The sequence below is a fragment of the Chelmon rostratus genome, chromosome 6 (assembly GCF_017976325.1).
Source record: "Chelmon rostratus isolate fCheRos1 chromosome 6, fCheRos1.pri, whole genome shotgun sequence".
In the NCBI taxonomy this organism is placed as follows: Eukaryota; Metazoa; Chordata; class Actinopteri; order Chaetodontiformes; family Chaetodontidae; genus Chelmon; species Chelmon rostratus.
This window is the reverse complement of record NC_055663.1, coordinates 5,294,552-5,438,730: the sequence shown is the minus strand read 5'-3', so window position 1 is coordinate 5,438,730 and position 144,179 is coordinate 5,294,552. Positions and strand designations below refer to the sequence as shown.

Below are 144,179 nucleotides of genomic sequence, written 5' to 3'. Positions count from 1 at the left end.
AGCATTTATTAACCGACACACTGCAACCTATACTGCACAGTTACTGTCAGAATGACAGCTTACTGCAAACCTTTTCCTCTGCTGCTCGCATTCATCGTCACTTTTCTGCCTCTCTCTCTCTCTCTCTCACTCTCGCACACACATTAAGCACTGAGCTACTCTTACAATAACAACAACAGGAGGACACTGAACGTTTCGTCTGCTTTCTTCTCGTTATGTGGTTGTTTATTATTACAAGGGCCTTTGTTTGAGAGAAGGCCGCAGGCAGCAAGAACAAAGAGTGCTGAAAAAAACAGCGGCGCTGTGCAATCCTACATCAGAGCACAGACGGCGAGACGGTGGTGGTTGCGCCGATTCTCTCTGACCGATCAATGGACTGCAGTGTTTCTAGCTCCACCCTTATGTACCAGATCAGTGTGCTAGATACCCCATCAGGTAAGGAAAAAACGGGCTGGAATGGGAATGGAGCGGCTCTATTGGTACCATCCACAACTTTTCACAAAAGACCATTCCAATGTGTAACAACCTGAGCTGAACTGCTTGCTGGAAACGTGGCTTCAGTTTCCAGGAGCAAGCGGAGATCCAGGAGAGCTGATCATAATTGTGGGCAGCAGCCACAGTATGGACGCTGAAGGCCAAAAACACAATACAAAGGGGAATAGACGAGCGTGCAGGAGAGGGCGGACGCGTAGGTGTGACTCACTGAGGTAGACTGTGACTTGTTGTCAAGAACAGGAATGTACAACAACAAAATCACTAGTCTTCCACGATGTGTTGCACCGCTCTGACAGAAAGTGGTGGCTCCTGGTTATCTGACAGCAGCAGCCCTGTAAGTCAGACGAGGTGTGACGCCATATGAAGGATTTCCCCGATTAAAAAAAGCTTCATCTGCATGTGAAAAAGGTCCATTATCAGCAAGTGTCAGGTGAAATACTCAACATGTAACATCCTCGTTAAACATCAAGGATCATCATCTAGAGAGGAAGTTATTCATCCTTACAGTGCTTTAAGGCTAATCACACAAAACACATTATACAAGCAATGTCACGACACACTCAGCACTGCATAATGACCAGCCTGAACGTGCTCCTAAATGTCATTCATGTGATGAATCACATTTACCTTATTCATTCATCGTGCATGATGTAAACATGGAGGGACATTAAGGCACGTAGGATTTGCGTGTGTGGATGCAAACAGGAGTGCGAGCAAACGACACACAGTGGGAGAGACAAAGCCCGATGAATGCATTTAAGAGAGTGTCCACGCTGGCTGGGAGCTGGTAATACTGGACCGGATAACTAGGCTACGGCGCACATGCAAACACACACACGTCTCATCATTGCTGCTTCAGTGTGGATCCCATTCTGCTACAGTATAAGCTGGGCTAGAGTGTGGAGAGAGAGCTCAAACACACACACAGACAGCTGAGCAGTAGTGACAGAGCAGCTGCTTTAATAACAGAAGAGTAAAAGGACATAAGTTTAATCTCCTGGTATTGGTTCACTAAAGCTCTGCCAATAAAGTGGGATCTCAGCAGGATAAGGAAGAGGAGAGGAGAGGAAAGAAAAAAAGGTAAGGAAAGACGAGGAAAGGACAGCACAGGAAAAAAGGAGTTAGAAGGAAAGAAAAAAGAGAGGGAAGGGAAAAGAAACAGGAAAGAAGAGGGGCAAAGAAAAAGGTGATAAGAGCTGGAGCAACAGATAAGGACAGGAAAAAATGGAGGGAAGAGAAAAAAGGGGACAGAAGAGAAGAGAAAAGGAAAGCAAAGGAAGAGGGGAAGGAAAGACAAGGAAATGAAAAAGGGAAAGGAAATAAGGGGAAGGAAACAGAGGAAAAAACTGAGAAATGAAAGGACAGAAGAGGAGAGGAAAGAAAAGAAAAAAAAACAATGGATAGGGAAGCAAGGAAAAGAAAAAGGGGGAAAGAAAGGAAGCAAGGCGAGGGAAAGGAAAATGGGGGAGGGAGAGGAAAGGAAATTAAAGAAAAATAGATGAGAAGAGTGGAGAGGAAAAAAAACAACAGGGAAAGTGAAAAAAAGGAAAAGTGCCAATGAGTGAGAATAAAGCAGCGAGATAACTGTTTTCATGTTCCACAATTGTCTGTCAAACATCACAACACTATTTGTGGGTGCAGGTTGTGTTGTGAATGACAAATATCCTGTAAATGAATGATAATGGCTTGTTTAGCTGTAGCCCGCCTACGGCGTCTCTGCTCCATCCTATTTCCTGTTAATATCGCTGGCTTCAGCCCCGCTGACCTCTCTGCCGTTCTTCTATTTCTATTAATCTTTAATGGCGGGTAAACGTCCCCGCGCCACACACTGGTCGACATGGCTTTCCCACCTCATTACTGTCCTGGAAGGGAGAGGGAACAACAAAAATCACTCATTTGTCTGAAATATGTCGAGGATGTGGACTTTCTCTGATGTTTGCAATGTCTCTCTGTCCTCTGCTCTGTCTGCTCCGGGGCTGTTTCAAGCCTCGATGAATTCCAGTTCTTTAATTATGGCCAAGGTGGTCAAGATGTGTGACTTCTTGTCTAATGGCAGCCATCTTCCCCGGCCTGATGGTTTTACTGCGACAGACGAGTCGCAGAGCTGAGGCGCGGCAGAGAGTGCTTTTTTCCGCTCTTTTTCTTTTTTCTGCTTTTTATTTCTACCTTGTCTGTCAGGTCAATGCTGTGTAGCCAATGGTAGACCCACACACACACACACACGCACACACACACACACACAGCACAGGTGCCCTGCTTGCTGATCTCAACAAAGGTCTGTGACACTGTGACATTTGGAAGTAGATGAAATGACCGGCAGGGTCGGGGAGTGCTGCGCTCCATGTTTTACTGCTTGATATAAGAGCTCTTAAGACCTGAAAAGAACACGTGCACATGCGCACACACACACACACACACACACACACACACACACACACACCCCTTTGGGACCTCAATACCTGCTTCAATATCTTTGTATTCATATGCCTGCTTTCTGTGTGCTCTGCTCTGTGGAGCCTTTCAGGTCCTTGTTGGGGTTGAGCCACTAGAGGAGCCAATCAAATCTCAGTCTAAAGCCCATAAAAGAGTTGGACCAAGGCTCTGTTGAGCTGTTAAATGTACAATTTGAGATTTGTATATTACTAGTATTGGAGGAAAACTTCATGTCTCAGAGAAGCACCCTTTCTTTCTCTAGGAATGAAAAGACAAATTCTTATTTTACCCATGACATGGATGACTGATGTCTGAAATCACAGAACACGACAAATGGATTTCACTGGTTTGCACATCAAAATGTACTGTAGATTTACGGTCTAGTATGAAAAAAGCTGGTGTATCACCAGCTTAAAAGCATGTGATTACTGTAAAATTACTGCTTTGCCACAGGAACAACACTGTTATACCAACAACAAATAAAATGCTAAACCAAAAGCACCAATGATTTCATCAAACCAACAAGTCTCGTCTGTGCCACAGCCTGATGTATCTTATTCCTCTGTGCCATAGTGCTGCACGTCTATCAAAAACACATCAATGATCCTCGGTGTTGCACTGCGTGGCATGTTCCTTCATTATGACCAACACGGACATACTGAGTCAGTCCCACATGCACTATCCTGCTGGAAACATTCACAACAGCACCAAACGTGTATTAATCCACGGCTGAAAATAGCCCCCCAAAAGACAGTATTTACCCCTGTCTGCATCACGTTCAGCGCCCAGCTGAAATTACTGAGCACTTCTTAAAACTGAAATTACATAGTTGTGACCAGTTTTTAAAGATGTACGAAATGGGCTTGTGGGTGAGCAGGGAAGAAGGGACGTCAGATAATACTGAGGTCTTTTCATGGTACTTGTTGGAAATAATAAAAACTGCCTCAGGTGCTTGAGATTTGACTCCATGAACTTTTGATTGCTGATTGTTGCAGCCCGTGGCTCGAGTATGAAGATGTTGTTTCATATTGTGAACTTGATGCCTGGTGAAGCTTCGTGCCTTCACGCCAAAGTCCAGATTTTAAAACAAATATCAGTTAGCTCAGATGACATTTTAACTTATGTTTATAGACAGCTGTGTGTCTGACTGTCATAACTGATATAACCTGTACAGCTGTATGAGTCCCATAATGCAATGTAATGTACACTAACTATATAAAGGTGAGACTAAATAACATAGAAATATGCAGAGAATAAATAAATAGAAACCTGAAGCTGCCCACCCTTTAGCCAACAGACAACTGATAAAACTCTGCCCCTTTTCTGATCCTCCCTTGCTCCAAATAATTTTTGAACAGTCCCAAACTTAACTGATCTTCTAGTTGCTGCAGCTCGAGCCATAGCAAATCTTTATCGTCTGGTGGTGAACTTGTACAGCCTTCACGCTGCACCACGTCGTGTCTGTAGTTTCTCTCTTTACAATGCCCTCATCAGACTCCGCTGTCAGAGCAAACAATACTCAGAATGACAGCTGCCTTCGCCGGGCCGCACCGCCACCAAGTTTAAGTTACAGGAGCCATTGACTCTCCGTAGGGCGCTGGCCGCCCGGGTTAGCACGCACAATGCCGGGGCAACAATGTGGCTGCATTGTCCAGGTCACAGCGCTGAGCAGGAGAGTGACAGCGTACAGTGAGCTATGAGTTCATTAGACGAGCACCGCTCTCTTTCTTCTCCCTCTCCCTCTCTCTCTCTCTCTCTGTTCCCTAAGTACTCCTCTCTCTCCCTCCCTCGCTCTGCCCGGCCAGGCGTGCCCTTCTCACTACTCATTAACGTCCAGCATGAGCCACTGAGTTACAGGTATTAGCCGGGGAACATTGAAGATCGCCGCACAAGGACATGCTGCCTGGTTAAACCCATGAACCCACACTCACCCACACACACAGAATGACACATTAGGAATTAGCTCCACGTCCAGCCTGCTTCTAATTTTCACATTAAAAAAGCATATTAAGAAATAATGGGCTCTCCATAGTTCACATAACTTAGTGGCTCTAGTTATGTCTGTCTTTCTGGATGGCGTAGGTCACTGCAACGTACTCAGACCTGTGCAGAAGAAAAGCTCAGCAGGTGAGAGTTGGGGACTATTATTTTCCCGGTCCTGGTCCAACAATTACAGTAGGGGAGCCTGCTGAATAGTTCTATGTCATTAGAGCAGGCTAAATTATGCTCTTCACTTTGGGATGAAGGTCCTTTCACTCAGCGCCAAAGAGAGAAATGACTGGGGGAAGACAGAAGTGTGCACCATGAAGCTGACAGACTGTTCAGGGACAGCAGCCTTTCATTTCTCTCCTGGTAATGTTCTATATTAGACTAATGTTCAATTAGGTTGTCAAGGCCAGTTAGTGAAATGTAATTCTTTTACAGAGGCAGGGGAAAAATCCCTTTATCATATTCCATCATATCCAATGAGAATAATTTCCCTTTACATGCATGGTACGCTAATTAAATCATAACTATTTGTTCATGACGATGATTGCAAATAGGTTGAGATTTCATGCCAATGCGAGCCTCTGAAGGAGTTCATTTTAATTAATGCAGCCACTTCTTATGGACAAGGCTCTCAGCGTGGTGATGATGGAGGGGCTTCGCACTGGGTTTTTAAATGAAGTCATATTGTCTGCGGCTGACATGACCGGGGATGGACAAAATAACAGGTACACCTCAAAATAGAAGGCGATCTAACTCAGCACCGCGGACAGATGGTATTCTCACAGTCCCGAGAAAAAACGGAGCATTACAAGCCTCGCAGAGCACCGCAGGGATGTTCTGTTGGATCACGCTATGTTCTGCAGGCGTTGATGTCATTGTGCGTACGTCCTGTGTATTATATATCAAATCTGATTCATCTGCAACCCAGCCGGCGTCCCGGCTCACTCTCCTCAACACACTCTCCATCACGCTCCGTCTTCTGAATCAATGTTTTCTTTGTGAAATGATGAACATCTCATTTCATTCTTCAATAGAAAATTTGGATTTTTTTTTTCATTTTGCTGTGAGATAAAACGCTTTTCTTTTTTGTACGTAATGTAAGGAAGTGATTGCAACAATTTCTCAAATCATAATTTCTATATGTCTGTTCATTTTCGTATTATGGCATCAACGGCATTCTAAAAAAAGCTGATGATTATTCTAACTGAGCAATTGAAAGGACAAAAAGTGGCAGTGGCCGATCATTTGCTCTGTGTGAAGCTCGGGGTGGACTGGCAGAGCCGGGATGCTCGTCGTTACCTGAAATTTAACTGGCTGCTGGCTCCGGCAATAAACGCCAAATGCCACGAGGGCAAACGTGGCAGAAACACTCCGCTGCTGCTGACCGGCTGCAAGAACACAAGGGGCTGTCACGGTGTGCTGCAGCAGTGAAACGACACAGTCTTCACTGAACAGACTGAACATCAGAACACCTGTCTCTTAAATTCATTTGCAGTCTTTGTTGCACAAACCGAAGCTTCTCCAGGCTTGAATGCTTTCTCTTATTCCTGAGCTCCTCTTTATCTGAAGCTTCTCTTTTGTGATTGTTGCAGATTTAATTACAGAAATCAATATGGAAAATAGAATTCACACAGGTAATCTGTGGATTGATGAGGAGAGGCTGTATTATTCTGCAACCATGAGGATTCTCAGCATGCATCCTCTGCTCTTCTCTCCTCTCCCCAGTTTTCTTTCCATTAGTATTCTTTGCTTTTTCTCCCTTTTCCTTTCCTTTCTGCCTCTTCTTTTCTTCTCTTTCCTCCTCCTGCCCTTCTTCGCCCTCCTCCCCACCCTGTAGCCCTCCCCCGCCTCCTCCCCCTCCGCTCTCACCTCATGCACAGTTCCTGTCCTCCCAACTTTCGCTCCACCTGCTCGTATCGATTGTGTGTTAGTGAATTTGGAGCCGCTGGGAGCTCGGGGGAAGGATAATGGCCACTGAGCGGAAGTGAGCAGAGTCGGACGTGGTTACTTCCTACACAGCATGGTGGTCATTTCATCACCTGGGTCATTTGTCTAACGCCCCCACCCCACCCCCACCGCCGCATCTACCCCATGGCCTTCTCCGTTCCTCTTCATCCTTTTTTCTCTCCCTTGCTTTTTGCTCTTTCTCTCATTTTCTCTGACCCTTCTGGATCACTCTAAATACCACGCAGGCCTGCAGACAGGAAGATGACAGACCATCAAGGGTCGCTGTAGGCTGATCATTAGCAGTGCCCTATGGTTGACTTCAATTAGCCTGCAGAGACACCGCGCTGCAGCCGGACACGGTGAGAACATGCAGTCAGGTGGGCTTCACAGCTCTCAGATTTACTGTTCTGGCACATTGGCGATACACAGCGCGGCTGTATTAGACAGGAAGATTTCAGCTTTATTTAGCTGACTTATCTCTGGTGGGGTTTTGTACTAAATCAGAGCTAAAATGCAGTTTTCTCAAACGACTTTACCGAATGATACAAATATGAGAATGATTGGAATTAAAATATAATAGCTGCATTAATATAAGCACTAACAGTTGCTTAATTCAGTTTTTCACAACCACTCAGTCAGTCATCGTCATTTGGATATTGTGAAGCTGCAAATAATCCTGATTGCCCCACCAGACCCTTTCCACATATTTTGACTGCTATTATTGTAAAGACTAAGTCAGTGAAATGTCACTGAGCATGGTGATGGTTGATAAGGAGGAGGAGGAGGAGGGAAAATCTGTGGAGTGGGTAAAATGGCATGATGGAGAAATGGAGACAAAAAATCAGGGGCGAGACAGAAAAATTAAAAAATAAAAAAAACAAGGAGAGCGAGTGCAAGCAGGGAGAGCCAATCTGCTGTAACACTGAACAGACAACTCTGGAATTAACGGTGAGAGCAGATGATGATTGTTGGTAATATGTGTATGTGGTGGGGGTGGAGGGGGGGCAGCGCAATTATGTATAACTCCCCCCTCTCTCGCTACATTCCCCTCTCTCTCTCTACCCCCTACGGCGGCCCTGATGGGACACAACCTTTCATTTGCTCATTGCAGTAATTGGTGTATGTGAGGGGGAGGTACATGTGTTCTGCTCCCCCTCTGCGTCTGTCAGAGAATTAGAAAATGGAATTCTCTGAAGAGCCGTGTGCGTCTGCCTTCCTCGTCCAAGATGACACATTTTCATTATTCGCTCTGTGACAGAACAGATTTCTCTGTCCTCTGGCCACCAGCATACATTATGATTTGCAATTCTGAAGATAATTTATATTGTGATTCATTTCGCAAAAGTACATTTAAACAAATTAATGTTAAATTAATGGCCTCAGCAATTAAGTTGCTACAGGTCCTTCTCAGCTGGGATGAAAATAATAAATGATAACATCTCTTTACAACTGAAAACCGTGTTCAAATTGGTTCACAAATTAATTAGGCCCATTAAATGAACTAAAAAGGAAATACATTTCTCCCTCAAGTATCATCAGTTCATGCCAATTTGCCTTGATACATGAAATCCCTTTTTAAACCAAGTAGCAGAGTGGCAATATTCATAATCATCATTTCTACAGTCAGCTGGATTTTAAGAATAGATAGAAATTGCTGGTGCAACTCCAGAATTATTATTATTTTTTCCTTAACTAATGTGCAACACAAAACCTAAAATACATCACACTAAAGAGAGGACACCCCACTGGGTTCAAACAACAATTAAGTTAGGAATCTACTAAGCAGTCTATCTATAAGCTATATAACACCAATTTCCAAGGTGCTTCAGTTTACATGAACTGTGTGGGGCTCAGTCGGGTCCACACAGAACAGATTGGCTGCTGGTTCAGGTCAGGTTCAGTTACGACTCTCCTGGACTCTGTTGGGTTTGAACAAGAATATATGAAGCCGCTCTCCATCACACCAATGTGAATGCTTATTTTATTAATAAATTACTTGGCTATTAGGCCTGTACTGCCTACAGATGAGCATTTTCTATAGAAACACTGAAGCTGAAAACAATATTTAACATCTTAATTTGATGCCTTTTTAGACTGAAGATGTTGGAGCATCAAAACAGTTTCGATTCAATAACAGGAAAGAAGAGAAAGTGGGTAAACTGGCTTTCGCCAAAGCTCTTGTCAGCTAGCTCATTTCCCATTTATTTCCAACACGCTACATTTGATACTGTCAGAAATTGAATGCATTCATACTGCAAAAACAATCTGGAAACATGCATTTTGTTTAGTCTCTTAAGACAAAACAAAACGATGGTGCCACATTCAGTGGAAATGAGGTCTTCATTTTGGGAAACGGTGGCACTAACAGTGCCGCTGGTATGCTATCATCATGTGGATTGTTTTGTGGTAATTATGAGGGTTCACAGTTAATGTGAACAGCCTGTACTCATGTTTAAAAATGCTACAAATCCATGTCAGCATAGAAATTTCCTCTGTGTCTCTGAAGAGATCAAACATGCAAACAAAAGAGAAGTAGAGAATAGCTGTCTAAAGTGATCTGAGACTTAAAATGTATCAGGGAAAAAAAAACAGCGGACTTATAAATAAATATTTAACCCTTTGGCAGCCTATTCAAGAGTGAATGAAAGACTGTGATCTCCAGTCATGGTTGGAGAATCGCTGAGGGGGAGAACAGAGAAAACAGCCAGACCACTGACCTCTCACAGAGGGAGCATCCTGTACACAGCGGCCTGAGACGAGGGCTCGCCACAGGGGGAGAAGCAGCCAGAGACGTGGGGGCGGCAGGTAGGGGGAGGAGGCGGCGGGGGCTGTTGCTAGAAGAGCAGCGGGGAAGGTGAGGTGGAGAGGCGAGGGGAGCTCTCAGGAGGCAAGGTTATTGGGTTAGGGGAAGGAGCGCGAGCGGTAAGAGCAGAGGAGAAGCGGGGAGGGTGGAGGGGAGGAGGAGGAGGAGGAGGAGGAGGGGTGTCTTATTGAGGGAGGAGAGGTGAGGGAAGTGGTGTAAGAGAGGTGCGAGGTAGAGGAGAGAAATGGGGGAGCGATAGCGAGAGAAGGGAAAGGTGCTATGTAGGGATTAAAGCTGAAATAGGCGACATATGGAAAAGGTGCATGGGAGAGGGGGCGAAGGTGGAGAGCGTGGAGGAGGAAAGCGGTGCAATGAAAGAGGAACGACAGAGAAATATTTCATTAAAAGATTACATTTTCTTCCTCACTTCACTTAAGAGCCCCACCTGGCACCAAAGCACAACCTGATCAAATCCTAATCAGATAGAACAAAATCAGATCAACTGCAGGCAAAAGCACCCGGGGCACACCTGAAGTTCAGCCCCCGCCTGCATGGAGTAATCGCGTACACCGAAATAAACTCATGAACAGGTGGAAGGCAGCTCGGACTGCAACCCACTTGTCAATTTGGATTTATGAAGATACTTGTGGGCTGTATGGCTGACTGAACAAGACCACTTCCTGTCAATATTAATCATCTGGTAAATATTACCAGTGGAGGGAGAGAAACCCACGTTGGAAAATGCACATACGTACGGAGGATGTATTTAAATGTCAGATGTAGCTCTGTTCTGAATCACATGAGATGTATGTAAATGCCAGGTGGAGAGGGGGTCTAAGAGGTAAGGTCAATTTTTGGGGGGAGCTTATGTTTGTCCTTTCAGGTTTATTAGATAGGATATAGTGGCGGCGAGGTGGGGGAGGTGTAGCCAAAGCCGCCAGTCCGACTGAATGCGGCGACACTGTGGGTACGTGCTTTATCGACAACAGGGCTCCTCCTGAGACCCGGCTGAAGTGGATGCTGGAGGGGGGGTGAGTAGGCGAGCAAGTATTGCATGTGGAGGGGGGGTGAAGAGAAGGAGGAGCTGTGGGGGAGAGTGGGGTGTGAGGTGAGAGGGTGAGGGCGGCAGAGCCATCAACACAGTTGCAGGGGGAGAGCGAGGCGAGCAAAGGGAGAGAAATGGAGGGAGGGAGGGTCTGAGCGCAGGGTCAGCGAGTCAAAGAGCCCTCCCTGTTTTTACGATACAATCCTTTCTTTTTCTCTGGTGGGGCCTCGAGCGCTTTTCTCTGGCCCTCAAATGTTCCCCGTCCTTTTATTTCCTTTCCTGTCCTTCTTCTCTTATTGACTGCATCCGTTCCCTAACCCTGAACCCACCCGTTAAAGCTGCACCAGGACATTTTGCACAGCTGCTGCAGGAGTTTATCATTTGAGGAGTATGAAGTTGGGGGCAGATGTGGTAAAGAACGCCTTTTAATCTGTGGTTTGAGGTGAGAAGGGCTCAGCTGGAAAAAGGCAACACTTCTTTGTACCAATCAGGATTCAGCAATATCTGAATCAGCGATGGTAGTTATGGGTTGCCTGCTTCTGTTTCCAGACCACTGTTGATCGAGTCCACCGACTCCACTGGGTGCTATTCAGCCTTTGTGAACAGTTCTGTAATGTTTTCTGTGGCCACAGAGGGAGAGCTCTGAAGTCTGGAAAAATAACCCTGATGATGTCATCAGGGTTGTGTTGAGTCAAGCATTTGTCAGAAAACCTGTGCTATAACCTGGCTGAAAAGAGTTAAAAAGAAGAAGGTATTTACGGAATGGAAGGTCTACTGAAAGATACCATTGAGTTGGATGTTGGGAATCTGGAAATTCTGAAGCTTCACTCGTGTAACGACTAAAAAACTGGCTCGTGCAAATCCTACATTTTTGTGGAACTGTAATATTAAACTGCTGGAGTGACCTTTTAATGTTATAGAGAAGCCTTAAGATTTGAAAAAGCATTTTCAGGGGCTTTCAACTTAAACTCTTATTCTGATCTGAACTCTACACTCAGCTCCTAAAGTAGCAACTTGATGTAGTGATGACCCACAAAATGACCTATTTTTCTTTCTTTTTTTTGAAAAAACATCCTCTTTCAGGAGAAATAAATGACTGCATTTCTCACAAGGACAGCAAGTACAAGATGACACACACTTACACATATTAACACATTAACACACACACACACACACACACACACACACACACACACACACACACACACACCAGTTCAGACTGGGACATCAAGACAATGTTTTTGCACTCCTGCTGGTTTTCACTGGTGGTGACAAGCACCTGTGCGTTGTGTGCAACAAAGGTTCCTAGCAACAGTCGTCGAGGAGAGACATCATCAGGATGCACACCTGTTTGATCTGCCGGGACCCTCTGTGATAAGTGGCCCCGGTAACCATGACAACCAGTATATGGGATGGATCCATGTGGTGCTATTGAATGGCCTTGGATTATAAACACACATACATGCAGAGACACACAAGGACACACACACAAACTTAGGAAACACATATCTTGCTTGAAGCAGAAGAAGTAAGCTACACACACCTAAAGGCATGCACACACACACACACACACACAGTCAAGAAACCAGCACACATGCACTGAGAAACAGCACACAAAGACCACATAATCACACAAACCCTCTGTAGTTGTACACATAACGAGGCAGTACATCACCTGAGAGCATGCCCGGTTTCACTCCTGCATGCAGGCTTGTAACAGGCTTCACACGTGGAGAAATGTGCAAAAACGGTCTGACGTTCAGAAAAGAAAAACAGGAATAAAACCGTGTGGGCCCACTCCAAACGTTCCAATCAGAGAAACAACACAATGCAGCGTGTAGAGGAAAACGAGTCGGCAGATGGCCGACATGCTGACAGTTACTCACAGTGTGCAGGTGGACGAGGAAACGCTCTGCCTCTCGCTACAGAACTCCGCTTCGACCTTGGAGTGAAAAACGTGAATCGTTAACTGTAGTAGTCATTCACACAAAAATAGACGTACAAATCTGCACACAGAGATTCAGAAATGTCAGCACTGCTACATTTTGTACAGACTGAAAGGCCTGATGGACATGTGAGCATTTAAATGCAATCAAACCCGAACACTCTGTGTTCCTGCCTGATACATAGGAATGTGAACAGTTACCAGTTAGGTGCTGTTCTGCTCTGCAGTTCTGTGTATGTACTCATGAACAGTGTGACTCGTGTCTGATGAACAAACAATCTGTGTTGTTTGCATTAAAATCAATTTACACACATGGAAATAACACATGTATGCAACCGTCTGCACAGATTTACCTGGACTGCTCTGTACAAACAGCGCATTAAAGAAGCACATGAAGCAATTAATAGACTAGCAGCATTTACAATGTAAGACGCATACATGTTTCTTAATCAACAGATCTTTAATTATGTTTTCCCTCACATTGTTATTCAGAAAAAACTTGCTGGACTACTATTTCAAATCAAATGCCATTTTAAGACAGATGGATGTGTGCGATATCACTGGTCTGCTTATCAGTCTTCTCCATATAAATAATAGAGTTGAGGAAATAAACACTGAAGAATTTAACAGAACAAATCAATTAAAAGCAAGCTCTTTAGATTAGGAGTCATGCCTTTGGGGGACTGTATTCGAACATGCCTGCACTTACAATAAAAGCAGCCAGTTGTTTGTGCCATAGCAACATAGTAACACACAGAGCACTCATGTGTATGATGCAGATCTTGACTCTGGCCTTCCAGCTTTCGAGCGTGACTCTTTATTTGCATTAATCTGTATTTTCCTTTATGCTGACAGTCCTTTGTCAGTACTATTGAAACGAATCCTTTCTTACCATTCTGCAGAGGGGCGAGCCTGACAGCTCAGATGTTCTAGTCTGTCAGACAACAGACAGACAGACAGCCTCGTCTATTCTGCCAGCCAATCATGACTCACAACCTGCGTGTCATGAGGACCGAGCAGCTCGAGCTGAACGGCGGCGCTTTAAACAACAGGCAATTTTTCTCAGCACGTGAAAAAAAGAAAAAAAAAAAAACAATGAGTGCGACTTCAGCCATCATCTTCAATCAGTCAGTCAACACTAATGTTCACTTTGCCCCGTGTGTCTTGCGGAAAGGGAGAATAACAGCGAAGGTGCCACAGCTGGGGATCAAATGTCAGAGCAAATGAGGAGATTCACCCGTGCTGATCCGCACAGACCTATCAGACGAAACCATCAACCAGCCGCGGGTTGAGCTCATCACACGCTCGCTCAGAATAGACGAGGGTTATCAGTTTATTGCTCGTTAGTCCATTTTGACACTCCGCTCTGCTTCTTTCACTGCTGTTTTTCTCCACCTAGCCACAATTAGGATGTTCGACCACCTGTCAGCCAGGATTTGTCTAATTTATTTGCCTCTCAGATGAGTTCAGTGAATATTTTTGGAGTCAAGAAAAGATTTCTGCTGAATACAAAAATCCCCCTGAAAAAAATCAAACAGCCAGTTTTCGCATGTTCAGTTTCAGAGAGAACATGTACTTATCCATCATTTCATTTTAGGCCCTGTCGCACGTTCAATTTCAGAGTGTGGGCCAAAAAAAAATGTATTTTTCAAGTTATTATCAACAAAACTAGATTTCTCACTGACGCAATAATACGACAAGAAAATGATTCAGCCTGTAGTCACTTTATTAAAGTCAAAAACACCTCATCTGCTTGTCCGAGAGCTCTTTTTCCTGCATAGAAGAAGCGATGAGATTTAAGTTTCTGCTTATTTTATTTGAACAGAACCAAAAAAAAAAAACAACAACAAATTTCCTAAAATCACATTTGCATGTCACTTTTCATCTAACTCGCCATCTAGCCTGCAAATGTATGTTAACAGCGCACTTTTCCTTGGTTAACGTTTATTTAGTTGCTCATTCAACAATCAAGACGCGTTCATTCAAGATAAGAAGGGAAAGAATGAGACGTAAGGAAAGAGGACACACTAGCAGGAACGCTAACGTAGGCTGTTGTTCAAAGTCTGGTTGCTGGTCTGGCTCTGGTGGAGCTGCTTTCTAGCTGTTGGCCGGTAACTAGCCTGTGTCCATAGTCGATCCCTATTTCCTATACAGCGCTTTGCCACAGCGTTTTTATGTGAGTGTCTGAAATGTATTCACTGTATAGCGTCCTCAAATTCCCACATTGGAATGAAGTAAAAAGAGTCTGTGCCACATTTTATAGACTGCGCCTGGAAGCCTTGATCAAAAAAGATTAGGATTTATAAATATTTATCTCAGTTTACTGCTCACTATTGAGTAAAGTGCTGAGTGTCTAATAATATACGGAGTAGCGAGTGATTTTTTTTCATCTCTGAGATTTTTTTATCTGAGTAGCAAGATCAGAAAAAAAACACACATCAACAGGAAATGCAAATCAAAAAGACATCTCGGTGTTCTGTTCAAAACTCAGACTGACGGGAGCAACCACAGCTCAGAGAGGATCTCCAGAAAACAACATCCTATCTTATCAATATTTGCAATTTGACTTCTTTAATAAAAATGAATGAGAAATAAAAGCTGGCCTTGCTTTTACTGCGTCAGTTAATCACTGGAAGGCAGCTCCACAAACCCTGAAGCCTGTTGCTCCAGGACTCCCGCTCCCTTCCCTCCCCCCTAATATTTGTTCTCTTTTCTCTCCCATCCTCAAGTGACCCCCTCACCACCACCACCTCCCTCACCTCTCCATCCCTGCCCCCTCTCCTCTTTTCTGCCTTCCTCCAGCGAATGAAAAGGCCACATCAAACAATGGATTTAGCCTGCTCCCCAAGTAGATGAGGGGAAGGGAAACAACAGAGGAAGATGGAGAAATGAAGCTGGGATACGAGAGGGTGAGGCTTGGGGGTGGGGGTGCGAGTGGGGGAAGAAGGTGGAAGAGTGGAGGAGGGGAGCGTGAGGACCAGGTGTGGAGAGACAGGGTGGCGGAGGATGGAAAGAATGGTATTGAACACTACATGTCGAATTTGGCATTAATCTTTGGATATTTTACCCAAAACTACATTGATAAAATGTGGCATTTTACACAGCGAGTGACACACAGATCCTCTATTTAAGCTTCAACTTCCCACATTTCCTGACATCCCTATTCACTTTTCTTCAATTTACCCTGCCTCCCCTGCATTTCCAATTTTACCAACTTGATATATTCATATATTTTCTTGTATTCTCACTTTCATCACATTCATCCATTTTTAATTACTCTTTTTATTTCTCACTATGCTTGTTTTGTTGTGTACCCTAATTTATTATTTTATCTATACAAAATTAAGACAATTAATGTCACAGGGGGAAAAAAATCCACTCGGATTTGAGGAACATATCTAAAAAAAGAGAGATGGAAGCGAAATAGAAAATGAAAAACAAGAATACACCTAAAAGTTATAAGCTAAACTTAAAACCACAGACAACTTGAGCGATAGTGATACATTTAAATGTGTTTCGTACCATTTTTGCTCCATTCCTATTCATTCTCAAATGTTCTTCTCCGTGTCCTACTTTTTGTTGCTGAAACCACCAGATTTCCCCACAGACAATCACTGAAATGTGATCAAACCATGTGCACAGTGTGTCACTCTCATCACAGGTAGCCCGGCAGTACAGTGCAGTGGAAGCTGGCGTTTTTTTTCCAGGCCGTATGCAGAAGAGCGACACAAGGCCACACCAGAGGAACAGAGACACCTCGTTTTCACGGCTTTATGAAGAGGCTTTTTGAAGTTGGACTGAAAGAGATCTGAAGCTGTAATAACTTTGCCGGGAGGGCGGAGAATCAATCCGGATCCTGCCTCAACTGGGGTGGAAACTGATGCGATGTCAGCCACTTTTTGCTGAGGGGATGCGGAGAAGCAACAGGAGGAGAGGAGGCAGACAGGAAGTGCAGGAGGGAGGACGGGCAGTGAGGGGGAGGTCAGAGAGGAACAGACGGCGCAGGAGGAGGAGGAGGAGGAGGAGGAGGAACAGAAAGTGCAGGGTGGAGAGCGGGGGAGCGACGGCAGCGAGTCTCCCACCAGCGCTGTCACAACCACACGCTTGGCTGCTGCTGCCGCTGATTGTGATTGCTGTTCAAACAAGGCCGACAGCTGCCACAAACATCTCCCGCTTAATATGACACACACTTATGCTCACCTATGGCACACACACACACACACACACACACACACACACACACACTGATATTGCTCAGATGTCACTCTTTGCTGCCCCACTTTATGGCACCCTGTTATCTTTCTTTCTTGTTCTTGCTCGCTGGACTGCGGCCGCTGTGATTGCCCTCTGCTCTCTGGAAAGCATGACAGCTCAATCACTCATCAAATCAAGATGTTCCCTCATCATGATGGAATACCTGAGTCCGCCATCACACTCTGTCATTCTCTGCCCTCCCCTTTTTCCCTTTTTCCCCTCAACTGGGGAATTAAATAACCATAACTCTCAGTTTTATTGAAACCAAACCTTCAAATCTCAAAAATGCTCATTCGAAGCTTATGGCTTCAATGTCAGGCCACCCTCGCCTCCCTGATAGAGCTGCAGCAATTAGTTAATAGACAGGAAGTTAATCTGCAACTGTTTTGATCAGCGATTATTCTTTCAAGTCACAGAGGGTTCCAGCTTGTCAGATATGAGAATTTGCTGCTTTTCTCTGTTTCATATCATAGCGAGCCGAACATCTGTGGGTTTGGGAACAGAGGTCGGACCAAACAAGACATTTTGAAGGCCTTGAGGAAATTGTTCTCGCTGTGTCTCCGGTGCTTTATAAACCAAAGAACTTGTCAGCACGTTAATGGGGAATGAAAATAATTGTCAGTATAATTCACATTTTATTCAAAGTGAGCTCCGCTTTCACACAAAGGCTTCGCTTCACAGCCGAGGCCCATTCAATCTGTATGCTGTGCATCTACACACACACACACACACACACACACACACACACACATACACGCGTGCGACACAAAGCCAGTAATAAGCAGCAGTTTATCTAAAACGCAGCGATCACTCTACTGTACCGAGGGGGCCTGTGTGTGTGTGTGTTTTTTTTTTTGTTTGTTTATTAGAAACCCTGTTGTCTGCAACAGAAGCAAAAAGCCTGTGGTTTCTAGACAACCTGCTGAAGCTGATAATGACTCAGGGCAACAAAAAAAAAAGGAATTAGTTACGCATTCACGGCGCGTTCAGTAGTATATAATTCTCCACTGATGGCAACAATCGCCACATCATCACATGCACTGAGGGCTGTCTGTCTCTGCCTCTCTCTCATGCTTTCCTGCTGTTTCCCCTCTATTTCTGTCTGTCATCCCTTTCCTCACACACACGCACACACACACACACACTCCTCCACAGCAGTTGTACATTATGGAGTGGTAACCAGGCAGCATCTAATTGCAATAATTGGAAGAACGTACCGACGGCCTGTTTGAACACCTGTTAGCACTGAATTTCTCTCATGGCTACAGATTGTATGTGCTGTGTCACACCATTTGGTGTGTATGTGTGTGTGTTCATACATGTGGGTGTGTTTATGTATCCATGTGTGCGAGCCTCAGATTGTGCTCCCCTCCCATCCAGGCTCATATTGGAGGGGGGGGTTATGTAAATAGGAGATCCTGGCTGAGCTCCAGTTTCCATTTTGACACCTCAGACCCTGCCAGAAGGAGGCTGCCTGTCACTGACACATCCCAAGGCGATTCACCCGGAATAATGTGGGACTTTGACTAAAATGAATAATGTGCGTGATGCATCCTGGCCCCTCACTCCTCGTGCTCTCATCACTGGCCTGCTTCAGGTCTGTCAGAGCTTTGTCTCCACTGGTTTTATCAGCTGTGACAAGCTGAAATAAGGCATGTACGGCTTCAGTTTGTTGGGGGGGATTAGAGGAAACCTTTTCAGCTGATGTGTCTGCTCTGCTGTGTGCTGCTCTCTGTCCTGCCAGCGGCCCTGCAGACGCTGCCCCCCCTCCCTTTCGGGGGGGGGGGGTCTGGCCACATGTGCGGAGCTGTCCGCCGCTCCGGTGCTGAAACCGAGTCAAACACACACACACACTCTCTCTCTCTCCTTTTCACGCTCGTAAAAGCTGGGATTTGACCACAGCTTTACAATAAAGCCATCATATTCAGGGGAAAAAAGGCCCCACACAGGAAATGAGCTGCTAAAAGTGAAATTGTTTCGCGGTTACAGTCTCATAAAAAGACCCCTGCGGGAGCTTTTATCTTTTTTTAACTGCACTTCATTTTCACCGCAGCGACCACCGTTTCACACTTTAAACACTTTTTCTTTTTTTGTTGAAGACAAATTGAACTCCTCTTTCTTCCTCTCTCTCTCTCTCTCTCTCTCTCTCTCTCTCTCTCTCTCTTTCAGGTGTCCGACCTGCAGGAGACAAGCCGGCTATTGATTCAATCGGAGGGTTTCGGCATCGAGCTGTTGTGGTTTGACCCCCCGGAAGCCCAGCCGGGCCGCGCAGCGGGGGATGCTGATAATCCATCGGGGGGTAACGACGCGGGGACCACGCTGCTCTGTCTGCAGGGGGCCCCAAAGATAAAGAACTTCATTTTCAATCTAACTACGCTGCCATTACTGTTAATCGGGGCACCGTCGCCTTCAGATCGACACAGACACTTATCGCTGCCGGGCTGCACTGGGATCAGGCGCACTCACTTTTTGTTTAGACGTGTTTGAGGAGGGTGGTCGCCTGTTTGTCGCTCCAAAGCGCACGCCGTGCCACTCGGAGGCTCTGTTACGTAAAGATCGGCGGGTTCACGTACCTGTTGATATCTTTGCAGGTCGGTCGGCACCGCGCGCGCTGCGTCCTCTTCTTCAGCGTGAGGAAGAAAGCAGAGGATCAGGCAGGGAAGGATCTATGCCACACTTTACATGTTACTGACTCAAAGTGGTTTGATTTCTGCAGGCTGAGTTCGTCCCCGCGTGCCGTTTCTCATTTCCTGTCCTACACCCCCCCTATCTTCCCCCCTCACCTGTCCTTTTGGGTCTGTTTCTCGGCTAAAATGCGGAGATGCTCACCTGGCTGCTGGCTCCGCTGCTGCTCCTCGCGCTGGATGGAGAGACGGTGAGAGAGGTGCGGCGCGTGTGGAGAGGAGCGCGAGCCTCCGGTGGGCTGCTGCCTGCTCCTTTAAAAAGCCTCCACTGGTCCAATAGGAGGTCTGTCAGCCTGATGGGGCCTGACGTCACCCCCGACCCCCCACTACATCTGATCCGGGCCTATAGGAGAAATTATATCAGCATTATTTCCTTCACATGGAAGAAAGACAACATTTAAGTCCCGCTGCTCCCCAGCGAGTCCGTTCATTTCTATTTCCTGCTGCTATTTGAAGGTTCATGTCAGAGAAACAAAAGTGTGCATGCTGTGTGATTTTTTTTACACGTGAACATGTTGCCAAAAAATAAAAAATAAAAAATACTGGAAGCATGGCGAGCTGGAAAAAGAAACTGTACTAGCAGAACGTGTCAGGCTCATGAATCCTGCGAATCTTCACGATGTCCACTGGCGAGGTGAAAACACCCCCCCTGATTTCCGCTGTGGCCAGTGGTCACACAGGAGGACAGGCAGACAAAGAGGAGCAGGTGAGTTCCAAGTGTTGGAGATGAGGATGATCAACAGGCTGAATGCCCTGCATATCTGGTGTCTAATGCAATTGCGAAATATATGTAAGTGAGTAAATTCACTCAAGTACTGTAATTAAGTACTTGTGCTTTACGTCAGTATTCCCATTTTATGCTTCTTTCTACTTCTACTCCTCTACATTTATTTCACAGCTAGAGATCAATTACTTTTCTGATTAAGACTTAAATATAAAACATATGATCACCTTATAAAAGATACTTGATGATGCACTTAGATGAAACCACTTAACAATGTGCTTAAACATTTACATATTAATACATCAGTATTAATAATCCATATGTTTAATAAATATAGGACTCCTGCATAATACTTTGGTGTGGCTACTTTTCTTTTAGTAACGTATTGTAATACTTCTTCCAGCATTGTCCTATTCACTTCAGATAAACAGGTATCTATTTTAAATGTAGAAAAATGCTTAACTTTCAGCCTAACAACCATGTTTTGTGTGTGTGTGTGTGTGTGTGTGTGTTTATGCAAACCTTTGAAAAGGTTTCATGAGAACCATGTCAGTTAAATTCATGTCCAACCCTCAGAGGAGCTTGTAAACCTGCAGCCGCAGCTTCAACCTGAAATCAAGACTAGATTCAGATTCAGTTTTTATATGCCAAAACATGACATGCTCAGGTGTGCACTGCAGACCACTCTACCAAAAACATACTGTCATCAAAAACAAGGCGAGCAAGGACATAAACAATCCGTGTGTCACAGCCTTGAGGGTGAGAATTTATGAATACACGCATCAACCTGTGTGTAAGATAACCATGAATACCTTTTATAGGCCTAGGTATTGATTATTATTATAGAATATTGGATATGTTTAATGAGTTGTCTGCTTTAAACTGGCTTTTTGGTATGGTTAGAAGCCCTTTAAGATAACAGAGGACCACCTACCAAAATATATATATATATATATATATATATACACAAACACATATGTGTGTGTGTGTGTGTGTGTGTGTGTGTTTGTGTGTGTGTATAATGGTTTGTTTGTTTTCCATATTCTGAATGTTTGAAAAATGAGCGCATGCATGTTAATGAAAGATGTGCTAACATCATGCTCATGTATAATACTGTAACCCCGTTTATTCTTGACTGTCCCCTTGTTGCTCTCCAGCTGTACGCAGCAGCACTACAACAGTATCTAGAGCCAATAAAGAAATTGAAAAATGATGTTACATTTCACATGAACTCTAATCACTCGGCAGATGACAGCTACGCATAATCTATCACTGTGTGTCTCCCTGACAGAGTGATGGCAGAAACGCTCGAAAAGAGGAGCATTTTCAGACACAAATGAGCAATTTGTAAGGCCATTGTGTGCTCTGTGCATCATTGTACTTTCTAATTTCCCAGACTCAGAAAGCATTGTGAGAAAATGCAATTGTGCTGTCGAGTGCTTGTTTTTTTGTTGTTTTTTCTGGGTTTTGTGGGGTTTTTGTGTGTGTGTGTGTGCGTGCAGCTTTTTAAATGGGTCTGCGTAAACACACATACAGACATTTAAACAGGGTTTTTTTTTTAGTCTTTTTGGGAACTTGGATATAACCCGTGTTTGTCTGTGTTCAATTTCACATACATATGGGTCAAGTCTGAGCCCTTCCTCGTCAGACTGTAGTAGTAGGAGAACGGCAACGAGGACAGTGAATAGTGCGGGTGACAAGGCCGACTGTACCACCGTGCAAGATTAATGTGAACACAGCGTACTGTTCTCTGAGCGCTTACCACCGCCTCTGGCCGGGCTGAGTCGAGATAAGACGTATCTGACATATCGTGTAAACATGATGACTGAGGCTGTCAGAAGAAACACATTGGAGATTGGGGGCTTGAATTTGCATCTTAATCTAACCTACCTGGGCTCACCATATAAATTCTGACTTTGCTGCATCACACAGAGGGCACCAAACAGTGATGTTACATCACTGCTGTAACACAGCTATAATATGTAACTCTGCAGAAAGACAACAATACTAGAAATACTTTCAGCTGATTGTGGCACATTATGTAAACTTCACAATACTTCTCATGATGAAAGGAACTGTGCAACATTCTGGAAAATATGTTAAATCACCTTCTTGCCAAGCGTGATGAAAAAATCGATCCACTGTACGGTAATTATGAACCGAGAGCCAGGAGCTGGTTTTCTTAGCTTAGCATAAAGGCTGGAAACAGGGGGAAACAGTTAGCCTGGCTCTGTTCAAAGGTAACAAAAGCTACCTGCCGACACCTCTGAAGCTCATTAAACATGTCATAGTTTCTTTGTTTACTTACTATTTCTTAGCTGGGTGCAGTGAGGTTGCCAGGCAACCAGCAGACACTTCGGGAAGTCACTGCGCCCAGATAAGAAATAGTCTGGCACATAATGCCCTGTAAAGCCCAAACTTGTCGTTTTTACTCTGTTGTTTTTGTGCAGATTCAACAGACAAGATGTGACACGTGTCTGAAACTCATTATAATAAATGAGCTTTAGAGGTGCTGGTGTGCAGAGTTTCTTACCTCTGGACAAAGCAGGGCGTGGGCATAACCGTGCATTCTTTGGGGGTAACATTTGTGATGCTGGATAACAGGTGTCATGACGTGGCTATGACCTGCCTCTGTTCTCACGGTGGGTTTCCAGCTACGAGCAAAAGTCATGAGCCCCACTGTCACAACTGTGACAGAAGCACTGAGATGAGATAAAACAGTCAGGTGATAGCACCCACAAGGGAAGATCTAAAGATTTCACTTTTGGAGTCACACTAGCTGTTCTAGCCTTGATGCTAAACTAAGATAACTGTGTGCTGGCAGTAGCTTCATATTTACCGGTCAGACAATGAGAGTGGTGTCAATCTTCCCATCTAGCTCTTGGCAAGAAAGCTAAGAAGTGTTTTTCCCAAAAATGTCTACCTATTCTTTTAATAAAGAAAAAGAAATGCATCACAAGCATCAGAAGTCACTAACTGTTGTGTGTGGTAGTTTGTGCCTCTGCTTGCTTATAATCCATCTGGATTATAAGCAAGCAGAGGCACAAACACCAACCATACAATGCACACAACTAACATCTGACTATTGCATGCACCAGATCTACAGCGCCCTCCGCTAAGGAATCTAAAAATGACGTGACATTTGTCAGATGAAATAATTGATTAATGGTCTCCAATGGGGAAATCTGGGTAACGTTTCAGTTAAGTACGATTGGTTTTTCAGATGTTTTGCACAATCTGCTATTATATTCAATTTTGAAAAACAATGCGGTGCTCAGGGAACATGACATTTAATCAAAACAGACGATACATGGAGATACAGACCCTGTACAGCTGGCAGTAATAGCTGCCAGTTCTTTTGCTGTCCTTGGCCTGGTCATCTCCACTTTTACTTCTTGCATTTCTAACATTTTTTTTCTTTTCTTTAACTAACATCCCTCCACTCCTCCCATGCCCCCTCCTGTTCCTACCTTGAAAGTTCATGGAGATACAAGTTCAACAAACAAAGTTGTTGAGCCCATATAAGAAAATAAAGCACAGTAAAAAATTAAAAACACTAACAAAATAAAGGGGGGAGATGGAAATTAACAAAACAAATATTGAATAGTTCCATGATTATCTCCTATTCAGGGGGGAGTGTTCGAAGACTGTTAAAATAATCTACTAAGCATCGCCACCTCTTATAGAAATGGTCCACAGAGGCCCCGAGAGTGAATTTTGATCTTCTCAAGTTTAGAAGAAATAGCTGGGCTTTAAGCCAGATAGAGGCTGATGGGGGATAAGGGGACTGGCTAAATTCTGCCACAAGCTAATAGACAAGTATGTGCCACTGTATCGGCCTGTCTGGCAGTCAGAGTAGTGTTGTCTTCTTGAATCCTAAGTTCTGCAATAAGAGTCCTGGGTTGCAAATAAATTTCTAGAATTTCTGACAGGGCTCCAAAAGCAGAAGGCCAGAAGTTCTTTGGTTTGAGACGAAAGCAGATCATAAGAGCTCAATCTGCAGGAGAGTTGTTTCAGCCGTCACATCTGTTGTCAGCCTTCAGGTGGATCTCAGCAGGTCTTGTCTTGCTAAGGTGGGTAAGGTGTAGGACCTTAAATTGTATGAGCCCAAGGCATGCGCAGGATATCGACAGATATATCCTCTTCACAGTTACAACCCTGAAGACATCTGTACATTTTCATCACAATTCAGCTTCTCAATATAACTTAAAAGAAAATTAAAAAAATAAAATAAAATGTGCATCCAATGTAATAAGATGATTATACACAATGCAACATTTCTGTTATTTTTTTAATGGGTTTTAAGCAGTATGCAATCATGTGAAGACTTCACATGCATGAGAATGAGAACATCTACCTCAACAATGCCACTGGCCTATAATGTTTTTCTATATAAGCAGTTGTGTTTTTGAACAGCCGAACATATAATGCATTTTTGATCTTAAAGCAAATGTATTTTGGAACTGAACCCTTCAGCACTGAATGTGAAATTACGATACAAACATAAGAAACATCTAGGAATGTCTTGTGCAAGAACTGGGCATGTTGAATATAGGGCCAAACACTTCTAAAGAAATACTCAGTTTAATCATGTTGACAGACTGCTATATATTCATTGAGTTGAATATGACAGAGATTGCACTTACAGTACAGCTTGACAGAGGTAGGTTCAATCATTACAGAGAGAGACCTTCCAAATCTATAATTCTGTCTCCACTGTTTACACAGAGGGTCCTGTCAGCACATCAACCACACCAAATATCACACACACACACACACACACACACGCACACACACACACACACACACACACACACACACACCACCAGGTGCATATCATATACAATGTAAAATAGAATTTATACATATATATAAACACCTGTTTTACATTTCAACTGTCACCTGGATGTCACTTTTAGTCTCCAATTGCATTGAAAAAACACTTAGAGAATCCCTGTAAAGGTTTTATTTCTTGTTTTTCATTAAAAGAAAATGTGCTCCTTGATGTGATAGAACATATGTGATATAAATCAATGTTCATTATGTAATAATTTTCCATATATGATGTATATCTATTTTTATATGACCTGTCTCACAGTCTTGTGTTAAGAAATGAAGATAAGATAAAACAAAATAAGATAAGATAAAACTTTATTAATTCTACACTGGGTAAATTAAATTGTTACAGACAGCAAAGAATAAAGGAGAGACATAGAAAGATCACAAAGACAATAAAAAAGGAAAAAGGGATACAGAATAAAAAATACAAACATCAATATATACTTTATGTACATTATATACAAGAGTATATGAATACTATTGCCATGAAAAATACTTTTGTCACATCGAATTGCACATGAGATCTTTATGGATAATAAATACAGTGTTCGTACGATTACACAGTAGAAAAAATATACAAGACAGTAAAAAAAAATATGTAATATTGCATAAGATGTAATGGATAGGAGTGGATGTTAGCATGAATAACAGTAGTGAAAACAATAGGTTTGTGATGTGTTTGACACAGTGCTAAGTAATGCTGGAAGCTGTTGGTATGAAGGACCTGCGGTAGTTTTCCTTCTTACAGGGTGGATGCAGCAGTCTGTTGCTGAAGGAGCTGCTTCAGGCCACCTTCTCATGCAGAGGGTGAGAGGGTTGTCCATCACTGATGTCAGCTTAGCTAACATCCTCCTCTCACCTACATCCTCAGTGGTGTCCAGAGGGCAGTCCAGGACAGAACCAGCCCTCCTGACCAGTTCCTGTCCCTCTCAGAGCTTCCGCAGCCCCAGCAGACCACTGCGTAAAAGACTGCATGTGCCACCACAGAGTCATAAAATGTTCTTAACAGTGTCCTACATACTCCAAAGGACCTCAGTCTTCTTAGCAGATGGAGACGACATTGGCCCTTCTTGTACACATCTGAGTTGGTGGTCCAGTCCAGTTTGTTGTTGAGGTGAACACCCAGGTATTTGTACTCCACAATCTCAATGTCCAAATGGATGCAAGAGGCAGCTGCTGATACAGCTCTAAAACCCACTGTTGCTCCATAACTGGTGAGCATGTAAGTAACTGTTCACTAACAAGTTCAGCTTAAAAGGCAATGATACTCCAGTGTTGTTATGTTTCAGAACTAAATGCAGAACATCAAGGCGGGCAGGTTGAAGAACAAGTGCAAGCATTAAAAACAAAGCAGAATCCAGACAAACAAAACAGGCAGGCAACAAACTGCAGGAGCAGACAGGGGCAAAATCCCCCCAAAAAACAAAGAAGAAGTACAAATTACCAAGCTAAAAACAAACCGGTACAGCTCACACAGAAAACAAATGCAGGACAAGGGAACAGACGACCTGATCTCTGAATTAAGGAAATCACGCTGACTAAATACACAAGAGAAGGAAGACTAACCGCAATCACAAGGGTGGGAAGGAGACTAAGGCAGGAAGTAAAACAAAACATGACACATGACGTGAAACTCTTTCAAATTAAACAGGGAATAACTAAACTAAAACCCAAAACCATGACAGTATCCCCTTCAAGGGGGTACTCCCAAGTCAAGCCAGGAGGGTGGAGCAGGTCTGGAGTGGCCTCTCTGGTGGATGGAGACGTGGCTGGGCTAAAGATCAGTACCAGAGTCTAGCAGCTGGAGACCAGCAACATGAACCAGTGGAGCCAGGGCAACAGGAGGCTGCTGCGATGCAGGTCCAGTGGTTCTGGTTTGCTGCTAACTGTCTGAGAGGTAGGATCAGGACAGGAAGGCTACAAGTTCATCCCTCCCAGCTGAATTGACCCCAGTGGCAGCTGGGATCAAGCTTGGTGAAGGCTAGCAGGATGCAGATTGCGGCTAGCAATGCCCAGGGGCAGACTGGAAACTAGCGGACTGGATGCTAACATGCTGGTGGCTAACATGTTGTATAGCAGTCTGCAGGTCAGCGAGCTGGGGTGAGGGCTAGAGGTTAGCATGCTGGAAGCTGGATTGCTGAAGGTTAGCAAGTGGGAGGCTGACAGCATGCCACCGTCTGGTCAAACTCAGGGTCTCAATTGTCAAAAAAAACACTCTGTGTAACTTGAAAGTCCAACCAGGAAAAGTGCAAGCCGGGAAGCCTGTTCAAAAAACCCAAATGCAGAACACCAAGGCTGGCAGGTTAAAGAAAAACCACAGCTCTAATAACCAAATCCAGACAAACAAAACAGGCGAGCAACAAACTGCAGCAGCAGGCAGGGGCAAAATCCAAAAAACAGTAAAGAAGGAATACAAAGGCTCAGGCAGGAACCAAATACGGGACAAAGGAACAGACACTGATGACCTAAATACGCAAGAGAGGGAGGACTAATGAAGGACAGGTGAAACTAATCTGCAGTCGCAACTCAGGAGGGACTCAGGACCAAGTGGCCTGAGAGCTGGTAGGAGGGCTGGACAGCCTGGACAGGAACCTCAACTCTGAGTCCATGACCTGTTTCCACTGTCCCCAGGTGGCCAGTTAGTGCAGGTTTAAGGTATTCTAAGTATTAATACGTATATGATAAAGAGATCGTTGAGATCAGACCGTTAGTTTGTTTTAACGTTACCCAGTTTAATTAGCCGATTTAGCTGCTTTGCTTGCATTCTTTTTCATTTTTTCAAACAGTATGTTTTCACTTTCTACAAGGGAAAAGGCTTCAGGGATGAAGGCCCCTCGGGGGAGGGGTTCAGTAAACAGTCATTTAGATAAGCGCTAGTAAAGCATTGCAGGTTGGTAATCTAATGCTCTTTATTAGTACTTGTTTCTTATACAGTATTTATATGCAAGAATTATTTATATTATTCCTACCTATATAAATCTCTTCTACCTATATTAACCTCTCCTACATTGTATGTACTTTATCTGTATTTTCTTCTCCACTGACCTGCATCTGTGCAGGTGGAGTTTTTTTCCTTTTTTCTCCAAAGGTGGATAATCTGAGAACAATAAAATCTGCACAGGCACATATTGGAAGTCAAATTGCGTTTTGAGTCACCCTCGTTTAAACTTACTCTTTACCCCAGACCTGAACTCATCCCTAGTCTGTGCCTCGGCCCGCACTAACACCCCTCATTGTTCTTTACAAAGCACATGCAGATGCACGTGCACACACATGTACAAATCCACACAGACAATTGTAGAAGTCTTGATGTTTTTAATCAGCAGTGGGGCCCCACCCTGGCAGATAAGGTCTGGTTACGTGTCCGTAAAGAGCAGTGGGGAAGGCAGCATCACCTCGGCAGATGGCCCTATCAGTGTTGGGTAAACGGGCGGCCAGCGCAGCCGTGTTTGGCTTAATGGCCTATAAGTAATTCATTGTGTTCACTGAGAAGGAGCATCTGTCGACCCCTCAGCCCTGGAGACGCACAAATACACACACACACACAGTTATGCATAGATGCATAGATAAACATACTTACATGAGCATTCGGTCACATGCACAAATGCAGGTACACACACACACACACACACAGGGCTTTCAAGCTCATTTGTAGTGGGCAGTGCAGGTGGCTGGAGGAAAGGGAGAGGTCTTTGTTCCATGTGACCTGCTCTGATCAGATAACCACCACTGATCTTAGTTAATACTCAATAAGAACTCGTTTACCTGCTATAAAGCCAAGGCAGGCCTGAAAACACGAGAGGGAGAAAAGAGAGCTGATGAAAGAGAGAGCAGCCATACAGCTGCAGCTCAACAGGAGGTCCAAAGCTCACAACTACAATGACAAAAACCTGGATTTATATTTTTAGTCTAACGGTTTAGTCAATTTATGTTGTCTGTCTCATATGTGTTTTTACTGAATAAACTCTTGTACAATCACACCTCCCTGTTATATTATGTCTCATCAGTCTGTAAACAATTTTACGCCTCGACAGAGAGTGCTATTATAATAATAGCACATAGAGGCTATTTCTTTCAACACAAACATCAACTTGTCTAGCATTTCTTTATTCATAAGCTTGGCTGATATCACGTGCAGCATGGCAAGTCATCTTAGAAGGAGTGACCTGGTAGTCATTTTTATTAACAACTTTAAATTAATGGAGGTCTGAGACCTCCACTTTTTTCTGTTTTGTTTTCTGTAAGGAATAGGAATAAAAACTAGAGACTTTTAAATTATGCCATTGAACACTGCACAGCATTGAACAGCTTGGTGAAACAACACAAAACAAAAATTTACAGAGGGAACCTTTGATATTTAATTACAATATAAATCTGGTGATATTTTACATTTTTCTTGTCAAATTGCATGAATAGAGCATAACCAACAATGAATTCCTCCTATTATCAAATATTATTATAAAGCCTGATTATTCCTGTGTGCCATAGAGCTCCATTGTTGTCCAAGCACCATTAAAAACACTGTTGACATATTCCTTCATGACCATGAACACACACTGTTGTTCATTTTGACTCAGTCCCAAATACACTGTCCTGTTGCTGGAAATACTCACCAGAACACCAAATGTGTACTGATCCTCATCTGAAAATAGTCCCAAACACATGCACTATTTACCTTTGCAAATACTAATGTTTGCTAAAAACTAGAGTGCCCAGTTGTTAAAGAAATCGTTTAAGACTAAGTGATAAGCTTATTCAACCTGTCTTTATTCTGAAAAGGTATAGGATGTGATTAATTGACCAATTTTTATTTCTTTTTGAAAGAATTAAATCACAAGGGAAAATAGAAAGTGCATTTAAACATGGATGGGTTTACACACACACAGAGACATATAAAAATTAGCGTGCACAGCATCAGCCACTGTAGCATGTCATTAAGTTTTAGTTTATTTCTGCTAGGTTTACGTAAGCTAGCTAGCATGCTCAGCAAACTAAGCCCAACAAACAAGTACATAACGCTGCATTCATGCCACATTAGCAGAATGGGAAGAATAGGATTTTTAACATGTCACAGAAAAAGCACAGGTGTGAATAAAAGAAATGATGCTTTTAGGTTCAGGGTCCTGGTATTGTTCATGCCCTCTCCGCTAACTGGGACACCGGAAAAGAAGCTGTCGTTAACGTTATTAGTAGCACCTGTGCTTTTCATGCTCTGACATATTAACATGTCTGCTGCGAAAATGGGAGCTCTTCCGGTTATTATAAACTTGGTAGCCTCTTGGTAACCTTACATGGTCACACCACATAGAAATTAATCAGAAATGAGCTTTATTGTGTTGCATGTTTGTAGTGCTTTGTTGACAGTAAAATCAGACACAAACAAGCAGTATTAGTTCTTTTTGAACCAGGCGGTGCTAGAGTTAATATTGGATTTTAATTAGATGTAACCGCCAGCGGTGGTGCCTTTACGGCCATTTTTCTGGCAACGTTTGGAAATGTAGTTGTCTGAAATTCCTGATATCTCTGCTGATTTATGAATAGGAGGCTGACGTGACCATTTTTTTCCCCCTCAACACATAGTCTGCAGCTTGGCCTTCAAGGTGAATATGCTGATTTTTCTGTTGAGTGGTATCGATTATTTGGAAAATGGGTCCTATACTGAACACTGCTGCAATGATGTTACACTTTTCAGCTACAGGAAATATTCTGGCAAACCGCTGTTTGTCAGTCACAAATCTGACCGTTAAACACTAAGTTCTGCTTGGAGCGTTAAACCAGCGAGCTAGAACAAGTTATTATGAGATTAGTAAGTGGTGAAGCGGGACTGGCTGGATTGTGTATTGCGAAAAGCAGGCAAGCAGCAGGGGCTGGAATCTTCAATAGGAACACTGGAGACTGTCGAGGATCAGGGCGTAGCAGGCGTATCAGGAAGGCAGGAGACCATAGAGCTGAAGCACAGGTAGAATATGGTTAGATAGGTTCAAAGAGAACTAGGAGAGTCAGCCAAACGTAATACCACCATGACAAACAGAACAACCTGGTGAAGAGTAGAGTGAAGGACGTGAGTTTGAATACTACAGGGCTACAGGTGTAGTTGATGAGAGGATTGGCAACAGGTGTGCAGGCGAGAAGGCGGAAGGAGGAAACCACGGGTGACCATGCCCTGATTAAAACAGACACATCCATACAGGCAAATAGAGAGAGACAAACAGGACACACTGTGGAGGGAAAAACAGCAGAAACACCAGGAATGAGAGAGGAATCCCGCTAGACCCTAACAATATACTGTAACATGTGCTACCGCACTTGCTTTTTAAAGTTAACGATGCAACATGGCAGAGTTACTTCTACAAATACCATTTCCAAATACTGCCAGCGACTGATGGACATGTTCTTAAAGCATGGCTGTTTCCTTCAGCCAGCACTCTGCCAAAGGAATAATAACAGAAAAGTGGCCATCACTCTGCTTTTCAGCTCACTCTCAAATGGCAGAAATTACAGGCCTGCTTCTGCTCTAGCTGTTGAGACTCGGCTGTAATGTGTACAGCCGCTCAGTCCCCCACCAAGGCCATTCGCCTCTGACTGCACTGGGAATGTGAGAGGGTAGTGAGGCAAGTTTAGGTGACCTTTTTTTAAGCTCTTCCTTTGAGCTCTGAGGTCTCTTTTTCTTTGGGGAAAAATGGCAAAATAATTGTGTCCCTGACTTGTCATCTTGTGCTGCTAACCTGAGTGAGGGGAAGGCTTGACCTCGTGGAAAGAATTGGCCACCTCCTGTTCATGTGATCGTGAACTACTGAATGAATAATTTCTCACCTAATTTCTGACACTTCCAATTACTTGCACACACACATAAATGCGCTGATTAACACTGCATCCTCTGATCTTATTTCCATTATCATGAAAGCCTGGTGAAGGGAAATACAAGAGGAAGTCAGCAGCAGAACAAACACAGAGAAGAAACACTGGAAATTACTGAATTATAACTGTAATTGTGAAGTGGCATTTTTCTTTCTTTGCAATGCGAGAGAGGAATGGAGAATTGAAATTCCTCACATTACATAAGTATGTGCACACACATGCAAATGCAAAACACACACATACACACTCACACTTACAAACAAGGGTACTGGCTGTTTCATTTTCACTCTCCTTCCCTTTCCCCCTGGTAACTCACATCTAAAATTATGCCTCACTTGAAGAAAATTGAAATTGAAAATGTGGAACATTTAGCAGGAGGGTTCCCATATAACCAATTACACACAAGACCCAGAATACAACTTCTCAAGGCTGAGGAGCTATTTTCAACTAGAATGAATAACAGGAGGTTGGAGAATATGTACATGATTAATTGAGAACTGTGTTTTTCTATGTGAAAATTAATTAGGCTTCACCATAAAACGATGCATGCACTGCTGACTGTTATTTTAGCCAATCGGCAGTGGAATTTCTCATCACTTTTAAGACCTGATGCCTTGACCAAATGATTCATATTCAGATGACAAGGATGGAGACAAAACAGGACAATGGCACAGCATGAGTGGTTGTGTGTGTGTGTGTGTGTGTGTGTGTGTGTGTGTGTGCGCGCACGCGTGTGTGTGGTGTCCTGTGTGTATATTTAACCTATGAACCTTTCTTGTGCATGTCTAAATGAGATGTGATTTGTGTGGGTGGGCTCACTGGAAAAAAAACAACAAATTACCATAAAATATCCAAGTAACAGCAGTTGTCTCTTATTCACTTGGCCTGTGCCTCCCCACTTCATACACTGTCTGAGGGTAAATGTATTCTGAGTGGTATCAAAGGTCTGGGGAGGAAACACATATATCTGAAATGCTGCTGGCTCAAATTTGTGGTTGGATGTCAGTTAATGTGTCTTTCAGTACGTGCACTTCCATCTTTTTTCATAAACACGCCTGCACCTTCGGCCTAGAGACCACAGGCAGATTATGAGACGTGTTAAGTATCAGCATGTACTGTAATCTATCTGATTATGTCTTATCGTCTCTTAGGTATATAGGGACAGTGTGTGTGTACTGAATTTCCCTTGTAAATGTGTATTTGATTCTCAAATATTGCAATGTATGTTTTATTTATTGTGTAGATTGTATGTTTATTGCACAGCTTGTTTTTTTTTTCACAGTAATACTGTGCACCGAATTATTATTCCCACACTGACAGACATGTAAAGTGTGATGTGACAATAAATGTGATTCTTATAGATTTGATCTGATTCAGGTTGGTCTGATTTAATGTGGCCAGGGCCCCTTCTTTATTTTGCCAAGGGATGGGTCCAAATCATTTATATGCCATGTGAGGAATTTTGTTCTGACACAATTCAAGCTCAGCAGTAAAACATCGAATGGGGAATTACAACTCAATGTTCTGCTGTACTTAAGTACAAATTTGAGGTACTTGTACTTGTACTACTTATGTAGGTGCCTACTCCACCACAGTTTAAGTAAATATTGTACTTTTTACTCCACTACATTTACTTGATGGCCTCAGTTACTAGATTGAGGTTAATATTTTCCATACAAAGACAACCATATAAAACAGGATGCATTCTTATGGATTAAACTACCCAACATTATATAAAATGAGTATAATTAGCTCAATTTTGACCATCTGCAACAGTGAAATGTCACTTAGAAATTCATACATCAGTAATGATAATCCAGTATCATAAAATCTTCACTTTATTACTTACGTTATTGTCATATGAGCAACAATTACTGTGAAGCAGCCATTGGCACTGAAATTCGTAATTCTCAGGCTCCCTCCAACCATGCTCAAATTTAGGACTTTTTTGTGGCCACGAATGCATACAACCTTTGACTAATGAGAAATATTGACATCAGAGGGTCCAGATTTGGGCCCCTGGACTTGTATCCTGCACTGCTGTTCATTAATCTGTCCGTGCAGGAGACAGAGAAAAGTGTAGCGTACAGCTGCATCTTCCCGACTATCCCGCTCTGCCTCTCTCGGAGTCCAGCAGTTCACACTTCGCGGAGCTGAGGAGACTGTGGCAAACAGTCCTACCATAATGCATTTGTGATCACTGTAATTTCTCAGAAAAAAAAGCAGAAATCATCCACTGGCACAAAAGACACGAAAAGTTCATGCTGCATAAGGATTGGAAAGTTACAGTGTTAAAATGTCCTATTGTGCTCTGAAATTAGGCTGGATCGAAAAGTTAAAAGCTTTTGTAAAATGCCAAACACAACTGTCTGAGTAAAAAAGATGGAAGAAATGGTAAAACAATGTATTTCTATTTGCTCCCCATGCTTTGAATAACCTTTTCTAAGTGCCTTTTACATAGGTGTTTTATCAAGTCAATGAATTTGCTCTATATTTTTCATCCAGCCGTCCTTTAATGCAAATGCTCTTTTAGACATTTCTGTTCGTTATAATGATGATAATAACGGCAATTCCAGACTTTGCACTTTGTTCAGCTCCATTATTAACTGTTCCAAAACAGGGTGTCAGCGAGCCCTACTCTTTGGAGAAATAGATGTGAACAAGAGCGGGAAGAATAGACACTTTGGGCTGTGAGAAGCACAGAAGGATGAAAAAATGATCTTAAATAAGCACTGTGTCTTCTGGCAGATAGGCTAAAAAGTGTATAAAAACACTCAGATGTAGACTCTCCATCTCTTCTCTACTTCATGGGCTGATGCTAAAAGCTGAGGCGAGGGTCCTGTCTAGTGTGCAGTCTATTCGCTATTTATCAGAAAATAACAGAAGAACCAGTGGATAGCACATAGTTTCTATTTGGAATTACTCTTGTGTAGGTTATTGTTGTAGCACACAAACATCTGTATGTGCACACACACACACACACACACACACACACTCAGTTTTGAGGCACAGGCTCAACACATAACGAAAGGCACCACTCAGACAAATCATGCAGACACACACACACACACATCCACATCTTGAAGCACAGGTTTAATCAGGCACAGTTGAAAAGGAAAATGCCATTAGATTTTAAATTGGATAATTTCACATCCTTCCCTCCATTCATTTCTTCATTTTTCTTTTCAAACTGGCCTTTTATGCCCACTACATGTGCTTTTATGGAAAATTACAACATTTAAAGCAGACTCTTTGGTCAGGGATAATTACACAAAGGACCATTAGCAGTCTTCCAAAACCAATGTTGTATGAGCATTTTTCTTCTCCCTTTTACAATGTTATTCTCAGCCTGTAAGAACATGCTTCATAAGAAAGAGGATAATTATAATTTAATTATCTATCATTATGGGGAGCAAAATTCAGGTCATCTTGGTTCACTTAAGCTACATGCTGTTATAAACAAATCAATTAAATGAAATAGGCTAAACAAATGAGACAGTTATATACACACTGTAGGTACAGTGGCCAAAGGTCTGTTGTTTTGCCCCTGCCAATTTAGCCGAAGCGATTATAATCATGTTCAAAGTTTGCGGGAGCACTTGTACTCCTCACCTACAAACCCACCTACTGATCAGTAAATTGGCACTTCACTGACATCAGCAGGTGTATGCTTGGCTCATGTGTGAGTCCACTATAAGAGTTAACTTTAAATACAGTTCACTGCAGTTACCTACTTGAAATTGTGTTCAGTTTAATTTTGCACGGGGACACTCAGAAGAATTCTTTTATGTGTTTGGGGCTACTTGCGTGCACAACTGAATACGCAGGTTGAAGAAATGTTTATACTAATAATAAGTATATGTTCTTTTAAAAAATCTTAGAACCTATTCCTTGCGGTTATCTCCAGTTATCTCCATACTCGTCTAATGTAAGTGTTGGGTGAGGTGTGTTGTACGGTATTGTCACCATTATTTTATTACAGTCCCGTGTTACTTTGATGCCACCTCATGTGGGCTCAGTCATTTTGGTTTTGGTCGCTGACATAGAAACCATTGCGACCTTATAGATTGCAATGCCGTTTTCCACCTGGGGAGGATGTGGTGGCGCTGTTTAAAACATCTCTGAGCTGCACATCAGTTTTGTGTTCGTCTTCTTCTTCTGCGGTTCTCCCGCCGCTCAGTCACAACAAACATAGCTGCATTTTGACACTTAGCGTTAAACGCTTCAGGCAGTCGGACATTTAGAGAAATATGATTAGGTTAGAGTTACTTTTTCACTTTGAAAGATAAAAGTGAAGCTTGACGTTTCCTACTAACGTGATGTACCGGCTAGCGGCCGGTAGCTAAGTGTAAGTTGTCGAGCTCGTCAGCCAAAGTTAACTGCTCTTGCTAACATAACCGGCTAAACTCGGAGGACTCAGAAGCTTCCCAGTAGCAGGCTGCTTTGCCCTTAACAGCAGCAAGTGAGTAACAGCTTACTGCGTTGAGTGTTTACTGATTTAAGTTAACTAGCAGTCGCTGCTTCTATTTGTCGAGTTGGCTGCGGTAGTGAGACACGTTTTAGACCACAGTCGTAACACTTGTAATGGGCTCAGAATCAGAGAGCAGGAGAAAGCCCGTCTGTTCCTGCTACGGTGTGATGACTTACATGTGTATTTTGTTTCTGTGTTGCTTTATCTCCACACATGACTCCACGGAAGGGCAATGAACAATACCATAATGTCGTGTGTGGCCCTGGAGGAGCTTTCAGAAGTGTATAACATGACCCTGATGATGTCATCGGGTGATCTCAGCTTGGTCTTCCACGTTTCTGACTGCATTGTAAACTGGGGATGAAGATTTTTAAAGGCATTTTCCAGGCTGGGGAGTTTAAATGAAAGCTGCTTATAGTTGCATTATGGGAAATGTAGGATCAAGAATTTTTGGAGCTTGACTCATACCAGAGACTGGAAGTCAGGATATCTTAGCCTCTGGTGCATCTGTTCGATTATCTCGTACCTCTCACAAGTCCTCACCCTTGTGCAAGATCAATACTAAATCACTGGAGTACAATGAACATGACATAATATAAGGATAATAAGGATTTGGTTATTTCATATTTATAATCTGCTGTACTGAGCAAAGCTCACAAAGGCTTTCCTTATCATTTACATTAGAAATGACATGTAAGATTTCAAAAGTACTGACTTGGTTTGACCAACAAAGAAGAAAGTCAAACATTAACGGTGATATGAAAAAAGCAAGCATATCTTCACCTTTCTGTGACTGTAAAAGGCAAATATTTCGTAGTTTTACTTGACCACTGACTTAAAATGGTGAATCTATTATCAAAATTTAAATGTATAACTGTCTGTATGTCAAGTGATTGATTGCTCCATTTGTATATTCAGTACTACAACTTTTAGCTTTACTTGAAACCAATCACTCATTTGTTCTTTTTCTCCCTGCTCACTCACTCTAGAAAACACAGGTATAACAGGGCTGTATTTGTGATGTAGTCATTGCACCACACTGCCCACCTCTCTAAATACCTTCTGAGGAGGCGTTTGAGGTCATTCTCTAATCACAGCGATGGATGAGGACACTCCAACCCTGAAGCCCAGAAGAATCCAGAATCAAAACGTGGTTCATCGTCTTGAGAGGCGCAGGATCTGTTCAGGCAGACCCGGAGCTCACTGGTACAGAGTACGTTGCTTCCACCAGAACCTTTTCCCCAACTTTACTGTGGTCAATGTGGAGAAGCCTCCCTGCTTCCTTAGAAAGTTCTCTCCAGATGGACGCTGCTTCATCGCCTTCTCTTCTGACCAGACTTCTCTGGAGGTAAAAACCTAACTGTTGACTTTAGTATCTTTTCCCCTCATATTGTCCCTCTAGACATTAGAGGCAAACTCTTTAAATACCACATAATGTATAAGTTTGAAACAAAGAGATGAAGAAAGAACTGTCTGCTAATCCCAGTGGTCCTCCTACAGATATATGAGTACCAAGGCTGTCAGGCGGCTCAGGACCTGCTTAGAGGCCAAGAGGGAGAGACCCTTCTAACAGCCAATGACCAGCGTTCCCTCAACATCCGAGGCCGCCTGTTTGAGCGCTTCTTCTCCTTGCTTCACGTCACTAATGTGGCCTCAAATGGAGAACACCTCAACCGGGAGTGCAGCCTCTTCACAGACGACTGCCGCTATGTCATTGTTGGGTCAGCTGTGTACGTCCCAGAGGAGCCACAGCCTTACTTCTTTGAGGTAATTGCACCATCAAACTTGATACAAATTTACAAGGAAACACAAGAACTACAAATTTACTAAAAACTACGTCAGTAGTTTGGCTCAGGCTGCCCCTTCCATCCATATTTCACCTTCCTTCAGGTCTATCGGAACAACGAATCTGTGACTCCCAACCCCCGGTCTCCTCTTGAAGACTACTCCCTCCACATTATTGACCTCCACACTGGAAGGCTGTGTGACACCAGGTCCTTTAAGTGTGACAAGATCATCCTGTCCCACAACCAGGGCCTCTACCTCTACAGAAACATCCTGGCTGTGCTGTCGGTTCAGCAGCAGACAATACACGTGTTTCAGGTGAGCAAATTCCCCATTTAAAATGTAAATCTGCACTAAGCCACTTCAATGCATATTATACGACTCAGGACAACCCTTTCAGCCACGAAACGCAACTTTTTTAGAATTTGTGTATGTTTGACATTGTTAGAGCAATTAACTTGTCGATAGCAGTGCAGCAGCAGCTTTTCTGCCCCATACAGTTCAGTTCATGCTCAGATGTGAGATATGTACACAGATGTGTACCTGTGGCAACCAGTTTGGCATCCGTAAGGTTTGAAAATTGTTCTGAACTTAATAATAATAGGTATCTGGTTTGGTGACCTACTGCTGCTGAAAGAACAGATTAAAACCCAAATTATCATCTTTGTTTTTATCTGCCCTTATTTCTTTTTTTTCTCCCCCCTACCCAGGTCACTCCAGAGGGAACGTTTCTAGATGTGAGGACTATTGGACGGTTCTGTTATGAGGACGACCTCTTGACTCTCTCAGCAGTTTACACTGAGGCTCAGGCCGAGAGTCAGCCGGGCTTCCCTCGCCTATACACTGACAAAACCATCAACTCCCTCAAGCACAGGCTACTGGTCTACCTCTGGAGGAGGGCTGAGCAGGACGGCAGTGCCACCGCCAAGAGGAGGTATGTCACATTACTTTCATGCTTTAAGTTGAGTTTTTTTTGTTATTGTTCTTTTACTTTCATCCATCTATTTTTTTTGCCTCTTACCCTGGGCCGGGTCACATGGTGTTCAGATACTTGCTGATCTTATTCAGTGTTCCCCAAGCTCCATAAAGGCCAGGACTGTGTTATTGAGATTTCATTTAGTGATTCTAGTTTCTTGTATCTAACAGATCCTTAAGTGTGTCTATGTAATATGTAAGGAGCTGCAGTGCCCTGTCAGTGTATGTCTGAAGAAGAGGCCAGTGCTGCAGCAACATTGCAAAGGGTCCTTTCACTTCAGTTAGTTTATTAAAGTTCGGAAATTAATGAATCAATTCATCCATTTTCTTTAAACCAAGAGAAAGAATTAAGAGCCTTCTTTTTTGTCTGTGCTGTGTCTAACCCTTTTCGACCAAAAAGTTGCAGGAACCATTGCACATCCTGTTTGTGATTCCATCGTAACTCAAGAACCGTTGTTAGCTCTCTCATTGCTGCTCCCTCTTTCATTCACTCCCGAGCTTTCTCCACTGAAGCTTCCTCTCTCTCTCTCCTTTGCTTATGCTCTTGGCTCCTTTGCACACACTCTCTTTCTCTTTAGTCAGAAGAGTCAGAGTCAGGAAGCAGACATTAAAGCGTAATTTTGTTTTTACTGTGAATAAGCAATAAAAATGTCTGACCCGTCTTCCTGACATGGATCCTGGATTAGTTTTTTGAATGAAACGGTTCACAAGCTGTAGTTGCTGCTGTGTCTGTGTTTGACCAGTCAGCGATGGTCAGCCCTACAAGCTCCACCTTCATAGTTCCTGAACCATCAGAAAGTACTACATCTAGACCAGGAGCTTTCTTTAACACCTGGAACTATCATGCAGGAACTGTAGATAGTCCCTGGTTCCTCTGGTTGAAAGGCAGATTTAGGTCCGTAGCTTCTCTAACAGTTCTTGGTCTTCTGGGAAAGTTCCTGCAGTGCAAACATCCCACATGTGACAGCTGTGTACTATGAATAAAGCAACACAAATATACAGTAAGTATACAGTGTGCTCATGACTTAAGCAAAATAGCATAACTGCCACGACATTAGTATATGTTAATCTGATGTACTTATAGTTTCATGAGGTGGTATTTACAGGATTGTATAAAATCATTACATGTGCAACAAAAACAAAATCTTAAAAATCTGCATTTGAGTAAATAATATTTTGCCAGCAGAATCAAACCGTTAACAGGATATTCAACCTTCATATCCTTTGACTACATTTTGTGTTCCAAGTACTAGAGTTCTTTCTTTCCAGAGGTTGTTTAACTGTGATAAAGTATGTCCATGAAAAGATAGAAGTTAATAACAAATACCAGTCTCTCCTTGGCACGGAGGAGCTATATAACAGAGCGTGCAGCCTTGTTTGGTCTGTGGCATCTTCTGGTAACACTTAACTTCTTGGTTCTTCCAGAATGTTTTGTTTGTATTTTGGTGTTTCGTGGTGTTTCACAGAATACTGCAACGGACAGTGCATTGAGCGTTAACTCTGTGTGTGTGAAGCTCACATAGCAAGCCCACGCCATTGTGTCTCACATGAGCATAGAAAAAGCTCAAAAGACTCCTGACAACATAATTCGGGATTTTTTGCACCTATTTATTTCCAAAGAGCAACAACCAATGAGAAAACCCCAACACTCCACTGACCAGTGTTGTAGCTTCATCAGTCAGGGAGGGTCAGGCTGTGGCGTTAATAGGGCTGACCCCACTTTGCTGCACTCTGGCCAGATATCTACAAATATTTACAAATACTTTGGCACACTACTTTAAAAGTGAATAAAATGTCATCTGCGCCACCTTGATATTGTTCTGAAGTTTAATGTTCATTTAGTGATCTCTTTAGTTCACTGATCTCTTGGTTTGATGTCAGATTCTTCCAGTTCTTTGATCAGCTGAGGAGGTTGAGGATGTGGAAGATGCAGCTGTTGGATGAGCATCACCTGTTCATTAAATACACCAGTGAAGACGTGGTCACACTCAGAGTCACTGACCCCTCGCAGGTAGAAACAGCAACACACACACACCATCTGAATTCCTCCCAGTGTTCTATGTGTTGCTCTCCCCGTCCTCTCCCTGTCTTTTGTTGCCTGTGGTGCATAGCAGGGATTCCTCTTTCAGGTCTCCAAGGACACATTTCTCCTACAGATCCTCTTCAGGGCTGTGATTCATTCATGCAGACAACAAATTGATCTAATTAATGTATGTGTCATTTACATGAAATCTCAGCTGTCTGACCTCCTTGCCAATCAGCAATTTTCCTGTCACAAATGAAGACCATACAAACAATCTCACATTCATTATAAATATATATATATATAGAAGCCAAAGCCTGGAATGCTAACTTGCACTATGATACATATCTGACTGTTTCTGTCGGTCCTTGGAATTCTCTTGAACACCAGGGTGGATTGTGTCGTGATTTGAAAAAAATAAAACATACGTGTGTGTGTTTCTTTTCTCCACATCATCACCCTCTCCCTCCTTTTTTGTCACAGCCGTCGTTCTTCGTTGTGTACAACATGGTGTCTACAGAGGTGCTGGCCGTCTTTGAGAACACCTCCGACCAGCTGCTGGAGCTGTTTGAGAATTTCTGCGACCTGTTCAGAAACGCTACGCTGCACAGCCAGGCCGTCCAGTTCCCCTGCTCCGCCTCATCCAACAACTACGCACGGCAGGTCCAGAGAAGGTACTGAGGAGAGAAATGTCCCATAATTTATTTGAAATAACAGATTTTTCTTCCAAAATTGAATATGTTTCATTTTGGATGTAACTGGCAAGCTGCTGGATCCAGGGGCCTTTTCTGAATGAAATAAAAAAACTGCACCTGATGTTGTGCAGCCAAAATGTCAGGGAGGATTTGAAGATGGTGGTTAGGAAGGGAACCAGATCAGCAGCAATCGCCTGGAGGAGGAGGAAGGAGGTTTAGGACTTAATCTGGATATAGAAAAGAGACATTAAGACAGTCAGCGTGGCTGGGGGAGCTCTGATTGAATTTGGCGGTTCGACTCGCCAGCAAAGGTGACAAAATCCTCTGTGGAAGTTGAAGAGGGAGGGCCAGACAGAGGGGGGGGTTCAGGAAGGAGGAGAAGATAAAGGATAGTTTGAGCGAGGAAAAGAGCTTATAATAGGATTTTAGACTAGTGAAAATTGATGTCTGGAAGAAGGAGAGGAGAAATTGAAAGCTTGCGAGCACACTCGGCAAACCAGATTTGTACCACTTAACAACTGGCTAGCATGAGCCCAGTTCACACGGTTTTAGACGGCCGCAAACAGAGTAGAGACCAACAGGTCTGCAAGAATGGAGCACAAAACAAGTTGAGAGGTAGGACTGAAAATATGGATGGAGAGCTTAAAGGGTTGAAAAGTAAGGAGAGAATGGAGGGGGGGGGGGGGGACCACAGAGTCACTGCTGAGTGTTGCATCTAATGGAGGCTTTGAGCTGTTATTCTCCAAAGCAAAACAACTATAGTGGAAACAAGGCTGTTCACTCCTTTCAAAAAGTCAAACTCAGAAGAATACAGACTTCAGGATCATAGAAGCACTGCTTCCTGAAGTCCTGCGGTTTTACATCCGGGCCACAGTGACAAAAGAGACTGATGAAGCTTCCTGTTGCTGTTTAATGTCATCGTGCTGATATCCCCGTCTGTCTGCGCCTCAGATTCAAAGACACCATAGTGAACGCCAAATACGGAGGCCACACCGAGGCGGTACGTCGGCTGCTGGGCCAGCTGCCTATCAGCGCCCAGTCCTACAGCAGCAGTCCTTACCTTGACCTCTCCCTCTTCAGTTATGATGACAAGTGGGTGTCGGTGATGGAGAGACCCAAGACCTGCGGAGACCACCCCATCAGGTACAGGCTCTGTCAGGGTGAATGTACGTCCAATCAAATGATGTAACAGACTCACATTATCAATACAAGTCTACGAATGATACAATATAACAGTGCGTCCTTAAAAAGGACTCAAGTTCACTTACCATGCATTGCTGCAAAAGTCATTGTAGACCTGGACATGATGTTAGATCAGTAGCCACTGAAAAACGTTCAGAAGGAATGTGAATTGCAACAAAAATGTAAAAGGCTGAAATGATATGTTGTTTGATCAGATTCAGACAGTTGACTGAAAATCAGCGTTTAACAATTCTGATACGCAAATGATTCATTGACAGTCATTGATTCTTTCATCTTCCTCTTTTTTTGTGTAACTGTAAATTGAATGTCTGTTGGATTTGGATGGTTAGTCACCTCAGCTCAGGAGCACCGCGATGGGAATTTTTCATCTGAGAGCGTTGTATGTTTGACACACACTGTCTGTACAGTACCATGTTTTTTAGGTAATGTAAGGAATGTCTCGTAGGCCTGTGCACCTTTAGGTCTATGGCACAGTGAATATATTTTTTATTAATTAATTCATGTAACAGCAGACTATTCAGACCTGTAGAGGCCTTCAGAAACCAACAGGCTGGACTAGATAAAGAATTTAATTGTGCTTCTTTTATTATACTCCTCACCCACCAGGTTTTACGCACGGGACTCAGGCCTGCTGAAGTTTAAGATCCAGGCAGGTCTGCTGGGACGGCCGGTAAATCACGCAGTGCGACGCCTGGTCGCCTTCACTTTCCACCCCTTCGAACCCTTTGCCATCTCTGTCCAGCGCACCAATGCAGAGTACGTGGTCAACTTCCACATGAGGCATGTTTGCGCTTGAGGAGCTCATGCACACAACAAAACTCACACTTGGAATCAAATTGCAGGACCGATGGGCTTCTGTTAGCAGTTACTGGTGACAATACAAAAAACATGTCCTCCATCAGGAGGCACAAAGCTGTTTGTGCTGTTAGTGGTCCTCTCCCTGCATTCTCCTCCTGATGGAAACCACTGTACCTCTCCTCTTTGCCCCTCCATCACACAATGGTCACCCCACTTCCGCCCCCTCCTGCCCCTCTGTGAGAAGGCAGCAATTCTGCCTTTTCCTTTGGTGTGCACCGCTTCGCCTCCTCTTTTCCCCTTCCTCCGCAGAACAAAGAGGGACCTGTAGGGAGGAGAGGCTGGAATAAGTGTAAATGGAGATGTAGAGCGAGTGATTGATGTGCGACGGAGGTGGGAGCCGCAGGTAGCCGGACCTCGAGGTGTTTTCTTTTTCCTACTGTGCACTGAAAGCTGCACGTTCATATCAGATTTGCTTATCCAGTTGGTCAGTGACCAGCTGGCCAACAAACTTTCTTTTTTCTCACATGGATGGGGAAAGAGGTAATTTTATATTATATTGTTTTACACTTTTTTTACACGTCATTACCGCTTGTATATATTTTATGCCAATAAAATTGTCTAAATTTTGCTCTTGCTCTGTTTATTTTTGGTGAGCTTTACGGAAAGTAGAAGGTTGGAGAGGGATAGGGAGCTTTTTTACATTTTACTGTATGCTAACCGCATACAGTAGCTTTGTTTCAGTGTTATGGGAAGCTAGTTTACCTATGAGACTACTGGGAAAAGTGGACAGGGAAAAGCTTGAAAAGATACCTCAAGTAGAATTGGTATTGTTTCTGCCTCCTTCCCCTAAATACTGAACTGTGCATTTTCTCCTATAGGTCAGAGAAAACATTTCTTTATATGTGTGTGTGTGGGTGTATCCCTGTGAGTGAGAGAGAGCTTTTGCATGAGCAGGCACGGGCGTTTTTTTTATGCAAATGTGAGTGGGAAAGCATTGGAGTAGTAAAACAATTACAAACATTGTTTCATCTGGAAAAAGTGAATCTGAATCTGAATCTGAATCTGTCTTCTGTCATGCAGCAGACTCAGTACTTTTTACTAGACTAATAATCATACCTTGCCTGTAACCTAATCAAATTAGCAATTTCTTAACAAGCTGTGCAGACTGTGAATATTAGTTTGTACTGCATTCAGAGCACTGACAAGACGGAGTGCAGGTGTCATCATATTTCATTTGACGGCTGATCCCTGCAGTCTGCTCTCCTGCAGTGTAAAGGATCATAACGTTGCTATTTTATATCAGGTCCATCTGTTGTGCGGACTAAAGTGCTGGGCATCTGTTTACATATTAAATGTGTTATTAAAAACACACAAACCTACTCATATGCAAATGCTCTAACACACCCACTCCCAGCGTGATTGCAACATCACTAATAAATGAACAGGCACATATGTATGATAAACCGATATAAAGGCAAAACGCAAACACCCAAGCAGCTGCAAGAGGTCATGGTGGTATGGAAAGCAGGTGCTGAGGGATTAAGTGTCCCTCTAGCCTCTGGTTACACACTACAGTGGACCTGGGAGGTGTTTGTGTTTGTGAGAGAGACAGACTAACAGGGGTTTTAGGCAGAGGGAGGAAGGTATTAATGGATGGAAAGATGATGGAGGGATGGGAGACTGCGAGAGCCTGTGATGAGAGACTAGGACAGAAGGGAGGTACAGATGTGAGGATCAATGAGGTGAGTGCAGTGACTGTGTTATGCAGCTGCTTAGTTTTGCATAAGCATAATAAATACTATCTTGCAGATCAAGCTTAAGGAAGCCATGTTATGTCATTGTCATTATAGTGTGTTTGTGTAAGCTGGTGTATGACAACATGCTGTGATAATCAACTGCAGTAATTACGAGAAGCACACACAGCAGGCGCAGAGAGTCTTATATATATAGGAGGACATTGTCTGTTGTCCTCCTCTCAGAAACAGATTGCCCATAGAAGATGTAAGACATTGTGTACGTTTGACTGCTGGCGAGGAGGCGAGTTAGTGCGTCCTCTCATATGCTCGTGGTTGTGTTCGTTTCAAGCAACATCTGAGCTGTTTTTACCCAATCTACTGCTGCTAGAGTTGATATATTATCGGTTTTCTGCAGGAAATGTAAGCCATAACTTCCCTTATAGGTAAAGTAAGCAGTTATCAGCGTTTCCATTCCCCCACAGGTGTTTAAAAGCCAATAAGGATGCAGGACACTGTGGAGTTTCTGCTGGATTCTTCAGTGCAAACACGTATTATTACACGAACCCAATGCCTTCTAGTACATAGTACATTAACAAATATGTTGTATCTGTCTTGTTCTTAAGAACCAGGTAAACCCAGAGCCTTCTCCCTTACCTTGGTTGCTACGGAAACATAACCGCTCTCTGCTTGGTAACCTAGTCTTTTCTAATTGCTGTTGTCTTGGCAACAGCGCAACCAATGTAATCCAGAAAAGGCCACAATCCTAAGTGTTTCCTGTTGCAGTGCTCATCTTCTCGGAGCAAACGCACACAGACACATTTCATCATTTAGCTGACAGTCAGCTCCGAGAACTGAGGTGTGCAGTGTGAGGTTTCAGCTCTGCTGTGTTGTTGTTGTTGTTGCTGGAGGACACATGGCAGGGTGGACACTGAAATACTCCCAGATAAGACACAGACACGTATGGATCACCGCTTGCATTTTGTTTTAACAGTCACAATTCTTAGCATGTTGTTCAACTTTCTTAACACGAAATGGTTCACAGAAGGATCAGCGGATTCTTGATTCTCTATTTTGAGGTGCTGTTCTTTTGTTCTTTTTGTTCATTCATCGTTCACGCGTAAGAATTCAAGCTGTGGCTACTTTCTGAGGTGAAAGGGGCTCTGGAAAACGCACACACCCATATGGACAAAAAGTGCTGCGACAATATCCACGTCTACAATAACCAGTTTAAAACCCTTCAGATGAACACATTCAGAACAGGAGAGGAGCCACTGGTGTTCCTCTGACAGGGCTGTGGGGGCACATCTGACAAAACCCACTGGGAACCACTGGTGTGGAGCCTTGTCATTGCACTAGACAAACACTTGGTATGTCCCACTACAATACTTTGAGATGTAGAGGAGAGACGAGTTGACTGGAGCAGAACAAAGGTGGAGTTAGTGTCTGGTAACGTCACCCAGGGAGACTGTTTCTTGTCGTATCTCCGCACACATTCAAGGTCCAGCTGTCACTTGTGTTTTTTGATTTAAATGAAATTATGAATTAAACTGAGGGACTTCCTGGGTTATATGATACTATGATGCCATGGATATTGTCCCTCGAATTGGACACCTTCGCTCAGAGGGAGGTCGGTAATGATCCAGCAGAGTGTAAGCTGACAGATGTGGTGCAAAACCTTCTACTTTAAACCACTTGAATATAAATCTGTCCATCTTTTATTTGTACGTTCATTTTTCAACATACCTCTCTTTCTGCTGAACGTCACTGTGATGCATGCAGACAGGCAAGTCGCCAGTGATGACAGGTTGTCAATCAAGTGACTGTAAATTTTGGGGGGAACAGGGAGTCATAAGTTTTCTTTTGGATAAAAGGAGAATAGTTTGAGCACGGCTGGTCTTTTTTCACCCCTGATTTATATTTACTTTTAGCTTTCCCTTGATATAGTTAATAGTTACACAAATAGCTACATCAGGACTATGTGACTAAGGCATTGTGTTGGTTATATGACGAACTATCAATAGAACTGACCTTAAACACACATTATAACACAGTCTGATCTATTTGACATGTTTTTAACATTTGGAATCTGGGGTGGGATAAAAACATTATAGCTCATGTCTATCAGTACTTCCAATAACCCCCCACCCCACCCCACTCCACCCCACCAACCATCGCGTTTCATGACGGAGGAGGCGGTCTCTGGCTGCAAAAGGCGTGCTGGATACCTCTGGGCTTGATTTAAATAGTTCTAAATGAAAATTATATATATGTGAAACATGAGTTAAGTTTCAGGTTGACTGACTTCCATCTTGTGCTAGGGCCCACAGTCCCTGGCCCAATCACCAGAACAGAAACAGAACTCCTCTCCAAAACTCTCATCATCCCGCACTGACGTAGAGCCAAAATGTTTCCACAAAGTTTCCCCTGCAACAGCACGGCTTGTTACCGTGGTTTCGAAATCACAGCATCACCAACAGTCCACTCCACTCTGAGGGATTTAAGAGCTTCGCTGAGAGTAGAGCAGTGAGGGGGGGCCGTGTGGTTCGAGTTTACTTCTCCAACTGGTGAAAAATACAGGTGGGATGGTGCAAGAAGAAAAGATAATTGTATGGATGCAAGGTAGTGGCTGCTGAAAGGTCAGAAAAGATTTATCAGGGGGGATTTCATTATCCCCTGACATACAAGAAGAAGCCAGAATGTCCACGGAGGACTGAAGCGCCACAGCTTTATTACTCTAAAGATGGCTGCCATATATCTTCTCTCTGCGTTTTCTGCTGCTTCTGTTTTTGCTCTACTTAATTCTAGTTACACAGTCTTACTGCTGTCTGTTAAGGTGAGTAAACTCACTTTGTGATCATGTTCACATTTCACTGGGTCATATAGTTAGTTCTATGGTATATACTACAACTGAAACAAATGCTGCAGCTCATTCCAGAATATACAGAGTAGATTAATAGTAATCAGCTTGTTTTTAGTTACAGTCAGAAATGTCCATTAAATACAGAGAAATCTGTACATAAGACAGACCCATCAGAAATTTCAGTAGAACAAAATAGTACATTAGTACAAAATGAATATATACTGTTCTCAACTGGCCTAATGGCAGCTTGAGTGTGGCCATGCAGCAGGGTTCAGCGTTTGCACACGGATGAAAGTTAAAGGAATTTTGTTTGTGCTCTTCAAAGCACTAAAAAATTACATTTTACAGACTTAGCAGCACCTAGCCTTCTGTCCTGGTTACTCTGGAAAAGCAGCAGACCTTACTTTGAGCAGTTCCACTGGGACTATTTCCTTGATGTGAAGTTGTTCTTTTCACGGTGAGGTCTGTGGATTATTCATTAAGTAACAAGGTCATTGTTTCTTGACAGACAAGTTGTTGTTGCGTGTTTTTTATTAAAATACATATCTTTCAGTGCTGAGAGCACCTCAAGTGTGTCTTTTTGTAACTTGCCTGAACTGACACTTATTCCCTGAATACACAGCTCCTACTTATCCACGTCTCTTCATTGGATTCAATACAGCAAATCAATAAGGTTTAACGGAGGAGAGTGTGTGTCCCAAATAGTTTGTACTCCTCTTATGCACTGATGAATACACAGTGGGAACTATTTAACACAATGTGAATGCACACACACACACACACACACACACACACACACAACCCACAACAACATCTCCACCTTTGCCCCCTTCATATCCCTCACCTGTTATTACTATCGACCACTCTAGTATTGCTCCTCCATGTAATATATAGCACTGTAACAGTGTCAACATTTTATATCACATGGATTAACGCTTCAGCCATCTGTACAGCTGACTGAGACCAGGCCTGCACATGTGGAGCCTCCTGGTGAGAACCATGAAATCACAACACCTCCACCTAATGAGTGGTGGGAGCAGGAGGGAGCACACGGAGGAGGGAAGGAGAGGGTCTAAATATTGACAGCAAATATTTGATTGAAGTGTAGGGTTGTCCCCTGACTCATAGGTGTGTGCTCTGACACAGAATCGACGAGCATGTGTGCACAGACACACACACACACACACTTCAAAACCCCAACTGAAAATTTTATTTGTTATCAGCTTCTACAGCTGTCTTTGACTTGAAAAAACAGGGATGGATGCTTCATATACACACCTACACACACAGTCCTCAGGGCCTGCACCATGCTGAGACAAATACACAACTTGACAGTGGTAGATGATACTCTGTGTGTGTGTGTGAGAGAGAGGCAGAGAGAGAGAGACTTCATATCTGTAACAGACACACTCAGTTGGGTGCCAGCACAAGCGCGCACACACAAAGAGTAATCTCTATGCAACCCATTTAACACACACTCACACACACAGGCACACCTGACTGAGCGCCAGCTGGGGGGTTTCAGGTGGAAGTCCGCGGGGAAGGCTTCGCAGCATGGCCAGCCTAAAAATATAATGCACTGGGAGGTCTTTTGTGAATAAACAAACACACCGTCACATTAGCCATTCCTATAGAAAGACCTGGAAAAGAAAGGTAAAGAGACAGAAAACAGCATCACTGCCATGTGTTCAGTGAGTAAGAGAGTGTTACGTGTGGTCATGACTGTGAAGGACATGGACATGTCTGCATTTGGAAATCTGACATGGGCCTCATTGCATTGTCAGCATGTTCGTGACCTCTTGCAGCAGATGCTTCCCTTGTTACATTAAGAGACAAACTGGGGCTCATTTCAAACCAGTTCTGCAGTTTCTGCTTGAAGGTAAGAGTACAGTTAGATGAGCCTCCAGCAGTGTACCAGGCTGAGCCCCCCAGTGCTGATCCGTGAGACCAGCTGGTAACTTTGACGGTAGAGATTAGCAGCAACAGGTGATCAGAGCTCTCCACCTGCTGGACAAAATACAGAACTGCGCCTTCTTCTTGGTTTACTTTTGATGAACTACAACTACCATCAACCCTGATGTCCACGAGCAGAGATGGAGAGATTTAGCAATTCCTGGATTTAATTACAGTATAAAGGTATTTTTATTTAGTGTTCAGATTATGCTACTTCTAATGCACTTCTAAAGTACTGAATGTTTTACTCCACCGAACATAGGCCTATGTGTACTAAACTCTACAGATTTTACATGTGATACATACTTTGAAAAAGGGCTTGTGATCCTTTAAAAAGAAGTCAGATTTCAAAAAGTTTTAGAACATAGATTTTTGGATTATTTTGCCAAAATTAAAATTCAAGGCAAACTACGGACCATCTTCCTGTGGGATCACACCAGCTGCTTCGTCCGGCAACGTGCTGACATTTTTAAGCCATGAGCACTCAAGAGGCCTAGTTATTGCTACCATATTACATGAGTACTCAGCTCTCATTAGTCAGACCACACCTTTGAGCTCTGCTTTCATTTTGATCTCAACACCACACCTGTGAAGTTTCATGACAGCATGACAACGCTCTTTCTCTCTCTCTACATGTCTTCACAACCACATTTAGCCATTATGACACCTGTTTGTGGTGATCAGACAGTTTTTTGACCACAATCAGAGTAGCCGATGTGACACGGTGTGACAGTCATGTTTTCTTCTTTTTGTTCAACCTGAGAGGGCGTCTCTCAGTGTGCCCAGTTGCTGTTCCCACTTCCACTAATGAATATAAAGTGGATTTAATCTTACAGCAGACTCGATGCAAGAATATACTGGCAAAAATATCAAAGATATGTGTGTTTTCAGTCTTCAGGCTTGTTCATCAAAGGCAGCCGTTGTGCTTGGGCTTTCACCTGATGTTATATCCACAGATTTTGTGTTTCAAACTTTGATAAAAGGGGATGTGATTTTAGAATGGTCTTGGAATGAGGCCTTTCAGGATATGGTGCAGGTTAATAAAACCATTCCTGAACAAAACCAACAATGTGTTTTTAATTTGTCTTTCACTGAAATTAGATATAGAACAGGAAATTCTACTTAGGTTTTTTTTAGCAGCATTCATGTAGGGAGGGGCAGTTGTAGCCTAGAGGTTGGTGGTTGGAGGCTGGTTCGAGTCCCCCACCGGACTGGCAGAAAACTTGGGTGTGGTGGAGTATTCCCTCCCCCTCCATTAGCCGGCTGATGTGCCCTTGAGCAAGGCACTTAAACCATCAATATGCTCCCTGTGCGCTTTATTGCAGCCCACTGCTCCTGTGTGTTTCACTGCATGTTGCATGTGCGTGTTTCTTCACAACAGAGATGGGTGAAATGCAGAGAATAATTTCCCAGTCTTGGGATCAATAAAGTAAATAAAATAAAAAATGTAATAACACCATTTTCTCTTACTTACATTTATTCCTTAAACTGTGATGGAGTATTTGTTTTTTCTTTGTCATGATAAAGCTCGGTGTTTCTCAGAGGACTAGAAATTCAATAGAACCACTCAAAGTCCGACAGTCTGATGTCTGTATTTGTTTATCCAGCGTTAATTAAGTGTTTTTGTCCTAAATTGAATTTGACAGAAAGAGAGAGAGAGAGGGAGAGAGAGAGGGGGCATGACGTCAGAGGTCAGCTGACTGGTTTGTTTTGCTTGCTCGAGCTCGTCCTGATAAAAACACAGCCGGAGGAAGGAAGCAGCGACATCAAGCCATCTCGAAAGTATCGTCCTCAGTTTCTGTTTTACCAATAAGCTACCAGCACCGCGGCTACTTTTAGAAATCCTTTGTAGCTTTTATATTTTTGCTTCGATACACGCGCTACCTCTGTTTTCATCCACTGCCAGCTGCTCGACTTTGACGCAATATGCCTTCAGAAAAAACCTTCAAACAAAGAAGGACATTCGGTAGGTGCTATCGCAGCTTGTTTTACCATTTTACACACACAACGCCTCTGCTTCATGTCTTTTATGTAATGTTTGTAGCTGTCGCCCCATTTTTCTCTCTGAACTGCAGCAGAGTCCTGGTCCTGTCGCGTCCACAGGCCAGGTGGCTGTTAGTTATTATCCCAGCGCAGAGTATTAGCGTTCATTTTGTTCAGGATACACTTTAAATGTGTGCTCAACATTACTGCTGCAGGTTTTTCAGCTACACTAAATGTACACTGAGCTCTGCGGTCATGTCAGCCTATTTAAAAGAAGAGAGAGGTCAGCAGTGGTTTCCACTTGTATACATACAGCTTGAATATAGGATAGAAAAGAACAGAGCAGAATAAAACAGGGTTAACTGCTGGAGGCCTGTCTCTCCTTGTGTGTGTGTTTGGTTGCATCAGAGCGGTGGTAGAAAAACAAAGTGGTGTCGAAACGCAGAGCAGACAGAAGGAGAGCTGCAGGATTGGGGGATGGGACAGTTTGTGGAGGAGAAGAGAGGAGTTTAACATTGGGAACAGACTGATTTCTAAAAGTGCACAGTTTACCTCTTGTTGTTTGAAGGCTAGGCCCCAGCCTCGATGCGGATTAGTTTCAGTTGCCTCCTGCACCCACAGAGCTAACGACGAGGCCTGCAGTGCTTGTGCAAATGCAAATTAGTCGTTTAACCACTTGCCTCTAACTGAATACACGTTGTGTTTCTTTGTGTATTCAGTACGTAAAACGATTCAGTGTCATTCTGTGAAATTTCTTTTCATCATAAATGTCAGTAGGTTGATGAGTTGTTCTCGACTTGTTTTCCTCAAAGTGTCATGTACCTCGGACAAAGATGGGAACTGTTGCCTTCAGCCCTGGAAATATAATTCCCAGCATGACTAAAAGTAACCGACTTCCGGTTTAACGTCACGTTATTGGTCCAAATTTACACAACCGGAGCACGTGCGGACCAGGCAGTACAGAGAAACATCGGGTCACGTGCGTTTGACTATGTTTACGAACGTGCTAAAGTGAAGCTTTACATCCAAACTGGTTCTTTTTTTTTACTGTAATGTATTGTACTGCGACAAACTTGTTGAGGCACAGTGAACTGTTGGTGAAGGCAGTCACGTGAATATATAAACGTATATATTCAACAGTTAGTTATGGTGATTGTTTACATTGTAATGGTGTTCAGCAGCTGGCAGTCATCATTTGCCTCAGACTTTATTTCATCCCTGTGTCACTGCCTTGCACATGATTATCTGGGCCCGCGTGTCTTTTCACAGTACACATTACACTGTCATTAGGCCTGGATGCATCAGCAGGCCTACACCCGAGTTCAGTCTCTGAGTTTGAAACAGTTCAAGTTGCATATCTGTGTAATAGGTCATAACATGACTCAGGAAACCACGGCGAATCTTCCAGCTGTGCTGGGTGTGACTGACAAATCCCCATATTATGACAGAACAGAAATGTACGAAAAAAACCAAGATGCTTTTAGGTGAACTGCTTCCCATTTTGTGTGTGTGTGTGTGTGTGTGTGTGTGTGCGTGCGCATGTGTGTGCGTGTGTGTGTTTGATTAAAATCTGATGACTCCAAGGCTGTTTGTGCTTCAGTCTGGTCATGAGAGACAGTTGACACATACAGAGCTTCCCTGTTCCTGGGCGATGAACTCACTCTGACTGAAATGTAATCACAGGACAATGCCCCACATTTCCTCAAATTTAGCATGAAAATGCCCCCCTCAGAAGGGTAAACAATTGTCATTTGATTGAACTAGATATCCTAACAGTGGCTGGAAATGTTTTTTTTAGTGGCATGTCACAAGACTGGAGACCAGTAACTGAAAGCTTCAGATAAGCCTGACAGCTGACAGGAGGCAGTGCACTGCCTTTGAATGTTGGCTCTGGTTTCATTTTTGCTATTTTTATCACAGTTTCATTGTACACATTGTCCACAGACTGATGGAGATGCTCATGATGTTGAGATGTTTTTTCCACATGTTCAAATTTGTTGACTGGTCCCATGTTGACCATCAGACTGCTGTTGTTGACGTTGTCATCACAAATTGCAGTCGGCCCAGAGTGTTATCTGTGGCCCAGTTACAAATCACCTAGAATGGGGTTAAACCTCAGAAAGGAGGGGCCTGCTCTGCAGCCGATCATCAATGAGGAAGTGATCCGTCCAATCAGCAGCTGTGTTGCTGACCTGATCTGTTGAGTTATCTCCAAACATAGTGCTGAAAAGGTCAACCTTCAGTTGAGATTCTAACAATCTAAAATGTAGAGACCATCCAGGCACCACTGAGCATGACTTTAAATTCTGCAGCCTGTGCTGAGGGCATTTAGATACTTTTAATATTATGAAAAGAGTTCTAGGAACATCCTTGATATAAATAAATCAAATCTCCGTTTTAGCCTCATTTCCTGCACAGGTGTGGTGTGTGTCAGGGATGCAGACTGTACACACTTGTGATCACGCACTTAAGCAATTGAGTGGAAAATGAGTGAATTATAATTTCAGTCTAATAATATGCTAATCACTGTGGAACAACGTGCTTACACCATGAGTGGGTTTTAGGAAAGCCCATTATGTTTTCAGTGGAGCGCCTTAGTCCACTAAGCAGTCTGTTAAATACATTGTTCCCAGATGTTTCTGTTCTGTTTAATGTTAAGCTCCAAGAATATATTCATATTATGAGTATTTTATGAGTATTATTCGCAGTAGAAATGATGAAAAAGAGCAGAAGACCAATTACAGCTGCAACATTCTTTGGTTAAGAATGTGTGAGAGTGCATGATCCGTTGCCCCCTGCACAAAGCTGTTTAACCAGACATTATAATTACACCTTGATCACATCATCACCAAATACAGTACCTTACAGAGGGGTGTGATTTGAATACTGTATGTATGTGTGGAGTGTTAAAACCTGCCTCTCTTTCTTGTTTTTTTTTTTTGTGTGTGTGGCTTCTCTCTCTCTGTTCGTGACTTTGTGTCTGTGTCTGCACTGTCATGAACTCATTCGTGTTTTATCAGTACGTGCTGATTCTCCTGACCTGCTGATCTGCCCGTCTGGTTGTACAGCTCCATTAACCAGTGTCTGTTTTTCTACCCTTCAGAACAGAGAGTAGAGGATGTCAGACTGATCCGAGAGCAGCACCCCAACAAGATACCTGTGAGTTCACACGCACGTGCACTTGCATTGATGGGATGAGCGCCGAAGCCTGTGCAGTTAGATCCAGGGAAGCAACATTTTAAAAACACCTTGAGAGAAACACTTGAATGGCAGAAATGTATCGGCATGATGTGCGTGATAGCAGGCAGGAAGACACCAGTAAGAACAAGACGAACGGAAAGTGTTACCACATGTTTCCTGGTTGTACTCCGAGCTGTCAGTGAGGTTCAGTGTTATTTGTTGGTGTCAGACACATTTCTGCATCTTCTGACATCTGGTTGGAGGTTAGATTTTATTTTTGTTGTCTTGCTCGTCATTATTCTTATCTTTATTTCATGTTTTAGGGTTAGTTAGGTTCTGTTTTAGCGTTACCACAGCAGTTACTTCTAGTTTCTCTTATGAGAAATGGGTGTGATGCATCTGCAAATTAGTCAGGTTTCCACTGGCTCTTAGCAACCACCAATAAACAAAAGCACACCTCATGTTTCACCTGCTAATTTTTTCATTTTGAGATAGAGTATCACCACAGCCCTCCATCTGCTGCCCCATGTAGGCCTCATCTCATCTTAAAAGCACCCCAGTCTACGTGTGTGTGTGTGTGTGTGTGTGCATGCGTGCGTGTGTGTGTGTTTCCTGTGTACTCTCCTGGGGCTATAAACTGCCATGTCATGGTAAGTGTTGAGACCAGAGGCAGATGCGCTGTGTCACTGTAATGTAACCCCATCCAGACAGCCTCAGTGAAGACAGTTGTGTGTGTGTGTTTGTGTGTTTGTGTGTGTGTGGGGGAGGGGGGGGGGGGGGGGGGGGGGGGGGGCAGCCTGATTATAGCTCTCAGACCCGGCCCTGCCTCACTGAGCAGTATACCTGCTTTCATCCTTTCAAACAGAGGTCAATGTATTTCACTTTAATGATATAAGATTACATGAAATACAATATTTAATCTGCATTAGACATCAGGGTATCATGGTGTGCATACTGTCCTATTAAAGGCAACATAAACACAGGCATTAATAATTAAGACAATCCATGGCTTACATAAGTAATAGATAGTGTTTTCAATTCTAAACTACATATAAGTATGAAGTCAGAGTCAGTCGGGGGGGGTAAGTGTAGTGGATGTCTATCATTTGCATGTGTTGTCGGTGATGAGGTGGTCTGTGTGCTTCTGCGGTGCCGTCTGCAAAGGCTTGTTTGAAACGCATCTTAATGAAATGTCTCACTGAACAAGAAGGTTCTGTGTTCAAAGCTCCAGCAAGCCAGTTTCATTCACCGCATCATCTGATATGTCTGACTTCATCTACCTATCACATCTCACTATTGATCATGGACACTGGTCTCAAAGCAGTTTCAGTTTTCAGGGTATCAGGTCTAAAAACAGCCCAGGAAACGCTGCCTTCATAGAATTTCACCAGTGTCTCTGCAGTGGATGGATGTGGAGAAATGGTTTGCTGACTGTGTGTGTGTCTCTTCTAGGTGATCATTGAGAGGTATAAAGGAGAAAAACAGCTTCCCATCCTGGACAAGACCAAGTTCCTGGTGCCAGACCACGTCAACATGAGCGAACTCATCAAGATTATCAGGTAGACCTGAAGTCCCCCCCTCTCCTCTCCTCTCCTCTCCTCTCCTCTCCTCTCCTCTCCTCTCCTCTCCTCTCCTCTCCTCTCCTGTCCACTCCTTTCCTCTCTTCTCTTCTCTTCTCTTCTCTCCTTTTCTATCATTGATTTTCTTTTCCTCTCATTTCCTTTCTTCTTCCTGTCTCTTCTTTCTTTTATTTTTTCCTCGTTCTTTCCGCTTACCTCCCCTGCCTCTCTTCCTCTTTCCTTTCCTATCCTCTCCTCTCTTCTCTCCTCTTTGCTTCTCCTCTCCTTTCATCTCCCCCCTTCTGTCCTTTCCTTTCGTCTTATTGCTCCTTTCCTTTCCTTTATTTTTTCTATCTTTTCTTTTCTTTCCTCTCATTCCCTGTCGTTTCATTTCTTCTCCTCTTCATCCATTGCCTCTCTTCTCTTTTCCCTCTCCTCTCCTCTCCTCGCCTCTCCTCTCCTCTCCTACTCACTCTGCCATGGCTTTGTCTCCCCACCAGGAGGCGCCTCCAGCTAAACTCCAACCAGGCTTTCTTCCTGCTGGTCAACGGCCACAGCATGGTCTCTGTGTCGGCTGCTATCTCTGAGGTCTATGAACGGGAGCGGGACCAAGATGGCTTCCTCTACATGGTGTACGCCTCCCAGGAGACCTTTGGCACTGCCACGACCACCCAGTGAACAGCCTTCCTTCTTCTTCCACCTGGCAGGAAATTGGACAATTGGTAGTTTTTAGCCCCCTCCATGTTTCTTGCCACGCACCTTTAGTCGACTGAAAGAACTAAAACACCAACTGCTTCATCCAAACACAACGTAAAATAGTTTCCCAGCTCCAATTGGTCTCCGTTATGACTGCAGTGAGTGAATGGACTGTTCGTGGACCACCTCACTCTCCCAGTAGCATAAATCCACAAGGGTTGACCAGAAAGTTCAAGTAGAGAAATCCCCAAATCTGACGATGACTCGGGCCAACAGCGTCTTTAGTGTCTCTGCTTCTTTATTGTCCTCTCTGGTGATTCATGTCCGCTGTCATGGCAAAGTGCAGCCTGTCGATGGCAGTTAATTTCAGTGTTGTGCTTACGTGTCTCCTAGGCTGTACTTATGTTCATGTATATATACATTTCAGGTAGTGACATTACATAAAAGTGGTGAGGCGCCACCACTTATCTATATATACATTAGCCAATGAAGAAAGCCAACCTTTAATTTTAAGTTTTTTGGAGACAGGCACCAGAGAAAGTTAGGGGTGTGTGGGTTCATATGTTGTTTTTAATGGAGATTTTTATTGGAGTTAAAAGATAAAACTAAGGGATTAGTAGTCTCGATCGCAGTACTTTTACCAGAGAAAATAGGTAAATGAAGTAGAGAACGTCCTTGTTAGAGAACACATCTCTGCTGTGTGTCGTCACATTCCCTCTGTGGTCCTACTTTGATGTTTTCATCCCTCCCTGCCTTGTAAGCTACAGCATCTTCACTGTAACAACAAGATGTTAGGAACTGCTTTTGCTCTTGAAACAGATGATTGTAGATTGCAAAAAAAAAAAAAAATGCCTTGGTGTACAGATAATATTGACTTTACAGCTTTGAATATGAAAGGGGTTCCAGTGAGAGTGTAACCAAGTTGACTTTGGACACACTACAAGGAGCATGGTCTGAGTGCATGTGTGAATGGAGCATGATGGTGTTTCTGTAAACGCTGATGAGGGGAGGCGGTTCCCTTTTCCTTTCCTTATTATCTTCTTTGTCAAGAGTATTTATGAAGGTGATCAGGGAATGAAGGAAAGTCAAAAGGAGGGTGAGACCCGGGCATCTTGTCTAACTGTCCGTCTGTGTTCTGCCTTTGACCCACAGGGCTGATTCCCCACAGCTGTCATTGTTGTTCAGTTTCAGTTCGCTGGAATTCAACAAGCGCTGTCGCTGTGGGGAACGCACCCCCGCCCAGTGGGCTTTCAAGGTCTGCGCTCTATAGATGGTCCTCCACACTTTCTGTGCTGTTGTACTTCTCTTCATCCTCCTCCTCCTCCTCCTCTTCCTCACCATCTTCTTAACAAGTTGTTTAGCAGCTTTTATATCGCAGTATTTTATCATTTTGGTTCTTTTTGTTTATGTGATTTTTATTCCACTGTACCGTGTCTTTACTCTTCGCTGTCTGCAGTATGTGAAGTACAAAGGTGACTTTTTTTCTGACTAGTGAAAGCCACTGTGTGTTTGTTACAGAGGGGTGGAGCATTCGTTTCAGTGCTGACCTTTCTGCCTGCTCCTCTGTTTCTCACACACATATCCACACACAGCAATATCGCACAGCCTCCTCTTATGTATTTATGTTGGTATTTTGTAAACAATAAAAGGAGAAAAAAAGGAGAAATTGTGGGGTGTCTGTCTTATTCTCACTATAAACCAATATCCCAAAACAACAGCGGTTATAAAGGCCTCCATCGTGTTGCCTGACCCAGTGCTGCACCAACTTTGCTTTGGTGGCCGAAAGAGAGAGAGAGCTCTGCTTTTCAAATGGTTCAACATGCTCATTGTGTCATATACTGTGCTTTCAAACGTAAATGTGTATTCATGTGCATTCCTCATGTCTGGGTAAAAAGTAAAAAAACAACCTTTGTTGATCACTTTATAGCTTGTTAGGAGTTTCCAAAATAACACTGAGATGCAGATTAAGAGTAATGCTCTGCAACACTTAAGATATGTATGTATTTTTTAGCAATCTGAAACATCTAATCCTGAATGTGTAAATATGGGTCTGTTCCACTGTCTGCCCTGTAATTTACTACGGATGAGAATGGTGGTTTTTGTCCAAAATTAGACCTGTGATCTCAGTGTTGCTCTTCTGGCTAAGTTTAACACAAGTCCTTCAGTCCACTGGCTTAGTTTTAGGATTTAGATGTGACTATTCAGACAGAAATCTCATGAAATATAATTGGATTTACATTCAGGCTGGTACTGAATATAATTCATGACAAGAGAAGAGCAGTGACAAACAAACCCAGGGCAGTGGTTGGAGATGTAGCTGTTTACCAAGCACTCAGTGCTAAAATGTGTGTTCTTTGCATTGTAGAAATAGACGTACTTATGTTGATAAACCTTAATTGTACGTCACCAATCACATCATCTGCAGATGTGAAAAAGCCTTTAGCGTCGCCAGAGAGACGTATGCAAAATCTGATAAATAACCTCAAGTGATGTCACTTGAGTCAGCATCAGTTGGGGCTGAGAACTTGGAGTTTAAAAATGCAAACAAACTGGGAGTGTGGATGTAGAAAGAAGTGAGATTACCAGACTTCTGCTGCCTGCTCCTCATCTGTGCACGACGCCTCGGGGCTACAGTAGCTGCCACTAGTATCACACATCGAACTGTTGGAGGTCATTTTGCATTGTGGGTAAAATAGTTGCCAGGTTTGGACAAGGAGGAAGAAAGTATGAAAGAAGGAACACATCTCTGGTTCTGCTGCACTGATTTTGATCCTTATTTTAAAGCTGTCCACCATGAGTCCAACAAAGTTACAGGAGTCTTTACCTCAACAAAGAAATCATATGCACACTATGATGAAAGACAGAATCAGAAAATATTTTATTTCCCAAACGTGTTTCCCTCAAAGTACTGATACAACAAGTTTTAAAACGCAATAAGCAATATAAAATCTGACCTACAAATGAACTGGGTATTTAGAAACTGAGTTCAAACATTTGCACACAAACGTTTCAAGAGCACATTTTACTAGAGATGAGGCAACATGCATGCTGGAGGATCAGTCAACCACCTCTACTGAGACTTACAGATTTAGACTCTGGCTTTAAGGAAACTGCAAAACTAAATAGTTCCAAAAAACCTACAAAAGTAGAGATATGTGACAAATAAAATCCAAAAGAAGGCATTCTTTGGTATGGAGGCAGCTGTCCCGTACTGTGCAACCATGTAAGTACGTATGAAGTGTTTCTGCAGCGTGTTCATAGAGGCGGTTGCACTGTTACAGGAAGTTAGATGGACATTCGGCTGAACAAGCGAGAGCTCATATTTCTGTGAGAAGACATTTAACATCATAATACAAAAGCACATTGCTGACTTATTCTAACAACAGACAGAAGCTGTTAAACACACTGAATGTTCAATACTTACTATTTTAAATAAACACCCCGCGTGCCCCGTGCTGTGCCCTCCAGGGGTACAGATAGAGTTTCATCTGAAGGACCAGTTGTCCTCATGTCTGGAAAACTCTGGGTCCTGCCCAGCAACTCGCTCGCACTCAATGACTCGAATACACTGAGAATGTTTTTCTAACGTACTCAGACTCTTTCCAACTCATCTGTCCTCAATTTTCCTTTGCGTACGTTAATTACAAAACAACTCCCTACCTACTGGAGTGAGAACAAGTTTAGGATCAACATCCAGGCTGCTCAACGTTCACTCACTAACAACAACATGAAAAAAACAATGTCATCAAGCTGAACTGAAAGAAGGCACTTCTGAAATGTCCATCCAGCTTGAATGAAACACTGGTGTGATCTGAAGATACAAAGACATTCTGTACTGACCCAAGAGGTTTTGAAGTGTGTGAAACTGCTCAGTGTGCACTGTGATTGTCCTGCTGTAGAGGAACAGTATTTGGCACAGGAGGCCGTTTTGCTCTCAGGTTGGCTCAGAGGTAGAGAGGCTGATCCGGATTTCGCCCCGGGCGCCAGTGAAGGGCTTTTCACTCTGCCATCGCTAGCTGCTGAAGAGGGATTCCACTTTCGTGACCCGTCCATCACATCAATCATGATCCATCTTTCTTCACCCAGCGTATACATCTTCACTCGCAGCCAACAAGCCCAAGTCACATGTCAAACCCTCGTTTGAAGGATACACAAGGTGTGTCCTTTGTGGCTGTCAGTGCCTAATAAGATAATGTCATTTATTGAATGAAGGTGATCAGTGCCCTGGTGCTCAATGATTACTAGATTATACATCACATGATTTGAACCATTGGAAAAGCTTTTGTGAGGAATCTAGGCAGTAACACCTCATTTACACTCGGTATTAACACAGGACCTTATCTGTATATCTGACACAACCCGATCTTACCTCTGTGTTTACAGATGGGAATTTACTGCGCTCTCATTGTCCTCGTTGAGATCAGATCTCTGTTCCAGAGTTAAACTTGCGCATGAGTAATTTGAGGCAGTGGCAAATGAGCTCCAGACTCCCTAAAAAAAACCTGTCTGACAATTGATAGTTTTGACACTTGCTAGAGGAAACTTTAAAAACTTTGTGAGACGCCGTCTATTATTTATCCCCCGTTGTAAATTCAGCAAATGTTAATATGTTAAGTTATTCCTTTCTTTATATAAAAGATACTGTGTCAGTCTGTCCCGCTGCACCGGCCTGTGGGCTCCTCTGTGACCGGATAAATGATCTGCCTTGTTAGCAGCAGAGCAGATGAGTGCAGCACACACTTATTTCTTACTGCACAGTATGCATTTCCCAGCCGTGTAGCTCTTTTGGTGCTTTCATGGCACAGAATAGACGTTGGATCATCACAACTTGGTATCATGGAGCTTGGTTTTTCTTGCTGGTCTCTACACCACCAGCCTCTTAATGCCACCATGTGGTCATCAACTTTAAAAGCTGACATTACAGCGCCTGAATGCCTCGTCAGTTTTGGTCTCCTTGGGAATAAACCACCCGATCTTGGGTGGAGCAGCAGATTCTGCAGAGCCTCAGGTTCTGTAAAGGATCAACCGTCTTGATTCACCATTTTAAAGGTGTACTGTGGCGTTTTCTTGTGAACAAACCAAAGCTGGATTAACATGAACTGTTTTGATGGATGCTATTCTCCTACAGAGTGATGCTCACCGGAAATAGACGAGCTGTTCACAGCTGCATAAAAAGAGTTGTGGATGGTAGTTAAACTTCTTGCCAAGTTTAATTGGCAGTTCTGAAGACGCACGTCGATTGCCTTTGCTCAGCGCACATATTGCATAACGTCCTGTTAGCATAAAATGTAGGATGGGATGTTTTATATGAGCAGATTCAGTGAAAGGTGCTTCTTTGTGGGTTCAGAGGGCTGGACAGAAATGCAAGGTATCCAGTCTGTCACTATAATTTGATTTCTGGGATTTATGTTTAAAATGCACTCGGCTCAGTTCCCAGTGAGTGCTGTGCCTTTGGTTTGTGAACCACCTAGAAGACAATAAATGCTCAGTCACTTAGCTGGGTGGCAGATTTTGGGACTCTCTGATTGTACTGCACCATCAGTAACATGGCTGGTGAGCTGTTTGTAGTGTCTCTTCTGAGGATGAGGCAGAGTCCTCTGAAAGGAGGCGAGGCAGAGTTTACAAATCTCCAGCTCTGCCTGTGACTCGTGTTTGTCTCTGTGGAGATCTGAGGAGGGATGAAAGCTAATCTGATGACACACACTGTGACAAGCAATCTGTTTCTTTTCCATCCTCCTCTCATCTCTCCGTAAGCTGTTGTAAAAGAATTACAAAAGACACAGGTGGTCTGCGCTTTCACATCGACGGTCTTTAAACAGACTCGCGTTGCCTCCTTGTACCTGGAGGCAGGCCGTCCGTCTGCTCGTCCCTTTTAAACTCTGTGGCCGCTGCCTGCTGGCTCCAGCAGGAGCATGAGGTACAGTTGTGTCAGGAGTACGACAGTTCAGATCCACTAGTGTTTCCACTCGTTAGTCCCCTGAGTCCTTACTGTCAGAGTGAGGAGTGTACTTCAGCCGAAATGTCCCTGTGAAACACAGCAACACAGAGAAACTCAGCTGCCCAAATAATACAAAGACATACAGCAGCAGAAACAGAAACTGACTATCTTCTTTATTTATGGGTAATTTACAGGTTGAACCACATTCTGTGCCACAATTACAAGAAGTATTATTTAAATAGAACTGTGTGTTTGAAATCATTAATTATAATTTTATCATCGTTGGATATAGGCATCCTAAAAAGTTGTTAAAATGCAGCCTTAAAACTTTAGATAAATGCATTAGGCAATTAAGAAACTGAAGTTGCTGCAAACATTGTTTTTTAACAGACAATCTAAAATGATCTTTCACATCCAGACAGATGGTTGCAGTCTAAACACTGGTGGCTCTTTACTGATTGTGTGGATTATTTTTATAATTACATAAATAATATGAAATGTAGGTTCAATCTTTAGACTCTTTGACTCTAATCTTAAGAGAAATAATGTAATCACACGTAGAATATTACTACACTACAGTAATGAAACTAACTGGTGAGCTCATCATCTTTGACATGCAATTAGCGTTCATTCACTGCTTCATTTATAGAGTGCCACCAAATACTGCGAGATAATTCACTCTTTCATTGCTTATTTATCATCAATTAATGAGTCTAAAGTCTATCAGGAAATCATTGTAGTTCACTGGTTCACTCTTTTCACTCACCTTGCTGTGTTGAATCCATGGGCGGCTGTTTGCACTCCTCTGCTCTGTGTCCATTGGCACCACAGTTATAGCACGACAGGCTCCCTGCTGTCCGTTTCTGGCCTCCATTTCCCACAATGCCATGGGGCTGGTAAAAGGCGAAGCCCTGCTGCGGGTCATGTGACACAGGGCTGTGGCGGTAGAGAGGTGGTGGCATCATCATCGGGTAGGAGAAGGCTCCAGTGCCGGCGGTGCTGGACGAGGCTATCAGGGGGCTGAGATGGAGCAGAGGACCCAGGGTGAAGAGGGAGGGGCCGGCCGACAATGGCTGCAGGTAGCCGGCCGCTGCGTATCCAGGCAACGCCCCATACGCGCCGCAGTTTCCCCGACAACCGCAGGAACTGCAAACACACACGGAAGGGGTGTGACCTGAACTTTGATCCAATGAAGACGCAGAGGAGGGGGAAGGGGAGGGGCTAGAGGCAGGCTGGGGTGGGTAGTAAGTGTTGCCGGGCACAGCAGCCACTGGAACATTGCTTGCGGTTGCCATGGGAACAAAGCCACCACCACCACTGGAGCTGCCAGACTGTGAGCCAGACTTTGTGGAGGGACATGAGGAGGAGACAGAAGAGGAGAAGGAGGAGGAAGAGGAAGTAGGTGGGCAGGAGTAGTATCCAGATGGAGAGGGGGATGAGGAGGAGGAGAGGTGGAAGTGAAGAGGGGGGTGGGAGACGTGGTGGAGGCTGTTGGAGGTGGAGGTCATAGCAGAGCTGGTTTCTACCATCAGACCCACAGCACCTCCGGCCAGGCCGCGGCAAACCACCGAGTCCTGTAGCGTTGATGAGCCGTCCATGTTAAGGCCAGGGAACAGGTTCTCCAGCCTCACCCCCATCCCCACATTGAGCCCCGTGCTGAAGCCTGCACCAGCCGTAGGCACGCCCGAGCCCAGCGGCTTAGTCCGGTCTTCCGTGCACAGCGGAGGGGGCCTGGGCTTACGCGGGGAGGCCAGGATGCGTGCTGGGTTTGAGACCGGGGAGAGCAGGGTCTGGGGGTAACTGGCCTGTGGGTGGTAGGGAGGCTGCGGGAGGCCAAAGGAGCAGGAGGGAGGGAGAGGGGGAGCTGGATCAGTTTGGACAGGTAGGACCTGGGCTGTGGGGCGACTGGAGCCTGTGGGGCAGCTGGAGTTCAGGATGAAGAGGCAGGAGCGGTCCTTCTCGGGACCCCCTCCTGCTGCGTCCGGACCCGGCATACCTGTGACACAGATACATGGTGGTGTGTTGAGAGCTCACCTTAATGTGTGACTGAACACCAGAGAGAGTAAGGCAGGAATCACTAACAGACAGTAGAAATACGCCAGGGATGTTGAAAATGTTGGGCTTATACAGGAGAAACTTCCAGGAGTATGACTTCAGATGGTTTGCTAAGATCAGACATATTAAAGGAGACAACTTACAGATACAGTTGGTGGCATGCTAATGTGTACATGTACATGCATATTATAACGTGATAGACATGCAGTGTTTTCTTTAAAAATGTAAATTTATTCTGCTATGTTTATGTAAATCTGTGTTTCAAAATCCACATAAGCCACTCTTCACATCAGCATAAACTAGATCCACCTCACACCTTTATTTAGAAAGGGAACACATCACTTGTTACTCCTCTTACTTTCTTTTTCCAAACAGCGATGAAGAACATGAGGAGCAAGTGCCAGGAGGAAAATTATGACTGGTGTGTTAACTGCATACCAAATTAATCAGAGCACAAAAAGGCCAAACTGCCTCCTAATTTATGTCTTGCTCACAAGCGATGCAGCATTTAAAACGCTATTTTTAAAATGGAGTCTGGTGCAGCGCTCACTCTGCATAAAACACAGCGGGGCTACGTGACATCACCTCCAGATCAATGAGGTCTGGGTCAAATAAAGACCCAGAAACACAGGATCCATCAGCATGTTAGCATGTTTGTAACCTGTACTGACGACATTATCATCACTTCACCCGTCTCTCCTCCGCTCTGCTCTGCATGTGGAGAGGTTAATCCCACCTCAGTGTAACGAGGGAAGAGGACACTAATGATCGGGTAGTGGTAGTGGCGCTTTCATCACATGAAGAGTTTCCCAGGCAGTGACACAGAGTTTGACTCATGTTTCGGAGCAGCGCTGCACAGATGCTCCCACAAACACAAATCACTGGTGTCTGAATGAACAGATAAAGGCTGCTGGCATTAAAAGAAATGTTTTTGGCCTCCCAGGCCTGTTATAGAGGAAACACTGACATGTCGTTTGGCCATTGCACAATTATTAATACCAAATAGAGGCTGTTACAGTATAAATGACTTGATAAATGTATAAAATGTTTCATTGCATGTGGCAGTGTCAGAAGCCCTTGAATTTCTGTTCATTTCATATAAACCCTGAAGATTTTCTAGTAAATGTAAGGAGACACAAAAATGAATTTCTGTGTGTTACAGGCCAAACATTCTTCAAAATGGAAGGAAACAAAATGGAATAAAAGAAGTAAGAAATTTATATTTCAGCAACAGAGGAAGCAGGGAGCTTTCTGTTTAGACCATGCTAATGTCAATTTGTTCTCATTATTTTGTGCATGAATTGGAATTCACGAATTAGGAACTGAGCACTAAACCAAATAAGCAAACACTACAGTAGGGAACATCACAATCAGAGTTGCTTTTTCAGGATTATCGTGATTCAGTCGTCCTGTGAGAAGACTTACGCCTGTGAATGTCTCTGGTCCTGTCGAAGGTGGAGTCACAGCAGAGTGGTGTTCGGGGGGAGCAGGAAGAGCTGGAGTAACCCGAGGACGAGCTGCTGTCTGTTGAGACGGGGTGATGGTGCTGCGCAGCGTCCACCTCCACTCGCAGCTCTCCTAAATACATTTCAATACAACACAATCTTGGGCTGTTTTCGGACTGCCACAGTTTAATTCTAATTTACTTTCAAATGAAGGCCAACTAAGCTGACAGCAAACATTTTTCACGTCTGAAGATTCTAAACTAATTTGTAAATGAAGTTAAATGAGCAGAGATAGCCTGAGACAAACCAGCTGTGTTACCTGCAGTGGAGGTGGGATGCGCTGAGGGTCCCATGTGACTGGAAGGCGTCACCCTGGCGATGCCGCTGCAGGACCACTTCTCCATCTTCATCTCTCTGCTGGGGACACACACAACACACAGAGGTTTGATGCATGCTGTGGCTCATCCTGTTTTAAGAACATGACACTTTTTTTAGAAGCTAATTTTTTGCATAAAAAGAAGGGGCGAAATCATTTTATATGATAGATTTCTGTTGTTTTAAGAGGAATGATTGTGTGATAATCCTAACCCTAACCTTCAACCCTGGACTGGAATGGAACAAGATATCCCAAGTGTCATAAAAACAAAAACCTTAAAGTCTTAAGTTAGAAGGTAGAAGCCTGCCCCGAGGTTAAGAAAAGCTGAAAGGCAGCTCTTGTTCTCCTGTCACCACCAGGGGGAGACATTTTCCACTCAACATGTTCATCCGCATCCCAACTGCTCTTCCCCAAACATCTGCAAACCTGTCGCATGGCCACCACGGCGGGAACTTTCCATTTCCTGTGTCTTGTTTAAGCATACTCACACACAAACACACAAGCTGGCACCTGCCTAATGGAAACCTGTTGATACTGGGGATGGAAACACCATTATCACAGATAATGAGAGCAGTTCACATGTGAGAAACCCAGAAATCCAGGTGTGTGTGTGTGTGTGTGTGTGTGTGTGTGTGTGTGTGTGTGTGTGTACCTGTGTGAGTGTATGTTTTTGTGTAAGTAAGAGAGTCAGAGCATGCAGACGCATTTGTTTTCACATCCACGTTTTTGTGTTTTTGCATGTGTTTCTGTTGGTTATCTCTGCAGAAGTACATCTTATCTCTATGGCCCACCTTCAGCCGGTTAACCATTGACACTGTGTGGACGGTACTGCTGAATATTTACTGTCCAAATCAGCAGCTGATCAGTCTCTCTATTAATCATTAAAAGGACAAAGCATCTGCTAACTTCACAAAGACCTGCACTGTAACAGGTACTTTAATCATTCTAGTTTTTACAGATGAGATGATGAGCATGCTCTAATGTTGCAACATATATGACAACATATACTCTGTATGTAGACTAACTTTTAAAGTGAGTAGTTATTTTAAGTGAAGCTCTAGGACAGCCACAGCACCACTTGCCAGTACATCAGCGATGCTGAATTCAGCACCTCCGACATTAGTGGACAGATTCGCGAGTACAGATTTTCCCTGAGCAGGTTCTGAGTGACTCTGTGCACCCTCAGTTCAAAACCTGCTCTCGTGATTTTCTCCAGATGTTCTGGCAGATTGTGAGCATGTGAGAGGATGCACGCTAAGCCTCTCATGGCTCAAAGGGACACATAGATGTCATTCAGAAAGCAGAGTCTAACAGGATGACACTTCACCTCCAGGTCAAATCCCTGCACGGTTCGCCCTCTGTGGAGTTTCCATATACGGGAAACGTTTGGTCGTGTGCGCACGCACGTGTGTCCATGTGAGTATCTGTCCGCGAGAGATAAACAACTGCTTCAGCTTGTCCCCAACAACATCTGGCGGAGATCTGGTGAGTGTGCACTTCTAGTTGGTTTTGGTTTTGAACTTCGATACAAACAAGTCATCAAGGGTCTATTGAGCTGTTGGCAACAGCTGAACTTTTCTTATTCATTCTACATAAACACTTTTCTGTAGGACTTCTTTATGTACCACTTTTATTGGATTTTGTTCCACTGACAGTGGCTTTCAGAATGGAGGGATTTATTCATGATGGAATGGCTCTTATTTATATTTCAATACCAATTTCATAGGGATCATAGGGAATACTGTATTCTTGGTCCTCTTTCTAGGCCACATTATACAAAACAATAATACTAACTATCATAATTATGCAGATGACATCCAGATTTACTTTGCTCTGCCACCAAGCAACTACACTCTCAGAGATTATCTCTGCTAGGGAATAAAAGAAATCAGTGACTCAAACTCTCTGCAGCTAAATGCAGACAAAACCAAGATAACTGTCCGAATACCAAACGTTAGCCTTCATCTCGACTCTCTGTCTCTGAAAACTAAACAAGAGGGTCAGAAATCTTGACTCTGACTTAATCTTTAACAGCCACGTCAAATCCAAGAGTTTCTATTAAAACCATAGCAAGGATCAGAGGATTTATGTCTAGGCTGGACTCAACTTCTAACGCCTTTCTCTGTAATGTTTTGATTTCTTTTCAAATGGTTTATATTTGTTTAATTGCTTTTAATGCTTTTATGCGTTTTATTACCTTTTTATGATTTTAATGCATTATGTAAAGCACCTTCAACAGCCTCTATATATGAAATGTACTATACAAACAACGCACAGCTGCGATGTAGCAGCCTCATCACTACTTTAGCCTGAAGGCAACTCAGTCCTCCTGCAACAACAGGTGTGTTTGGTAGACATATGTCTGACCTAGACAAAGCCACACTTGCTGTTTCCCCCTGTACCAGTTTTATGCTAAGCTAAGCTAATTGTCTCCTGGCTCAAGCTTCATACTGACAGGACAGGAAAGTGGTATTGATCTAACTTAGAAAGCTCATTGTAAGTTTGACATTCCTGTTGTGGAAAATCCTTATCAGCCATGAGTGCATCAAAAAGACTTAGTGACATCTGCAGCTTACTCCAGTGACTTTTGTAGCTCCAGTTGAGTCTTGAGTTTCTTCTTTGCACCTTGGGTCAGGTCGTACTTGTTCAGGTCTTCCTCTGTCAGCGCTAAAAACTGGAGGTGACACAGAGAAACAGATTTCAAACTAATAACATGTATAAGAAAAGCAGGCATGCTGGTTTATTCATGAGTGTTTAAAGCTGACACATGACCACCACTTGAAATACTGATTTTAGTAAGTTATTGAGCGTGCTTGTCGTTTCCTATAAGACAGAGATCCTCATAAACATTTGTTCAAGAGCCAGAATTTTTCCAAGCAGACACCCAAAACCCAAAATTTATTTAGGCCTAATTCGCTATTATTGTTTTATATTGTCACTTTCTTACAAAATTGGTCTTTTTATTAGCCTATATCAGAGTGAACAGACTCCTAAAAAACATGGAAAATCTATAACGACAAATATACTTGAGAAGAACATGCTCCCAGATCTCTGCCAAGGAGGCAGTATACTGAGGAGACAATTTTCTTCTTTTTCTTTTATTGACTGAGCCGTTTTAGTTATTGTGCGACACACAGGGCTGCCAACTGTCACTCACTAACAGTGAGACTCACTTCTCACACACTCTCACACCACACGTCATTTTTCTCATGCAGAGAAATACAAATCTATAACTGATAACAGCACAAAAAAAGGACAGACAAGGGTCAGCGGCTCTTCTGGCAGCAGCGTCTCTCCTTCTCCTCTGCGACTTTAAGTGCCTGTTAACTTTAAACTGCATTAATAAATAACTCTTAAATCAACAAACTACGGGATAGAATCCAAAGTCGACCCACCTCCTCCATGGTGAGCTGTTTGAAGACGGGGTAATACTTGTGGAGCCGGAGCCTGCGGAGCCAGTCCAGGATGCCGTTCTGCTCCGGAGTGTTGGGCTGAGACTGGCATGGCGCCTGTGTAAGGGACTGGGATCGGGATTGGGAGTGGGACTGAGGGTATGACAGGGACTGGGAATGTGAGTGGGACGTTGGCTGGGAATGGGACAGGTGCAGGGACTGAGGCTGTGCGCTGGACTGACTGCCGCTTTGTGGATGAAGGTGGTGCTGGGAGTGCTGCTGGGGCTGAGAGTACGAGTGCGGCTGACTGTGTTGGGGGTGCGGCTGGGAGGAGGGATCGCCTCCGACAGCCGTGGAGCATTGACTGGGCAGGGCTGGCACAGGGGGAGGGAGGGAGGACAGCTTGGGGGAGTGCTGGGGAGGAGGAATGGAGGGAGGAAGAGGAGGAGGGAGGGAGGAGAGGTGAGGAGAAGGGCGAGTCAAGACAGAGCTGTGGGTGCTGACGACGGGCTGGACGCTGGCCACTCTGTACACCGCCCTGAGAAAGGAGAGACAGTCTGAGGGGGCACGAATGATGATGATGATGATGAAGGATGGAAGACAGAGAGAGAAAAAATCTTACCTGTTGGTTCCTTTGTACTGAAGCATACAGCCAACATCTGAAAGACAGAGTGGGAGCAATATAGGATAAAATAAACAACATATAGTAATGAGAAAAAGTGCAATTCATGCAGAGGTCAGGATCAGAACACACTGATGATTGTGACTCTATTTCACTGCATCGGTTTACTGCTTCTGCCGGGTTTCAACCACACCTGTGGGTTTTCAGTTTTACAATTGGTGACACTCATTTCTTTTCACTTCTTCAAAATTCTTCACACAGGCAGCACAGCAGAGGTCAACGTGGACATTCATTACTTTCATACAAAATGCAATCAGTGGTCACTCAAACTCAACCACCACCAAAACATTGCATGTTTATGTCTGTAAACCAGACAGAAATTTACTTCATTCTGCAACATCTAGAAAGAAACACTACAAATAATTAATTAAGGACATACAACACTGTCTGATTTCATTACTTGTTGACCTCTATGAATGACTTGTTCCAGGTGAGGAAGGATCTACTGTGGTTTATTATATGTTATTATATGGGACGGTGTGGCGTTCCACCACCTCTTCCAGTCACAGAGTGGTTTACGGCCCTTCCCAGGACGGTGTCACATTTCCTTCCACCTTACTCTCCATTCCTCAACCCAACAGAGGAACTCTTTTCCTCACGGTGGAGGAAGGTTCATGACCGCCAGCCACATGATCAGATGTCCCACATGGATGCAATCAATGCTGGATGGCACATCTGTTACAGATATGACATCTGTTGCATTGACAGTGATATGTATGCTTAGTAGCACATTGAAACTTCAGGTGTCTGTGCTCTAAGAACAGCGTGTGATTGAGTGCTTCACTTTTTATATCTAGGCAAGGACAGCTTTTTGTGTTTGATGGTAAGATTTTGGCAAGTCATTCTGGCACTGAAAAGTTTTCACATTGAATTGCTGTCTTGAACATGGTAAAAAACCAAAAAAGAAAAAAAGAAAGAAAGAAAAAATACATCCTAGATGAGTATGTTGATTATATAGGATATCAGTTTCACATGCAGTGATGGTGCTTAGTCATTTTGATGGTTTAAAGTGCCAGTCGGTGTCAACATCACAGGGTCTTTGTGATAATAACATCTGGTTGATATTATTTCATTGTATTAAAGGTACCCTGTGGAGTTTCTGATCACTAGCAGCACTACAGATCAATGTTTAATGAGTGGGTCCCTGTTTTATTGGGAAATTAAATGCATTCAATATGATTTGTTACATCTCAATGACACACAGAATGAGTTTTGGTGTTTGGTGGGAAACAATGAACGGAAACAGTTTGTTTACAAGAACATTTCACATGGGACCTTTAATATTGAGATATTATTGGGATTGCATTGTTGGTCACTTGAACATATGATGAAATAATGATATCAACTGTTATATGTAATGTAAGTGGTACTTTAGTGGTGTACTAGGCATAATCAATCCTACCTTATTGTTATTTCTGCCCTGATATAGGCCTGTCAGGTCAAAACCACAGTACACATTGTTTTTCTTTATCATTTAACATTTATAATAGCACAAACAAAGTGTTGAAGGAAGTTAAATTGCAAAGACGCTATACTGCTTACTGCAACATGTAAATTTGAAATGTCATGGGGTTTCTGCATGACAAAACCTGGAATGAATCAGCCATAATTGCAGCCTTTTACGGTTTATCCGTTTATCATCATACAAAGAATTAGCAAACTTGGTCAGGTGACATTTTGTTCTTGTCTGAAAGCAAAGTCTGCTGTGTTTTTATTGAGATAAACCCATTAACTAGAAGCATGCATGTGGTGAACCATGTGTTCAGTGCAATAAATGTGATATTACAGCCTAATATTAAGCTTATGAAGAATGGACTGCGATATATTGTGGTGGAGGGCAGAGCTCTGTGTGTTTATGGAGGCGAATTAGAGCAGAGTCAGACACATTCATATTAGCCTGGTTCCCTGGGGTCTCCTGTGAGTCCGACACACACACAAAAACACACACCGAGGTACAAACACACGCAAAACGCACAAACACACACAGACATACACTGCACTGACGGCTATAAATACTCTTTGGGATGAAGTCACACTCAGAGAATCAACACACACACGCATGCACACACGCATGCACACACACACACACACCTACATGAGGTCACCACACTCCCAATGCTTCCCAACACAAACATGCCACCCTGAATTCCCACACCAGACTAAAATAGACCTCGTCCGCTCCCTCCAACACCTCCAAAACACAAACTGAAAATCGTGCCTGCAGTCTCACCTCTCTCACCCCTTCTACTACCAACCAGCACTCATGGCCTTGTCCTTTCCATTACCTCTTTTTCACTTGCCTCTTTCTCTCACATCCAACGCCAAAACCCAGACATATCTTTTATCTTGCACAGTCCCCCCCCTTGGCACCTTGCATCTAAGAATAGGGATCTCCCGTTTTATATCCCTGCTGCCCCCCTGTAAAGACTGGTTTTACAGACACTGCAGCCTATCTGCAGCTTAATCCCATCTGATGATTTCTGAAACACGTCTCTCGATGTTTTTTTAAAAAGAAAGAAACAAATAAAAATCCAAACTCAAGGACATTGATTGATTAAAAGAAAAAAGACTTACGAGAGCTGGAGGTGATCGGGCAGGTTGGGGCTACAGGAGCAGTGGGAAGGGAGGAGGGCAATGGGGGGAGGGAGGCAGGACAATTGGGTGAGAGAGGCCTGGTGGAGGTGAGGAACAGCTGGACGCTGTGGTGCTGGAGGACATGGCAGGGCAGCGCTGTCAGACACCTGGGTGCAGGCAGAGACAGGACAGCAGGGGGACAGACAGGAAGTCAGATGGACAGAGGGAAGCCAAATAAAGTCAGCTGGATTTGAGATGTTCAGAGGCTGGATTAGAAAAACACTCCACACCCTCACTTCTTGTCTCTGCTTTGCTGGCCAGACAACTAACAAGCAGGGAAAATGATATTCACAAGCAGCTGCTGCTAGCCAAATGACAGAATTTACTAGATAGAGCATGTTTGCTATTTTGCAAATATGATGTGTGTATAACAAGAGTGCTAAGAAGTTTGAGACCACCAGTGGCGCTACAGAGCAATTTTATCTTGTGCATGTGTACAGGGACGCACATGTACACACACAAGTACATGGCGATCCAATACACATTCCAGCCAGGCCTCATGCTACACTGTGCTAAGTGAAGGCAGTAACGCACCAAGAGATGTTGAAATGCACCAACAAAACACAGTGAGTAAGCGATTGTAAGCAAGCAAACAGTGCAGGATTTAAATTATTCCACAAATCTGCCTTGCTAATTTTTTATAAGGGACAGTAAGTAAGAACTTGATCTGAATTAAGTAGCAAAATTCTCTGATGAGACATTATTTCCTGAAAGAGCTCAATCAAATGTCCTTATTTTTCTCTGCTGGAACAGACTGTACCAGGATAGGACAGAAACAACACTTTCCATGGACAACAATAAACAGGAAGAGCTGTGGGACTGACCTGGGGTCCAGCTCTAAGGACTGAGGGAGGAATTTCTCCACTTCTTCATCAGGAAATGCTTGTGACAGCTTGGGGAGAAAAATAATCAAATAAGACAAACACACACACACACATATATATATATATATATATATATATATATATACACTTCTATGCTGATGATACCACGCTATACATCCCTATAATCCAACCCGGATGTAGCCTGAGATTATTATTATCAGTCAGTGAAAGAGTGAAAGAGTTTCAGCGCTGGTTCTGACCTGGGACAGCAGCTCTGTCACCTCCTGCTGAGTCCTGACAACGGATGACACAAAACCATCTGACCAGCTGGCCTGGAGCGAGGAGTGGAAAAGAGGAAGGACGAGGAGAAGAGGAATGCGGAGGTGATGGAGCAGAAAACCAGGTGGGAGAAGGGGGTAAAAACATGAAGAGATGAAGAGAGGAAATTTGGAAAAATGAGCAGGAGTCAACAGCATGTGTTTTTCTATGTACTGGACCCACCTCGAACACATATTCACTGGAGTCTTCAGACTTGTGTGTCACTCCTCTCAGCACCACCTTCTCAATCACCACTGAAAGTAACACAGATCGTTTCGCAGATGATTAAGCACACGTCACATGTTTGAGACACTTGTTTTAACACATCATTTAGGGTTGATTGGTTTAAATGGGCAGGACTTGACCCACTCTCCTGAGTTAAATCATGTTGTTAAGTACTACAGCGACTGTGAACTAGCCAGTCACCTGCACTGTTCATGGTTAGTCTCAACTCAATGGCTGCAGAGTACAGTGTGTGCAACATGTTTGGTGGGTTTGTTGACCATCCTCAGTGACGCCATGTTGACTTCATCTCCCAGTACTGAGATTTCATTCCTGTATCATGTTGCTAAATAACTGTCCTTCATCAACTACATGCATTTTAACTGCAAAAAGACAGAGAACAGCATTATTACACAGTGTGTCCTGCACTGCAGAATAACACACATATTGGGTAATACAGTGCAGCAAACACAGCAGCATGAAATTCAGCATGTTTTTGTTAGTTGGTTGAAACAAGTGCAGCCAGCACTGACCACTTCCATTATTCTAAGTTAAAAGTAATTTAAAGAGACAAGGGTCTCAAGTTTGAGCTCTGCCTGCAGATCCTTCCAGGACCAAGGCATAGAAAAGACTTGCTTTGCCAGCCTCTGAGCCAATAAAAGGCACTTTAAACTGAAGCTTTTTGTGCAACCTAAATTTATGACTGCTTTCCAAATGGAAAAAAAGTTTTGGCTTAAGTAAGTAAGAGAATCTTCAAGATCATGATGTAACAGTGTAGAAGCTTGCTCGACAGCACTGATGGGTCCTGAAGCTAGACTGCGACATAACTGACATAATGACACTTGCAACATTATTTGCTTTCCTCTTCCAATTACTGTCTCCCCACAAGTTCAAACACATTTCATACAACAGCTTGATGTGAGTATTTCTCAACATATAACCCAGATATAACACATTCTCTTCCTCCAGCTTTCTTTCAGCAGCCTCAACTACTATTTACACCTCCCTATTTTCTTGCTAATTCAACTCTACTCTTGTTACACCCCTAGTTTCATCTATGATTGAGACAAATGAACCAAACTAATCTGTGAGATGTGAGAGCTCCTTATCTTGCTATTCCATTCATCCTTGAAGATTAGTCCACTACCCTCAGCACTGTGAACCATCTGATACTAATCAGCACTTAGTGACTCTGTACACTCATGGTCTGACCGACTGTACATTTTGTCCATTAGATGAGTCTAAACTCTTGGCAAAAACTCTACCATGTTCTGTATATATGCACTCTAATTTTCCATCTGGACAGAAACTGTCCTGGCAGTAGTGCCAAAGCCCTCCCCACAGCTGCTACTGTACAACTCATTCAGGATCGTGCTCCCCACTTGGGATTCAGCCTCCACAAATTTGTCTGGTCCAACCTGTAACCTGCCCACCAGCTGCCTGCAGCTATTTGTATCAAATTTAAAACACTGGTGCTGTCCTTTAGGACTATTAACCTCTGAGTAACCATCCAGCCCTCAATTCTGGCACCAAAACCTCCCTCCGCTGGTCCTGTTTGCGCAATGACATTTCCACTCCTGACACACCAAATTATCCCCACTAACCCTGGCCTCACCCCTAATCATCCAGTGTAACTTGAGAACACATCATATTTGTATTCCAAGAAGATGTATCATGACTTAATAATGTGAGTGTGTGCATAAATATATGGATGCAAATCTGTCTTTACTCACACAGGAGTCAGGACCGTTTGCATTCACACACACAGGCACACACATCTTGGATTATTTGAGCATATGTCTACATATACGCCTGAATGCATGCCTCAGGGGCAGAGGCAGGCTAGGGCTGCTCCACAGCCATTAGACCCATGCCATCAGTTACAAGGCGAGTTGAAGTGGTGGAAACGCTAAATAGCTGGGTGTGTGTGTGTGTGTGCGTGTGTGTTTGTGTGTGTAGAAGACCTCCAGGTACCAATTCAGTCATATTAGACTCCAGAACTCTCTATTTGAAACCACATGAGGCGTGCAGAAACAAGCAGCAGGGGAGGGGAAGACATGAGGGAAGGAGGAGACAAATAAAGGCGAGGATAAAGGAGTAAAGAGAGAGGTGTTGCCCTCATAAAACACGCATGCACGCAGGCATGCACACACACAGAAGACTTGACAAAGTCCTTGTGTGTGTGTGTGACATGCTGCCGATGTGACCGAAGGAAGTGTTTCAGTTATATGCTAATAATGATAATACTACATATTGATAAACATCCCTCATGCTGTCTGTGTCTGTATTACTTTTGATGGATATTTGGGTATAACCACAGATAATGCGTGTGCTAAAAAACACATCGTAAAACCAACATGAGGTGTGGCTGATTCTGCCTGGCCTGAGGTAGCAAACACTGTAAACACACACAGGGAAAATGGTAGGGCATGGCATATAAACCTAATTGTGTGTCGCCTGAGAGAATGTGTGTGTGTATGCTTCTCTGCATTTGCGTTTTATGTGTTTCGACATGCTGAATGCAGTGTGTGTGTGTGTGTGTGTGTGTGTGTGTGTGTGTGTGTGTGTGTGTGTGTGTCTGTTTTCTGCTGGTGACAGCTACGTGGTGTGACCATGAGGTAGTGAGATAGCTGAGTATTGTGTTACAGACAGAGGCAGGGGGCCAAGACAATAACAGACTGAAGAGGCTCGCCCCACCTTAAACCACATACTGTACACTGGCAGGTCACTGGGTGAATGATAATGGAAACTACGCTAGCTGATCAAATTGTCTTGTGGAAACCAATAATTCAGTGTGAGTGTGACAGTGTGAGAATGGAGAACAAGTCACTGCTGCCAATTTTGTCACAATGTGTGTTTGGTTTATTTTAAGTGAAGATATTTACTCTTTGGCTATGTTATTTTCCAAAGACCCGACACCCCAGTGCGACATCCACCAAGGTGTTTTCATGTTGCCTGATTATGATGCACAACACAAGGGACGCTGGAAAAAGCTCACCTAAATGGAATGCAGTCATTTTTAAACGATATACCATGCTGGCTTTTTCTAAACAAACAAACAAACAAACACCATATAGATTTATACAAAAGTAATCCCTCTCAATCATGACTTAGGACCCACTGGAAGTGGACAAAGATTGTTCAAAAATGAGAGTCAATCTGGGGCTGGTGAGCATTGAGGGAGAGGACGTGGAGTTGGTCTGTTTTTTGTTGGACAGGTAGGTGCCAGCGGTTAGCTTAGCTAGCGTGCTAATGTATTGGCTTCTCCATTACAACAAAAGAATGTTTGTTCGCTAACATTGACGTGGATTTTCTGATGTCCTGTCAGAGACCAGCTGCTAACTGGAGCAGGTTTTGATGCAGCCTTTCTGCCTTATTCCCAAGTCTTAACTGTAGTACTTTAGCTGAAGTTTCTATGTTTTAAGAAGTGCTCAAATTCCCTTCAGGATGATAACAGAGTCTGAAATGAGTGTCAGAGTCCAGAAGAGTTGGGTCCAGAGAGCTTTATTCTCTTTCTAGATTACAAAAACAGAGCATGCTCTGCAGAACAGACTGACTTTCCTTGTTGAAACATCACTTTTTATACTGAAATTGGGGGCGTGGATACATAGCCACACCACATGATGCCACGTCCACGTAATAAATCTTTTAGTATATATTGACAGACCATCATGATTATACAGAGGGTTACAACACCGTTACGACACATGAGGCATGTATATACCCAATGATGGGATGTCACTAGCATGCAGTATATGTTTTAATTGGACGTCACAAACATGAGATACATGTAGTAGCATAAGATATGGTTTATAGTGTGAGTCCACGTGGAAGAGATAGTCCAGGGTGGAACAGCTGATTCCGGGAAGAGCACTTCTTCAACAGGCAGATGTGTGGCAGTGTCATAAAAGCGAGTGATGGTCAAGGGGTAGAGCGTGTTGTACACCCATATAATGACCTTGTGGGAGCTTGAAGATTTCACAGGTGATCATAAATTAGGGAAATCCTTTGCCACGTTCAGCCTGCTCAATGGCTCACGTTTCATCAGCCCATTGCCTGAAGCAAGGGATGGCGCTCTGGTGGGAAGCTATGACAAAGGTGGTGATCTTCTCTACAAATCGGTGGGGGCCAGGCAAAGTTTCTCCCTGCTTTACTAACTCAGATGCATATACAGAGCTTAGCCACCACCCTTGTGGGGGTTCTGCCATCTTCCTGCTCTGGATTCATCCAACCAATGGTCAAGGTCTAGGTTATAATCACGAAAACCTGCTACCTTGTTTGCTATCACGATGCATTTCACATCTTTGTGCGACCTGTAATTTTCGTTGCACTGTTGTGAATAACCGGTAATGGCAGTGTCACCTAATTTAATCAACTGGCTCTCTGGTCCTTAGGCGTTTTTCGTCCATGCCTGGGTCATTATTTCTTTCTGCCATTACAAAATTGCTTCCAGAATTTTATCATCTCGGTTAACATTACATAATGATGGGCCATGCTGACTTACAATGTCGTCGTCGTCGTACGATGGTGGGCTACCCACTCTGTGTAGGACCACAGAGTTTTCTGGTAGTTCTAGATTTGAATGGGGAAATGTCCCACTACTTTGGTAGCTAGGTTGAGCACAGCTCTGACAAGAAGGAAAGCACAGAACGTGGTCACTATCTTTTTTGCATTTCCATTAAAGAGGTGGCATGGGGCTGGTTCTCAATTTGTTCCACGGCCGATATGGTCCAATTTATGAAGCATTTTTGACTGTATGTATGTGGTGTGCCTTCATCAGGAAGGACCAGATGCTTTGCGAGATTAACCGTGAATCATCAGTTCTGGCGAAGAGAGAATTAACTCATAACCAGTTTGTCTTGCCTGTGATAAGACGAAATGCAGACTTGTCAGTAGAGCATGGAATTGGAGGGACATAAACAAGTTAACAGGGTGTCCCACGGTAATAGAAGATGCTTTTTGTACAGCAAAGATGGCCGCTGCCAGTTCTTGATAGCAGGGTGGGAGCCCTACTTCAGTGTTGTCCATCTTAGTGCTATAATATGCCAATGGTTCCTGATTGGAACATATTGCATCAACACTGCACATGTATAACCTGATCGTTATGCAACATACAAATGAAATGGCTTGCTATAGTCTGGGTTTCCGACCGCAGGGGCAGTCTTTAAGTAATTTAATTGCTTAAGATTTTTTCAGCATCAGTCCATTGTAGTGATGCTGATTGCCCTGTGGCACGAATCAGTGCCCATAACAGAGCTGTTTTTATCGCATAGTCTACAATCCATGTTCTGCTGTATCCTGCCATCCCCTAGAAAGACAGCATTAGTCCTACTTTTTGCGGCTTTGGTATCTCAGTAATGGCCTCAATATGTGAAGAGGCTACCTTTCTTTGATTTCTGCATAATCTCCTCCCCAAATATTCTACTTCATTGGCTAGTGCTTTTAATACTGTAATTGAATCCTGTTTACGTTTTAGTTGGGCTGACAAGTAAATGTCATCCATGTATTGAACAATGGTACTTTGCACTCTGCATTGTTGCCCTCTATTAGGTTCTTCAGTCCTGGTTTTAAAAGAATTTCTTCTGCGTCGTGCTTCCCGATGATGTACATGACTAATGCCTTGATGTCCCCCAAAGCTAATGTCACTCCTGCTGTGCTTTCTTCTAGGGCTGTAATCCACTTGTTGGCTCCTTCTGTGAGGTCTGGTAGTCTGTCAGCGAGGCCTATCATGTCACAGAAAGACTATGGCACATATTGTCGCTGGTTTGGAGCCTTTGTTATCATGGGGAACATGAGATCCGGTACGCCCTCATCTGGCCGGGTGAACTGAGACGTCTTCCGCTGCAGAGCTTCATGTATCTTTCCTGAGTTCCTGAGTATGCACTTTTCACCTGTTTTTTGTCTCCCGTCCCTGTTGTTCCACCAGCGAATGAAGGGTTTGTTCTATGTCATTTAGTTGGTGTTGCATTTGTGTCATGCAGTTGTTTCTGCCTGAAGTCACAGCGCCCGGTAACTGCACCTTTATTGCTCCGGGATCAGGCTCTGCTGATCGTCCTCTTGATCCGTCAATGAGTGTGTCTACTTCTTCCACAAAGGTTTGCATATGTTCCTGCATTAACCTGTCTTTTTCTTGCCAGAACTGTGTCTCTTCATCTGTCTTGGGGTGCTGTGTAGAGTTGGTACAGGTCGTATGCTTGGGGCAGACTGGCCATATTGTTTTGATCCAGCTGCCGCTCTCCATTGTTCCATTTTTTGTATTTCTTCAAATGCCCGACTCTCTAACAGGCGCTGTTGTTCCATTTCCTGGTTTTCCTTGCATGTCATCTGTTCTAATGTGCAATGCAGCTCTTTGCCTGTGATTCGGCTTCTTCTTGTGGGTAGGTCATTAGGCCTTCGCATTATCTGGCAGTCACCTCTTCTTCTTCTCTCCAAGTCACTTCTCTCTTGTTTGCTGGAGCTGTATTCACTGTTTGCCTCAGCTTCTGCCTCACATTGTTTTCCCCAGGTCACTGTGAAGAGCTCACCTTTGATCTCACTTTGTTACTCATCTTTGCACAGTCCTGGTCCTATTACATACTGTTCTGACAGTGGTGCTGCAGTGTTAGATGCATATGGGGGCAACTGGTCATCCAATTGTGGGGCTGATGACTGTTTTGGCTGTTTTTCAGCTGTCTCTTTTTTATCCAGCAGTTCTTCCTCTTCTCTTACTGGTAATTGTGTCTCGTTAAGCACTTGTCTTCGCCCTTCTTGCCTGAACCATCTTAACACTTCTCTTTCTCTTGTTCTTTTGCCTCACTTGGTGTAGATCTGGGAGTGTCTGGCTCGTCAGCTCTTTTAGTTTTTATCAATGCAATCATTTTACTGGCAATGATACGTGGTTTGAGCTTTCTATTCAACCTGTAATCAAATCTTAATTCTTCAGTTCCGTCTTCTCCAGGGGTTTTAGTTATCCAGCTGAATTTGCCTGTTTCCCACTGTACTCTCCTGGGGACTACTGAGATGCAGAGTCGTGGATCATCCGATTCCCTATTTATCCCTATTAAGGGCAAATGTTCAGGAATTGCAAAAATGGGTTTTAGTGGCACATTCGCTTCTGCTCTGGGCTCGTTACAAAGATGCCCCAACAGGGGAGCTAGTGGGAACGGGGTCCAAAGCTTGTGCAGTGTCCAATCTACAGTGGAGAACTCTCTATTTATCTCAGACAAGTTGACAAACTTTGTTATGTTCGACAGTTTCCAGCAGATCAGTATGCTCTATACCACATTCATCCTTATAGGTTCACTCCAACCAGAAATGAGTTCTAATCCATTGTGTCTCAGAGTCTTCTTCTTCAATAAAATGCTGGAATGACACTACTTCACTATCGACTTCAGCTTCCATCTGTCTTATTTTACCACTATGTTTTAAAACATTAAAACATTTAATACACTTCGATCATTCTCAACATTACTCCACTTTAAAATAATATAAAGGCCAACGCCATTACTATTTCAAAGACAATATGTCCAATAGTGGACTGTTCCTCTAACTCTCTTAGATTATCAATTCTGTTCTTCCCTTCTCAGTCCCTTTTTCCAACTCCTCGTAATAAATCTTTTTCAGTTTTTGGCCTTGTTTATACGGGTGTCCTGTCAGCTGTTCGTATTCCCCTAACACACCTGTCATTCTTCCCATGATGTATATACTGGAATCTGATGATCCCCACAAAATCTCCAGTGCATTAGCTGTCTTGCCCTCGTTGGTTCTATTGGTGTCTGGAAAGATGCTAGGTAATTTTTAAAAATAGAAACATGGAAACATGGAAACATAGGACCCCAAACGGAGATATCTACTTACACATTCTCTTCATGCACACTAGTGCACAGCCCCAATAATTTAAAAAAACACATTAGCACTAGAATTTGAAATGTCCCTGATCAATATATTTAAATTCTAGCTGATGAAATGACGATGTGTAATGTCAGAGGGGTTTCTCGTATGCAAACCTTGTGTTCGGCTGCAACAAGTAGCTGGAATACACGGGAAAACTCTGACAAACCCAACGCATGCCACCTGCCCAGCACCAAACAGCAGACAGGAGTTTCTCAGGAGTTGGTGAAGACCAATACAGAGCTAAAAGGAGGATAAATGCTGGACTTGCACTTGACAGGTGGCCAGAAACACATCTCCATTTAAATGCTAATGTTACTCCATAGCTCCTGGATGTAAATACACTGGTTGTCAGCTCTAAGAAATTGTGAAATGTGGTATTTGTATTAATGCAGGCCTTAGTGACTTAAAAACAACAACAAAGCTTCTCACTGGTATCTATCCATGCAGGGAGGTTTGCTTTTATCTTTCAAGGGTTCAAGATATACAACACTAAGGTTTGCTCTACCACCCCAATACAAAGATTAACTTAAAAAATTCAACAGCTATGTTTCATAACGTTCATTTAATATGGGAATGTACCATATGAATGCTTGACAATGGTTTGATTCATCATAATTGAACAAAATATTGAGACGTATCATAACGTTTCATCACAGTAGGGACTGTCTGACAGAAGGCTTGCTAATGACTGCCTTGACAAGTCACCCTGAACCTGAAACCACATGCATCCAAACTGATATACTACACTGCAGCTCACACACTCACACACAGACACAGTCAGGTTTCCATCACTTCAGAGGACATCGCATTGACTAATATAGTGACTTACCCTAGCCCAATTCCTAACCCTAGCCCAGGTCGTCACCCTTAAATTTTTAGTGATTGAAAACTTGCGTTTCGTCCCCAAAATGTGACTGTGTAAACAGACGTATGTCCCCACATGAGTAATACATGGCCACACGCGCACACGCACACACACAGACACACACACACACACACACAGAGTCAAGCCTTAGAGGAGCATACTTTGCACTTAGTTTTAGTGTTCAGATGTACCAGCGTGTTACATCTTGTTCAACCAGGCTGCAGTGTACAGCATGGCACACACTCTTCATGGGGATTTGTGCGGACGGAGGGTGGGGGTGAGGCCATACATATACGTATATAGACATACATGACATACACAGTAAGTCAGACAGAGACTTCCATCAAGAAAAGCACAGTACAGCAGAGAGCATTTCCATAACAACAGTCTGTAAGTACTGTGCTCATCATAAGTGTTGATCTGGGAGTGAAGCAACAATTTAGAAATGTAATCTGAACATAAAAACAAGAAGTTGTGCAATGACTGTTCCAGTAGCTCACCCTTTCCTGCTTTCCCCTGGTGGTTCTTGGTTGGTGCTGCTGCTGCTGCATCCTGGCCCTGTGCAGCAGGTAGAGGAGGAGGAGGCTGATGAGGAGGTGGTGGAGGAGGAGGCGGGGGAGGAGGAGGTGGGGGGAGGTCTGGGTGCGGCGGGCCGAGCTCTTGGCCGACCGCTTGGTCTCGTCTCCCCGTGGTGACCCCTGAGCCCTGCCCTGAGACTGCGCCGGCCTCTCTGGTCTGGCTCTGGAGCGCAGGGGTGAGAGATCAATCAGCAAAAGAGAGGTTAAGCCCACAAGGCGAGAGTCAGGGATAACTAGACACAGTACAGGACAGCATTAACTCCTCAAGTGCAGCTTGTGTGCACACTGGAGTATGTGCAGTACCAATATAACAGTGACCTCAAGGTTTTACATCTGTGCTCACAGACAGGTCGACTGTAAAAAGACAGATAGTGAATACTGCGAGCACATGGAAACAGTCCCACACTGTTTCCCCCTCCTCTCCACCACTTGCCTTGACGGTCCAAAATGGGCACAAAAACACACACAAGGCAACATTCAACAAGCATCTAGATGAATGCAACGCTTAAGCTCTGTGCTGTCACTGCTCGAACAAACTCAAACACTGAGCAACGCACTCTCCAGGGCTGGCACAGTGCTAAAACAAAGTGAGGAGAAAGATCTGGCAGAGCGGAGCAAACCAATATTTAACCAGACCCGTCCACGGAGAGGGCGCTCTTATTTATAGCAGCGCGCTCGAGGAGCAGCTGTAGGGAGAAAGAGTTGACGTCCAAACACACATTTAAACCTGGAGGCGGCTTTCACTGTTGGACAAACTGCTGCTCTGATTGAAACTGGGGCTGATGTGTTTTGCTGAAGAACACCACAAAAGGTCAGATCCACCAGCAAACTTTTCAAACCTCATCCTCGTCCTGCAAACTATTGTCATTAAGTAAACATTAGATTTTGGGAAACTCCAGTTTAAGATACTGCTATGAAAACAATCTTTCTGTGATTAGTAGTCTAAGTTGTATTGGATGTACTGTCCTATAACTTCTTCAATGAATAGTTTCCTTGGGTACTTTCATAGATTTATTAGTACTGTAGCTTAGCTTTTGAATGAATGTCATCACCATCGTTTTGGTTCCCTCTCACCACTGCCATCATTTCCACTGCCTTTCACTCACTGCAGGCTGTTTTTAGTGACAAATCTCAACACTGACCAAACTGGACCAGGACACAGTTAGCAGCTAGTTAGTGAACAGAGCATTTTGCAGGTAAAGAGCCAGACATATTTCACAGGAGTTGGCGGAGACCAAAAACAGAGCCAAAAGAGAGTACATGCTGGACTTACATTCATCAGGTGGCCAGGAACACGACAACAAATACATGTCTGCAAACCAGCTTTATAAGGTATTACCTTATATGTAACGGTTTATATTTTTTTTGTACTGCCTCCCAGTCACCAAAAAAATCCATACAAGTTTGTATAATTACAAAAAGATCTTTATCACCCAGTCTATTGCTCATGAATTTAGGCTTTTAACATGTTTTACTGAAAGCAAAACATTCACATGGCAATCCACGACTGTCAGACAAACAGCACAGTTTATAAATCCCTAGAGCCCACAAGATTATGAAATATTCCTCCAACTCAAAGCCAGTACTATAAACAATTTGTAATGATAATGATTGTTCATATGGTTCACATTATAATACAATTACATACTATCTGTGATATGCCAACACAACAGGAAATTCAAAACAACTGGACTTAATTGAGTCACAAATACAGCATCTGTTCATAAAGGAAATTCCAACACAGACTGCTGGGTATAATGCATGGAACGTGGACTGAATGGACCAGACAGCATTTTAAGTTACTATACTTACTGTAATACAAAGCTATGTTTAAAACCACTTGGTAGATGCAGTGTTTGAATAAAAGGTTACTATTTTACTTCTGGATTGCTGTATGTCCTATAATCCAACAGGAAAACCCCTCAAAATGCTGATTTATAAAATCAAATATAAAAAGATTACATTAGAGTTAGAAGCGTGCTGCTTTATATTTAAGAGGGAAAAGCCAACATGTGCTATTGCCTACAATCATACACACGCACAGCATGAGGCAGTAGATCTGAAAACAATTAACTGTGCTACTGCCACATCCGCATGTTAGTTGTCCAACCTGCCAACTCGCTGCTCTGTCTGCAGATTGTTCATGGAGGGAAAGAGTCTGACTCTGACTGTTGCACTGTAGGCACATGAAGTAAAAAAGCCACTCAGGAGAACAACATCAGTGGAAATGATTACAAGGAAGAAAACAGAACAACAAGGAGTGTTCAAATGAAATTTAGATACGTTCCAGATATCTGGACAGCATGTGAATCTCCCTGAACGCTGCTAGTAGCAATCGTGCAGTAAAGACACTGAAAACTATAAAACAGAGGCCGCGTGCTGACAGCAACACCTCCCCCTCTCCTACAAAATTCAGCTTAACTTTGCTGTTAATTCTGACACTCAAATTGTTTTTTTTTTATAGATAAATAAAGCCGTAATACAATAGGGTGATTCTAGATGTTTGCAAAGGGCAGAGTATTGTATCTGCTGTGTTTCACTGCACCTCTGCTGCAAGAGAAAATCTAATTCAACTATTTTTCCTCTGGAGTGACTCGGCATCCAGCTGCTTCGTGTTAAAACAAGCTCATGCGAGTTGACGAACAGGCTGCAGTGGCTGCTGCAGCACTGAAGTCTGTCTTATATGCGGTGGTGGAAAGCTGCGGTGGTGCTTGGACTTGTGACTGTTTGTAAATGAGTATTTATGTGTCCTGCTATTTTATATATTTACTCAACTATAGTTCAGAATACTTGAGTAAACCAGCTGTAGTTACTGGCTGAAGATTTTTACATTCAAAGCCTATGATGAGCTTCTAAAACAATAACCCAACAATACATAAAGTAGTTTAAATTAAATCCACCTTTAGCGAAAGTTTTACTTGGCATTTTGATGTTGTTGCTTTACTTGAAGCTAAATTAATTATAAGATAATACTATAATAAGATTGAGTTGATTTTTCGTGGGAAACATCTTGCCTACTTATACAAACATTAATTTAACAAAGTCCAGGCTTGGATGCCATGAACAATTTCGTTGGGAGTATTCAACGCTCAGAGGAATGAGCCTCCTGGAGCTCTTTAGAAAAGACCAACTTTCTCGACAGCTGACAGGTCCTATCAGAAAGAGCCGCAAACTTGCCGCAGATTCATAGGCTAGCAACAGCTTTGACACTGATTGACTGGCACACAGGCAGACAAATCAGTGTTTTTCATATCAGGTTAGGTAATAATGAGTGATACACCTCATGTAACCGCTGAAAACAAGTATATTGTATTTATTTCAATTGTGTGGAAATCTGGGACAACACGGTAGTAAAAGTTGAAAATCGGGATATTTTAGCACATTCTTTTCAGGACTGGGGACACCCATCTTGAAACCAGGACGATCCCGGACGTACCGGGATCTGATCGACTGCTGATCATGTGGAAATTCAACCGCAGCTAATGCTAGACTACTTGTTTCTGTTACGCTTCCTCCAGCCTACTAGTGCTGTGACAAATGTCAACCCTGCTGCAGTAGAGATACATACACCCCGTTGAAAAGTGGCCTTGAAAGTGAAAGCCACTGTGTCAGATATACTTCATCTACAGTCGGTGACAGCAGGCCAGAGTAAAACCTTCTCTACTAGATAATGTACACTCTGGTTTACAGTGAAACCCTGTCGATCCCTTCAGAGCACTGAGGGAAGGAGAGAGAGCCAGAGAGGGAGAGAGAGCGAGAGCATTTATAACTTCCTGGGGATTCACTGGAGACACACACACACACACACTCTCTCTCACACACACACACACACACACACCACAGAGGGTTGATTTCAGCATAGAGAAATGTGCTGACCTGCACTAAGCAGGAGCCAAGGGCAACAAAACACTAAATACAAACGCTCCTCTCTGAGCTGGGTACTTTCCCTTCACTGCTCACACATGTTTGAACAGTGTGCCTGCCTGCTTCTGTGCGAGCTGAGAGTGTGTGTTTACGTCTTTGTGAACGAGAAGAACAAAATATCCGGCCTCTCGCCTCTTCAGCTTTCTTTTCACGTCTCACTTTATCTTGCTCACATTGGAGGAGTGGCGGTTTCTTTTACTCCAAATTTCTCCAAGTCCTGATTCACGTCTAAATAATCCCTCTTTGGCGCTCTGCAGGATGATCCCACATGTTACTGTAACAGAGGGTTAATGAACCACTCAGTTCCTGCATCAGTGGGAAATCCCCTCCCCTCCCTCTCCCCTCCCTCTCCCTGTGATCTCCACCTTTCCTTACAACACAGCCAGGCGAAGGGTCCACATTCGGTTGTAAACAACCCCAGTCTTTTTCTTCCTGTCCTCTTTTATCATCAATATTTGGACATTTATGGTTGACCACTGATTGTGTTGTTAGAGAATGGTTTTAGTTTTACAAGACAAGTAGTTTCTTCCCATTTCAAAGCATTTATCACATGACAGGGTCGGCCTGCTACCATTGTACACCCGCCCCCGGACGATTACGACTTTCATACACCTGTTCATACACACAAATATAGCTCACGTCTTATGAGGCTTCATGTATAAAGTGTGTGTTTTATGTATGACTTAGCAAACCAAAGCAAACTGAGCTGTGATCAGTTACACATTCCTGGACTTATCTTAGTTTTCCTCATCATAAAGTAGCAATATGTTCAGCATGTCGTATGTGAAGCCTGCATTTCCTGTTTGTTTCTATAATTGTTTGTTTCTATAATTAAACATCTGTTCAGTCTGGACCAAAATACTGCGCAGATGCACAAAGCAAATATCAAAGTCAGGAAAACGCCTAAACTGCTTCCTCTGGTCGTTGTGCCCCCATGAAGATAGGGCCCATAGCGTGCATACCCGAGGTCCAATACACGGTCAGTAATTAACAGAAACAGAAGTACTACACCAGCCACAAATCCAAGTTTCACTTGCAGAAAGCTTTCAGTTTGTACAAAGATCTAATGGATGTACAGTTTTAAACAATGGATGAGGAATACAAACATGTGGATACTACACTTTTGTATGCATTAAAAGCTAACTGAAGACACAGAGTACATCTCAAGTCTCCATCCTGCATCCACATTTCCCTCACATGTGTCTTTTCCTTGCGTCTTAGAGCCTCCCACTGAGGATGCATGGAGAGACACGAGGAGACCATGCGAGGAGAGAAGAAACGAGGAAATGTGTCTTCAGAGCAGTGAGCCTCCCTTTCTTCTGAAGCATCGTCTGTTTCTGATGAGCAGCAGCTGATCACAGCTGGGTCAGCTGTCAGTCGGCTTTAACAGCTGTAGAGACTTTTGATGAGTCTGCACACATGTGCACTGTGCTAATACTAATAAAGGCACACAGTTACCAGAGCCAGAGCAGCAGCGTTGTCTCTCCGTAGCCTGTTACCTGTTCAACAAACGACAAAGTGATGTAAAAAGTGGCTCTTGCCGACTGAAGGACTCTCCTCCCTCTGACTTCAATTGTAACCATAATAAAAGTTAATGGGGGAAATAACAGATCATGAAAATAAAAATCTTTCTAATAAATGAAGAAAACTGTTTGTGGTGCTTTTGTTGCTCAGACAGAGATTTATAACTAGATGGTGAATATGAAAAAAAATATATATATAAAACTTGGGAGTGACACATCTCTGTCTTCACTCTGGTATGAAGCTTCAGTGATGTTGTATCAGATCAGTCCGAACAACTGCAGCGTCTAATCAATAACTGATATCAAACAAGGGGGTGTGTCAGCTGCTAAAAGACTTCTATGAAGGCTGCTCTCCTGTATCCTGGCTCATGCCTCCTCAGAGATCCCTCCTCATAAGAGCTTTGACACGGCTTCGAGGTGCCGGACAAGAACGACTTTCAGTTCAAGCGGAGATCGAGTATCAAATAAGAGACTTGGGATGTGCCCATAAACTGCCTTTCAGCCAGTTAACCCAAACAACGTTAAATTGATAACATCGCATAAAAGTACCAGAACCGCAGGCGACCCATGAATCAAATAGTGTTCACGAACACTAACACAGCCCACTGAACTGCGGCCGTGTTGCTCCCTACCTTGTGCCAGCAGGTGCAGTGTGTGTGGCAGGGCTGGCAGGCAGACAGAGGCAGGTAGGCGGCGCTGGCATCGGGCAGGGAGCAGGCAGCTGGAGACAGCGAGGCCAGAGGCAGAGACACAGTCTGATGGTGATAGTGGTGGTGCGGCTGAGCGTAACAGGCGGCGGCTCGATCCCCGCCGGGGCCTCCTGCTTGAGCCTCTCCTCCTCCTCCTCCACTGCTCACCTACAACAACCAATATGCTCAGTAAGATGCCACAATCAGAAACACAGATACAGTAAGGTGGGGCAGTTGTGTCATCTCTTTTTCCTGCTTATCTCCCGTCTTTTTTATCACAGGAGACAAAGCGGTCTTGTGCAGCTTAGTGACGAGTGACGGGATCGTGGATTTCAAAGGTTGCCACTTAATCTTAAAAGAATTGAAACAATGAAATGATGATGTAGCCTGTTCTGTATCATTAGAAGAGGGAGCAAAGATCAAGCAAAAGCTCCAGAAAACATATCTGAAAATCGACTCACCTGGAAAGAGCAAAGACGAAACTTGCTTTAAATGTGCTCAATAAATACGTTGAATTGACTTGATGTAATGATGATGTCACCATCATTCGCAGCATCATCACATTAACTTCACATCACCGCTGAAGAGTCTGAAAATATCCATGGTAATAACAACGTTTACAGCGGGGGGGTCTATAAGGGCCCAGACAGATGTCATCTGTAATAGAAGTTTTGGGACTTCTGAAACATGTTATCAGTTGAAAACCATGTCCCAAGCAATTTTCATAGAATTAGGGAATGGTGTGAAGTATCAAAGTGGCTAATGGATGTTAAGTATGTCTTTGAGCTGTTAAATGGGACCAAGGGTCTCCAAGACAAATGAAAGATGAGAGTTAAATGTCAGACATGAAGTACGTAGTGGATGTAACCTGTTTGTTCTGGTTGTTTCTGAGCTGATATATTCCGATGACAAATTAAAAGCTGCAGCTGTGGGAGCCGTCAAATTATAGCTGGTGACATATGGCATGCCAAAAATGCAATTTATCAGAGAAGCCATCACGATTAATCAGGCGATGAAAGACGCTTGGCTTAAAAAGACATCAATTATTCTTTTAGCTAAGTCAACAAGCGAGGATATCATTGTGATCCAACCTCAACTGTGGTCAGTGTCGTAAGCTTTCACCTTCGAGCGTGTCTTTTACTTTGTTCACCACTGAATAACACATGACTGAGGCAGCCTGTCATTGACTGTGTCTCACCTGTAATTTTGGCGTATAGGCAACATGTCAGCGTGCTGTACTTATCAGTAACACATGGTTTATTTCACCTGCTGTGATGACTTTTCCTTTCCTCTGAGCAGGTGAAAAACTCACCTGTGGCCCGGGGGCCTGATGGATGGCCTGACGCCGTGATAACTCAGAGCACATCGCAGCGGTTAATAACGCCCAGTGCCCTGGATTTATGGGATTCTTTTATTCTGAAGGAGGCACCTTGTCAGGGAGTAGTGAATTTATAGCAGAGTAACAGCCTGAACCGTGCAGTCTCACCGGCCTCACGAGCGCTTTCATGTCACTTTTTGTCCAGACGGTGGTTTACCACATGCTCTCAGTCATCCACTGAGTCCAAATTTCACCTATTATTGTTTTTGTTTGATACCATTCACACTCATGAGACTCTACCGGAGCAGCTCTCACTTCCTCTGATGGACAACCCACATGAGAACACACTTCACTACATTACACTTTTATCACCTGATACACTCTGAGTCTATGTGCTTACAGTTTAGACAATTTAAGTCAAATGAAATGGCATTTACGGGAAAAACACTGACTGTGTCAGCTCATCTACCTGTTGAGAAAGTGGCATCAGAAAGAAGAAATTAGAAATCAAGGTAAGGTGCTAAGATATTTACTGTGCCTTAGGACTTAATAAGAACTAACATGTTTTTTTTTAAAGTTTCATGATCTAGCCATCTACGTATTTTCTCCCCATCGCTCTACTACTATTAAAAAAGTGATTTCACTGGAGAACGTAATTCAAAAGTGGTAAATTATTTCTCACACAAGCACATTTCACTTGGAAAAATGTGTCTTTGTTACAGAATGGGGCTTAAATTATCTTTATATGGTATCTATATGGTATATGGTGCATGTGGCAGCTGGGCCCCAGCTGCTCACTCCTGGACGCCCTGTGCGGGTCAGCTGTGAGCTCCTCCTGGCTCTCAGCTTCGAGCATCCCTCTCACCTGCAGGATGTCCTGGATCTGGCCGAGCTGCTGCCTCAGCACCTGCTTCTGGTGGAAGCTGAAGGCCGGGTGGTGAGAGGCCATGGTGAACAGCAGGAGAAACTGCTCCTCCGTCCTCCCGTCGTTCAGCGCCAGGCCGTAGTTATTGATCACCGAGTCTATGTGCGTCAGGGTCCGGTACAGGACCCCCGCCGCCTCCCTGTTGTCCGAGCCGAGCAGGGCGAGGGACACCAGCAGTTTGCTGCGCACCACCTCGTCCGTGATGTTGGTGAGGCCCGATAGGTCGGCGGGGTTATTGGCTTTGATCTCCGCATCCCGGAGGGAGTGGTAGTCCTTGCGGGCCAAGTCCTCCAGGCAGGAACCGAGGAAGCGAAGCTCGATGGGAACGCAGAGGTCCAGAAGGCCGCACAGGAACTCGGCTCTCTGGGCTGAGGTGAGGGAGGAGAACCAGCGGTACACCCCCTCCCTTTGGACACAGCTCCGGCTCTCCACCATCTTGACACATCCACTCAAACTGAACTTGAACTGTTGCTGTTTGAACAATACAACCGGAGGAACTGTTTAGGACAGCAACTGGAACTAAAACGTCAGACTTTCAACTGAGAGTAAACTTCACAACAAAGGGAGCGCGTGTGTATGTATACGTGCGTAACAGGCGCGCGTGAGCAGCTCTGCTCTGGAGTGGCCATAAAATCACAGCTAATTAGTCAACTCGAGCTGAAGCCAGTGACTGGCGCTGTGTGCGCCTCCACACGGTCGGTGTGTGAGGCCACGGCAGCGAAATGAAAGACACGTTTCCTTCGTCGGCGGAGCAGCGGCGCTTCCCAACCGTAATCTCACCAAGTCGCCTCATATGAAGCCAGCGCGGTCCTGTCTGTGCTCAGCACGCAGCATGGCAGCTGGGAGTCCCACCGCTGCGTCCCTCCCCGCCGGTCGGACCGCAGCACCCACACGGCACAGACACGGCTCTTGCAGAATGGCAGAGAGGATCAAAACACAGCACCCCATTCAAAGGGACGCGCAAGCATGCAGAGACTTTCCGATCCGAGCCGCCCCGCTCTCCTGTCCCGCACGGCACCCGAAGCCTTCCCGAAGAGCTGCTCCTCCGTCCGCATGGCTTTCAGCAACTTCTGCGAGGAGCCGTCGGCTGAAGCCCAGCGACCAAGTCCCAACCGGTAGCAAGACTGTGCTGGGGCTGAAGTTTGAGAACAAAACTAGTGCGGCCTGAGGCTGCTGCCGCTGGAAATAACATCATAACATTTCCGAGACATTACCTCATCGAACACCGCCGTGGAAAAAAAACACACACACAGAAACTAGAGGTTATTCGGTGTCCGTGAATGCAACTTTTAGTAGTACGCTTCCTGCATTCTGCCATGAGTCTTGAAATCCAGAAAAACACTGCAAAAAACAGCTGTGTATAACATTATCCCAACTTTGGCAGCACGACCAACCCATCATATAGAAAGGTCTCCTCTGATTGGCTGCAAGCCTCGTCTGTATTCGAGACCTCTCTCGTGATTGGTTCAGCGCGATATCCGCTGCGCTGCTATAGCACATCTTTTTCTCATGCGCTCATACATATCTCCGCATAGCTACTGGAGCTTTAAAGTCCCAGATACACGTTCAGATATATCATCTATTTAGTATCACAGTCTCTCCATAAAGACAGCTCATAAAGACAGCTGGTCTGTGTATCCCCTATGACGAATGTGGGTTTGATAGCGTTACATTTAGAATTTTAGAAGTCAGCGACGGCCCTTCAGCTAAAGAAAAGTCATCCTTACTGCCAGGACTGTCACCACTGACTATTACAAACACAAGCACATTGAGATATAGAAATATTTAGGACTACTGTTATCACCAGATTTCAGAATGTCATTAGAATAGTCACATACAAAATCCCAGTGATGCGTAGCAGAGGGTAATATTAGCCAGTAAAATCTTTGCAAGGGATGAAGAATGTAGTCGAGTAATTCCATGTCAGTCCGGCTGGTGGTTCACTAACCCCACGGTATATATTAACATACTAAATTAATGTATTAATTAATTAAATTAATTTATTAAGTATCTTTACAGTTGACTCCTCAGTGTCCTGCAGTGAAGCTCCTTGATTCTACCATTTTGTAGTTCACATCTATGACCGGTAGATGGCGGCAGATGTCCATATTGAAACCTGATGCACTTGCTGATGGACATGGTGTTGCATCCATCATGACACCTGACCATGCCTCGTCGTCACAGATGATTAAAAACATCACATAGTAAAAATGATTTTAAAATGTTGATTGAAAACAGCTTCACTCGACCTAACATGTATTAACTCTTGTTTTCCCCCACCCTCCCCTTCTGTGTTTTTCCTCTCCGGTTCCTCCTCTCCTCCATCAATACAGCCTCCCTCCATCCTCCCTCTCATTGAGAACACTGGTCTCTAGAGGTAAACCCCGCCCTCAGACGCAGGCCCCGCCCCTCCGCTGACGGAGGAAAATTCAGTTAAGGTTGCTATAGTAACCGTACCCCTCCCTCTCACCCAGGCCTGTACCACTCCCTCTCTGCATCAGGAATAACACACACAATGGCACACACGAAAAGTATGAGAACACAACACAGCAACACAAAGGAGGCAGACTAAAAACACAAGAGTCAGGAGTCATTTTCTTTCAAACACTTTCATTATTTTCTCCACATAACTCAAAAACAAAACAGAGTAATTCCCAGAAACCGAAAGAAAGAAAGAAAGAAAGAAAGAAAGAAAGAGAGTTAAACTAGAGAGAGTGAGAGAGAGAGAGAGAGAGAGAGAGAGAGAGAGAGAGAGAGAGAGCTTGGCATGCTGTAGCATGCTGCGGACTAACAGGGTGGCGCAGGGCATCGTCACCAGGCTGATGGCATACAGCAGAGCTTCAGTCTGGGACCCAAATGAAATGAAAATATACTGTTCTGCCTCTCGGGGTGCAGGCACATTAGACTGTACTCTTGTAATAATGTGGGGAAACACCAGAAATGAGCCTACAGCCAAGTTTGAGTTCCAGTCCTTATTTGAGAGACGCCGTCGGACAGAAAAACAACAGCGAGTCTCCCTGCCCCCTGGAGGTTGTTACCGATGGCAACAGGCTCAGCCACCCCATCCCATCATGTGGAAGAAGGAGGACACACACACACACACACACACACACACACACACACTGTGTCTTCACTGGATTATAAAAATAGACAAACTGTGTGAATTGTGGTTTATGTGAACTACAACAGACTTGCATCATTTCACCGAAATCCTTTCAAGCAGCTGGTTGTTGTCAGGCTGCTTGGAGTATCACTTAGCTCCACATAGAGACTTCAGTTGGTCTCATTCGACCCAGAAAAGATCAATAAAAGTCCATAAAAGACATTTGGACTCTGCTGTTTTATCTCAGCTTTATGATCAATGCCAAATAGGCTTCTCTCCAGACACTGCTCCAATCAAAACTTAACATGTTGCATGTGCTTCTGAAGCTTCTTTCACTTTCAGATTCAGCGCACAACTAAGATATTACAGTACATATGCATGCATTGTTGTACTTTTATCAATTTGCGCTACAAAAGCAAGGCAAGTGGCGACTAGTATTTTTTTCAGACATCTTGCAAGTATAGTATAAAAGATGTAGTCGTTGTCTTCAGGTTAAGTTTTGAGAGAAGCAGCGGGAAAGACTGATTTCTCAACACGATATTGTCTTTAAAACCATATTTCAAGTGATGCACATACAGGCTTTGCTTCAGTGAATGCAGCATTGCCTCTAAATACCTCTGCTAGTGGTACAGTAGGCGCAGGGCTTTGCCAAGGACGGTCTGTCTTGAACTACCACCAACTCAGAGGAAGCTCCATCCTCTGACTGGTGTGTGTGGAGGTGGGAGAGAGTAGGAGGAAGAGATAGATGGAGCACAGCTGTCAGCTGATGCTAGTAGGCTAGATGTGGATGAGCAGTGACTGTGTCCTCATGAGATGCTCTGGTAAAGTTCATGAACAGCGTGAAAGGCCAGTGAGCTACTTGGAGACCACACACACACACACACGCATACATACATACACACCCATTGCTTGATACAGCTTGATACGCGCTCACAAAAACCCATTTACACACATGCACACTGCAAACATACTGTATATACAGCATGCACACATTTGTTCACACACACACACACACATTACCACTCCCAGCATGAGATGAAGAATGAGAATCAGAGTGGGGATGAACAAATGAGAGGGATGGGGTAAAAGCAATGAGTGTGCGTGTGTGTGTGGACAGGGAGCCATAAAGGCCTCACACACTCGCCAGAGACTCACATCACACACACACACCTTGAACCATCAGTAACAACACCTGGGCAGGCAGAGGAACCAAAAGGCAGGAGTTATATAAAGAGGGGTGGAGGGTTACAAAATAAAGAATATATCCATCAACATATTGTACATGAGAGAAAATGTTAATAAATAAATTATAAGTTACAAATCTGTTGAAAACTATGATTTGAAGATGAAAAAGTCTGTCTCATCAGTCCTGTCTGCAGACAGTGGAAGCAGACATGTTGCTGTAGTGCCAGCTGGAGCTCTCATGGCCTGGAGATCAGACCGGCTCAGCCCATTTGAGTCTATATGTGAACTACTGAAGTTCACTTAAGTCCAGGTTCTGGACTATATTTTCTCCGTGTAGTCCAGTTACCTGGACCGCTTTAACCCTCTCTCGTCCACTTCTTTGGGCTTATGCACTTCAGCATCTCTTTCAGAAAGACTGGACCAAGCTTAGCTGTGGTTAGCCGGGATAGCCACCTTTAGCCCAAACGATGGCGGAGCCCTCCTTGGTCCTAGTCTTCCCTCAGCCAGTTGCAGTCCTCTCGCCAGGAACAAGAAGGAGCAGCAGATTCATCGTAATACTCATATGAATTTATAGTTGTTGTAGCATAGATAGGCTGACTCTGAAAGCGGTGCTGTCTTTAAATAAAAAAGTGGATAAACAAAATAGCCACTCCAATGTTGAGCAGAATCACCATGACAACGAGGATAGAGCTGTAGGCCTGCGTGGGAGAGGGAGAGAGAAGGAGAGAAAAGGGGAGAGTGTTAATAATAAGGACACACACAAAAAAAACTTGCTAATACATACATATGTACACACAGTAATATTCATCCCTTTACCGTTTTAACCAAATCAATGCACAACAGCCGAGACCAAGTATTACCGCAGCTGGTCATTAATATGTCAATATATGCATTTCTAGAGGACGCATGCAGTGTGGAGCAGAAGCCTCCAACCATCCAGTGGTTACGTGTAGGTGGTAAAGTGCTGTGCTTTAATACAATTCAAAGGACCAAATCACTATTTTCAGCATAAAGGTAATGACTCTAATCCTCTGTTTTATCAACGTATTCCTGTGGAATTGTTCTGAAAATTGTTGAGTAAAGGATTTTAATGTTTTAATGTTGTTGAAATAATTTCACACTTTTAGCGTCACAATCATCGGACCTTGAATAACTGCATCCACATCAATCATCCCTCTGCTGTCAGGTGAATTCTGGTAACTGTCACTTCAGCTGGAGCGGGCTCTTTTACTGGGTCAGAAAATCCCACAGCCCTGGGGTTGATAAAGCCTCTTCAAAGAATTACAAATGAACTCAAACACATGGGTGTCAAGTTAGATACAACGCTCTCACATTCTGAAGATGCTGACAGCAGTAACATTCTCCCGGATTGAATAAACGTTGATACTGGTTTTAGCGCTCCAGTATGATGCCAAAACTGATGAATTCGGAGCTTGTTATGAGATAATTTCAGCCACAGTGGTTGATGTTCTCTTCAGATATGAGGAGAAAACCCACCTCTTTTTGTCAGTATTGGGAATACTCTCAAATCAGCCTAAGATACCAGTCCATATCTGGTCTGTATTTCTGTAGCAGCAGTGTTTAAATAAGTGAGCAAAACATTACTTCTATAGTATTTTTCAAAACAAGGGTTAAAAAGTGCTTTACAGTTACAAAAATGATAACAAAAAACATCTGGATGAATAATTGGGTCATAGACAAGCAAAAACTGTTGCTTGTAAAATAATAAGAACAAATCAGGGAAAGCGGTCATCACCTGAGAGGCCCAGTGAACCTGTATGGGATCAGCTAATCACTGTTAATAGGATGGAGCCAAATTGTGCAACACCTTTAAAGTGATTGCAAATAATTTGACTACCATCCTAATTTAGACAGGCAGTAAACCAGTGCACCAGGTTCATGTGGGAGCACTGTGGAGTTTTTGATTGCAATCATGCAGCAGACTACAAAGAACTGCAATAGTTTGGACTGAGACAAAGTAATGTTGTTCAAGCTGAAAGTTAAAGGGCCAGAGCTGGACAAAGTTTTTAATTCATTAAAAAAAGGAGGTGACTGAATCACAGACAATGTTTCTTTAGTTCAACCAGGAATCAAAAAGTGACCCCTACAGGTTTCTGGAAACCTCCTTTGAGTTAGAAGCCAGGGAACCATTGTGCTGTTGACAGATTTCAAATGTCAGATTTGAAGAAAACGCAAGAACTTGTTTTGTGATTTAACTGCGGGAAAATATGAGGCCCCAGACGCTAATCTCGTTAAAACAGTTATGTAAAATAAGCCCATTTTAAATTTCCCTTGGTTTTACAAATACACTAAGCTGGCACAGCAAAGATAAACTGACTAATCATATACCCAAAAGGGTGCATGTGAAGACAGAATAAAGCAAGTACCCGCACTGAGCCCTGAGGAACTCCACAGGTCAAAGGAACACTATTAGTCACTTTGTCAGTGGTGGATACAAAAAAGTAGCAATTAGATAAGTAGATAGAAAACCATCAAGAACTATCAGAACTAAATATATTCGCCTTCCACTTGTTCTTATCATCTGGTTTGCAATGGTGATTTCTGGAAAACTGTCCAAAAAAAAGACTGAATTCTAAATTATAATGCTGTTTAACAATTGCAGTGTCTTTTCAATGTGACAAGCAGTGATGATGCTACGTGTGCAATGATGAAGGAGCCATTTGCATCTTAAGATAAATAATACAATCCTGTGTTGATCTCACAGGGAAGCCCACCTTCCCTGACAGGGTGGGGTCGGAGGGCAAGCTCTGCTGCAGCACAGCAGCCTGGAGCTGGTGGGGAGTCAGCGTCTTGCTCGATGACACTTCAGCAGATGCTTGATGACAACCTGGGTCATGTGGGTGAAGGCCAGTCTTTCTGACCACCTGTCCACTCTGGGTAATGTGAAAGTGAACCTAGTACACTCACTGACATTATCACTGATGCAGCAGATTTTTTTTGTCTCTCTTTTATTTATTTAATTGTTTCCCTTGCTTGAAAATTACACATTTTACTAGTATTTACATAAAGTGTGTTGTGGTCTCATTAAAGGATTTACCAAAAGAAGAGGTGCAGAAGACCTATGGTTTTAATTAAGTCTACCTCTAAAATCATTTTAACAACAGCTGCAGTGGGAGAGGGGAAATGGGACTCTGAGTAACACTACACTGATATTAAGCAGCATTAGTGCAACATTGTTGTAAATGAATCTGTCCAGAGTGGCCGCTAACAAGGTTTCTGCTGATCAATCCGGTGATAGGCTTATCACAGATCTGTGTCATAGATGATTACCAGACCCGGAGGGTTAAATCCTCTGATAATAAGCTTTTTCCACCACTATTTAATAAGAAAATGTGTGCTGTTTATGCATCCACACACTGTAGTACAGTTCCTGACTTAATAGATATGCATACCTGTTTCTGTTTCCGTGTTTTTTAAACTGGAGTTTCTACTTTATACAAGAGGTTAGTTGATTAGTGAATAATTAGATTATTTTTCAGTCTAATTACCTCATTTATGCCGGAGGAGTACAATCATTTACAATTAGTATTTTCAACGAAACCAATCGGAAAAGCTCAGATCTCAGCGACAGGGTCTTCCTCTTATATGAAACGTTTGAGAATGTTGGAAAATACATTTATTACTCTTATACACTTATTTGCTGGCTGAGACCTGAAGATTGATGCAACACTAATTCGACACGTGCATTAAACATCAAGCTACAGCTAGCAGTCGATTAGTTTATCTTGCAACTAGTCATTAGCTAATGGCCGCAGGCTGTAATTTCATATCAGTGCACAGATCTTCTCATTGACCTTTCAGCAATGAAAATGAATAAGTGATTTTTCAAATGCTACTGCACGAGCTATTGCTTTAAGAAATCTGAAAATGTCTGACAATTCTGTGGGGAAAAGCACATTCTGGGTTTTGGTTAACATCAGGAACAAATGGAGATGATGTTCCCCCTTTCACAGAAATGATTCTACTTCTGTTACTTCATTCTTTGTAAAAACAGCGTGTGTGCAGATGTAGCAGTTCACTTTGATTGATTTTAAACAAATCTCAGACTGCCTTTTCATAAATGTTATCCTTAGTCGATAATATGTGACTCTGAAATTGGTACTATCTACTATTATTTCTTCAGTCCCCAATTCTGACTAAGTAAGCTGCAAATTTGCTACCAAAATGCTGAACTCAACTTATTATTTCAAGAACTACTGCTTACTTTTCAAAAACACATCAATAGAGCTGGTTTATTCATGATCCTCCTGATGTGAAATCTTAAAAATCTACAGAGGACGGAGCAGACATCTTTAGAAATAGTAAAGATCAGGTTAAGTACAATCACAGTACAAATACTATGAGCCCCCATTTGGCATTCTGCCATGGCTTGAAATTACTATGAACCACTTTGCTGTTATAAATAGAGAAATTCACCCTACCATTGACCCTACCAAACCCCTTTTGTAACAGAATGCTTATTATCCTGAAGATGAAGTACTGGCAAAGAGCAAATTATTTTCCATCTTATTGGCATATTCCCCAGACACTGGAAACTGCCATTGTGAAGCATCTCTTGAAGAAAAGAAACTGAGATCCTTCAGGCCCAATTTGGGCCAGTTTCAAACAGTTATTCAGTAAAACCACTGGAAAGATTTTAACAGCTATTCTGACTGTGCGTCAAGTGAAAATAGTCACTCGCAGTGACAAATCCCCACAAATCTATCACCCAACTCTGCAGAGCTTTCACGTTTACCTTGTCTTTTGTTTGAATTTAGTTGTAACTGTGAAGCACTTTGTAACCCCCGTTCTATACTATAGAAACAAATTTTGCTAACTTATTTCAACACTATTGCAACAGAAATATGGGCTACGGCAAATTGTAGCTCCCTCCAGCTGCCCAGCACCACATGGCAGACAGAGTGGCCACTTCAGAGTGGCTCAACTTCTTCATCTTCACTCCTCTTGTTGACTGCTTGATGAAGAAGAACATTTGGGAGCAGAGCTCTGATGTTACGGTTACATGAGGATCTGAGAGAGGCAACAACACAGCGCACAGTGGAGCCGCATATGTGCGACACGTATAATATACACACGTTAACCGTCGCTAATCAGACTGTTTCAGCGTATTGTGTGAGCATCCTCCAAGTGAGAAAAAACAAGTTTGTCCAGGCTTTTCATGTTCAACGCAGCAGAGAGACAGAAAAAATGACGTTCGATTCACAAGCATGCTGTACTCACTAGTATGAAACTACAGAGATGTGTGAGGCTCTATGGCAGAGTTTTAAATTGGCTTATGTCTCGTCTGTCTGGCAGAGACTGTGCTGTCTGCTCTCTCAGTGACCCCAAGGCTGCATTCTAGGACCAGTGTTGTTCAGACTTTAAATGCAACCACTGAAAATATTATCAGCAAACACAGAACTGCTTTTTATTGCCATGTAGACCGCATACAGCTATAGAGAGGGCGAAAGAGATGGTTACGATTAAGGTGAACATTTAATAAAGGTCTGGGTCGAATGTCTCGCCATCCACCATCCACTACCCCCATCTCCACACCCTGCTGCGCTACATAAACACCGCATTATTTCCTGCACTGGCACTGAATGCTGGCACTGGAAGAAAATCATGCGGTGCAGAATCAGCTGATATGGACATAATTCCATATCACTCAATGATATAAATCCTGCTCGTAAATTACTCAAATATATTCATCAGGTCTATTCTTTTATGTCACAAACTGTCCTACAACTGATCAAAGACAGAAGTTCTTATAATTAGAGCACAGGCTCTGAGACAGAAGTTGTGCAGTGACTTAAAATCCTTGACACAAAATCTCAAGCCCCAAGCTAGTAACCTTGGTCTGCTTTTTGATCCCCATCTGAATTTTGAAGCTTGCGCACAAAATATCAACAGCACTGCCTTTATCATCTTAGGAAATCCTGCAGACGCACTGCCACATCTCTTCCATACAGATACCAAAGGACCTATGGGTGCTTTGATGCTTGACTGTAGGACTGTAGGGCCTTCTTTTGTGGTCTGCCCAAGACGGCTTTAGACAAACTGCGGACCAACCAAAATGCAGCATTTGTTCATTCATCTGGCGCCGTCCGTTCAGTCTTTCCATCGTCTACCACGAATGCCGATACAGAAGCTGGTTTCAGTGTCCGGAGACGTGTTCTGTTGGCATTTTCAATGGAAATCTTAGATATGGGTTTTAGCTCATAGTTTCCGGTTTATCTGCAAACCAATTTCTTCATTTTTAACATCTTGTTCTGTCGCTACTTTTAAGATCTCTGTCATTCTGTTTTATGTTAATGTGGCCCATGAAGGGCTCGGCCATCTGGGGACACACCTTACCGAGGTGTTGTTCCTGTAAAGAGTAGCCTTTGGGATGCACAGAGGATCATTTCTGTGTTCCATGATGACGACTACTTGATGTCTTTGAGTGGACACAGAGGTGCAGTGCTATTTTGGTACGGAGGTTTCATGCTTAACCGGATACAATAACAGAGTAAGCGTTTTCTTCATTTCTGTGCAATGCACTTTGTGTTGCAGTCTTGCACAAAAATCACCATTAAAAAAAAGTTTGAATATCTGGTTTTAAAAAGAGTGTGTGTGTGTGTATGTGTGTGTGTGTGTGTGTGTGTGTGTGTGACACATGTCTGTGTGTCAGAGCAGCTCCGGTGTTCACATGGCGTTTGCAGCGTTCCCTGTGTATATTTATCTGAGTGTGATAGTATCTGTGTATGCTGTGAACCTGCCTTACACAATTCTCGCCCGCTTCTCTGCGGCTGCAAAGCACACACACACATTCACCCCACCTCCACCAACCCCCCCGCCCCCTTGTCACTGACACACGCCCACCGATTGGCCGCCGCTGAAGCAAGGCATAAGCTGTTCCCTAGCAACAGAGCGCTGGTTAGCCAATAGGGGGCCTTCTGTGAGGAAGGGGCTAATTTGCCAGTCTGCTGTTACTAAGGTGCAGAGAGGACCGCTGGGGTTCTCTCTCCGCCTGTATGTGTGTGTGTGTGTGTGTCAGTGTGTGTGTTTTAGGCTTCATGCTTTCAAGTAGCAGGTAGCAGCAGCAGCCACTAAACTACAGAATAACCGCTTCATTCACTGTGCCAGAGTCATCACACTGCTGCAGACAAATTGGTATTAAAGTGAGCAAGTTGTGTGAGGAGTGTGGAACTGTACTTAACAGTTTACACACAAGTAGAGCATGTGTGTGTGTGTGTGAGAGAGAGAGAGAGAGAGAGAGAGTGAGAGAGCTTGTATTCATAATGTGCCCTCTGCATGTCTGTGGTGCACGATGTGTGGTTCTCAGTTGCTGCTGATTTTCCTGTTAGTTTCATTAGCTAATGCTGTGACCGTATTATCATCCAGGATTAGCATGATTGGGGCCGTCCACCAGCCCGAGTCAAGACGTAGCCAAAAAAATTATATTATAACGGCGTAATCCTCCCTGCTCGCTCGCAGTACAAAAAATCTTTCTTTATTTCACAAGGTTAAACCTTGTGCCTCTCCCCCAGGATTATCTTAATATGTGGGATAACATTGTGTTATGTCACTAGGGATGGAATGTATCCTCATGAAAGTGGGCAACAAATCCTTTTAGTCAAATCAATGTGTGGCAGTGACACGACAGATATGACAAATGCACCATACAGCTGCTGTCCAGGGTGATATTAAGGCCAAACAGGGCCATGGAGGCCTAACCACTGAAATTAAGCTGCAACAATAAACATTTTTATATTAACAATGGAAAAAAATCCTACATGTAAAGTGAAATGGGTTCCTCAGTGACTCTACACTTTCTCTCAGCTCTCATCAGTGTTGCAAGTTTGCAGCTGCAGTAAAAAGCTCTGAAAAACTCACTTTAAAGCGACCTGCCCAGCACCACACAGCAGCTGAAGTTATCAGCTAGCCGGTGAACATAGCGGAGCATTTAGCTTCTAAGAGACAGATTTCTCCCTGAGGTGTTTGTGAAGACCAAATCAGAGCTAAAAGGAGAGTGACTACTGAACTCACATTCTTCAGGCAGCCAGAATCACGACCACACGTCAGTGCTCATGTTGCTGCATGTGCGCTAGCTGTGTAAATTGCGACTGTTTGCTAAAACCTTTGCAATATCAACTTCATCAAATCATTCAATGTTGTGATTTCAGGAAAATCAATAAATGCAGTTATGAGGAAATCTAAGAAAATGTATTTAAAGATAAAAACTGGACTGGCCTGCACAGACAGCTTTGGCCTTATCCTCCAGCATCAGTGTTAGACCTCACTGATGTTCTTGTGGCTGAATGGGAGCAAATCCCTGCAGCCAGGTATTAAAATCATGTAGAAAGTCTTGCCAGATGAGTGGCAGCTGTTATAGCACCAAATGAATTCTGAGGGTGTTGTGCAGAGACGTTCAGCAATATGTTTATGTTGCCATATACTTTTGGAGTAGCATACTGCATTTATTATGGAACATTTTTTAATCTTAGTATTTGATCTATTTTAGCATTTTCTTTCAGCCATCCTTTGTTATCAGTTCCTTTAATAATGTACCCATCAGGTTCATTTGTGTAACTCCACTGGGTAAATGTATATACCCCAAAATAAACACAATTAATGAAAATTCATTAAGATTCATTGGAAACACTGGTAATGATTGTTACAGCCATTAATGAGACCATCAATTTGCGTCATGCTTGTCACATGAACTTACTGACAGCCACATGCCTACATCAGTGAGATCACAGGAGTAACGGCGCTGATGTAGCGAGCTGATGACCTGTTGAAAACGGCGCAAAACGCTTTATTGCTTCAGAGGCACCACATGAGTGATGAAAATCCTCCGTCGAGCTGAGGGGAGCTGGAGAGCTGCGTAATAATTCTCTGCAGGGTCGTCATTACAAGCAGCACCTTCCACACAAACGTGGCCATGTGATCCATTGAGAATCTAATAATATTGATCATAGCCACTTTCTTGCGTATTTAACTTCAAAATCCGTCTGTCTGAATTTATGTGGTTTGAAATTTCAACAATCTAATTACAACTTTTGCAACTTCAAAAACTTGATTTTAAGAACGATGTCTTACGGTCAACAAATTGTGATTGAAAATGACTATACTCAAGCTACTCTTGTTAAATTAAAATTGATTCGCTCAAATTGGATTGGTTAAATTCAGAGCTCTCATTGTTTAAAGCAGGAAATAGTCACAGGGTTGGCGGTTTTGTGGCGTATTTTGCGTCTACAGGATCATTCTTGAAACAGTTTTATACAGCAGCTTCATCAGTGGTCGGATTTCTTTAATGCTGCAAAAAAAAAAAAAAAGTCCTATGAAAGATTTAAAGCTGCACCAAAGGCAACTCAGCACTGATGAAATTTTCGGAAGTTTGTAAGACTAGAAATCTAATGTTATGGGTCAATAGTTTATTCACAGGGGCTGGTGAGGTGAAGACGATGATGAAGATATTCAGCCTGTGCTAAGTGCTGGAAGGGGTGCTCGCTTGCTTACTAATGTTGAATGTTGATACTTTCACTGTCAGAGTTGTATTTTTCTCCTACATTTAAGCCCACGCTGCCCGAGCACCGGAGGGATTTTCAGCCGGTGACCATCCAAACCACCTCCCAGTCACAGGTGCGATGCCCTGTTCAGACTATCAGCCATCAGCCATCAGCTGTGCGGTGTGGTCTGTTTGCCCCGTGCAGCCTCACCCTCCTCTCTCAGAGCTAAGTGTTGTGTTTGTGTGTCACAGTAGTGTTTGAGTCTTACTGAGTTGCCTTTGCTCCGCGTGAGGCTGAGGTCCTGCTGCTCTGGTGTGATGGGGGAGGACTTCAGAGGGGGGGAGAGGGTGAGGTCCCGACGTAGAGGCCGCGAATCCATCTTCTCCCCCGTTTTGTCCAGCTTGTCTTTACCCCCCTCCCTCCCCTCCTTCCCCTCCCTCCCATCACGGTTCTTATGCCTCTGTCGTTGCACAGTGTGCGAGCGCCCCTCTCCGTGAGCGTGACTGTGTCCGTGCCTCTCCTCCCCGTGCCCATGGGGCTTGTGGGTAGTGGAGTCTCTGGGCTGTAAAGGCTTCATCTCCATCTCATAGTTGCTAATTTTCTCCTCATCCTGCTCCAGCAGCCGGCCTCCTCTGCCGTGCACGCCCCTGTGCCCGGACGTCCATGAGGCAGATGAGGATGACTCCGTCCACCTGTCCCCTCTGGCCTGTCTGTGATTGGATGATCCGTGCTCCCTGGACTTGTGATTGGAGGAGCTGTGTTTGTGTCCGTTGGTCCGGCTCGCTCCTCGTCCGCTGACCCCACCTCCTCCTTTTGACAACACCCCTCTCCTCTTGTCCTCGCTCCAGCTGTTGGCCCGTGGGTACTCCCCCCTCCCTCCTCCGCCGCCTTCACCTGCCCCGCTTCCTCCCTCCATCAACACCTGGATCTCCGTCTGCCCTCCTCCCCCACCTTTCTCACCCTTTTCTCCTCCATCCTTCCCCCTGTCCCCGTGGTCCACAGCGCTCTGCCGATGGAAGCGGGCACTCTTGCTGCGCTGGGAAGGCCGAGCGGGGGGAGGCGGAGTGTGGGGCGGCGAGGAAGAAGGGGGGCTGAGGTCTGGAGTTGCAGCATCATTAGAGGGGTCGTCTGAGCCCGCGCTCTTCACGTAGAGGTCGGGGCTGTCGGCGGTGCCGGCGCTACTTGACAGCCCCTCTCCCTCCACCTCGCTGGACACCTGACGTTTGGGGCGCTGCACCTCCATGCCTGCAAAAGACAGATGACATCAGAAAGATGGCGGACATTTGATGCTCAACGGACATTCTCTCCATGCTCAGTGGAATTACCAGGTTGTCACTTCTGACTACTTTACTACTTATTACTACTTTACATGAATTAGACCAAATGATGTTGTAGACTGATATGTAAGATCTGATCTGATCAACTACATGGCCGGGCATGCTGGAAAGCAGACAGCTGTGAAAATGAAAAGTTCTCTTTGTGAGTTAATTAATCTCAGTTGAGAAAAAGTCAAAAGGCCCTTCCCCCCTCTTTCAAAAAAACCTTTCTTTCAAACAACCTTCCCTTCTCTGATCCCCTCTTCCCCCACTAAAACTCATTTTTGTACAGTCCCTCAGTTTTCATTTGAGAACAGTTGCGAAAAGAAACAGTGGGGTACATGATGATGTCCAGGGTGTACGTATCAACACAAACACGCTGCAAAATGTCAGCGCTGATCCCTGCTGACATAAATGTCCTCACAATAACATGGAGTGTGTTTTTTTTTTTTTTTTAAGCGGTGTGAGAAACAGACAGCCACTGAGAGCAGAATTGATGGCAAAAGAACAATCACTGTCATCTCAGGTATCTGTGTGTGGGAGTGTACAGTACGTGTCATGAAGTCAGTGTGTGTGTGTGTGTGTGTGTGTGTGTGTGTGTCTTTGTCACAGCGCTAAGTAGTGCATGTTCTTGTGGGTTGGCTACCTGCAGTGCTGTACGGGTGTGAGTGACAGAGGCAGAAACGCAAAGCTGGAGGGTGGTAAACACTGACCTTTATCACCGACCCACACACACACACACACACACACGTACAGTATGTGTTTTGTTTGTTCATGCATGTGCACAGACGTTTTGTTTAGTATATGTCTGCTTGGCTGGGCTTGTAGGTTATGGACATGTGCTGCAGTATACACAGTATGCATGCTGTGATGTTGCTGAGTGTGTGCGCCCACCATTTCCCGGGTGCTGGAAGGAAGGGGAGAACTGCTTGGCGGTGACCCTCGCCATGCGACTCTCTTCCTGGGCTTTCTGAGCTGCTCCTACTGCTGCCTCTGCTTTGCCCTGTGCATGAGCCGTCCTGACACACAAACGACAGAACGGAAAGAGTAAAACACATACATCAAACTTTATCTTTAAATGTTTTAAAATGAGAAAAGAATAGAAAAGAATCTTGGTGGTGTGCAAAACTAATTACTAACTACTGGAAAAAGTATAGCAGTTTGGAAAGAGATAAGGAAGTCAAGTTCACAAGAACAGAACAGAATAGAAAAACAGTGTCCAGAAATACAGTCGGTTAAAAAAACACAGGAACTGACCTTTTGTAACAATGAAAGTGCGAACAGTGCACCACAGTATTTCAGTGTTTCACTGATTCCTGATATTTATGGTTCAGCCCTGGCTTTTTCAAAACACACAGGACCCTCAGACTGCAACCAGTTCACCTCCATTAACTTCGTCTGGTGTTTGTTGCCCAAGTGTTGATGGGATACGTTATAATGTGCACCCAAAACTTCGATGGTTGGACGAAAAGTTTAGGGCACTTTATACAAATGAAGAAGTCTGTCTGATCTCATACTTACTCCAAAGGACTCCACTACCAGTAACACTGACAGTGTGGACTCCAGTCAGAGTCAATGGCAGAGAGAGCAGGACAGAACAGAGGTTGAGCTAGCTGAGATTCAGCAAAGTGTTGATGGAAAACAACCTGAAAGCACTTCTCTGCTGAAAAAACGGTCTGACCAACAAGGCCGCTTTTCCAGCATCGCTTTCTCTCACAGATGCAGCCTGATAATCACACTGGGCTGCCACTTCATTTCACACTCAGCGTGAAACTGTGTTCATGTCAGCTGATTTCATGTTGGGACGCGGGTTATCTTGCTTTGATTCGCTCTAACCAGTGAGTCACGTATCCGTCCCACCAACCTCGTCCTCAGTTGACACGGACGCTGCAGTAGCGGTTGCTAGGAGCAGTTCACGTTTTTCATACTGATTAAAGGTATCTGGGTAGATAAGAAGATCACCTTCCTATAATTAAGAAGATCTGATTGATCAACCGTTTCTCCAAACAATGCCAAGCAACGCCTATGATTCTAACTTTCATGTCAATGTGTTGCCTTAAATTAGGCTCTCGTCTTATCCAAATGTTCTTTTGTCACTATGGGGACCAAAGGAAACAGCACATATTACACAACTCTTCATACATTTTGATGTATAACGCTTTGAAGAAAACACTGTTTGTTAGCTACTATTCGAAGGCCCTGCTAACATTCAGGACACTATTTCCTGTGCTTCTGGGAACTGAAATGATACATCAACATCCAATCACATCACTGCTGTGCCCACATTAAGCATCTATTCTCAGGTATCATTATTAAAAGAACATGCAGCATTCATATCTGAGTTATCTCCTCTATTGTGTCTTGTTATGGCTGACGAATCTCATTATAAAAGACACCTGAACCAGAGGGTGAAAAACACACACCCAGACACCTACACACCTACACACACACACACACACAAAGACAAGACTGTCGACAGCATGTAGGCAGCAGCATATTACATGATATCTCACACAGTAGCGATGGGAGCACAATTATTACAGAGCTACACAATGATGAGATAGAGTGCATTCATCTGTTTACACGAATTATAATCTTTTACTTGAAAATGTGTTTATTATCACAAAATAATGCATCCAACTGCCTCTGCTTGGCGGGCTTTTCACATCTCCTTCATCTCTCCAACTGCTCCTCTACAGCGTCCTTTTCACGTCTCCCTCACTGCCCATGTCACTTTCTGCCTGTCCCTAATTGCTCCTTCCTTCTTCATCACAATCCCATTTTCATCTGCCTCTTGTCCCATCCTTTCTTTCTTTCTCTCCTTCTCTCTGGTTACATCAAATAGATCTTTTCTCTCAATCTCAACCCTCCCCTCACCTTTGTCTTCTCGCTCTATCTTCCTCTGTCTTTCGAAGGGCTCTTGACTTGTGTAAAATAACCTCTCCATCCCTCCCTTTTTCTCTCTCTGGGCAGTAACAGTCTTGATGCAGTGTTGCATGTCGATGGCTATTGATTTTTTGCTCTTCGCCTCTCTGTTTCTCTTTGCCCCTCTCTGCACTCTCTGCCAGCACTGCTATGCCAGGCCCACAGTATACTCAACACCACCATGTGTGTGAGTGTGTGCTTGTTGGCTGTGGGGGAGGTGAGGTGTAAAAAGAGAGAAGAAGACTGTCTTACTGTTTCACATGACATAATCGCATGTAGGATTTGTTTTGCCAGAAGTCTCATATTCGCAAGGTTTGAATGTCATGAATAAACTGCTTCCCATGCAGTCACATTGATCTGGCACAACCTGCTCTCACCTTGGTGCTCACGCCACAACACCAAAGAATCTCTCTGTCTCTCTCACGTTCATCCTCCACAACTTCCTGTCCCACTCCTGTCTTCCCTGGGAACAACCTGTTTCTGGATGAATCAACTACCTGCAGAGAAAAAAAGCTGCCTTTTCAATGGCAGCTTGATTATACAACACAACATCCTGTCCAAAAGAAAAAAGCGATGCAGATGGAGGGCAAGAAGACAGAAAGGAAAGGGAGATGGAGCGAGGTGATGAGGAGAGGGAGGGAGGAGAGTCAGGTTAGGTGTTCGACATCAATGAATCATTACCAGGTTGTGAGACAGCGTAATAACAGCGGCGCCCAAAAGATTGACAACCTCTACAGCAAAGCATCAATTAGTCAAATTAACAGAAACACTTATCCTCAGCAATTTTCATAATCAAGTTACTGTTTCAGTCACGCTAACGTCAGCATGCTAACATGCTCGCAATGACAATGCTAACACGCTGACATTTATGTTGTATGTTTATCCTGTTCACCGTCTTAGCTTAGCCTGTTAGCATGCTAACATTGCCTAATTAGCATTAAAGACAAAGTACAGCTGAGGCTTCGTTTTGCAGGAGTTTTGTCGTAAACCAAATCAATATTAAAATTTTCTCCTGATGATGAGCTGGCTCAAGCTTCTCAAACGTGACGATTTGCTACTCTTCTCTCTTTGATAAAGCTGTAAATTGAATACTTGGGGTTTTGGACTGATGGATACAAGCGATTTGGCGACGTCACGTGGAGCTCTGAAAACTTTTGATGAAAAAAAACATTGATAACAGATCAACCGATGATAGAAGTGATCATTTTTAGTTAGTTGCTCAGCTCTAGTGTCATATGCTCATAGTAAAGGACCCTTCAATAAGCTCGTCACGTTTGATTGACTAATCCCAACCAGCTTTTCTTGCAATTCTAGCAGGTATGCTGGTAGATTTAACCCCAAGTTACATATGGTAATAACCTACACCTTAACCCAAGGCTAAAGCTAAATGTCACAGAAAGTGGGAGGAGGATTGTTCATATATCGCAGGACGAAGCCTACAGCTCTAGTACAATATTACAGAATGAGAAATAAACGTGATCAAAGTGTGCTTTTTCTGTAAGAACCCTGTTTGCATTACAGAAAAACATTCTTGGACAAGCAGCTTGTATTATTCATTTTTTCAAATAGCATGTTTGCTTTACAAGAGAAAAGGGTTTTTAAGAATAAGGAATAATCCATGAGTTTGGCAAAGGTAACGTGTTCTTTAGTGAAGAGGACAGAACTGCTACCTGACGTTGCAGCATCTTGGTTTTCACACAATGGATGTTCCAGGACATGGCAGGATTTTTTTATTGTAACCTGCAGTCCTACAAGATAACGCAGTTAGCCAATGACATGACCCTTGGCTTTGGGAAAGTTATTATAGATAGTAAGTTAGCCAGGCATGCTAATGTTTCCAGCTAAATGCTCATCTTACAAAGAGCAGATAAACACACTGCTTAGCATTTCCGTATAATGCTTCTCTTGTGTTTTTGACTTTGGTAAAGCTAAAAACAAAAGACACAACTGTCCAAGCTCTCTACATCAAGTATCAGCCTCACTACAGGCCCAGTGCACACCACTTCAGCATGCATCCAAACCCCTGTCATGCAGCCGCTAAACTATGATTGTACTATCACTGTTCACTGTAAAGAAGGCTAACACATACACTTTGACACTGGTACACTGATGTTTAAATGGTACGTGTAGCAGCTTTAAGAGGACAGAGTGAATGAGCAGGGATACCAATGGCAAAAGCAGGAGAGAAATAAAGGAAGACAGCGAAGAAGAGGAGACTCAAAACAAACACAAGACAGAAGCAAAATACACACAGAAGAAGATAGACAAGCACACTGAGGTGAGGCGAGGAGACAGGGAGGGAAAATCTAATCCAGGACTCATGCTAAGCTCTTCCATCATCTCTGTCATTACTCTGAACCAGCTGATGATGATGATGATTCATACCTGAATATCTAACAGAGCTTTCCGGTTTGCATCACTGCTAATAGCGCATGTGTGTGCGTGCATGCCTGTGAGCGTGTGTGTTGTTCTTCAGGCTTGCTGATGAAACGAGGTCACAGGATTGCAGTGAGTGGCTCCGTCCACAAAGCACAGTGAGTCACTGTTGTGTTTATCTGGTACTAACTAATCACAGGTAGCCTGATGTCACATCAGTTACATCAGCACATGTGACAACAGCGACCAGGGCACATCAGCCGAGTATCATACACACACACACAAATCAGGGATTTACTGTAACGCCAGGCACGTGGACAGCTGATACAGAATATCTACCAGATCCAGGATTTTATTCTGGAGCTCACCCTGACCTTTGACCTCTCTGCCTTCAAACATGGATAGCACAGATTATTCATTCATTCAAAGGTTTATTTAAAGGTCCAGTGTGCAAGATACGGCATAAATGGAATATAATATTCATAAGATTGTTTTGATTTGTGTATAATCACATAAAAATAAGAATCGTTGTTACAGAGGGAGCGGGTCCTCTTCCACCGAGTCTGCCATGTTGTATCGCCATGTTTCTACAGTAGCCCAGAGAGACAAAGCAAACACTGGGTCTAGAGACCGCCTTTCACGTTTTTTGTGAGTCTTGCGGCCACCGTAGGTTCTCCTGCATACTAGAGGTATTAAGTTGGTTGTCTGCAACTTCACCACTAGATGGCACTAAATCCTACACACTGGGCCTTTAAGACTCGGGGAATCAATTGAGGGAGACCCTTATTTTCAACAATGCCAAGAATGACAAATATACAGTATCAAACATTCAAACATTCAAAAGCAAACCAGTTTACATAGAAATACAAACATACAAAACAATAACAGCATCAGTTAAAACAGCTACAGGTCAATAGTGGACGGTTACTGAGTTAAGTTAAGCATCCAAGCAATATAAGAGTATTCAGTTTTAGGTCATGCTTGAAGACATTGACCAGCCAGCCACTGGAGCAAATTAAAAGTTGACAGGGTTTCAATGCAATATGGTGGCAATATGTGACACTTATTTTCCCATCAGGGCTTTAAAGATAAACAGATACCAGTGATTATTATGTCTCATGCAGTGAAGGCCACCCAACCTTATCACAGAGGATACAGTGTTGATTAGTGTAGCTATCATGGGTAATAAACCTCAGGGTTGAGTGGTAAATACAATATAAGGGCTTCCTTATAATTCAAAATTGTTAGGAAAGTTGATTCTGAATAAAAATCCAATCTTTTTGTCGTAATTTGCCAACAAGATTCTTGATTTTAAGATTAAGAAGAGCTTCCTGGAGAGCAATTAAAGAAAGTTGCAGGGTCCATGGCCATTTGCACAGAATTAGCAGTACAATATACAACAGTGTCATCGGCATAAAGATGGGCTTGACAGCCACTCAAACAAGGGATAATATCATCGCTAAAAATGCTGGAGAAGACTGGAGCACACCCTTTGTTAGTAGCAAAAAACTCAGACAAAACATTCTGACGGTCACAAGGTTTTCTACCCCAATCAATATTACATAATGTTTGTTAAAGCAAAGGATGATCAACTGTATGAAAAGCTTTTGAGAGGCAAAAAAAGGTGTCAAAGGGCTTCTTGTTATCTATTGCAGATATTACATCATTTGCAACTAATGCAACAGCTGAATTGGTGCTGTGATTAGCTCGAAATCCAAAGTGGTAAAGACTCAAAACTGAGTGACTTGCAAGAGAAGCCTTGAGTTGGTTGTTTACCAAAGATTTCAGGATTTTTTGCTGAGCAGGGCTGTTTGGAGATTGGGCAGCAATTACTTAAATCATCTCTATCACCACCTTTATGTGAAGGGATTATGTGGGTTGATTTACAAACACTAGCAAATTTGCCATTAGAGATAGAAAGATTGAATATATGTTAATGGTTCAGCAATTATTGCAGCAGACAGCCAAAGCAGGAATCCAGTTGATCATCTCCTGGTACCAAGTACAGTCGATCATTAGGAAAGAAGGGATGAAAGTGGAACTGAGAGGCATGGCTCTCATCATGAGTAAGAAGGGGCCCTGAGTATTCCTTTTCAAATAGATGCCCAGCACCAACAAAGTGTTTGTTGCAGGCTGGCAAATCTCATTCTGCTTGGAAGTCATACAGTCGACATATTTAATGTGTTTAGGGAGGGAATTTGTGGATTTGCTTTTGTTTGAGTCAACATTAAGAAGTTGGATAAACATTCAAAAGTAGCCTGTGAACATTTTTAGAAACACACACACTCCAGGAAGGTTGGACAAAGAGCCACATCATCCTTGAACCAGATTTCTGTTGTGCTTTCTTGGAGCTCAGAGAGTATCTGCAGCAACTATCCTGTGACTGTGTTTCACCTCTCAGGGTTCCTCCTGGTGTTCCACAAGGAAATACCCTGCTGTTCTGTTCTGGGACACAGAGAGGGAGAGGCTGCCCGGTCCCAGGCTATGCTGCTGTCTGAATCTGGGTTAGACAATTCTGTGTGTGTGTGTGTGTGTGGGTGGGTGTATGGGTGTACCACATAGAAAGAGCTGGTGAGAGCTGGTTTAAAGACCAGGCTGCGACTGTACTGTATAAGGATGTGAGCAATTAGTCGACTAGTCGATTAAATGTTAATTATTAAACCCTCGCTAGTGGGCACAAACTTTTTGTTATTGTATTAATGTACAAATTGATAATACAGTATAATGTGCAATTTTCACAATGCACAGCAGGGTCTCTGTTATCCAGTAATGTCATTTTTTTGACCAGGAAAATCTTTTGAAGCTTGACATCATCAAATCTCTCCAGCCACAATGTCCGGTGGAAATAATTCCTGAGTTATTCCAGCTCTACACGCTGTTTTCCTCCCTCTCACTCCTCTCCCAGTTTGGTGGATTAAGTGTTTATTTGGAGTTGGTGGTGACTGCTGTAGCAGTGAAAGAAGAACCAAGATGGTTTTGGTGAGTTTTATTTTATTTATGTCGAGGTTAAATGAAGTGTGTTTTACAATGATAGAATTACATACGGCAGCTGTTTCTTGTTAAACAAAAGGCTCTTACTCTTTAATAAAAAGGTCTCTCTCTGTAGGGATCCTTTCCATACTGCTTTCAGACAGTTAGAATAACAATCAGAGCCCGTCAGTGGAAACAAACACTTTTAGTGGACGTACATTGACGATGCGTAAACACCCGGAGGGATTAGGCTACATTGCAGCCCGTTTCACGGCTGCCGGCTGCAGCGCTCTCCTTCAGTGCTGGGCTGATTTCAAAAATAGTCGTCTCCATTAGTCAGTTACACACAAAAACATAGAACAATAGGGTCCATGAACACAGATGACACTTGACTTGAATTTCCCTCTTTTGTGTGGGGTATTGAAATCTTCCAGCACACGTGGACTGGCATAGGAACCATGATGCACATTGCAAACTGCCACATATTTGAGGGGCATTTAGGAACAATTTAGTTATTTTCAAATGGCTCTTACAATACACACAGTTTCTCAGGGAATATTAGTCATTAGGAACATCCCTAGTACTGTAAATGTAGAAAGTAGCTATTTCTACAGAGCTAACATCAACATGCTAAATTAAGATGTGTTAGCATTAGCTTTGCGGCTCACTGCAGCGCCTTGCCTCACAGAGCCACGAGTGTGGCTGTTGACTCTGACTGCCCTCATGAAATAGGTTAATTCAAGTACTTTTTGTATTGAGAGAACTGGGTTTATCTGCTTTAAGCATGCATAAAGTGGCACCCTACTTTAAACAAGGACACTCTGTCCCTCCCCAAAAATAATTTACCCCCCCCCCCCCCTTTGTACATGAGCTCCTGCCCTCCAAATATCCCAGCACAATCCTCCTCAGCAAACATTAGCTCAAGTTTGACCTGACCGTGTGTCTTTACACCTGCCACTGTGTCTCTTTTTGACGTCTTCACCTGTGGATCCATAGTACAAGTCATGTGGTTCAGTCAGACTTTGTTCAAACCCACAGAACAGGCGGGACATGACTGTTACAAAATAATGCAGAGAGAGAGACAGACAGACAGACAGACAGAGACAGAGAGAGACAGAGACAGACAGACAGACAGACAGAGAGAGACAGACAGACAGACAGAGAGAGAGAGAGACAGAGAAAGACAGAGAGACAGATAAAAGACAGAGAGACAGACAGACAGACAGAGAGACAGACAGACAGAGAGAGAGAGAGAGAGAGACAGAGAGAGAGAGACAGAGAGAGAGATAGGCAGAAACAAAGACGTAAACAAGCAGAATGGCAAAGAAGCAAACAAAGACAAAAGAAACCCAGGTGAAACTGATCAATTATACTTTGTATAATTTTCTTCGATAAATCGATAAATGACGGCCATATTCATTTGGAGGCATTTGTATAAATTACTGTAAACAAACCAGAGCGCCTCACCAGAGTTTAACAGTAAATGTTAAACTGTGGTGAACACTCATCTCATAATACAACATGAACATAGCACAGCTTTGTTGTTGGAAAGCGCCTTGACGGAGTTAGCTAGCATGTGTCCACCTGCTTCAAGAGTTTGTCTTAGCTTAGGCTAAATATGTGCTGGACCAATTTCTCAACTATAATCACAAAGATGAAGCTTAAAATAATTTTCTAAAAAAAAACTAGATAAAATAATTAGCCTATATATACCTTCAGGTGGCTGCCTGACCAAAGTCTTGTCTTAACCACAAGACTTTGGTCATGAATTACCGTAGCACTAAGCCACCTGGTGGATACCACCATGACTCACTCTAATGCACAACAAAAAGGCTCATTTTCTGTTGGAGATGGTTGTTTTACTGTGTGTTTCTGTTGAGTCAGCTGAGACAGAATTCACTTTTATGTTTCCTGTAATCAGTTCCAACAAGGTCAGTGAACATAAAAAAACGTATGTGGATAAATATTAAACATACTCAAAACCATTTCCCCCATCTATCATAAAACATTTACCACCCAATCATTTTAATTCAGTTTATGCTAAATTTAATTCTGACTTAAAGTATCTATGACCTAAACACAAATATGCATATGAAGACGAACAGCGTCAAAGTGGTGTTACATAGAAACAGGGTCTCATATTTATTAAACCACACCTATAAACTCTTTATATACTGTAATACAGACTCTGCTGATAAGAGTACAACTGTTTCTGTGCAGGTACACACAGCAAAACACTTTCAAAATACAGCTCATACTCAACTAAGCTGATACTCCAGGATGTTGACGAGGGACAGAGAACTTTGACACCCTTTACAACAGGATATGTGACTTTTCTTCGCCATGATGCTTTTGGAAGCCTCTGAGAAATATTACAAGACTAACACATTTGTTGACAGGCTGCACCAGCTGGTCTGTGATGAGTAAAGCTTTGTCCTGATGTTTCGAACACATCACGATCGGATCCCACTTTTTGTGGAGAGGTTATTCAGTAATGGTATCTTATTATAATTGGTGATGTACTTGTTTACCAAATAAATTTTCTACAGTGGATTAAAGTTTATTTCAATAGTTCAATTGAAGCACATTGTAACCTGCACAGTTAGAATACCTGCACGTCTACAGAGTGACAGTCTGTTGTATTTTAAATACAACCTCATAAAACTGAGAGCTTGCCACTCCTCCCAGTCATTCATAGTGTATTAGCACAGACTACTTCTATTAGAATTAGGTTATATGTGTGACATTTCTGGTTATGCTTGAAGTCTGAATGGTATATGACTGATCTGTTTATTGCAGGCTGTTACAATAGCTGTAAAAACATACAAATCGCTGCTAGTGTAGGCTCCTACAAGCCAGTATCTGATGTGCTCTCTATCTTTAATTTGTCTGCATTTCTTTCTGTCTTCCTTTGCTTTTGTGTGTGACTTATCAACAGTGTGAGATGAGTGGGCTGAGCAGCTGTAGCAAGCTGTGGTCAGACCGCCCTCAGCAGAAGACTGTTATCGGGACTAATAGGATTGGATCTTAAGTCATTCTGCGCATGTATCTTCTTGCATGTAGTCCCAACAAACAGGGGCGTGCTCAGCAGCTGCGTTCACATACAGGTAGGCTTGTACAGCTTGTAAGTCTATAAGGAAGAGCAGGTTTGTGTGTGCAGGTGCATGTGTGTGTGTGTGTGTGTGTGTGAGCCTCTAGTTCAGCCTCTTTGCTCTCTCTCAGGCCGCCTGCCAACATTGTTGGCATAATGCGGAAATCTCTCTCACTCTCTCCGACTTTTTCTGTCTCACTTTCTTATTGTCTTTTTTTCTCTAACTCCCACTTTTACACTCCCCCCATCTCTGCCTTGTCTCTCTTTTCTATCCTCCACCATTCCTTTGTCACGCTCCTGTGTTTCCTCTCTCCCCTTATTAACAAGTTTGCCCATCTAAACCTTGCAGAAAATGCAAACACCAGGAAATATACATATACTGTACGTAAGTTACAGTTAATGCCCATGATGTGTGCAACATGTTATTACATTATTGATCTGTTCCAAAGTCAATTGCCAATCAGATAGTAAACTTAACCCCTTTTCAGACAACTGGATCAATCACAATTTCAGTTTCACTAACCGACTGGCTGCTTTCACTGCAGCCATTTGTCCCAATTGTTGCTCACATCTTTCCTTTGCAGGACTGAACATCTCTTTCCTATAACCCAGCAGAGGCAAACACGAGCTGGCACTGTGAAGCTAAGCATCTTGCCAGATGCAACTGAAGCCACAGTATCTGCGTCTTTTCGTTGTCGAGTGATCATTTGAGTCACATGTGCAGTGGGTTGCATGCAGCAAGATCTGACGTCGTAGCACACATCGACACAGATCAGATCAGGTTTGAAATGTGTGCTGAGTTATCACACATTCACAGGGCGGCGATAAAGTCGGATCTTAAGCAACACAACATATCAAGTCAAGCATGTGAAATGAAAAACCCAAATGGAGAAAAAAATCTGATTAGATCCCATTTTTTAAATCTTTTTAGGGATGCACTTTGTCATCATGGTATTGGTATATTCTGGTGCCATCCCTGCCGCTCTTTCGCTTTCTCTACCTGGATTTATCATGCCATTAAACCTTTGACCTTCTGCTCACAAGCCTGGTTCTACACCAGAATCAGCAGTGTTAAAATGCAACATATAAAGTCCCTTTTCTCAGATTTTAAATACTCAAGGCTGTTGGTACTGTACCAGAGACACACTCTTTAAATACCAATACAGCCATTTGGGAACTACATTTCACTTGTGACCTTCTGTATTACTTTTCAGAACTGGGCTCAGAACAACCATCTTTTAGTGCACATAAGTTTAACCGCCTGCTCGGTTTGTATCCCTCGATTGATCTCTATGCTGTAATGTTATCTGAAATGTTCACCTTGGCACTTCTGAAGTCCTCATTTTCAAACCTTGCCGTACAAACTCTCTCAACATATGATGTTTAAAAAAAAGAAGCTTTGACAGCAGGAACTGCCTCAGAACTACTGTATCGATGGTCCGATAACCTGATTCCTTGAAACAACAAGGTCTGGGACCAAAATGGGTCAGAGGCCTACTTCTGATAGGTCCCCACGTGACATGAGTATCAATGTGTATCCATGACTACAGGTCCCAGGACAGCTAATTAATTTCTGCTTTGAGTCCTGAGCTGAAAAACAAAAATTGTTGCATTATATTCCTGTCCAAAAGTTTCTAGCTGCAGTAAAGAAGGTCAGGGCATGGCCATTAACATCATAACCCCAACTGTGCTCATTGTTTTAGTTCAATGAGCAGAGTTATAATGAGAGCAGGCTCTCATTTCCATTCAGCAGAGCAGCTTCATCAAAGTCTTAACGGCTCCTGACGGTCTCGCTTCGCTTGCTATTTCACTTGTACCATAACCTCCTTATCCCTACTTTCACCTTAACCTTAATCCTGTTGTTAATCTGTCATTGATCTCAATTATAATGTGGAATGAAGCCATCCACAAGTGTTTACAGGCAGAGCCGACTCCCTTAATGATTCAGACAAATGGAGACATCGGTGATGGGTGAACACTGGTACGATACAAGGACAGAGAGCTACAAGAGAAGACGGGAGGTAGTGAGATGGAATACAAGAAATTGAAATTAGAGGCGGAAATTACAAATCACTTTGAGATTTGAATAATTTTGTTCGAGTTCATAGATTCGCAGTCACTGACTGGCATGACTGTTCATAAAAACACTGCATTCAGCGCTGATTCTGACTGTCTGCAGTTCAATGGCAAATTCAGTATGTTGCTGGTTTAGACTCTTACTTTCGGTTCAGTCCAAAATTAGCATATGCAGGTACTGCTTATTAAGTTAAGGCTCAGAATTCATATTTCTGCAACAGAATTATTACATTATGGCTTTTAACAAGGATGTAAATACTGCTTATCACAGCTGAGTTTGTGCTCAGTCACCACCAAGGAGCTCTCGGTCAGTCACAATGGTGATTCAGTATAGTCAGGTCAGTATGAGTATGTACTGTACACCTCTGGTGGAAATGTGAACAAGAGGGAATTATCATGTGACCAAGAGTTTGCAAAGCCATGTTTTTAGAACACAATAATAGCAACACTGTGCGCTGACTTGTTCACAGTCAGAAGTTCAAGAAAATTACCTGAAAAAAGCCAAGTGCCAAACAAAAATAGATAATAAGTAGTATGATTAATCATAAATACTCATCTTTTCAGTGAAGTGTTTTCAACTCAGATTGTTGCATAAGCTTTGGCAAGGTGGAGCGTCTACAGCGAAGTATGACCTGACATTATCAGCGCTTTGGAGGAATTAACAGGGGCACCTGTTGCGTCGGGCAGTAGGAGTTCCAAATTCCCCAGTCTTTAGTTCAATATAATCAAAATGCCACAGTGATAAGAATACAGATCTCCGTATTGATGCCTGTGTCTGTGATTTGTTTAGCAATTCATACAGGTCTGGTCCTATTTGATGTGTGTTTTGTGCCACTTAGAGAAACAATCTGCAGATCAGATCTTTGTCAGTGGGATTATGATCATCATGAAAAACATTGAGTTAACAGCACCTGCAACCCGAAAACAAAAATCAACTAACACGAACACTGTCAGACTGAATTAAGGGATGTCAAATGGCAGTTCAGTGTGATTATCGGGCTTGCAAAGAGTTCCACAGCCTTTTGGCCTTTTGTGAGCAAGGTAACAGTGGAGACATGTTCTTTCCAGGGACTTCACTAACAATCTTATTTTAAACCTCATTATCAGTTAGTGATATGCAAAGTCTCAATATCTTGTGTTTGTGGAAGTGCAAGGACTCTATGACATAAAATATTAAAAACTAAACAGTTCAGAAAAAAATCCAAACATTTCTACATAAATCCTGATGGGTGTGACATTACTTTTTCAAACTGAGCTCCACCCATTTCAGACCAGCAAGAAGACACCAGCAGGCAAAAGACAAACAGAGAAATCTCACATGTGAATCATATAACATGATTCTAACATGAGCAGAATCGCTTGTGCTCGTATACGACCGTAGTCAGTTTAGATTTTAGATTAGCCATGCCAGCACACACACACACAAGCCACCTCCTGACTGGGTGGCCTTTTACTACAATCAAAGGAACGGAGGGAAATAAGGACCATAAAGCCACTACCTGGACAGAGCGATCTCCGCCTTCTGCCGGGCGATGTCGGCCGCCTTCTGCGCCCCCTCCACCGCTCGGTCCACCTTCTCTCTGATCTTACTGGCCCGGAGGGGGATCAGGTTCTTCCTCTTGCCGCTCACCAGGATGTTCTGTTTGTACTTCCCTTCCTCTTTTGTGCCATCAGGAAATGTGGTGCAGCCATAGCCGTGACGTTTGTTGCTGAGCCACTCCCCCTCGTACTGCAGCCCGTCGGACCGCCGGCTCACGCCGTAGCCTGTCCGCTTGTCGTTCTTCCACTCCCCGCAGTAGGTTTCTGTTGCAGTGGCGTCCACGTCGTCATCAGCGGCGGCCAGCTCTGTGTCTGCATCTCCGAGGCTGGAAAGGTGAAAGGGTACATCGGTTTGGCTGGTGTGTTCAGACAACAGTCCTACATCCTACATGTAACTTTGAGAAGAACTAAATGAAGCTCTATCATAATGTGACAGAAAACAATCAATCAAGCTGACTTGTGGCATATAACCATAAAAGGTAAAATCCCATTTGGATGTAAGCGCGCTGTACACCACGGGCAGATAGTAGCTTTAGTGTTAGAGGCTGCTGATGAGCAGTATTCTCTCAGCCTCCAGATATCCTTTTCACCACGTCTCATTATCTTCCCCCTCTCTTTCTGGAACCCGATATTTCATCAAATTAACACCCAGCTCCTACTGAAATGAAGATCCCGACCGGAAACCCACTCAGCTCAAGGACTGTAAATTTAGGTTGGACCTATTTATGCCAAGACCACCACCCGGTGTGGTCCAAACATGAGGTCTTCTTGGACCCTACCAAACCAAACAAAGCGATCACACCAAGATTTCTATCAGAGACAGTCTCGTGAGGGAGTTTGAAACTAGGGAGATGAACTAATTACTTGATTTTATGTCAGGAGGTGTTTGCTTAGCTTAGCTTAGCATAATAGCAAGAATAGAAGCAGGGGAAAAAGTTGAAAATACACCTAGCAACACTTCTTAAGTTCAGCAATCTAAAATGTTGTATCTCATTTGTTTAAGTTCTACACAAGGTGAAACGTAAAAATGACGTCAGCAGCTATAGCATGGGTTGCCAGGTATGGTCGATGAGCAAGAGTTTTCTTTACAAGGATGATGGTACCAAACCTGGCAACCTCACTCTGACAATAAGACTCCCAGAGGGCTCGCCATGGCTACTCATGTCCCGACTCAAGTCTACAAACTTAGCGATCTTCATTTGGAAAGTAAGCCAACAGCAATTCTCAAAAAGTTCAACTATTCCTTAAATAATTCTAGAGTGCAAAACATCCAGAAATAACTTTTTGAGAGTCATGATCAAACCCAAAAACACCAAGCTGAAAATGCATCTTTTTTTTTCGTGATGTCTAATGAAGAATGTGCATCTCAAAAACGTCAGAACAGATATAACACGAACAACGCTCCACAGATATTTTTGCCCATTCCCCTGTCCCCACTTATTCGTATGATACCAGTGCTTGATACAACACTCCCTCATGGTCAGTCACTGCACAGTTCCTCTGAAGTTGGTAGGCAATAATAAGTGTTTTGCTCAACGAGAGTTCACATAGACTTATTTCATTTTTCCTCCTCAGGCCCATTAATTAGATCTCTACTTCAATTTATTATGTTTTCAATAGCCCAACATAAGATTTATCGCTATCATATGCTCATAATATGCACCATCAAATGAAAAAGACAACTAACATTTCAATAGTTGATCATTTAAAATGCATTAGCTATAAATGAATTCTGAATGTTGTATTTTACCTTGCAGTCATACTTACAGACTTTCTGTAAATGTTTACATTAGTAGAATGGGGGGAAGAGCCCAGACGTTTCTCTGCTTACCAGCCTTGCCAATAATTAATCAGACCTGATAAGCTGCTGTCAGCCGCTTTGCCAACAAACAGGTCTGAAGCTGCTGACTCCTGTCGTCAGGTAATTGGTGCCTTTAAAAATAAGCCACCTCAATCCAGCGTACTTTGAATTTTACGTCAAGCCTTTCCAATGGCACACAATTGATTCAACACATTCAAGACAAAGACACTGCTGAGAGCACCCAGCAGCATGTCTACTCTGTGACTGACTCTGAGCTATATGATTAATGCAAAAATGTGGACAAGAGCAGAGCAGCGAGACAAAGATGACAGGCTTTTCACTGGGTAATACAACGAAAAAGGGAAAACAGGCCCTGAGCCAGCTGACCAGTACACGGACCTATAGGACACTTTGGACTGCGTGCCAATCCATTTTAAAGGCACTAAAGTAGGACAGGTGCTTGTTGTTGCCGTGATGTCCTCCAGATGAAGGACAGTTCCCTTTCTCTGTACGTCATCCCTCCTCGTCCTCCCACTCCACCTCGCTCCCACTTTCATTCATTTCATTACCTCGGTCTGACACACTCGTCTCAGTGTCAGCCAGCACTGTATGTAGGATTTAATGCTGCCGTGAAACGGCCTTGAAACCGTTTTGACATGTTTCTGTGTGAAACAGGACACTGGGGCCACGGGACTTGAGGAAGGATTGGGTGGGTTTCCCCAGAATTGGATGGAAATTCTATGTACTGATGCCCAGTAAAAGATAGATCAAGAAAAGTTTTTGACCCTACAGAAAAAGGGTATAATTTTGACATAATGATAATGATATTATGAATTGGAATATGTAAGTATAATTGTACTTTGTGTTTTATTTATTTCGCAACCTTACTTGCAGTCAAGCACCTTGATACTGGACGATTCTGCTAAAAACATTCACTACGTTCAGTTATTATTTATTAAAACCTTATCTGTACCTTTTAAAAAAGGCACCCTGAATACAGCGTTAGGCAACTGAAACGCTTGGTTAAGTTGTTGGAAATATCAGTTACAGCCAATAAAAAGGCAGACATTACTTGTGGTTTGGTGATCAAACTCTACTCTCCAGCATCAAAGTCAGACTCACTATACTTCCTGTATTGGCACTAAATATTAGAATAATATAGAATATAGAATAAAATAAAAATGCCTTTTTTTCCTTCATTTTCTTCTAGACCTTCAGCTTGAAGACACCCTCATTAACCAGCAGACCATGCGGCTGCCTGACCTGCAGCAGAGCTTCACCCCACCCCCTCCATCATCGTCCCCTGTTATTACCTGATGGTAGAGTTGATATCAGATGCAGCAGAGGACACAGTACTCATGCCAGCCTCACTCCTGAACGAGCTCTGTTTAGACCTCTGGGAGGCCAGAGAGCTCCTGGACTCAGATTTCCTCAGCTTGAGCCCGGACAGGATGGATCTCCGGAACAGCCCGCCTTTTCTCTTCCCCTTCAGCAGCTCAGCCTCGCTGTGTGCCGTCAGCACGAAACCTCCACGAGACACGGCGGGGCTGCTGCCGCTGCTGCCCGTGCTGCACATGGACACGCTGGTGGTCAGAGTCCCAGGGACAGGAGGAGGGCCGGGAACCACTGCCCCGGTCCGGTCCAGCAGAGCTGTACCATTGCTGTGCTCGGAACCAGAGCGCAGAGAGTTTATGGAGGTGCGGAGTGGGGAGCGAATGACGGCGGCCATGCCGTACGGCACACTCTGCCGAACTCCGTAGCCATGCCGCATCCCGCCAACCCATTGACCCTGAAATGTTCCTGGAGAAAGACGAGAAAAATTAATTCTATGAGAATATTTTCTAATATATCAATAGCAATAGTACATTTATTTCTATAGCACATTTTGACACAGGGCAATTTAGTGTGCTTTACAGAAATGAAAGCAAACGAACATCCATATATAAAATATCAATAAAAGAAGGAACAAAGTACATAAAAAAGAATAAAAACAGAGAAGATGCTGCTTCAACTGTGTGTTTGTCTCCTTTGGGACAGTGAAGTTTCAGAGCTCAGTCAAAGACATATGATTTCTGACTTTTACCTTGTAAAAAATACATTATATATTATATATTTTCATAAATATAGTATATATTATTTATGTTTAAAACTTATTTTTACAAGAAAAAAGACCTAAAGGATGAAAACTAACTGCTTGGTTTGGCAAATGTGTTTTGGTTGACCTTTGACACGGCACAGCACAGCACAGAGTCGCTTCGCTGAGCCTGCCTCTCGTGGGACTGTCTCCTGCACAGTGGATGAGTCAGAACAGGGCTATCTTGGTGGGAAATTAGGTAGCTAGGTAGGAAGATGGCAGTCCCATTTCAAATCTACTAAGCAATGACTGGTCAAATGTTTTCTGACTGGTGAAAACAGCTGTCAACAGGTGCACCAGTCCTACCTGAAATGACATGCAGCGAGTCAGTGCTATTTTTAGAGCTTTTATTCTCATATTTAACTTTATACCATGCTTACTTGACGGATATTCCTGAATAAATGTGTGTGTTTTGGGGATCAATAGGGGCCCCACAGAAAATATTTGCCCTGGAGCCTCCTGACATCCGGCCATGGCTGGGTAACAGGTACAGTTCTCGCCATGTTGTTTTTCAGCATTTTATGCTGTGATGAATAACCGTCATATTTTTAATGAAATCATTTGACAAAGTAATAAGTTGAGTAGTACTGTACATGGGAGTGGCTTCCTCTCATCTGTCCATCCATTCCCACTCATTAATACCATGTCTCTGCACTCCATATTGCTGCATAATAGTACTTACATCCTCATGTTGCTGAAAAGTAGGGCATCTGTGTGTGTGTTTCAGTCATTTCTCTCTCCCTCTCTCTCTCTCTCTCTCAGTCACACACTCACACACACACTCAAACGGAAGTGTGTGTTCCAATAGGAGTGCAAGTGATCCATCCCGCCTGCCCGTACCTCTGATGTAACAGCACTCTGATTCATTCTGTAGCAAACGCACTTGCTCTAACCAAACTACATGACCATATAAGGACTGTTACCACGTTCTCCGTCTCTATCGCAAACACACACAAACATTTCCCTTGTGGGCTCAAGTGTCAGTGAAGTGGGAAGTGCTGAATGAAGCCAATGTTATACGCCAATTCTATTCTTGCCTACGTTCTAAGACACGCTCAAACACATGCGCGCGCACACACACACACACAGGCACAACAAACACATCCACAGCACTGTTCAAAAACTTGACTGAACCTGCCCTTGTCATTAAAACAACGCTGCCGATTATCCCTCACACACACGGGCACACACACACACACAAAGAGAGTCTGTGTCATAGACAGCTGGCCTGCACATCTGGCTGGCCCTTTGTAATCATGTCAGTACACAGCTGTATGACCATATGACAGATAGATCAAAGAATACACACACACACACACACACACACACACACACACTAAGAAACACCCATGCAACAGCATAACAAGGGTACCATTTCATTAAATGGCCGCTAGCATGTTTGAGCAGGACAGTGAGACAGAGGGCAACAAAGAAGAGAGACAGTCTTGAGTACTCAGAGACAGACAGAGCACCACCTTTGTTTCTGTGTGTGATAGTGTTTCTGCTGACGGTGCAGAAAGAGACAGCCTGAGAGAAAAAAAAACCTGTGTCTGCTACAGGTCACATTTCTGCTAATAAGATTGCTGAAAGCTGATGTTTATAATAAGAAAAAACGCTAACTGTCCATACTAAATACTAATTCTAAGCAGGTTTGAAATTGTATAGTGTGGAAAAGTGACAAGAATACAGTATACTCAAAAGAGTATGCATATTTAAAAAATCCTGGAAATTAAATGAAGGGGCTGCTCAGAGCTGGAAAACAACGTAACTAAAACTAAACAGCTCAAGCTTGATTGGCAATGGCATTCTTAAAGAAACAGTTCAACATTTTGGGAAATACACTTATTTGCTCAGAGTTAGATGAGAAGATCAATACAATTCTCATGTCTCTGTATGTTTAATGTGCCAGCAGCTGGTTAGCTTATCTTGGCATAAAGACTGAAAACAAGGGGAAACAGTTACCCTTGTTTTGTCAACGGTAACAAAATGCACCAACCAGCAGCTCTAAACCTCATTAATTAACTTTTTGTACCTTGTTCTTTAATCCATACCCATTTTACAGAGAGTATGTCGCTCTATTTTCTGAAGTCTCTCATTACTGTGAGGTTGCTAGGCAACGAGCAGAGGCTCCAGGAAGTCACTGCTCCTGGCAAAGAAATAGTCAGACACATCACCCACATGAAACTGTGTTTTTACACTGTGGATTATGTTCAGATTAAACAAACACAATACAACACCTTAATTAGTAATCTTTACAGGCACAGAGCCAGGCTAGCTATTTCCCCTTCTTTCCAGTCTTTATGCTATGCTAAGCTAATCAAAATCTCAGCAAGAAATAACATACCCCCCCCCACCCACCCACCCAAAAACAGAACAACTTCATTCATTTTATAGCTGCCTAAAGATAATTTTAAAACTCAAGATCAAGAATCAAACTAGTCTCATAGCTACCAAAGTGTTCCAGTGTTTCTCTCATTTTGTCCACAATATTTGGAACAGTGTAAATAGAAGAAAACCCTTCAGTATAACACAATACAGTTGAACAGCAGCACAATCTGCAGCCCACAAATGCCCATAAAGCTGAATCAACACCAAACTGAACATTACAACCTTCACGCTGGCAGGATTTGTTGCAGGGCTGTTCTGTCAGACTGCAGTGGTTTTAGGTGCACCTCAGAAACTGGCTACTGAGTGTATGAGCGAATAAATATATATGAAGCAGTGTGTGGGTCCTTGCTTTTTCGTGATTTCTTGGAAGCATATACAAGCCTCAATCAGCAATGCCTGAGTAAATAAAATATTCAGTGGGGCACTAGGCTGCTTTTCCAATATGGGCCTGTCGCTCTCCATGGTGCTGAAAACTACAGTCTGAGAGGGAGACTGTTGTTGGTGGTTATGTTGCTTCAGAATAAAACCCTCTACAGTTTTTATGTGAAATCAGTGTATTACATGGAAACTCTGGCAAACAAGAGCAGAGTGAGGTACATACTTTATATCAGAAAAAAATTATGCTGCGTCTTTGAATAAATGCTTTACCTGCTTTGTGACAAGAGGGATATGCAACAGCAGATTAGGTTATCCTCGACTCATCATTTTCAATATGTCACAGCAGTATTGAAAAAAAAACCCGGACTTATAGATATGTGAAGGCCTCAACCCCGGGCCTACAGTTGTGAGGAGAATCCACTTCACAACTGCATGCCAAAACGATTTCACCGATTCTGCCTGGAGGCCAACAGGAAGCGCTCGCAAATCATATGGGCGTATAACCCATGCTGGGGCTACTGCGGGCGCGAGGCAGCCGCACGCAAAGAGTTAACGGAGAGATCAAAGCTGTGGAAACATCACAGAGGCACAGCGATTTGATCACGCGCCAACCCCCAGGCTGAATTCATAATTGTCTCTTTAACAAATGCGCGCGTCTGTTCTCTATTTCTAGGTTAAAAACCATCTGTCTCTTAGGGTCTGTATTTCATTCTAAGGACACAGCGGTAGGAGACACTTGTCTAAATCTGTAAATTCTGCTTGTCTGAACTGTACATTTTTAGACCATTATCCATACCTGGTGTTCTGATTTCTGATGATGAAAATTCAGTCACTAGTTCCAGAGGAGTCCAAGTCCATAGCTCATGTGTGCCTATATTACTGCATCACAGCCTACACTACTTTACACCTCAAAATATTGATTTGTGAAGCACAGCGGGAAGAAAGAGAAAGCATGGAGCGAGAAGGTCTGTGAAGAAGTTGAAATTGGTTATTTTATGAATTATTAATGTGTTGTTTCACCATGTCAGCACTTGCACGTCGGTGCAGTGTCTGTGTTTGTGTATGTGAGAGAAATGTGGAGGGAGAGTGAGATTAGACAACACAAGGTCAAGTTTCTCACACAGCTTCCCCATTCTTCTGCTTTAATCCAAAACTCCATTACCACAGCTAAGAAATGTACAATTCCAACAATATTGCAATTACTACTACTACTACTTCTAATAATAATAAAATTAATAATAACAATAATAATAATAATAATAATAATAATATTAATGTGTTGATAGAAAAACAATGTATTTATTTATCATTGATTTGATGATTCAAAATTAAATAAGATAGAAAACTAGAAACTAGAAAACCAGGTTGAGAAAAAAAGTAAAATGTCTGATCTCTGATCTCCCAAGAGAAGGGATAATAATCGCAATAAAAAGAAAAAATATATGATATACCTCTGACCCTCCTACCCTGCTATTACTTTTCATACAGTCCCTAATAAGAGTTTAAGAGATGTTGCAGCACCATCCCGTCCCAAGTGCTTCCAGGGCAATCTCCTTCATCAGCATGTCCGGTCCGTATCGTATTAGTAGTGGTGCAGGGCAGACTTCCAAGATGGATATTTAGAGTTTTTTATGTTTCAGACAGCACTGCTAATCCCCACTACAAACATCAAACCATTGCCATTACATAAGCTTAAGCCTGCAGTGGGGTTGTTGTTGGTAGTAGAGGAGGTGTGTATTAGTGATGGCCCTGAAAAAAAAATGCCATGGCACTTCTGAATACTTAATTCACTGCACAATTGGAGCACATCTGTGGGAAATCAAAAACGCTGTGTACAAATGCAGGAGGTGGGTTTTCTTTGACTCGACCCTTTTAGGGTGTGTCTGTCTTTTCTGAACTACTGCTTTTAGGAGAAAGAAGCAAATCTGGCGAATCGCACATGTAAGCGTGTGTCCCTGAATGTCAGCAGATTCATATTTTGTATCACTTGCTATGACGTGATGCATACTGTAGTGTAAGAAATACCAAAGACAGAGAGAGAGAAAATAGAAAGAAACCACTTTGTCAGGATAACCCATAAGATCAGGTAACACAGACACATCAGCTAAGAGAAAAACTACTCAGGCAAAAGGAGAGACAGATGGCAAAATAAAGACATGTAGACTACACTATTAACAGGCAACAAGTCATACAGATGTGCAGGATAAACAGCAGGACAGACACATAGCAGATATGGTGGACAGGGATGGAGACAGACAGGCTACACTATGTCACTGACCACTAAAAGCAAGGGAAGTCAGTTCAAAGCTGAACCTCTGGCTTGTGTAAATCGCTGTGTGGGACTTTTATCCGTTTAAGAGATTTTGCTTAGGCCCTTTTTCTGTCTGAGTCTTTCAGATTTCCATTTGAGGATTATTTATCTGCTAAAAAAAATTCCTGATAAAGACCCACGATAACATAACAAATGTTCACACTTTGACATTTTGTAACCAATGGTTTTTGTGTTGATGACCTCATTGTAGTATATTATAGTTCAGTATTGCTTGTAAAAATAAACAACTTTGTCCAAACTTTTGTCCTTGTCCTCACTTGTGCCTTTTTGACTCCCCAAATCAATTGTACCAGATGGAAAACTGACAGGAAAGTGTATTGCGTCCGCACACACTCATGCGTATGTATGTGTATTTTAGTTCAGGTGCACAAGATACAAACAGATCAGGGACCTGCTTGCAAAAATACTGCACCACAGTGCAGCTTGTACTCAAAAAAAAGAGGAGCATCAGAAAAAGCTACAGAGGGATCACACACCATACCGGACAAAGTGCTTCACGGGATCATCTTGAACAGTATAAAAGAATCAGTGAGCATTGAGACAGGAGGAGCGCACTGTGTTTCACAGAGCTGTACTGACCAAATTACAACTCTGTGTTCTGTGACTGAGCAATGATGGAATACAGACCAAATGACAGTGTATGTACAGGTATGTTCAGATCCTCAGCAGGGCTCTCCTTGCTGTTCACAAGTCCCCACTCAAGACTAAAGGTGACTGAGCTTTTACGATCAGAGCCCCCTTAAGCTCTGGAACTCCCTGCTTCATGATCAGAGCCGAGCAGAATCAGTGACATTTTTTAATCACTTCTAAAAACTTACATTTCTGTCTTCTTTCCAAAATGTCTTGTCTGTTTTATTATCACAGAATCAGAATCGGCTTAAATGCCTTAGTATATGCACATTTTGTATTATTCTGAGTCTCCGATTTACTTGCCTCAGTCCTGAAAAGTTTTAATCCTGTTTCAGCCATGTAAAGCACTTTGTAACTCAAGTGCCGTCTAAAAGCTTATTATTATATTATTTTTACAGCTTCCAACTCTGTATCCATGTCATTTATCAAGGAATATTTGATGGTATCAAAAGTGAGACCTGTTGGAATATTCTTCAACATTGTGTTATATCTGTCAAGTCTGTCAGCATTATCAATAAACTCCCTTATAGAATAAACTGGCCTTAATAACCACAGATGAAAGATCAAGATCCCCAGTGTAAACACAAGGAACACCTGTGCACCCTCCGATGGCAGGTGAAGGTTAGAAAGAGGTGGAAAACTGTACATAATGTATATGCTTTGTCAGTGTCATTGACAAGTGAACAGCACAGACGCCGCCATAAGAGCAAAAGCTGCCAAGGCAGAAGCAGAATTGCTGCAGTTGAACAGCAGTAGAAATGTCAATAAACCACCTTAGTGGTTAGTTCTTACTATGTTAAGTTAACTTTTGACACAAAAACAGGACTCTGACACATGGCTTGTGATAGCTTAAATGTAGATTTATTAAGCAGTAGTTGAGATGGAGGTTTGAACTGAATTATAATTATGGTGGAGCAGAGCAAAGAGAGAGTGGAATTGTTGGCTGGAAGGCAGACTGGTGAAGCACAGAGGGATGATGAACCTGAGGTACAGGAGAACGCAGGATTAAACAGGATTTAGGCAGACATGAGGAAATTACTGATGTAAAACTTGGCCGTAGCATTAGTACTATGTTGGTGAACTGAACAATCTGGCGAAGACAAGTGAAGATCCGAAATGTGGCCTAAAGAGGCCTTCGAAGTAGACAAACTTGTGGTAATGTTGGTCAGGTAGTTATGTGTATCTTCAAGATGGGAGCTCCAAGATTAGGGGTTGGTGGTGGTCGTGCAGCTTCTAGTTCCTGGTTATCCCCTTCTCTCTGATCATTGATTTGTAGGAGGAAACCAGAAGAAAGACTAACAGTAGCACAGAGAGCCTGGGAAAACACCCTCTAAACCTGGGATATGAACTGAGATATGTCCAGCAGAATGCCAGGGAGAAAAATGTTGTACCAGGTGGTCAGCTGTTTGACTAGCTGTGAGGAGTTCGGGAAGAGCCACAAAGTGAATTGCTTTGGAGATCAGGTCAACGATGATGAGTATGACTGTGTTACCTTGAAAAAGGAGATAGACGAGTAATAAAGTGTGTGACTAAGGGCAATTTGGAATAGGGGGATGGCATAACAGACCAGAGGGTGGAAGATGAAAGGATTCCCTCAAGCACAGACAGAGCAGTCTGAGACAAACTGCCTCCACAGTGAGCCACCAGAAGTGTTCTTTGAGGAGGGACAAGGTGCAGCTTATTTCTGGATGGCAGACAAAACAGGAAGTGTGCACCCACTGGAGGAGCCAGGAACTGACAGAATCAGGCACAAATTGGCAGCTGGGTGGGCCGTTACCTGGGTCAAGTTGTTTCTGCTAAGCCTCTCTTACTACCAATTTGATCTCCCAGGAAACAGCTTTCACCACACAGGTTGAAGGGACGATAGTGTCAGGGGTGGAGGGAGACTCTTCAGAGATATGCTGGCAGGAGAAAGCATCAGGTTTTAATATTTCTAGAACTGGATCAGTATGTGAGAGTGAACTTAACCCATGAAAACACAATGCCCAGCAGGCTTGATGGGAGTTAAAGCATTTAGCTGTCTCAATGTTGGCCAAGATCTTGTGGTTGGCCAACACAACGAATGGTTGCTCTGTTCTTCCCAGCCAGTGCTTCCATTCTTCCAACGCAACTTTGACAGTGAGTAGGCCCCTATTACCAGCATCAGAACTGCATTCAGCAGGAGAGAACCAATAGGAGAAAGGCCACAGGGATTGAGTTTTTGGTCAGGGTCAGAGCACTGGGAAATAACTGCCCCTACATCCATGTGTAGTGCGTCAACCTCCACAATGAAATGGCTAGAGGGATCAGGTTGGACCAGAATGGTGGCAGAGGTGAAGAGACTCTTTAACTTGGAAAAAAGCTTGTTCAGCATCTGGGGTCCAGCAGAACACAATGGAGGAGGAAGTGAGTCTGGTGAGAGGTGCTGCCACCCTGCTGTAGTCACTAAAGAAACAGCGGTAGTAATTAGTAAATTGTAAGAATCAAAGGTGTTTACCGGTGGTGGGCTTAGGCCACTCTGCCACTGATCTTTTCTAGATCCATCTTCACCTACCCACTCGCAATGATGTAACACAAGAAAGGAACAGTGCTGATGTGAAACCTCTCTGCCTTCAAAAAGGGCTTATTGTCTAAAAGCCTTTGGTGAATTTAGTAGACATGGGAGACGTCGTCAGACATGTGGGAGAAGCTGAGTATGTCATCAACACACACAAACACAATGTGGTTGAGGAAATCTCTCAGTACATCATTCAGCAAAGCCTGAAAAGCATCGGGAGGATTAGCAAGTCCAAAAGGTATTACCAGGTATTTGCAGTGTCCAAGAGGAGTGTTGAAGACCATCTTCCATTTGTCTCCCTACCAGATCCTGACTAGATTGTTTTGCATTATATATATACTATAACTATATATTTCTCCATATAGCCTCTCTTTCAGGACAAGACAGGTTGTAAAGTCTATGAGAGGGAAGAGGAGCCCCAGTAAGACAATCAATGGCAAAATCATAGGGGTGCTGAGGAGGTAGAGACAGTCTTTACTGAATACCGAACCCAGATCATGATTCTCATTTGGGCAAATCTGGAGGATCTGGAGTGGAAGGAGCAATGGTGAACAACATGCACTCCAACTGACAATTTTCCCAGTTGACCAACCGACATTGGAGCTATGTCGTTTCAACCAGAGACTCCCCAGAGCTAGAGGTGTGGAGATAAAATTAACTTGAACACTTTCACTGATGTCTCCCATCGAAAGCACAAGCTATGAGCAGGGACTCAAGCTGTTCAAGGGAGAATCCAGACTGGAGGGCTAGATCTTCAACCAAAGGCAAGTCAACCAAAGCCAGGAGAGGCAAGGAAGAACTAAAGGAAAAATGAAAAATGGGGGCGACAAGAACCACAAGGGAGGGACAACCAGCAGAAACGCTAGGAATAAGGGAGAGGCAAAGCTGGGCCCATGACAGTCTTTCTCTATGTAGCAGAGGCACAGAGTCAGTAATGTCCTAAAACAATTCTATAGCTAACAATTAACTTGTAGAAGACGCAAGGATGAAAAGACAACAGGGATAGGTTGGTCACCTGAGCGAGACGGCCAACGAACATTTGGTAATCGACGTCAATGCATACAACAGAAAGATGGGATACTTGTAAAGCTAGCTAGAAACTAAAGCAAATATAGTGATGTCTGGACAGCTCTTATTGGTGACCTACATCCAAGGACCATAGGGACCTACTGTCATGTTAAGGACACTTCAGCAGTGCTCATGCTTGCTGACAGAGGGACTTGAACCATGGCCCATTGCTGTTGTCTAAGACTCTGACCTCTTGTGTCTCTATTGGTCTTATCTGAAATGACTTTGTCTGGAAAGCCACCATTAGACACAATGATGATACACATTATCGAGTGTCTTCAGAAACTGCTTGATAAATGGTCCTCAACATTTGAACATAACCCATCTACTGTATATGTATGGCTGAGGGTTTCAGAGAAACATGTCTTAGTTACAGGATAATAGAAAACAGAGTGAGCTCCCTCCCACACACTCAAATGGGCTGCAAATACATTCTCTAAAATACAGTCATCTAGCCTCCAAAGCTCATGTCTTACCATGGCGGTGCACGGCCCAACAGGTGTTTGACTAAATGTGGCCCACCTATCCTATCTCAGCGTAGTTGATGATTGATGCAGTTGCTGGGTGTATTTAAACATGAGAAGTGAATTTATTATGTCAGCTTACATAACATGGTCAGAGCTGGAATAATTACCGCACTGATAGCAGCCTTTAGCAAGCGAGCGAGATATGTTAATGCGGGACAATTATAATGTTGTTGTAGCGTATTTGCCAACAGCTGGAGGACAGGAGAGAGGTTCCAGGATGCTGCTGAGCTGTCACGAGCCTTGTTTAATGAAGCACAAGTGATTGGATGAGCTTTGATATAAATGCTGTCACAATTTCTTTTTAGTGTTTGGTGAAGTCTTCATATAAAGATAGTTCCTGTGTGTTTGAAACTGTGTGTGGCATACTAGCTTGTTTGACAGAACAACCACTACTGCCGTAATCTGTGGTTGTTACCAGTGTTGTACACAGTGCCAGTTGTAATCTCTGCCTCTCCCTTTGTGACTCACTTCATTTCTCACTAAAATGATTACTGAAGCTGTCTTTTTATTTTTCTCCTTCACTCCCTCTCTCTTTCTCTCTGTGTGTGGTTGGTAATCAGTCAGCTTAGCTCTTCATCTCAGTAAACACCATTAGCCCGGAAGGCCAAGCCAGCCAATCAGAGCCCGATAGAGCCGGCTGGGCGGCCAATGGCAGCAGGGAACACTGAGTCCCTCGTGACACGCTGACCTGCTGCATGTCGGTGAGCGTTGCTATGGAAACCCTACTGTACTGAGCGGCTCCGAGGAAACGCAGCGGAGCGAGGGAGGAAAGAGAGGTGGGAGGAGAGGAGAGAGGAATGTTGGCAAACGTAGGAGAGGAACCAAGAGCCAAACAGCAGCAATAAGATGGAAGAGTGTTTCCTAGAAATGTGGCATCAGGTGCAGTTGGAGGGGAGAGTGGGACTGGCAGTCAGTTTAGACCTGACTCTGGGAAATGTAGCTGGCTCTAAAGTGCACTGCATGGTCCAAAAGTATGTAGGCAGCAGAGCATCTTTGAATGTTTTGGCTTCCAACTCTTATTGCTTTGGACATGACAGAGCCCTGAGGTTGTAAAGATAGACTGTCAGCTTTAATCTGAGAGTAACCTGTGTTTGACCATCTCAGATCACCACTTCCCACGGTACAGTTTATCTCAGGGTGCCAAATGCATGTGTACACATTAACATCATATTTAACAACGCTGTCATTTTGATTTCACAATCAAATAGTCAATAGCTAATATTTTGATGATGATTATAGTATGCCTTAGTTACTGTACCTTATTATTTGGTTCTAGGTTCTAGACCGCACTAATTTTGCATGGCATGACAGCAGACAAAATGCTTCAGTATTGTAACTGAAGTAAACTTTTTAGCCTCTGTTTGCTCTTTGTCGCAGTTTAACGGTACATTTACTTTCAGTCTTACTTCTCCAATCAACCATGTTTCTGTCAGGAGCGGAAAACCACAAAATGCTAGTTGTCCAGCACCAGATGGACAAAGTTAGCAACTAGCTGGTGAAGAAATTTGTGCATTTAGCTGCGAGAGGCAGAGAGAGACTTTCCTAATCAGATAATGGTAGAGGACAAAACTGAGATAAAAACAGAGTAACGTTAAACTACATTTGTCAGGTGGCCAAAAACACAACTCCAAATGGACGCTAATGTTGCTTCATGTCTGCTGAACAAGCTACAAGAGGTCCGATCTGTTGAATATGAAATGAGTTCTTCCTAATCAATGAGACAAACTTTGCCAGACGGTGCTTCACCTCAGTTTTTAGTTGTTTGAATTTATTACAGCGTTACAGTTTCTTTACCGTCCGTCTCTAGAGTTACAGACTGTTGTTACGTAGTCCTCCTGCCATCGCAAGAGTGAGTGTAGATACTGAAACTCCCCATTGTTTTAAAAGAACCTTTTTATGGAGCGCTAAAGCAGCATTAGCAATGACCTTTGTAGAATTGAATGAAGCTAACTGATGTGAGACAGAATTAGCTTAGAGCTAAACCAGGAAGGGAAATGTGCCATGAAAACATCACTAGAAAGAGACATGTTAGTTGAGTAAGTCAGCCAGGGCAAGATAAACTTCATCCTAGCAATACATGAAACAGATGATCATCTCAAAACACACGTACATTCCCTCTTTGGACACTTGTGTATTTATCATTCTGAGCGTGATCAGTCACTCTCTGTTCAAAATTTTTTTGTTTAACAGACATTTGAATAAAGGACAAATGCATGCTGTTATAATAAGGACACTGCGTACTGCTGGAGCAAGGTAAACACTCATAACTAGGCCAATCTCTGCTGCATTTACAGTATGTGGGTTCAAATACTTCACAGAGCTACAGTGTCTCTCCAACATGTCCCTCTCTGGGAGGTTTTCTTTGCTGTCCATTTTGTCTTTCCCTTTCTTTTTCCGTAATGCTCTCACTCATCCTCTGATTAAAGCGTATCTCTCGTTGTAATCATGATTATCATCCATCCATCCAGCCAGCCATCTTTCCATTATCTGCTCATAATTTAACTGATCCATTCATCCATCAATCTGTACATCTGTCCATCCAGCTATCCCTCCCTCCGTCCATTCGTCCCATCTGTCCAGTTATCTATCAAGCTGACTTCTTCTCCTTTGTCCTGATTCAACCTCAAACCAGTCTGGTCTCAGGATTTTAGGCTGCTCTGGACTATGGGTGTGTTTGTTTGTGTGTGTGTGTGATCCAGACCAGCCGTTGTAAAAACGTCCTGCTAGTTGTAGAGTTACGCAACAAAGCTTTGCTTTAACTGCATGTATGCTACTGTCGGCCTGGTTGGTCAACTCACACCACTAGACTTTGTGTGTGTGGATTTTTGCACGCACATTGTGTATGCTCGGGCGTGTGCATGTGGGTATCTATTTTTAAGCAAGAATCCATATGGTGTGTGTCTCATTAACAGTGACTGAACTGAGTCCCGGTCTAAGAGATTCAAAGTGAATTGATGGCAATGATTCCAATTTCAGGGCAAATCTGGTGCTGATTCAAGAAATACTGTATTCTACACATTAAAGGTCCTTAAAAATGTGTTTAAATGTGGAAAGAGACTGAAATTTTATGTTGTTGCCAAAAGTCAAATGTGAGTCTTGGATATATTATCATGCCTTTAAGTGGTCAGCATTTAATTTAGCTGTCACACTCAGGGATATTGCAAGTGTCACCATAGTACTGGCATTGGATCTTTCTGGCCATTTCCAGCAGAAGATACTGTATTTGTTTTAAGTTGTATTTTTAGCCATGCAAGCAGCATGGCTCTGGGGATAGTAATGTCGGTCTGGCAGCCAGTCACACGATCCACCACCTTGCTCCAGAATAAAATATCTCAAAACACTGATGGTTGAACATTTATGGTTCCTAGAAGATGGAGCCTAATGACTTTCATGATCCTGTGACTATTCCTCTCTTGCCGCCATGAGGTTCACATTTGTGGCTCTGAGTCACAACTTTTATCCCTTTTTATCTAGCATCACGTCAAAATCAGAATCCATACAATACTTTGGTTAATAACTTAATACCTGCAAAAGTAATGTCATTCCCATCAGCTTCAATTGCACTTTCTTGATGTAGTGCTAATTAGCAAATGTCAGCCTGCTAACATGCTAAACTAAGAAAGTAAGCATGATGAACATTATACCAGCTTGGCATCAGTGTGTTAGCAATGTCATAGTGCGCATGATAGCATTGCTGACTTACATCTCATGTGGAGTGAAAGAATGAAGTGAAGCGTGAATCTTTTGTTCTGCAGTGTGTTTAGATTACAGGTGTAATTAAGGTGACATGGCACATGTAAGTATGGATTTTATGTCTCTTTTCTTCCTGGTGAATAATTACAACATTGTAATCTGTTTTCTAAAGCACTGTTTTCTGGGGACTTGTTACTTGTGAGCTGCTGTCCTCCTCCGTCCCTCTAACCTTTAACTCATCCCTTAAGACTGCATGGCCTGAATTGAAGGCCTCCAAATACACAGCGTCCTCGTGTAGCTGATGTGAGGGGTGAGGGTAGGGACGAAACAGAAGATGAGGAGGAAGAAGACAGAGAAGGGACGACTCCCATGTAGAAAATTAGAGGAGAGACTGAGAGTAATTTTCCAAGCCTGACCTGACGCAACCCCCTGCCTCTGCATGAATGTGTGTGTATGTGTGTGTGCGGTCAAGGCGCAGCAGAAGGGATGACCTGAGAAGACCTCCTGACAAATTCCCCCCTTGTACATCTGTCACGTCTGTAACTGTCATTGACCTGTCAATCATTCTCTAGTCCTTTTCATACAGGGCAGTTGTCAGCCACGCTCAAATATTGCTCCATGACAGGTAATGTTTGCTTCACACATCCTCACACACAGTACACACACTCAAACCGACCCCCAAAACACCCACAATGCATGTGTCCATGTGTCACTCCTCCCTCTTACCTCCATCTGAGTACGTCTCTGTTCCGTATCCGTCCTGGAGCCCGTTGTTCCATGTCCCCTCGTACTTCCCGCTCGTCCCCGTGCTCTCCCGCAGGCCGTAGCGCCCCTTAAAGCCATGCGTCCACTCGCCCTTGTACACCCAGCGGCCTTTATTCTCGACGCCCACGCCGTGTCTCTTGCCCTGAGCCCAGGTGCCCTGGTAGGTGTTCCCGCTGGGCCAAGTGTAGACACCCAGCAGCTCGAAACCGTGGGCCCAGGACCCACAGTACTCGCCCTGGCCCTTGGGTCCCGTGCAGATCCCGTGGCCGTGTGCCTTGCCCTCCTCCCACCCTCCGCAGTATGACCCCCCATCGTCAAAGTTGAACCTGCCGCCAGTGGACATGCATGAAACAGGTCTTGGCAATTCCCCTGAAGCCTCAACAAAAAGAAAAAGAAAAGAAAAAGAAAAGAAAGGGCGGAAAAATGAGGACAGGTTGGTGCTACAACCAATCCATGGGGCTGAGTTTGGAGGACGGAGAGGTCAGGGGTGAGGAGTAGGAGAGAGTGGGAGGGAGAAGGGGAGAACTCCCACCCCTTTATTTCAGCTGGCTTGGAGAAGAGGAAGGGGAAACGAGGTGAAGAAGAAAACTTAGCCCCTCACAGAGGTGTCAGGGGTCTCCTGGCGTGGTGGGAAAGGGAGATGCTGTTCACACCATCCTCTTGGTGGGCTCTTTGTAGCACCGGCTAGCACTTTCCAGCTCCTCCGTGGCGAATGCAGGTGAGAGAGGAGGAGAGTAGGCCCAGAACTGCCATTATCCTCTCTCAGCAGGAGTTTAAACCATCAGGCAGCTCCACCGGTCCTGCCATTGGCCTGCCTACACAGTCTACGACACACACAACTCTTCCTCCTACTCCTCTCCTGCCTTCCGCTCAGGCCCCCGCGTTCAGTCGCCTCCTACCTGATGATACCTCCACCTCTCTGGGGTGTAGAGCCGAGAAGTCTCCCCGGTGGCAGCCCTTCAAACCTCCAAGCCTCCAACATAGAAGCCACCCTTAGACTCCCTGATCAGCACCGCGGCCCAAACTGGAGCTGTGACATGTTGTATGATGAAGAGGAAGAAGAGGAGAAAAAAAGACCCTCCACAGCAGGAATTGTTTTTTTTCTTCGAGCCCACTCCTGATGATCAGACAAAACAAAGACCATTTAAAGTCAGAATCTGTAGCTCACTTCAGGCTACACCATCCTCTTCTTATTCTCAGCCTTCACACACCCGCACACACACACTGTGCCTGGTCGCACAGCGAGGCAACACACACGCATGGAGAGAGGGAGAGACAGAAAAACGAGGAAACACATAAGGTAATCTGCCTGCTTGCCTTCTTTTTTTGTCTGTCCTGTCTTGCTGGAGAGCAGGAATGCAGTCTCCTGCTTCATGCAGGCACACACACTCTTTCTGACAGCAAGTGCGCACACACAGACAGTGAAAATAAACAAGTGAATTGATTAATTTCTCCTCCTCTGTTCCCCCTCTCCCTCTCCCTCTCAGTCTGTCTGTAGGTCTTTAATCCACTGCGTCCATAAGTGGTTTATCTTCTGCGTGGGTTGCCTTCAGGTTGCCCGCTTGATGAAAGAACATCCATCTATATGATCCTGTTGTGGTGCTTCAGCATCTCCTGCTTGTCTCCATGTTTCCCTATGGAGCGCCGGCTGACGCACAGCCTGCCTTCCTGCCTGCTGCCTCGGTCTTACAAGCTCTCCTCCTACGGCTGGATCTCAGTAACTCTCTCTCTCCTGATCTGTGTGTGTGTATGTCTCCCTCAGAAAATCTGCTCATTAGAGAGGACTGTTCCAATGCAGCCAACCATCCTCCCTCCCTCCCCCGCTCAATAGCACACTCCAGCTCAGCTCTTAAAGAGACACACACTCCGTACAGCGGCAAGCGGCTCTCTCCCTCCCCTCACCTGTAGCTTTGGATCGTTTGCTCACCGTTTGTCTTCTCTTTCGGCATCTTGTCTCAGTCTCAGTTGGTTGGCGTGATCTGGGAGTCTAAAGATGACTGCAGTGGTAGTGACACATACTTTCAGTCAGCAGACAGGTGAATCTTAAAGGAGTAGCTCAACATTTGGCAAAATATGCCTACTGGCTTTCTGAGAGTTAGAGCATCCTCATGCCTGTTTGGTAAATATGATGCTACAGCCAGCAGCTGGTTAGCTTAGCTTAGCACAAAGTGTTGGGTTACCCAATCTTTTTATAATTTTTTTTTTTTTTTTTTTGGTAAATTCATGTCAATTTCTTCTGGTCACAGTCTATAGTGGTAATAGTGGTAAGTTCTTCTGCCCTCGTAATTAAACAGGTTCAGTGAAAACCACATGACATTGCCTTGTGTTCCACGGCC

General features: G+C 43.5%; 4 protein-coding genes across 6 annotated transcripts; 2 read left to right on the top strand and 2 right to left on the bottom strand.

Moving 5' to 3' along the window:
- Positions 1 to 36,193: 36,193 nt before the first annotated feature.
- det1 (DET1 partner of COP1 E3 ubiquitin ligase) lies at positions 36,194 to 44,594 on the top strand. 3 transcript variants are annotated; one of them, XM_041939302.1, is made up of 9 exons: positions 36,194 to 36,364; positions 37,477 to 37,835; positions 37,988 to 38,254; positions 38,378 to 38,590; positions 38,983 to 39,206; positions 41,129 to 41,258; positions 41,754 to 41,944; positions 42,917 to 43,108; positions 43,775 to 44,594. In XM_041939302.1, exons 2-9 carry the CDS (start codon positions 37,587 to 37,589, stop codon positions 43,962 to 43,964), a joined length of 1,656 nt encoding a protein of 551 aa, XP_041795236.1. In that variant the 5' UTR covers positions 36,194 to 36,364; positions 37,477 to 37,586; the 3' UTR covers positions 43,965 to 44,594. The 3 variants fall into 3 exon arrangements, with proteins under 3 accessions (XP_041795236.1, XP_041795235.1, XP_041795237.1); XM_041939301.1 differs by having other exon boundaries at positions 36,194 to 36,478; XM_041939303.1 differs by having other exon boundaries at positions 36,203 to 36,274.
- Positions 44,595 to 52,250: 7,656 nt separating this feature from the next.
- map1lc3b (microtubule-associated protein 1 light chain 3 beta) lies at positions 52,251 to 58,844 on the top strand. Its single transcript, XM_041939474.1, has 4 exons — positions 52,251 to 52,481; positions 55,602 to 55,657; positions 57,131 to 57,237; positions 57,738 to 58,844. The coding sequence occupies exons 1-4, from the start codon at positions 52,442 to 52,444 to the stop codon at positions 57,913 to 57,915; spliced, it is 381 nt and encodes a 126-aa protein (XP_041795408.1). The 5' UTR covers positions 52,251 to 52,441; the 3' UTR covers positions 57,916 to 58,844.
- Positions 58,845 to 60,792: 1,948 nt separating this feature from the next.
- zcchc14 (zinc finger, CCHC domain containing 14) lies at positions 60,793 to 94,828 on the bottom strand. Its single transcript, XM_041939844.1, has 14 exons — positions 93,454 to 94,828; positions 91,214 to 91,438; positions 85,057 to 85,297; positions 75,781 to 75,851; positions 75,540 to 75,611; positions 75,280 to 75,347; positions 74,396 to 74,562; positions 71,762 to 71,798; positions 71,143 to 71,677; positions 70,324 to 70,421; positions 67,691 to 67,788; positions 67,352 to 67,504; positions 64,638 to 65,867; positions 60,793 to 63,958 (listed from the first exon to the last, which is right to left on the bottom strand). The coding sequence occupies exons 1-14, from the start codon at positions 93,946 to 93,948 to the stop codon at positions 63,903 to 63,905; spliced, it is 3,546 nt and encodes a 1,181-aa protein (XP_041795778.1). The 5' UTR covers positions 93,949 to 94,828; the 3' UTR covers positions 60,793 to 63,902.
- A 3,580-nt stretch (positions 94,829 to 98,408) lies between these two features.
- On the bottom strand, positions 98,409 to 142,189 carry jph3b (junctophilin 3b). Its single transcript, XM_041939279.1, has 6 exons — positions 141,805 to 142,189; positions 126,706 to 127,192; positions 123,552 to 123,917; positions 109,509 to 109,633; positions 107,567 to 108,543; positions 98,409 to 98,499 (listed from the first exon to the last, which is right to left on the bottom strand). The coding sequence occupies exons 1-6, from the start codon at positions 142,184 to 142,186 to the stop codon at positions 98,419 to 98,421; spliced, it is 2,418 nt and encodes an 805-aa protein (XP_041795213.1). The 5' UTR covers positions 142,187 to 142,189; the 3' UTR covers positions 98,409 to 98,418.
- Between the last annotated feature and the right edge of the window lie 1,990 nt (positions 142,190 to 144,179).

Coding starts and splice junctions, on each gene's coding strand:
- det1 (XM_041939302.1), top strand. CDS start 37,587: ATGGATGAGGACACTCCAACCCTGAAGCCCAGAAGAATCCAGAATCAA. Junction 38,591..38,982: donor AGACAATACACGTGTTTCAG/GTGAGCAAATTC, acceptor CCCCCTACCCAG/GTCACTCCAGAGGGAACGTT. Junction 41,945..42,916: donor GCACGGCAGGTCCAGAGAAG/GTACTGAGGAGA, acceptor TCTGCGCCTCAG/ATTCAAAGACACCATAGTGA.
- zcchc14 (XM_041939844.1), bottom strand. CDS start 93,948: ATGGTGGAGAGCCGGAGCTGTGTCCAAAGGGAGGGGGTGTACCGCTGG. Junction 71,799..74,395: donor CCCGATCACCTCCAGCTCTC/GTAAGTCTTTTT, acceptor TCTGTCTTTCAG/ATGTTGGCTGTATGCTTCAG. Junction 67,789..70,323: donor GAGCTACAAAAGTCACTGGA/GTAAGCTGCAGA, acceptor GTGTGTCCCCAG/CAGAGAGATGAAGATGGAGA.
- jph3b (XM_041939279.1), bottom strand. CDS start 142,186: ATGTCCACTGGCGGCAGGTTCAACTTTGACGATGGGGGGTCATACTGC. Junction 108,544..109,508: donor CTTCCAGCACCCGGGAAATG/GTGGGCGCACAC, acceptor TGTCTTTTGCAG/GCATGGAGGTGCAGCGCCCC. Junction 98,500..107,566: donor CGCGGAGCAAAGGCAACTCA/GTAAGACTCAAA, acceptor TCTCCCACGCAG/GCCTACAGCTCTATCCTCGT.
- map1lc3b (XM_041939474.1), top strand. CDS start 52,442: ATGCCTTCAGAAAAAACCTTCAAACAAAGAAGGACATTCG. Junction 52,482..55,601: donor CAAACAAAGAAGGACATTCG/GTAGGTGCTATC, acceptor TCTACCCTTCAG/AACAGAGAGTAGAGGATGTC. Junction 57,238..57,737: donor GAACTCATCAAGATTATCAG/GTAGACCTGAAG, acceptor TCTCCCCACCAG/GAGGCGCCTCCAGCTAAACT.